General features: G+C 36.7%; 3 protein-coding genes across 3 annotated transcripts; 1 reads left to right on the top strand and 2 right to left on the bottom strand.

Moving 5' to 3' along the window:
• Nucleotides 1–23,698: 23,698 nt before the first annotated feature.
• On the top strand, nucleotides 23,699–24,640 carry LOC308430884 (olfactory receptor 7D4-like; the record flags this gene model as incomplete). Its single annotated transcript, XM_080930161.1, has 1 exon — nucleotides 23,699–24,640. One exon carries the CDS (start codon nucleotides 23,699–23,701, stop codon nucleotides 24,638–24,640), a length of 942 nt encoding a protein of 313 aa, XP_080786287.1.
• A 22,062-nt stretch (nucleotides 24,641–46,702) lies between these two features.
• On the bottom strand, nucleotides 46,703–57,371 carry ZNF317 (zinc finger protein 317). The gene is made up of 7 exons (XM_080930059.1): nucleotides 57,327–57,371; nucleotides 54,691–54,895; nucleotides 53,867–54,006; nucleotides 53,231–53,357; nucleotides 52,339–52,434; nucleotides 50,510–50,574; nucleotides 46,703–49,100 (listed from the first exon to the last, which is right to left on the bottom strand). The coding sequence occupies exons 2-7, from the start codon at nucleotides 54,719–54,721 to the stop codon at nucleotides 47,775–47,777; spliced, it is 1,785 nt and encodes a 594-aa protein (XP_080786185.1). The 5' UTR covers nucleotides 54,722–54,895; nucleotides 57,327–57,371; the 3' UTR covers nucleotides 46,703–47,774.
• Nucleotides 57,372–78,447: 21,076 nt separating this feature from the next.
• Nucleotides 78,448–116,614, bottom strand: LOC308430883 (uncharacterized protein; the record flags this gene model as incomplete). The annotated part of the gene is made up of 2 exons (XM_080930160.1): nucleotides 78,448–79,390; nucleotides 115,689–116,614. The coding sequence occupies 2 exons, from the start codon at nucleotides 116,612–116,614 to the stop codon at nucleotides 78,448–78,450; spliced, it is 1,869 nt and encodes a 622-aa protein (XP_080786286.1).
• Nucleotides 116,615–144,179: the final 27,565 nt, after the last annotated feature.

The following is a 144,179-nucleotide window of genomic DNA, read 5'->3' as shown; positions in this document are numbered from 1 at the left end:
ACAATTTTCTAGAGAGATACCAGGTATTAAAGTTAAATAAGGATCAGATCAGACAAACTATCTAAATAGCCCCATAACCCCTTGTGGAGAGCAGGTGTGGCGACAGTCCAAAGATGGCACTTGGGACTCTGGCCTAGTCTTGTGACTATCACCTGACTTCCTGCTACCCCTGATAAGACACTCCCACCATGCGAGCTGTGCAGGAACACCTATGACATGAGATCAGGCCAGATGATGCGGACCTATGAACTGCAGCTACGCAACATGGACTGAGGAGGTGGAGTTGAGAGAGGATAAAGGGACTGTGCTTGGGGATGAAGAGAGGAGAAAGAGAAACAGAAATAGGACAGGAAGAAGAGGAGAAAGATAAACAGAAAGAGAAACAGAAAGAGAGACAAAAAGGAGACAGAAAGATTTTCACTGGCATGCTGTAAGGTTCCTTAATAAACGCTTTGAGAAGAACTTTGTGTCGTCACTCCTTTTCTGCTGGTCAGAGATGGTAGCAACAAGTGGTGGCCCATATGGGGAACCTCCTTTTCTGCATTCAGAACTCATCGTGGTCAGGATGACTAGTCGGTAAGCTTCCAGGTAAGTGAGACAATCAAGGTTCTTGGTTTGAGACTATAAAGCTCCCTGGTAAAGGGGATGAGGAAGGCTCTCGGTTTGAGACGATAAAGTTCCCGGTACAGGGACAAGTTGCACCCAGCACTATGGGAAACACAACATCAGTTCAGACAGTTCGCCAAGCTCTGAAGGATTTGCTGAAAGCAAAAGGAATCAGGCTAACAAAGGAGACTATAGAGAATTTTTTAAAAGCACTGTACCAGGTAGCTCCTTGGTTTCTGGTATCTGGACATCTCACAATGTCTAGTTGGAAAAAATTAGGAAAGGACTTGCGGTTTGCTGAAGAGCAAGGGGCACCAGCTAAAGGAGTGCTGCCAGTATGGAAATTGGTGAAAAACTATATAGGAGATGCGGAATGGTGTAGTGTGGAGCTGGAGAAGGGAAACAAGGCTCTGAATCATGTTAGGGAAGAGTGCTCCCAGAATTCAGAGGCAGAAGAAGTGTCTAGTGAGGGAGAAATGTTGAAAGACGATCTAGAGAGCATAGCCAACAGTTTGGAGAAAATGAAAGCAGAGATTGAGCCATCGGCTCTGGGGCTGCAACTCTGCTTCCTTATGCCCCAGGCGGAGCAGAAGGGTGTAGTTTGCATCCTGATGATCAGATCAATATCCTAGGTACTAGAGCTTGGATATCCCTCCCAAATAGAGGGGAAGTAAGTGGAAATCTGACTAAGATTCTCCAAGGACCCGCAGAGCCATTTGCAGACTTTGTGGCAAGGATGATGGAAGCAGGGGGATGTGTTTTTAGAGACCCCAATGCTGCCATGCCTCTACTGAAACAGCTTGTATTTAAAGAGTGTACTAAGGAGTGTAGGCAAGTGATCACCCCATATAAGAACAAAGGGTTAAAAGCCTGGATGAAGTTGTGCAGGGACTTGGGAGGGTCACTAACTAATGCAGGTCTAGCAGAATCAGGTATGCAGATGTCACAAGGAAGAAATGGTCAAAAGAATTATCCCACTTCAGTGGCAAAATTAGCTTTGCTAGGCATTCAACTATGCATACAGTATTTTGGCATCCCACCTAAGGATTTAATAGTTCCTTATAATGTAAAACAGTTGAAAATTTTATCAGCCTCAATAGATGATTGGGCAATTTTGAGGTGTAGTTTTCAGGGTTACTTTGATAATCATTTCCCTAAGGATCCTATCCTACAATTGATTACCACCCATTCTGTAGTTTTCCCTCCCATCACTTCAAAGGATCCTTTGCCAGATGCCCCACTTATCTTTACAGATGGTTCCAAGACAGGAAAAGGAGCATATGTGGTGGCAGGTTCCTCTCCGATTACCATACAATATCCCCCTGCATCACCCCAAGTTATTGAATTGCAAATTGTGATTAAGGTATTTGAGTTGTTTCCAGGTCCTTTGAATTTGATTTCTGATAGGCAGTATGTTGTCAACATGATATTGCACTTGGAAGTAGTGGGTTAAATCAATTCAAAATCTACTATTGGAATCTCGTTGTCACCTTGCGTGACTTGATTTTAAAAAGAATGTCACCCTTTTCTGTACAGCATATCTGTGCCCATACTAACTTACCTGGTCCCCTAGTGGAGGGAAATGATATTGCAGATAAAGCCACCAGGGCTTGCTTTTTTTTTTTTTTTTTTTTTTTTTTTTTTTTTTTTTTTTTGATATGTCACCTATATCATTGGCTCAAGAATTTCATTCACTCTTCCATATTAATTCGAAGACCCTGTCCTCACGCTTTAAGTTTACACACGATGAGGCATGAAATATTGTAAAATGGTGTCAGAAGTGTGCCCCTATGCTACCCCAGATTGGGTTTGGTGTTAACCCACGTGGGTTGCGCCATCTACACCTCTGGTAAATGGATGTCACTCATTTCCTTGAATTTGGAAAATTAAAATATCTCCTTGTTTCTGTTGATACAGCCTCTGGGATTATTTTTGCATCTCTACATACAGGGAAAAAGGCACATCATGTAATTGCACATTGTTTTGAAGCATGGAGCGCCTGGGGGCAGCCCAAAGAATTAAAATCAGATAATGGGCCTGCCTTTACATCTGCTTCTTTTGTGTCCTTCTGCAAAATGATGAGCGTTCTAGTAATTGACGGATAGCCCTATAATCCTCAAGGACAAGGAATCTTTGAGCATGCTCACCACACCCTCAAGGAGTGTCTAGTTAAACAAAAGTGGAGAATTGCCTCTGCAGGTTCTTCCCCTAGGGAGAGACTGCCTATTGCTCTTTTTACCTTAATTTTTTAAATGAAAACAAGCATGGGCGGGTCACTGCTGAGTGTTATGCCAATCCTGATGTTTCTCCCAAAGGCCTGATTATGTGGAAAGATGTCCTGAGTGGCAAATGGCAGGGTCCTGATTCAGTGTTGGTTTGGGAGAGAGGGTCTGTTTGTGTGTTTACTCAGGAACATTGACAACCACTGTGAGTCCCAGAGAAGTGGACCAGAGTGGTCCAGGAAGAGCAGAGCAACGACCCTGTGAATGAGCCTGATGCTGCTGATGTTCCCGGTGGTAAAGACTCAAGATCTGTGATGGGTGCTCTTATCAGTTTTTCCAGGATTGTTATGTTTTCAGATGATTATCATTTTCAGGATATAATTGGACATCCCAAAGTCCTGCTCAGGCAATTGCCAGCAATCCCTTTAATATATGGGTGCTGTGTGGTGTTAATGGTAGTTGCACAGATTTATGTGCTTTAAGTATGTTATTTAAGAGGGGGTTGTTGTTGGGATTCTGTAAACCCCACCCCTCAGTTACTTAGCAACAGCCAGGTATACCCCACCCCTCAATTACCCAGCAGTGGCCAGGTATGCTCTGCCCCAGTGACCTGACCCTATAAAAGGAGCTGATTGACCCCTCCTCTCTCTCTTGGCCTCTCTTGCTGCCTTTCTCTCCCACTCCTACCCCTTCACTTCCCTTTCCCTTCCCCCTCTCTCCCCACATGCTCATGGCCGGCCTCTACTCCTCTACTTCTCTCTCTCTGCCTCTACCACCCTTATAACTCTCCCATGACCTAAATAAACTCTATTCCGTACTATACTGTTGTGTGGCTGGTCCTTCAGGGAAGGGATTCCCAACATGGACCCCCCCAGAGTCATCTCCCTTGCCCTCAGACCTCTCTGCACCTCCATGGGCCATTTGGCCCCCACTCTCTTCATCCTTCCCCTAACAGTTGGGGTAATGCAAGCTTTCGTTGGAATGGGTCTGTGGGATTTAAGACCTCTGTTTCTCATTTTGTTCCCTGACCTGTACAGGCCCCCTCAGCAATGACCTTATTCAGGCCTAAAAGGGATTTTGGATCATCACTGCCACATTCAGGCTGAAAGAATGGGCTGGACTAGCTAGATTAGCTCTTTGCTTGATCCTCATAAACGTACTGGCATTCTCGTGCATGTGCCTTATACAATTTCTACATCACAGAACTCAAGCCTTAATGATATAGGCTTTTGCAGAAGCTGAGACTGGGCAGTCTCCTCAAGTGTGGCTTGGCATGCTAGAGAAGTAGTCAGTGACAGGTAAGACTCCCTGGGCATGTCACAAAACTAAGACAGGGATCAAACCAATGCTGTTCATCTCCCAATGACAGGTAAGGGGCACTGCCACAGGGGGCAAACTAGGACAGACATTCTTTTGGACAAAATTATAAAGAAGGGGGAGATGTGGAGAGCGGGTGAGACGGCAGTCCCAAGAAGATGCTTGGGACTAGCACCTGACTTCCTGCTTCCCCTGATTTGCCACTCCCACCATGCGAGCTGTGCAGGCACACCCATGACATGAGATCAGGCCAGATGACTCGGACTAATGAACTGCAACCACGCAACATGGACTGAGAAGGTGGAGTTGAGAGAGGATAAAGGGACTGTTCTTTGTGGCAGAGAGAGTAGAAAGAGAAACAGAAAGAGGACAGGAAGGGGAGGAGAAAGATAAACAGAAAGAGAAACAAAAAGAGAAACATAAAGACAGACAAAAAGGAGACAAATTTTCACTGGCATGCTGTAAGGTTCCTGAATAAACCACTTTGAGAAGAACATTGTATTGTTGCTCCTTTTCTGCTTGTCAGAGATGGTAGCAACAACTCCTAAAGATATAGAAGTAGTCATCAAAATAACCCCACCAAAAAAAGTCCAGGACCTGATTGGTTTAGTGCAGAATTCTATCAGAACTTCATAAAAGACCCAATGCCAATACACTCCAAACAATTCCAGAAAATAGAAACAGAGAGAATACTACTCAACTCTTTCTTCTAAGCCAAACTTTTCTCATTCCTAAACCACTGAAAGACCCTATGAATAAGGAGAACTTTAGATCAATTTCCTTCATGAACATTGATGCCAAAATACTGTGTGACATTCTTTCAAACTGAATCCATAATCACATCAAACGATTGATCATTCATTGTGATCAAGTAGGCTTCATTCTAGGAATGCAGGGATGGCCAATATACAAAAATCCATCAATGTCATCAACTATATAACCAAACTCAAAGGAAAAAAAAAAAACTACCTAATCATCTCTTGAGATTCTGAGAAAGCATTTGACTAAATTCAACATTCCTCCATGTAAAAAGTCTTGGAAAGATCAGGAATTCAAGGCCATACCTGAACAGAGTAAAAGCAATATACAGTAAACCAGTCACCAACATCCAATTAAATGGTAAGGAGGTAGTAGAAATCTTACTAAAATCAGGGACTAGACAAGACTGGTTATGCTCTCCCTACCTATTCAATGTAGTACTGGAAGTACTAGTCAGAGGAAAAAGAAAACAAAGAAAGGACAAAGGCATACAAATTGAAAAGGAAGAACTCAAAATATCATTATTTGCAGGTGGTATGATAGTGTGCTTAAGTAACCCTAAAAATTCCACCAGAGAACATTTACAGCTAATAAACACCTTCAGCTATGTGGCTGGATATAAAATTAACTCAAACAAATCAGTAGCCTTTCCTCTACTCAAAGAACAAACAAGTTGAAAAAGAAATTAGAGAATAGACACCCTTCACAATAGTCATAAAGAATGTAAAATACCTTGGGGTGACCCTAACCAAGTAGGTGAAGAATCTTTATGACAAGAACTTCACATCTCTGAAGAAGGAAATTGAAGAAAATCTCAGAAGATGAAAAGATCTCCCATGCTCATAGATTGGAAAGATCAACATAGTAAAAACAAATTATCTTGCCCAAGACAATCTACATATCAATGAAATCCCCAACAAAATTCCATCTCAGTTCTTCATAGAGTTAGAAAAAGCAATTGGCAAATTCTTTTGGAATAATACAAAAATCCAGGATAGCAAAATCCATCCTCAACAATAAAAAATCTTCTGGGGTTAATCACTATCCTTGACCTCCAGCTGTATTTCAGATAAGTCATGATAAAAACCTAATGGCATTTATACAGAGACAGGTAGATCAATGGAATAGAAGTGAAGACCCAGAAATAAACCCATACTACTATAGTCACATAATCTTTGACAAAGGAGCTAAAAACATTCAATGGAAAAAGCACAGCATCTTCAACAAATGGTGCAGGTTCAACTGTCAGTCAGTAGGCAGAAGAATGCAAATCAATCCCTTCTTAGTATCCTTGTACAAAGCTCAAGACCAAGTGCATCAAAGACCTCCACATAAAACTAGATACACTGAAACTAATAGAAGAAAATATGGAGAAGTTTAGAACACATAGGCACAGGGGCAAGTTTGCTGAACAGAATACCAAAGGCTTATGCTCTAAGACCATGAATCTGCAAATGGGACCTCATTAAATTGCAAAACTTCTGTAAGACTAAGGACACTGTCTAAAGCACCAAATATCAACCATCACATTGGGAGAATATCATTGCCAATCCTACATCTGAAAGAGTGCTAGTATCAAATATATATGAAGAACTCAAGAAGTTAGAAAATCAAATAATCCTATTAAAATGTGGTACAGAGATTTAAAAAAAGCTTTTCAACTGAGGAATATCAAATGGCTGAGAAGCACCTAAAGAAATGTTCAACATCCCTATTCACCAGGGAAAGAATGTTTCTCTTTCTCCACATCCTTGCCAGCATCTGCTGTCACCTGAGTTTTTTGATCTTAGCCATTCTAACTGGTGTGAGGTGGAATCTCAGGGTTGTTTTGATTTAGATTTTCCTGATGACTAGGGATGTTGAGCATTTCTTCAGGTGCTTCTCAGCCATTCTATGTTCCTCGGTTGAGAATTCTTTGTTTAACTCTGTACCCCATTTTTAAATGGGATTGTTTAATTCTCTATAGTATAGCTTCTGAGCTCTTTGTATATATTGGATATTAGCCCTCTATCAGATGTAGAATTGGTAAAGATCCTTTTCCAATCTGTAGATTGCCATTTTGTCTTCTTAACAATGTCCTTAGCCTTACAGAAGCTTTGCAGTTTTGAGGTCCCATTTGTTGATTTCTGATCTTAGAGCAGATGCCATTGATGCTCTGTTCATCAAATGTTCCCCTGTGCCTATGTGTTCTAAACTCTTCCCCACTTTCTCTTCTAATAGTTTCAGTGTACCTGGTTTTGTGTGGAGATTTTTGATTCACTTAGACTTGAGCTTTGTACAAGGGGATAGGCACGGATCAATATGCAATCATTTGCATGCTGACTGCCAATTGAAACAACACCATTCGTTGAACAGGCTATCCTATTTTCATTGAATGTTTTTAGCTCCTTTGACAAAGATCAAGTGACCATAGGTGTGTGGGTAATTTCTGTGTCCTCAATTTTGTTTCATTGATTTACTTGCCTAGCTCTGTGCCAATACCATGCAGTTTTTTATGACAATTGCCTTGTAATATAGCTTGAGATCAGGGATGATGATTCCCCCAGAAATGTTTTTATTCTTGAGAATAGAGTTTACTCTTCTTGATTTTTGGTATTCCACATAAACTTGAAAATTGCTTTTTCCAATTCTATGAAGAATTGAGTTGGAATTTTGATGGGGATTGCATTGAATCTGTAAATTACTTTCGGGAAGATGCCCATTTTTACAATGTTGATCCTGTCAATAAATGACCATTGGAGATCTTTTCATCTTCTGAGATCTTTAATTTCCTTCTTAAGAGTCTTGATGTTCTTGTCATACAGATTTTTCACTTGCTTTGGTAGGGTCACCCAAAGTTATTTTATAGTTTTTGTGACTATTTTGAAGGGTGTCGATTCTCTCATTTCTTTTTCAACCTATTCATACTTTGGGTAGAAAAAGGCTACTGATTTGTTTGAGTTAATTTTATATCTAACCCCTTTGCTGAAGTTGTTTATCAGCTATAAAAGTTCTCTGGTGGAATTTTTGGGGTTACTTAAATATACTATCAGATCATCTGCAAATAGTTATATTTTGACTTTCTTTCCAATGTGAATCCCTTTGATTTCTTTTTGGTTTCTAATTGCTCTGGCTAGGACTTCCAGTACCATATTGAATAGGTAGGGGGGACAGTGGGCAGCTTGTCTAGTCCCTGATATTAATGGGATTTCTTCAAGGTTCTCTTTATTTCATTTGGTGTTTGCTACTGGTTTGCTGTATAGGGCTTTTATTATCTTGTGGTATGAGCCCTGGATTCCCGATTTTTTCAAGACTTTTATCATGAAGGGGTGTTGGACTTTGTCACATGCTTTCTCAGTGAGAGGATCATGTGTTTTTTTTTCCTTTGAGTTTGTTTATATGGTGGATTACAATGATGGATTTCTCTATGTAGAACCATTCTTTCATCGCTGGGATAAAGCCTACTTGATTATAGTAGATGATTGTTTTTATATGTTTTTGGATTCAGTTTGCAAGAATATTTTTCCATTGATTTTCATGAAATTGGTCTGAGGTTCTCTTTCTTTGTAGTGTCTTTGTGTGGTTTAGGTATGAGAGTAATTCTGGTTTCAAAGAAAGAGTTTGGTAGTGTTCCTTCTGTTTGTATTTTCTGAAATAGTTTGGAGAGTATAGTATTAGGTTTTCTATAAAAGTCTTATAGAATTCTCCACTAAACACATCTGGTCCTGGGCACTTTTGGTTGGGTGACTTTGATGACTTCTTCTTCTTCTTCTTTTGTTGTTATTGGACTGCTTAGATAGTTTATCTAATTCTCATTTAACCTTGGTATCTGGTATCTGTATAGAAATTTATCCATTTACTTCAGATTTTCCAGTTTTGTTGAGCATAGGCTTTTGTAATAGGACCTGATGAATTCTTGAATTTCTTCAGTTTCTGTTGTTATGTCTCCCCTTTCATTTCTGATTTTGTTAATTTGGATACTTTCTCTCTGCCCTCTATATTTTTACTCTTACTAAGGTTTAATCGATCTTTTTTATTTTCTCAAAGAAACCAGCTCTTGGTTTTGTTGATTCTTTTGGATAGTTATTTTTGTCTCTATTTGGTTGACTTGTGTTCTGAGTTTGATTATGTCCTGCCATCTACTCGTTTTGGGAATATTGACTTTTTTTTATTCTAAAGCTTTCAGCTGTGTTGTCAAGCTGCTAGTGTATGCTATCTCTAGTTACTTTTTGGAGGCACTCAGACCTATAAGTTCCTTTCAGTACTGCTTTCATTGACTCCCATAAGTTTGGATAGGTAGTGCTGTCATTTTTGTTAAATTCTAAAAAAATCTTGATTTCTTTATTTCTTCCTTGAACATTATCATTGAGCAGAACATTGTTAAGCTTCCATGTGTATGTGTTTTTTTTTTTTTTTTTTTTTTTTTTTTTTTTTTTTTTTTTTTTTTTTTTTTTTTGTTAGTAAATACCAGCCTTTGTCCATGGTGATATGATAGAATGCATGTGAGTATTTCAATCTTCTTGCATCTATTTAGGCCTGTTTTATGACAGACTATATGGTCAATTTTGGAGGAGGTACCTTGAGGTGCTGAGAAGAAAGTATATCCTTTTGATTTTGAATCAAATGTCTTGTAGGTGTCTTTTAATTCCAGTTGCTTCATAGCCTCTGCTAGGTTTGCTGTGTCTCTGTTCAGTTGTGTCTTCATGATCTGTTCATTGATGAGAGTGGAGTGTTGAATTCTCCCACTATTATTGTGTGGTGTAATATATGCTTTTTAACTTTAGTAGGATCTCTCTTATAAATGTGGGTGTGCTTGTATTTGTAGCACAGATGTTCAAGATTGACAGTTTGTCTTGATAGATGTTTCATGTGGTGAGTAAACAGTGTCCTTCTGTATCTTTCTTTGATAACTCTTGGTTAAAAATCTATTTTATTTGATATTAGAATAGCTAGTCCAGCTTGTTCCCTGGGCCAACTTGCTTGGAAGTTATTTTTCCCAGCCTTTTCTCTGAAATATTACCTGTCTTTGTCTCTGAGATGAGTTTCCTATAGGTAACAAAATGCTGGATCATGTTTATGTATCCAGTCAGATAGTCTGTGTTTTTATTGGGGGAGTGAATCCATTGATATTAAGAAAAATTATGGAATAGTGATTTTTGCTACCTGTTATTTTTGTTGTTAGAAATAGACTTATCTTTGTGTGCTTTTCTTCTTTTGGTTTCCTTGATTGATTATTTTGTTTTGCTTTTCCTATGGTGTAGTATCCCTCCTTGTGTTGGATTTTCCATGTATTATCCTTTGTAGGACTTGATTTGTGTTCAAATATTGTGTAAATTTAGTTTTGACCTGGGATATCTTGGTCTCTCCATCTATGGTAATTGAGAGTTCTGCTGGATATTGTAACTGGTGCTGGCATTTGTGTTCTCCTAGAGTCTGTATGATGTCTGTCCAGGATCTTCTAGTTTTCATAGTCATTGTTGAGAAGTCTTCTGTAATTCTGATTTGTCTGCTTTTATATGATACATGTCTTTTTCCCCTTACTGCTTCTAGTATTTTTTTCTTTCTTTTGAACATTTGGTGTTTTGACTATTATGAGTTGGGAAGAACTTTTTCTGGTCCAATCTATTTGGAGTTCTGTAGGCTTCTTTTCTGCTCACTGTCATCTTATTCTTAAGGGTAGGGAAGTTTTCTTCTAAGATTTTGTTCAAGATATGTACAGTGCCTTTATTTGATATTCTTCACCCTCTTCCACACCTATCATCTTTAGGGTATGTGTTCTCATTGTGTCCTGGATATCCTGAAAATTTTGGGTTAGGAGCTTTTTGGTTTTGCATCTTCTCTTTGTTTTGTCTATTTTTATGTTGTCTTCAGGCCCTGAGATCCTCTCTTCTAGTGTGTTGCTGATGCTTCCTTCTATGACTCTTGGTTTCTTTTCTTTTCTTTTCTTTTCTTTTTTTTTTTTTTTTTTTTTTTTTTTTTTTTTTTTTTTTTTTTTTTTTGGTTTTCCATCTCTATGGTTGTCTCTTTTTGTGTTTTATTGTTTTTTATTTCCATTTCAGTTACTTATATGTTTTTTTTTTTTTTCTGTAGTTCTCTGAGTGATTTTTCCTCATTCTCCTGTAATTGTTTAAGGGAGTTATTTATGCTCTTCTCCAAGATCTTCATCATCATCATGAAGTATGATTGCAAGTCTGAGTATTGTTTTTCTGGTGTTTGTCAATCCACAACTTGCTGTGGTGGGAGTGTTGAATTTTGATGTTGCCTGGTTGTCTTGATTTCCATTGCTTAGGGATTTTGATTCCTCTTGCTATTTTGTGATTTGTGATTATAAGTGATCTTGTCTCTGTGTGGAGCCTGTCTCTCCTGTACTCCTCTAGATCCTTCCACTTAGCATGGAAAAGGTTCCTGCTGCTCTTCTGAGCTCCTTGGGACCTGTGCATGGGTGAGCCCCCCTGTCCAGGTACAGCTGGGTGGGTCTGGCCTTTCTGCTTAGGATAGAGAGCATTCCTGACAATCTTCAGAGCTCCCAGAGACCTGCGTGTCATTTTCCTTTTTAATATTTGATTTTGGGAATGTAGATATTTTTCCCTGCCTTTAATTAATTTGAGTAAAGATTTTTGGCAAGTATCTTGGTGACTTTGTCTAAGAACCATCTCTTTCCTTGTAGGGTCTTTGTGTGGTTTAGGTACGAGGGTTATTGTAGCCTCAAAAAATGAGTTAGGTAGTATTCCATCTGATTCTATCTTTTGGAATAGTTTGGAGAGTATTGGTGTTATATCCGCAATAAATGTCTGGTAAAATTCTGCACTGAACCCGTCTGGACCTGGGCTTTTTTTTTTTTTGGTTGGAAGGCTTTTGATGACTTCTATTTCTTTAGGTGTTATAGGGTTATTTAGATGGTTTACTGGGTCCTGGTTTAACTTTGGGATCTTGTATCTGACTAGGAATTCGTCCATTTCCTCCAGATTTTCCAATTTTGTGGAGTATACGTTTTTGTAGTAGGATTTGATGATTTCTTGAATTTCCTCAGTTTAAGTTGTTATGTCTCCACTTTCCTTTCTGATTTTATTAATTTGTATACTCTCTCTTTGCCCTCTAGTTAGTTTGGCTAGGGGTTTATCAATCTTGTTGATTTTCTCAAAGAACCAACTCTTGGTTTTGTTGATTTTTTTCAATGGTTGTTTTTGTTTCTATTTGGTCTATTTCTGCCCTAATTTTGATTATTTCTTGCCATCTACTCTTCTTGGGTATATCTGCTTCCTTTTGTTCTAGGGCTTTTAGCTATGCTGTCAGGTTGCTGATGTAAGCTCTCTTCAGTTTCCTTTTGCAAGCACTTAGGGCTATGAGTTTTCCTCTCAGTACTGCTTTCATTATATCCCATAGGTTTGGGTATGTTGTGTTTTCATTTTCGTTGAATTCTAGAAAATCCTTAATTCCTTTTTTTATTTCTTCTTTGACTCTGCTATAGTTTAACAGCCCGTTGTTTAGTTTCGAGGTATATGTGGGCTTTTTGCTGTCTTTGTTGTTGTTAAAGACCAGCCGTAGAATATGGTGATCTGAGAGGATGCAAGGGAGTATTTCAATCTTCTTATATCGATAGAGGCTTGTTCAGTGTCAAATTATGTGGTCAATTTTCAAGAAGGTGCCATATGGCGGTGAGTAGGTGTATTCTTTTACTTTAGGATGATATGTTCTGTATATATCTATTAATTCTTGTTGGTTAAAAGTCTCTGCTAGTTTTGCAGTGTCCTTGTTCAGTTTCTGTTTCCATGATCTGTCCATTGATAAGAATGGAGTACTAAAGTCTCCCACTATTATTGTGTGGGGTGAAATGTATTTTTTGAGCTTTAGTAGGGTTTCTTTTATGAATGTGGGCACTTTTTTATTTGGAGCATATATGTTAAGGATTGGGAGTTCCTCCTGACATATTTCCCCTGAAATGAGTAAAAAGTGTCCTTCCTTATCTTTTTTGATAACTTTAGGTTGGAAATTTACTTTATTCGATATTAGAATAGCCACTCCAGCTTGCTTCTTGGGGCTGTTTGCTTGGAAGTTTTTTTCCCACCCTTTTACTCTGAGATAGTGTCTGTCTTTGTCTCTGAGATGAGTTTCCTGTATGTAGCAAAAGGCTGGATTTTGTTTATGTATCCAGTCTGAGAGCCTATGTCTCTTTATTGGGGAGTTGAGTCCATTTATGTTAATAGATATCAAGGAATAGTTGTTTCTGTTTCCTGCTATTATTGCTTTTGTAGGTTGAACAATGTCTGTGTCTTTTTCTTATTTTGGTTTTCTTGTTTAGGAGTTTTCTTGTTTTTACTAGGCTGTATTTTCCCTCATTGTAATGGGTTTTCCACCTATAATTTGTCGTAGTGCTGGGTTTGTGGTCAGATATTGTGTAAATTTTGATTTGTCTTGAAATATCTTCATCTCTCCATCTATGGTGATTTATAGTTTTGCTGGGCATAGCAGCTTGGGCTGGCAATTGTGCTCTCTTAGGGTATGCATGATGTCTGTCCAGGCTCTTCTAGCTTTCATAGTCTCTATTGAGAAATCAGGTGTGATTCTGATTGACCTGCCTTTATATGTTACTTGTTCTTTTTCCCTTACTGCTTTTAGTATTCTTTCTTTATATTGAGCACTTGGTGTTTTGACTATTATGTGTCGGGAGATATTTCTTTTCTGGTCCAACCTATTTGGAGTTCTGAAGGCTTCTTTTATGCTCGTGGTCATCTCATTCTTGAGGGCAGGGAAGTTTTCTTCTATGATTTTGTTGAAGATATTTACTGTGCCCCTTAGTTGATACTCTTCACCTCTTCTATTCCTATTATCCTTAGGTTCGGTCTTCTCATTGTGTCCCGGATTTCCTGGACATTTTAGGTTAGGAGCTTTTTGTTTTTTGCATCTTCTCTGGCTGTTTTGTCTATGTTTACAATGTTGTCTTCCGCTCCCAAGATTTTCTCTTTCATCTCTTGTAATCTACTAGAAATGCTTGCTTCTGTGACTCCTGATTTCTTTTTTAGGTGTTCTACCTCTAGGGTTATCTCTTTTAGTGTTTTCTTTATTGTGTCAGTTTCCGTTTGAAATTCCTTCTTCCATTCCTTCATGTCTTTGGTTCTGTTTTCCTCTAGTTCTTTGAGAGTTTTTCTTGCTTCCTCTTTAAAAGCTTCTGAATCTTTTTGCTTTTCCTCCCGTTCTTGTGTAAGTATCTCTATCAGCATCTTGAGGTATGATTTCAGGTCTGAGTCTTCTTTTTCTGGAGTTTTTGGCATTCTAATGTTTGCTGTTATGGGAGAGCTGGGTTCTGGTGTTGCCAGGTTGTCTTGGTTTCCTTGGGATATACTCTTTTGCTTTCCTCTTGCCATTTTATTGTCAGTGATATGTTCTCGCCTCTTCCTTGTATCTGGTCTGTGTCCATGGATCTCCACTGGTCCAGTTGGCAGATGAGCTGAGCCCTGTTCTATGCCTCATAGTTTCTGGGTGAGAACAGAAGTTCCAAAATTGTGTTCCGGGTCCCTGGATTAGGCAAGGCATGGTGTATGGGTGCGCTTTCTGTGTGCACTCCGCAGAGATCTCACTGCTCCCTGGCTGCTTAGACCTCCTACTCACCAGTTTTTCAACCTTTAAGATCTGCCGGTCCGGGTAGCAGATGGGCCGGACCCTACAAGAAAAGAGAACTTCAGACCAATCTCACGTATGAATATTGACACAAAAATACTCAACAAAATCATTGCAAACCGAATCCAAGAACACATCAAATTGATCATTGTCAAGAAAATAAAATGGCAACCAACAGAATGGGAAAAGATCTTTACCAACTCCACATAAGATAGAGGCCTAATATCCAAGGTATACAAAGAACTCAAAAAGCTAGACACCAGAGAATCAAACAACCCTATTAAAAAATGGAGTACTGAGCTAAACAAAACGCTCTCAGTTGAGGAATATCGAATGGCTGAGAAATATCTCAAGAAGTGCTCGACATCCTTAGCCATCAGGGAAATGCAAATCAAAACAACACTGAGATTCTACCTCACACCAGTCAGATTGGCCAAGATCCAAAACTCAGATGACAACAGATGCTGGCAAGGTTGCGGAGAAAGAGGAACACTTCTCCACTGTTGGTGGGCTTGCAAACTAATACTACCACTCTGGAAATCAGTCTGGCGATACCTCAGAAAATTGGACATAGTACTACCTGAAGACCCAGCTATTCCACTTCTGGGCATATACGCCAGAGACACCTTATTATACAACAAAGATATATGCACCACAATGTTCATAGCAGCTCTATTTGTAATAGCCAGAAGCTGGAAAGAACCCAGATGTCCTTCAGAAGATGAATGGATACAAAAATTGTGGTACATTTACACAATGGAATACTACTCAGCCACCAGAAACAATGACTTAACCAAATTCTTAAGAAAATGGCTGCATCTAGAGAATATCATCCTGAGTGAGATAACCCAGTCACAAAAGAACAGACATAATATGCAGTCACTGATTGTGGGATGCTAACCCCAGAGGCTCGCACTGCCCCAGAAACAACTCACAGAGTGTATGAAGTCCAAGAAATAAACAAAACAAAACAAAAAAAAAAAAAAAAGTCATGCTCAATCCTTACCCACCAAGAACACATTTACAAATTACGGGTTGTACCCTGTATTACATGTACTGTCTGCTCTTTGAAAAAAAAAAAAATCTTTACACACCGAGAAATCTTTGACTATTTCCAGGTTGCATTTTGTTTTACATGTACTTTATGCTCATTGTTACTGGTGGGATCTTTATCACAGTATCAAACCTTTAAAAAAAAAAAAAGTACTGACAAAAATGTATTGTATAATTTTATGCAAAAAATGCTTAAAATCTGTACATTTATCTTTGTTTTGTAAAATAGTTGTTAAAAAATAAAATAAAGGTTATGATAACATCAAAAAAAGAACCATCTCTTAGTTCTATTTATTCTTTATATTGTTCTCTTTATTTCTAATTGATTGATATTAGCCCTGAGTTTTATTATTTCCTGCCCTCTACCCTTCATGGTTGTGCTTGCTCTTTTTTCTACTAGAATTTGCAGGTATACCTTTAAAGTGCTCTTTTTAGAGCTTTCCAATTTCTTTATGTAGACATTTAGTTGTTTAACTTTCCTCTTAGCACTCCTTTCAATGTGTCCCATAAATTTGCATAGCTTCTGCATTCATTGCCATTGGGATTGGGAGGGGTAATAGGATTGGTGAAGGGGATAACATCTGAAATGTAAAGACAGAGAATATATAGTAAAAAGGAAAAATGATAAATAATAAAAATGTATACTTTAAAAATCATTGAAATTTATTTTGATTTATTTCTTCCCTGACCCAGTGATCATTGAGTTGTTCAGTCTTTATGAATTTGTTGGCTTTCTGTTATTTCTGTTGTTTAAGTTCAGCTTTCATACTTAGAAGTATGGTAAGATATACAAAGTTATTTTGATTTTCTTATATATGGGACACTTGTTTTGAGACTAACTATATTTAACCATTTTAGAGAAGGTTCCTTGAGGTGCTGAGAAGGCATTTTTTTTTTTTTTAGGATAAATGTTCTATAGGTATCGGTTCACAACTTTTGTTAGTTCACTGTGTCTCTGATCAGTTCCTGTTTTGGTTAACAGTTCTGCAGATAACTTTGAGATCCATTTATTTCATGACTTCTGCTAGTTTGATTTTTCTTTGTTTAGTTTCGGTCATAATGTCCTGTCCACTGATGAGAATGGGATATTGAACTCTGTCACTTTTAAAATGTGTGGAGTTCAATGTGTTGATGAAGTTTCAGTAAATTTCCTTTCTGGAGGTGGATGCCCTTGTGTTTGTGATGTAAATGTTCAGAATTGAGATGTCATCTGTTTTGATTTTTTTTATGAGTATGAAATACCCTCCCCTATCTTTTTTCATTATTTTTGGTTGAAAGTCTATTTTAATTGATATTAGAGTGGCTGTTCCAGCTTTCTTCTTTGGTCCATTTACTTTGGAAACATTTTTATAGCCTTTTACTCTGAAGTAATTTCTATGCTTGTTGCTGAGTGAGTTAACCAGACCAGGAACAACAAATATATTATGTATTCATTTATATCTAGTAGTACCAGTTAAGTCTATAATAAGAAACCTACAAAACATTGAACTAAAAAGATTACATAATGAGTAAGGGGCCAGGCAAAAGGAATAGATCTCCCTATTAAGGAGTAATCGAGTAGATAGTGATGCACATTTTCCTTATCCATCCATCTATTGACAAATATGTAGGATATTTCTAATATATGTTTATACTTATAATTTATAATATATTTTTATAATTAGCTATTTTTTGAATGACATTAATATTAAAAATTCAATGTCTACTTATAAAGAGGAATAAAAGGTGATATATATATATATATATATATGCAAAATAAATGAAATCACCAAATGGAAAGAAAAGCACCAACTGCCTATTTCTTGTCTCCAAAAAAAGTTTTCCACACTGAAGATGAATTACATCTAGTTGTGTTGTTGGCCAAATGATTCTTATGCCATGTAATTCCACAGGCTTTTGACAAGAATATAGGTTGCTTTCAATAAACTAACAGCAAGGCCATATTGCTGAAGGCAATCACCCCGTATGGGCTAATGTTCTTAATATGAGAAATTTCTCCACAGGAGGAAGATAAACACCAAGTTATCTACAAACCCTTTGGTCTACAATTATGTCCTGCCTTCAGGGTGTGCTAGTAAAATGGTGACACTGTGCCTTTTAGAGAGACTAAATTTTAAAACAATCTTAGCTTTACAAAAGATTTTATATTTTAAAAAAGATTGAAAGTGGAAGTGTAATCGAATTTTTTTTCCTTCTCATATTGCTTTAGATCATGGTGTTTCAATACAGCAATAGAAACAGAGGTTAAGACGTCTTTGGAGGTTCTTTAGTTCATATTTCACAAGGTTTTGGTTTTTTTTTTTTTTTTTTTTTTTTTGCTTCTTCCCAGAGATTCTTTGAGTATATATTATGGCTTCTAGTTTTGTTTTTGTGAGAGTCCTGTGTTTGCAAATGTGTGACCCTGTATCTTTGTTTCTTCTGCTTTTTCTTTGGTCCTTTCATATTTGTTTTTGTCCTATTATGGTTGTTTTTCTTCATTTGATCATATTATATTGATTTATTTATATATCATATTAATTATATTATTATTATCCCTTAGATACCTGATGGTTTTCCAAAAGAGACAGAAAAGATAATAAGTAGATCCTTATTGGAGGGGAGTCAGGTAGTAAGTCAGAGGATTTGGGACAGGAAAATCTATTGAAAGGATTTTTCTTTCCCTCAGTGACTTAGATAGAAACCAGATTAGACCAGATTCAAAGGAGATGAAGGTAGGTTACTTAGGAAGTAGATCTCTGGTGGGTTCACCAATCTCATGAAGGTCAATGAAGTTGCCCACTTGGACTAAAGTAAAACGGTTTTATAGAGCTTACATGAGTAGTGATGCATCAGCTAGGAGCTAAAACTATTCCCACACATGGTCAAACATTAACCCGGAGTGGGCACTCTTGTGTAAATTGCTGGAAATGTGAAGATGATGACTACTGATGACATGATAGCCCACAGTTTTCTCTCTGTGAGTTAGAGCATTTTCTCAATTCTGATAGAGTTGACAGAAGGATCATAGATGGAGCTTCCCAACTTGTGTAGAGGTAAATAGGTATTCCAGCTTAACTATAGCTAGAATGCAGTGTATAAAACAGATATTTTCAATAATTTTTAAAAGCAGCTATCATTTTTCAAATGACACTAATATTAAAGAATTCAATCTCTACTTATAAAGAGGAATAGAAGGTGTCATCTATGAAATGACATCAACAAAACACATGTTACCAAATTCCACATTAAGAACTAGAATTGAGAAATTTATAAAATTTGTGTTGTTGTTGCTTGGATCTTAATCGCCCTGCAAAACTCAAGTTTTTTTTAAGATTTGAGCTCCAATTCAATAGCAAGAGGTGTAACATTCTGCAATTCTCCAGATTATAAAGAATCTGAGTTTATCAACTGGTTGATCTATGGGTATGTACATAATGAGAATACAGCCAGTTTGTAGAAACTATAGAATATATGACATGATTGGGAAAGTGAACTGCTTGGCTAGACCTTGTCAAGGTATCTTATACTCTCCAGTTACAGGCTGTATTTTCTAGCAAGAAGTAAACAACCTGGTTCTTATAAGTCCTCTATCATGCTATGATGATGCACCAAACCTAAAAAAATTGTCAGCTAAGCAAGAGCAGAAACTACAGAAAGAATGTTACATAATCTTTCTCATTTACTTAAAAACTTTGTCACAGGAAAGAAAGCTAACACCTTTGCACTGACTATAAACATTCAGTGTCTGTCCTTTATTCTGAGTTTGCTTGTCGATTCCACTGAATTTAAACATACATGTTGTGTGTTCATTATAATTGAAAAAAATGCATACTTGATTTTTAGGTTTCTTAGAGGACTTTTTAGAACCTTGATTCCAAAGTTCCAAAAGATTTTTTAAAAAATGGTTAGCACTGTAGATATTCTAGAAATGAAATAAATTTGGTGTTCCTAAAGGAAAACTGGTACTCTAGAGGCCATATGCAAGGAGAAAATTACTTTAAGAAAGAGCCTAATTGAACTGGACTAAGCCACTGGAGAAAGTGAATATTCTATCATGGTTCAGAGTCTACTCCCTCAGGGGAAACAGAAGAATAAATCACTTCCCTCATTCCCAAGTATGAAATTATAAAAATACAAAATCAAACCAGTGATTTATTTAATGAGATCTGAGATAAGTGCTTCTCCAAATAGCTCCGTAACTATGTAAAGGGATGATAGCCCTGTCCAGGTATCAATCTCAACCAGAACTTTTCTAGAATCTTTTCTGTTGGGCATATTATACTATCCATTGAGAAAAGGGAAAAAATAGTAAAAGTCCAGTTTTCAGAATTTCCATGGTGTAATCAGAGCTTTGAAAAGTTATGAAGCAAAGGTAAGAAGGTCACTAAAGCTTCCACATGTGCAGTTTCCTTATAGAATATAAAGAATATTGAGGTAGATAACTTGCGCCAAAATCAAATAAAGGGCAGGAAAGGAATCACCAAGCTTTATTATGCCTCACAACCTTGTTTCCCTCTTAAGGACTCATCTCCTTTCATGTTCCTCAATGATTTACAAACTCACTTGAGTGCATCCACCTGAGGGGACAATGAGGACAGTGGAAGACAACTGGTCCTTCCTGTTAATTATGAGTGTCCATGAAGTGTAGCTTAAATTGTAGGTGTGTGTGTGTGTGTGTGTGTGTGTGTGCAGGACTATAGCACAGTGGTGAAGTTCTTGTCCTGGCTTCCATCTCCAGCTTTGGAATAGTAAATAAAATTGAAATTATCTACAACTTTTCTAGATAACTAAGCGTAGACTCCAGGAGAAGACTATATGTAAGCACTAGGTTATCAAATTGTTTATAGTATTCTAGGATTGTAAGATACTGAGTAATTCCTTAATTACTTTATAGTTATTTTGTGTTCTTTTTATTTACTTGTTTTTAATATCTACCTCTCTATTTCTTTATTTCACAATCTACCCTCTAACTTAAGCCTTTCTACTTCCAGTATTTTGCCTTCTATTTTCATATGACATGCATTTTACTACCCTCTGTTCCTTTCCTATTTTTCCTCTTAAGAATTCCTTTCTAGTTTCACAGCCTTTACAGACATGCTCCCATACAAACACACACACACACACACACACACACACACACACACAGAGAGAGAGAGAGAGAGAGAGAGAGAGAGAGAGAGAGCTAGAGCTAGAATCCACATATGAGATCATAGGAAACATGGAGTATCTGTCTTTGGAAATTTGATTACCTAACAATATTTTTCAAGTTACATTTATTTTTAATAATTTCATGGTGAATAAAATTCTGCTGTGCAAATGCATATCTTTATTATTTCATCTGTTGATAAATGCTGAATTTGATTCTATTTACTGAATATTATGGGCATAATAGCAATACGCAGATATATAGAAAGATCTTGGTAGTAGTATCTAGAGACCTTTAAGTATTTGTAAGACTAATGGAGCATGTGTGTGTATATGTGTGTGTGTGTGTGTATGTCTGTGTGTGTGTGTGTGTTCCTTATTTACTTGAGAAACTTCCACACTAATGTCCAGAGTAGATGTTTAAGATCACAGTATCAGTGAATAAAGATTTGCTTTTCTCATGTTCCTTGTGAACATTTGTTTTCTTGATGATGGACATTTTTACTGGGGAAAGGATAGAATCTCCAAACAAGCTTAATTTGCATTTTGAACAGGCTGATAAAGAACTTCTTCAGGTTAAACAATAACTCTCCCATTGGGGTCCACAGGTTCAGTCCAATGATTGGCTGTATCTGCATCTTAGAAAGGTGATAGCAGAGCCTCTCAGAGGAAAGCCATACCCGACTCTTTGCTGCAAGCACATCTTGGTATCAGCAATAGTGTCAAAGTTGGTGTCTGTGGATCAAAAGGTGGGGAGGTCTCTGGATGACCGTTCCTTCAGCCTCTGCTCCATTATTGTCCTTGATCTCTTACCTTTCCGTCCATAGTCCTATAATGTGGCCCACCATGCATTGGTGAGTTCAATAATTGTTAGTTAGTTAAGATAAGGAAGAGGAGTTAAAGTGGGGATATATATATATATATATATATATATATATATATATATATATATATATATATATGTACATCCATACACATGCGTGCGCGCGCGCGCGCACACACACACACACACACACACACAACACCTACTATCTAAAGACTTTCTCAGTCAAGAGAAATGAGGATCAAAAGACCATGAATATTGCAAAGGACATTTCAAACAAAAGGAATAAAACTCTAATATAATAAAGGGATAAAACTGAAGACAACCATACTGAAACTGAGAAATTCCATCACCATCTAGAAAATAGTATTTAAACATAAATAAAAGCCTTGAGAACACAGTAAATTGAAATGAACTGCCATTCCCTTTATGTTCAACTGAAAAATCATAATATAGCACCTTACTTTTTGGCTAAACAGGTTTTCACGATGAGGTTTTGTTGTTGTTGTTTGTTTGTTTCTATGAAGCTAAGAATTGAACTCAAAGCCATAAAAGGCTGAATACCCAGTAATACTGAGCTACATCTCTGGCCCTACTTAAAGGTTTTGTGGATAATAATGGCTTCAATTGGAGAAAAAGCTCCTAGCCCAGCAGAGACTTGATATGTCAGGGTAAAGTGGTACCCAGATGGGATTCCACTCTTTCAGAGGACAAGGGGAGGGATTGTTGGTTAAGGTGACCAAGAGGAGGGTCAGGAAGCAGGATGTAAAGCAAATAAAATGAAAAACAAACCACCTCTAGTTCAATTTAGGATATTGAAAAAAACTAGGAAGTGTAGAACTATTACTCAGTGAACAGATATCTGTGGAACAAGTACTTTTTTATAGCCATTTTTCTGTATCTGCAGACATTGGTGACTTTAAAGCTGTGGCTTCCCAAGTCCCTTCTATGAAGTGGTACAGTATTTCTGTCAAATTTCATGCTCTTTCTGTATATATTAAACAGCTTTTAGGTGACATATAGCTAAATAATATAAACATTGTTTTACTGTATTTTAAGGGAGAAACTACAAGGTATATATCTATTATAGAATAACATTGTATATAATATGTAATACATATTATATACTGTATATATGCTCCTTGTGGCTATTGTTTCTACAGAGCTAAAAATTGAACTCAAAGTCATACACATGCTGATGACTCAATAACACCTAGTTATATCTCTATCCCTACTGAAGATTTTGTGAATAAGATTGACCTCAGTTGGAGACGATGCATGTAAATGCATATCTGTGTGTTTGTATCATGTATAATATATTTTATACAAACATAAGTTGTCAGGACCTCTTCATCTAGATCTTTCTTGGTGATACAGTTATGAGAAGCACAGGCTGCCTCAAAGGTGAGATCCTTTCCTTTCATTTTCTTCAGCACTGCAATTAGAAAATGTATCATCATGCCTAGACTGTTTTCTCTTCTTGTTTTAGGTTTTTATTTTTGTTTTATTTTGTATTTTTTCTCAATTTTCTAAAGGACAAAATGAAACCATGTAAATGATAAGCAAATGAGATCCTTTTGTTGTGTGGTTCACTGAATCCGTGAAATAGAGCACTCACTGTTTAATACTATATGCAGTACAGGAAATAAGACATGGAATAATGAAGACACTGTTGCTGGAAGAAAACATGAGGAGAATAAAAACATTCAGGGAAATGTAAATGTGACAGAGCTCTTGAACTGATCTTTCAGATCAAGCGTATTATGATGTAGTTAGACGGATGAATTTAAGAGGACTAACAATTTTAATATAACAATATTGGGATTTCTTATAAAATACTTTCAAAATATCCTTTTTTGAATCAAATGAAACAGGATAGACCTGCAAAGCATAAGGTATTAAGATATCTTTAAATTCTAACCAATAATTGCTTGTCCAACATTTTCTTGGGACACTTAGAGGCATCTACTACAATGCAGAGGGGAGATGCTCATGAAAATGGGTTTGTTTTCAGCAATTACATAGAAGATATTGATTACTATCAGCAGGAAAGTTGCAGTGGGCAGGCATTGTGGGTAGTGGTGGTAGAAACAGCAGTCTTGGGCAGTAAAGCAAATGAAAACCAGGATAAAATACAATGCTCATGAATGATGCATTCATTGTATCTATGCTTGCTTATTCCAGGTAAAGACTAAATTATATGGAGCTAGAAAACATCACAGCTACTTCAAAATTCATCCTTCTGGGACTTTCCAAAGAAAATGATATCCAGCCTCTTCTATTTGGGCTCTTCCTGTTCATTTATTTGGTCTGCATCATAGGAAATATGCTTATCATCCTGATCATTAGCTCTGATGCCCACCTCCAGACTCCAATGTATTTCTTTCTCTCAAACTTATCTTTTACAGACATTTGCTTCATATCCACCACAGTCCCCAAGATGTTAGTGAACATCCAGGCACAGAATAAATCCATAACCTATGAAGCCTGCCTCACTCAGATGTATTTTTCCATGTTTTTTTCTGGATTGGATAGTTTGTTACTGACAGTAATGGCTTATGATAGGTTTGTGGCCATATGTCACCCCTTACACTACATGATTGTAATGAGCCCTTACATTTGTGGTAGTCTCCTTCTACTGTCTTGGCTAATCTGCCTGGCCTATTCATTGCTGCAAACTTTAATGTTTTTGAGGGTGTCTTTCTGTAAGAAAAGAGAGATCCCCCACTACTTCTGTGAACTTGCTCAGATTCTCAAGCTTGCCTGCTCAGACACATACGCCAATGACGTCCTGCGGTACTGTGTAACTGCTTTGGTAGGTATTATTCCTCTCTCTGGGATTCTTTTCTCATATTCTAAAATCATCAACTCTATAGTGGGCATTTCATCTGTTAGGGGAAAGTATAGAGCCTTTTCTACTTGTAGTTCTCATCTTTCAGTGGTCTCATTGTTCTATGGGACAGGCCTTGGGGTCTACCTCACTTCCCAAACATCCTATAAATCCAGAGAGGGTTCAGTCACCTCAGTGATGTATGCTGTGGTTGCTCCCATGCTAAACCCCTTCATCTACAGCCTAAGGAACAAGGACTTAAAACAGGCCCTTAGAAGACTTTTTCATAGCACAGGAGACAGGTTTGAGTGAGATAATAAAATCTAGAGGGGTGCTGATTAGAGTATTTTAGCACAAGTTATATAAGTCTATGTTCTCAGGACACAGAGAAGAAATATTATTCATGAAATACAAGAATAAAATATTTCATGAGAATAGGTAAAAATGAAACAGGGTGAATCATGGGTAGCCAGTAACTAGATTCTTTATGCAAATGTTAAGAATATATACTTACAAGCATGATGGAGTACAAGGTAAAAATCAGCCAGTAAAAGGGAGATGCAACATATACCTATAGATCATTGGCTCAACTCCTCAAGTCACTGTCTCTAGAATAATGCTTGCTAGATGTTCTCTTTGGTTTTTGTTGGGGGAAACAAAACCCTATATTAGAAATGTCTCAAAATGACCTCCTTTATTTCCCTACAAAATGCATTTACTGAGCCTTCCTTTGGTCATTATTATTAGTCATGATTGTGTAGCTCAGTGGCAGGGCTTTTGTATACTGTACAAGAGTCTTGAACTTGATCTCTAGTAGCTCAAAATAAAAAAGTAGATGGAGATTGGTGTTTGTCACTGAGCTATGGTGAGAATCCCATTGGAATTTTGCTCTAAGATAAAATTCTGGGGCTGAAACCAGTATAATCACCTCTCTCCCCACCTCCCATTCTCCCTCCCCCCCTCTCTCTCACACACAAATAAATTCATATATATCAGCATGTTCTAATAGATATAAAACAAAAGCATAAACCAATTACCAGTAAGAATGTAGAGGTAGAAAAAAAATCAGGAATCAGCCTGAACTTCATAGCAGTATATAACACACACACACAAAATAATTTACTCAATATATTGTCCTTGCCTAGCCCCACTTTCTCAAATCTTCACATCTGGTTGCTTTTTACAAACATGAAATAGAAGTTGCCTTGCTTTGATTACCTAGCCAGCATGGAGTGGGGAGAGACTTTTGAGTCTCTACCCCAAAGTGAAGAGCCGTTCATGGGAGTTTTCATCTTTCTTTGATGGTTTGGGCATAAGAATTGTGGCCCCATATACATGGGCATATATGTAATACTATGTAAAGTCAATGGCTTATTTTTGTAGAGACTTGTCTGTGTGTGGGAGGCATGTTAGAGAGGACTTGGTGATGTAAGCCAGAGGACTTGAAGATAGTTTAATCAAGATACAATTTACCAATGCGCAAAATAGTAAAATATTAAAATGTTTAAAACTGTAACTTAAAGAGCCCCATACAAGGATTCCCTTATACCATTGAGCTGATAAGACAAAGCATCTATGTCTGTAACATCATATGGGAAGTATCTGGAACTCAGATCACAAAACAAATCTTACCATGAGTCAGACTGTATAATGCTGAATCATCTATTTGATAAGAAGTGGGAAGAGACTTGGGCAAATTCAGAAATTTTACTTGTAACTTTACCAATTATTTAAAAGCTTCCTGACGCTGAGCATTACTGAATTGATTAGAGAATCAGCATTATGTAACTTAAACACAGACACCTGTTAAGTGGCAGGCATTTATGCATGTATATGTGTGCGTGTGCACACAATATAGTTTGTTGGTCCTCCTATCCCATGTCAATAAGGGGATTGTTGTAATGGCATGCCTGCCACTTCTGAAAGCAGTTTCTAGCTACATTACTCAAGAAATACCTGAGAGTAAGACATAAACTAACTGACTCTCAGGAGAAAATGGTTTTTACTGCAGCAATATTTACCATTTAAACACAGATCTCTGGCATGTGTTACCTGGTTTGAAATTGTAGGTGTGTGTACTGGAGGGTGTGTGCAAGATGTACACACTCATGAGCATGGATCTGTAGTGGACTGCCACCTTTATTTTCTGCTTTCTGTTTTAGAAGTTATTCCTCTACTACAAGGTTTATAAACAAGGACTCTATGGGTATTTGAGGACAAATCACATCTTCCCCATATGGTGCAGGCTTCTCTGAGGATTCTATGATATTCAGTGATTTAACATAGTTTATAGTCTCAATTCATTTTATGACATTAATGTGTGCTCTTCTATTAAGTCATGGTCATTCACCTAAAATATCTTTAGAGTACTCTCAGAATAAAATCTCCTTTGGTAATATCTACTGATCTGTCCTGAACCAGAAGTCAAGAAAAGTGACAAGTAGAAAAAAACAAACTCGGAGGATTCAAGCATGAGATTCAAAACAGAAACCAAAATACTGGTTCCTAGTCAGGAATCCTTGCCTGGTGCAGTGCTGCTATTTAGAAATAATGGCAAAGTGTTAGAAAATTAATGTACTTTCCCAATGAGAAATCACTTATTGAATCTAAGAGCTTAAGATAGAAAAGATAATAATAGAAACATGTGACTACTTCTGGCTAAACGAACACTGGCTAAAAGCACTTCTTCTAGCACAAAACAACACAAGCCTTGTACAGAAAAAAAATTATTACCATATGTAGATCTCATGGTTACAAATTCCACATATGAAATTACCGGTAAACCTCTTTCAGGTCTCAGTCTCATACTACACATTGAACAGAGTAGTTTAAACAGGAATAGGATGTGCAAATGACAGATTAGCAAAGCCGAACATTGTCACAAGAAAGATATTGCTACAATTACTTCTGAAACATACCAATGCTGTTCTTTTGAAATCCTTGTTACCTACAGTCATCTTGACTACCTTCAGGGAGAATTTTGCTTTTTCTGAAGTAGGACATAATAGTAGATGAGGAAATAAAGATGTTGTTATCCTGCAGTGCTCTCCTTAATCTGAAAGTCAGGCACGCCTTCTTCAATTATGGAAGTAGATTAACTAGAGGTCAATGATAATAATAAACATTAGAAAAGAGTAACAGCAGAGACCCAGGAACACAGGCCTGCTGAGACAGCGCTGCAAGTAGCCAGGGAGCAGAGAGGTCTGTGCCTAGCACTCCGAAAGTGCCCCCCCAATTGGTACAGGGGAGCAGGAACCCAGCCTTAGGGTCCCTGTTTCTACACAGCGGACCTTGCATGTAGAACAGGCGCTCAGGCCATCTGCCACCAAAAACAGCAGAGATCCAGGGAAACAGGCCAGGTACACAAAAGAGACAAGAACTAATTACTGACAACAATACCAAGTATAAATACAGAAAACAGGACGGCAATAGGAAAGCGAAGAACTTACACCAGGGGAAACCAAGAAAACCTGGCAACACCAGAACCCAGCTTTCCCATCAAGGCAAAAAGCAGAATGACAAATACTCCAGAAAAAGAAGCCTCAGACTGGAAATCACACCTCAAGATGATGATATAGATCCTTAAAGAAGAACAGGAAGAAAATCATAAAGAAATAGAAACTTTTATAGAGGAAACAAGAAAAACACGCAAAGAACTCAAAGAAATAGAAGAAAACAGAACTAAAGAGATGAAGGAATTGAAGAAGGAAATTAATATGGAAATGGAAACAATAAAAAAAAACACTAAAAGAGATAACTCTAGAGGTAGAAATACTAAAAAAGAAATCAGGAGTCACAAATGCAAGATCTCCAACAGACTACAAGAGATGAAAAAGGGAATCTCAGGGGCTGAAAACAGCATTGAAAACATAGACAAAACAGTCAGAGAAGATGCAAAAGCCAAATAGCCCCTAACCCAGGAGATCCAGGACACAATGAGAACACCAAACCTAAGGATAATAAGAATAGAAGAGGGCAAAGAATATCAACTAAGAGGCACAGTAAATATCTTCAACAAAATCATAGAAGAAAACTTCCCTACCCTTAAGAATGAGATGACCAAGAGCATAAAACAAGCCTACAGAACTCCAAATAGGTTGGACCAGAAAAGAATTCCTCCTGACACATAATAGTCAAAACACCAAGTGCCCACAACAAAGACAGAGTACTGAAAGCACTAAGGGAAAAAGTTTATGTAACATATAAATGCAGACTAATCAGAAACACACCTGACTTCTCAACAGAGACTATGAAAGCTAGAAGATCCTAGACAGACATTATGCAGAACCTAATAGAACACAAGTATCAGCCAGAGCTGCTATACCCAGAAAAACACTCAATCACCATAGATGGAGAGACCAAATTTTCCAAGACAAAACTAAATTTATACAATATCTGACCACAAACCCTGCATTACAACAAATTATAGGTGGAAAACCCAATACAAGGAGGGAAACTACATCCTAGTAAAAACAAGAAAATAACAAAGCAAGAAAACCAAAAGAAGAAAGACACACAGACACAATTCTACCTCCAAAAACAAAAATAGCAGGAAACAACAACCACTATTCCTTAATATCTATTAACATAAATGGACTCAATTCCCCAATAATAAGATATAGGCTATCAGACTGGATACATAAACAAAACCCAGCAATTTGCTGCATACAGGAAACTCATCTCAGAGACAAAGACAGACACTATCTCAGAATAAAAGGCTGGGAAAAAACCTTCCAAACAAAGGGCCCCAGAAACAAGCTGGAGTAGCCATTCTAATATAGAAAAGAAGTATATTTTCAACCAAAAGTTATCGAAAAGATAAGGAAGGACACTTTTTACTCATTACAAAAAGAGTTTGTCTGGAGGAAATCTCAATCATTAAAATATATGCTCCATATACAAGAGCACCCATATTCATAAAATAAACCCTACTAAAGCTCAAAAAAAAAAAAATGCAACCCTCACAATAATAGTGGGAGACCTCAACACCTCACTCTCATCAATGGACAGATCATGGAAACAGAAACTGAACAAGAACACAGTGAAACTGGCAGAGGTTATGAACCAATTGGAATTAATAGACATCTGCAGAACATTTCATCCTAAAACAAAAGAATACACCTTCTTCTCAGTACTTCAAGGCACCTTCTCCAAAACTGACCACATAATAGGTCACAAAAAAGCCTCAATAAATACAAAAAGATTGAAATACTCCCATGCATCCTTTCAGATCACCATGGTCTAAGGTTGGTTTTTAATAAGAACAAAGACAACAAAAAGCCCATATACATATGGAAACTAAATAATGCTCAATTAAACAATAGCATGGTCAAAGAAAAAATAAAGAAATTAAGGATTTACTAGAATTTAATGAAAACGAAAACAAAACATACCCAAACCTATGGGATTCAATGAAAGCAGTATTGAGAGGAAAACTCATAGCTCTGAGTGATTCCAAAAAGAAACTGGAGAGAGCATACACTAGCTACTTGACAGGACAGTTGAATGCTATAGAACAAAAGGAAGCAGATACACACAAGAGGAGTAGACAGGAAGAAATAATCAAACTCAGAGCAGAAATTGACCAAACACAAACAAAAAGAACCATTGAAAAAATCAACAAAACCAAGAGCTGGTTATTTGAGAAAATTAACAAGACTGAAAAACCCTTAGACAGACTAACTGGAGGGCAAAGAAAGAGTATCCATATTAACAAAATCAATAATATGTGGAGACATCAAACTGAAACTGAGGAAACTCAAAAAATCATCATATCCTACTACAAAATCCTATACTAAACAAAACTGGAGAATATGGAGGAAATGGATGAATTCCTAGACAGATATCAGATACTAAGTTAAACCAGGACCAGATAAACCATCTAAATAATCCCATAACAGCGAAAGAAATACAGGCAGTCATCAAAAGCCTCCCAACCAAAAGAAAGCCCAAATCGAAATGGGTTCAGTGTAGAATTCTATCAGACATTTTGACGACCTAATACCAATACTCTTCAAACTATTCCATAAAATAGAATCAGATGGAAAACAATCTAATTTATTTTTGAGGCCACAAAAACCCTTGTTCCTAACCCACACAAAGACCAAGCAAGGAAAGAGAACTTCAGACCAATCTTACTTATGAACACTGATCTAAAAGTACTCAACAAAATCCTTGCAAACTGAATCCAAGAACATAAAAAGGATCATTCAGCATGATCAAGTAGGTTTCATCCCTGGGATTCAGGGATGGCTTAATATACAAAAATCTATCAACATAATCCACCATATAAACAAACTCAATGTAAAAACCACATGGTCATCCCACTAGATGCTGAGAACACATTTGACAAAATTCAACACCTCTTCAATGTTAAAAGTCTTAGAAAGAACAGGAATTTTAGGCCCATACCTAAACATAGTAAAAGCAATATACAACAAATCAACAGCCAACATCAAACTAAATGATGGGAAACTTGAATTAATCCCACTAAAATCAGGCACTCGACAAGGATGCCCACTCTCCCCCTATCTATTCATCATAGTACTGTAAGTCCTGGCTGGAGCAATTAGACAGCAAAAGAAAATCAAAGGGATAAAAAATTGGAAAGGAAGAAGTAAAAACACCACTGTCTGCAGATGACAAGATAGTGTAATTAAGTGACCCCACAAATTCCACCAGAGAACTTCTACAGCTGATAAAAAAAGTCCAGCAAAGTGGCTGGATATAAAATTAACTCAAACAAATCAGTAGCCTTCCTGTACTCAAAAGACAAACATGCAGAGAAAGAAATTAGGGAAAAGATATCCTTTACAATAGTCACAAACAATATGAAATACCTTGGTGTGACTCTAGCTAAGCAAGTGAAGGACCTGGAGGACAACAACTTCCAATCTCTAAAGAAGAAAACTGAGGAAGATCTCAGAAAATAGATCTCCCATGCTCATGAATTGGAAGGATCAACATTGTAAAAATGGCCATCTTACCGAAAGCAATCTACAGATTCAATGCAATCCCCATCAAAATTCCAACCTAATTCTTCATAGAGTTGGAAAGAACAATGTGTAATTTCATCAGGAATAACAAAACACCTAAAATAGTGAAATTCCTCCTCAAACAGAAGAAAACATCTGCGGGAATCACTATCCCTAACTCAAGCTATATTACAAGGCAATTGTGCTAAAAAACAGCATGGTACTGGTACAGAGATAGGCATGTGGATCAATGGAATAGAAGATCGAGAAATGAGCTCTCACATACATAATCACCTGATTTTTGACAAAGAAGCTGTAAACATTCAATGGAAAGAGGACAGCCTCTTCAACAAATGGTGTTGGTCCTAGTGGCACTCAGCATGCAGAAGAATGAAAATAGATCTTTTCTTATCTCCCTGTATAAGCTAAAGTGCAAGTGGATCAAAGATCACCTCCACATTAAAACAGGTACACTAAAATTATTAGAAGAGAAAGTAGGGAAAACTTTAGAACACATAGGTACAGGAATAAACTTCCTAAACAAGACACGAATGGCTCGCGCTCTAAGGTCAAATATTGACAAATGGGACTTAATGAGATTGCAAAGTTTCTGTAAGGCTAAGGACACTGTCACGAAAACAAAACGGCAGCCAACAGTTTGGCAAAAGAGCTTTACCAACCCCACATCAGATAGAGGTGTAATATCCACGGTATACAAAGAACTTAAGCTAGACACCAGAGAATCAAACAACCCAATTAAAAATGGTGTACAGAGCTAAACAAAAAGTTCTCAATTGAGGAATATAGAATGGTTGAGAAGCATCTAAGTAAGTGCTCCACATCCTCAGCCATCAGGGAAATGCAAATCTAAACAACCCTGAGATTGATTCCTCCTCAAACCAGTCTGAATGCCTAAGATCAAAAATTCAGATGACAGCAGATGCTGGCAAGGATGTAGAGAAAGAGGAACACTTCTCCACTGTTGGTGGGATTGTAAACTGGTACAACCACTCTGGAAATCAGTCTGGCGATTCCTCAAAAAATTGGACATAGTACTACCCGATGACCCAGTTATACCACTTCTGGGCATATATCCCAGATAATTTCCAACATATAACAAAGACACATGCACCACAAGGTTCATAGCAGCCCTATTTATAACAGCCAGAAGCTGGAAATGACCCAAATGTCCTTCAGTAGATGAATGGATACAAAACTTGTTGTACATTTACATAATGGAGTACTAGTCAGCTATCAGAAACAATGACTTTATAAAATTGTTATGAACATGGATGCAAAAAGAGATTATCATCCTGAGTGAGACAACCCAGGCACAAAACAACAGACATAATATGCAGTCACTGATAATTGGATACTAACCCCAGAAAGCTCAGAACACCCCAGACACAACTCACAGACTATATGAAGTTCAAGGAAAAAAAAAAAAAAAAAGACAGAAAATGGAAAACCATTATGCTTAATCTTTGCACAGCAAGAAAACTATGATTAATTCCCGGTTACATCTTGTTTTACCTGTACTTTAAGCTCATTGTAAGTAGTAAGGATCTTTCAAACCTTAAAAAAAAAAACCCAAGTATTGAGAAAAATGTATTTGTATACTTTTATGCAAAAATGCTTAAAACCTGTAATTTATCTTTATTAAAATAAAGTTGTTTAACTAAAAAAAAAAAAAAAAAAACATTGGAAGACCCAATAAAGAAAACACTAAAAGAAATAACACTAGAGGTAGAACACCTAAAAAGAAATCAGGAGTCACAGAAGCAAGCATTTCCAATAGATTACAAGAGATCGAAGAGAGAATCTCGGGGGCAGAATACAACATTGCAAACATAGACAAAACAGCCAGAGAAGATGCAAAAAACAAAAAGCTCCTAACCCAAAATGTCAAAAAAATTGAAGACACAATGAGAAGACCAAAACTAAGGATAATAGGAATAGAAGAGGGAGAAGAGTATCAACTAAGAGGCACAGTAAATATCTTCAACAAAATCACAGAAGAAAACTTCCCTACCCTCAAGAATGAGATGACCATGAACATAAAAGAAGCCTTCAGAACTCCAAATAGGTTGGACCAGAAAAGAAATACCTCCCGACACATAATAGTAAAAACATCAAGTGACCAAAGCAAAGAAAGAATACTAAAAGCAGTAAGGGAAAAAGGTCAGGTAACATATAAAGGCAGACCAATCAGACTCAAACCCAATTTCTCAACAGAGACTATGAAAGCTAGAAGAGCCTGGACAGACAATATGCACTCCTTAAGAGAGCACAAGTGCCAGCCCAAGCTGCTATACCCAGCAAAACTATCAATCACCATCGATGGAGAGACGAAAATATTTCAAGACAAATCAAAATTCACACAATATCTGACCACTAACCCAGCACTACAACGAATTATAGGTGGAAAACCCAATACAATGAGGGAAAATACAGCCTAGTAAGAACAAGAAAACTCCTAAACAAGAAAACTAAAAGAAGAAAAAATCACAGACACAACTCAACCCAAAAAAGCAATAATGGCAGGAAACAGAAACAACTATTCCTATATATCTATTAACATAAATGGTCTCAACTCCCCAATAAAGAGACATAGCCTATCAGACAGGATACATAAACAAAATCCAGCCTTGTGCTGCATAAAGGAAACTCATCTCAGAGACAAAGACAGACACTAACTCAGAGTAAAAGGGTGGGAAAAAAACTTCCAAGCAAACAGCTCCAAGAAGCAAGCTGGAGTGGCTATTCTAATATCGAATAAAGTAAATTTCCAACCAAAAGTTATCAAAAAAGAAAAGGAAGGACACTTTTTACTCATTACTGTGAAAATCTGTCAGGAGGAACTCTCAATCCTTAACATATCTGCTCCAAATAAAAAATCACCCACATTCAAAAAAGAAACTTTACTAAAGCTCAAAAAATACATTTAACCCCACACAATAATAGTGGGAGACTTTAATACCCCACTCTCACCAATGGACAGATCAGGGAAACAGAAACTGAACAAGGACACTGCAAAACTAGCAGAGACTTTGAACCAACTAGAATTAATAGATATATACAGAACATACTATCCTAAAGTAAAAGAATACACCTTCTTCTCAACACCCCATGGCACCTTCTTGAAAATTGACCACATAATTGGACACAGAACGAGCCTCCATCGATATAAGAAGATTGAAATACTCCCATGCATCATCTCAGATCACCATGGTCTACAGCTGGTCTTTAACAACAACAAAGAAAACAAAAAGCCCACATACACATGGAAACTAAACAACACACTGTTAAAAAATAGCAGGGTCAAAAAAGAAATAAAGAAAGAAATTAAGGATTTTTCTAGAATTCAACGAAAACGAAAACACAACATATTCAAACCTATGGGATGCAATGAAAGCAGTATTGAGAGGAAAACTCATAGCCCTAAGAGCTTCCAAAAAGAAACTGGAGAGAGCTCACATCAGCAACCTGACAGCACAGCTAAAAGCCCTAGAAAAAAAGGAAGCAGATATACCCAAAAAGAGTAGACGGCAAGAAATTATCAAAATTAGGGCAGAAATAGACCAAATGGAATCAAAAAGAACCATTGCAAAAATCAACAAAACCAAGAATTGGTTCTTTGAGAAAATCAACAAGATTGATAAACCCCTAGCCAGACTAACTAGAGGGCAAAGAGATAGTATCCAAATTAACAAAATCAGAAAGGAAAGTGGCGACGTAACTAAAACTGAGGAAATTCAAGAAATCATCAAATTCTACTATAAAAACTTATACTCTACAAAATTGGAAAATCAGGAGAAAATGGACAAATTCCTAGACAGATACAAGGTCCCAAAGTTAAACCAGGACCAAGTAAACCATCTAAATAACCCTATAACACCTAAAGAAATAGAAGAAGTCATCATAAGCCTCCCAACCAAAAAAAATCCCAGGTCCAGACGGGTTCAGTGCAGAATTTTATCAGACATATATTGGGGATATAACACCAATACTCTCCAAACTATTCCAAAAGATAGAATCAGATGGAATATTACCCAACTCATTTTTTGAGGCTACAATAACCCTCCTACCTAAACCACACAAAGACCCTACAAGGAAAGAGAACTTCAGACCAATCTCACTTATGAACATTGATGCAAAAATACTCAACAAAATCCTTGCAAACCGAATCCAAGAACACATCAAAACGATCATTCATCATGACCAAGTAGTCTTCATCCCTGGGATGCAGGCATGGTTTAACATAAGGTAATCCATCAATGTAATCAACCATATAAACAAACTCAAAGACCAAAATCACATGGTCATCTCACTAGACGCTGAGAAAGCATTCGACAAAATCCAACACCCTTCATGTTAAAAGTCCTGGAAAGAACAGAAATACAAGGCCCATACTTAAAACATAATAAAAGCAATACACAGCAAACCAACAGCGAACATCAAACTTAATGGAGAGAAACTTGACACAATCCCACTAAAATCAGGGACTTGACAAGGCTGCCCACTCTCCCCCTACCTATTCAACATAGTACTGGAAGACCTGGCTGGAGCAATTAGACAGCAAAAGGAGATCAAGGGGATACAAATCGGAAAGGAAGAGATAAAAGCATCACTCTTTGCCAATGACATGATAGTGTACTTGAGTGACCCCAAAAATTCCACCAGAGAACTCCTACAGCTGATAAACAAGTTCAACAAAGTGGCTGGATACAAAATTAACTCAAAAAAATAAGTAGCCTTCCTATACTCAAAAGACAAACATGTGGAGAAAGAAATTAGGGAAAAGGTACCCTTCACAATTGTCACAAAAACTATGAAATACCTTGGTGTGACTCTAACTAAGCAAGTGAAGGACTGTATGACAAAAACTTCAAACCTCTAAAGAAAGAAGTTGAGGAGGATCTCAGAAAATAGAAAGATCTCCCATGCTCATGGATTGGAAAAATCACATTTTAAAAATGGCCATCCTACCAAAAGCAATCTACAGATTCAATGCAATCCCCATCAAAATTCCAACCCAGTTCTTCATGGAATTGGAAAGATCAATGTGCAATTTCATATGGAATAACAAAAGACCTAGAATAGCAAAATCCATCCTCAACAACAAAAAAACATCTGCGGGAATCACTATCCCTGACCTCAAGCTATATTACAAGGCAATTGTGCTGAAAACTGCATGGTACTGGTATAGAAATAGGCAAGTGGATCAATGGAATAGAATAGAAGATCTAGAAATGAGCCCTCATGTATATGGTCACCTGATTTTTGACAAAGGAGCAGTAAACATTCAATGGAAAAAGGACAGCCTATTCGACAAATGGTGCTGGTCCAACTGGCACTCAGCATGCAAAAAGAATGAAAATAGACCTTTTCTTATCTCCTTGTACAAAGCTCAAGTGTAAGTAGATCAAAGATCTCCACATTAAACCAGATACACTGAAACTATTAGATGAGAAAGTAGAAAAAACCTTAGAACACATAGGCACAGGAAAAAATTTCCTTAACAAAACACCAATGGCTCAAGCTCTAAGGTCAAAGATTAACAAATGGTACTTAATGAGATTGCAAATTTTCTGTAAGGCTAAGGACATCGTCAAGAAAACAAAACGGCAACCAACAGAATGGGAAAAGATCTTTACCAACACATCAGATAGAGGCCTAATATCCAAGGTGTACAAGGAACTGAAAAACCTAGACACCAGATAATCAAATAACCCTATTAAAAAATGGGGTACAGAGCTAAACAAAACGTTTTCAGTTGAGAAACACCGAATGGCCAAGGAACATCTGAGGAAGTGCTCGACATCCTTAGCCATCAGGGAAATGCAAATCAAAACAACCCTGAGATTCCACCTCACACCAGTCAGATTGGCCAAGATCCAAAACTCAGATGACAGCAGATGCTGGCGAGGCTGTGGAGAAAGAGGAACACTTCTCCACTGTTGGTGGGGTTGCAAGCTAATACAACCACTCTGGAAATCTGTCTGGCGATACCTCAGAATATTGGATATAGTACTACCTGAAGACCCAGCTATTCCACTCCTGGGCATATACCCCAGAGACACTTTAATACACAACAAAGATATATGCACCACAATGTTCATAGCGGCTCTATTTATAATAGCCAGAAGCTGGAAGGAAACCAGATGTCCTTCAGAAGATGAATGGATACAAAAATTGTGGTACATATACACAATGGAATACTACTCAGCCACCAGAAACAATGACTTAACCAAATTCTTAAGAAAATGGCTGCATCTAAAGAATATCATCCTGAGTGAGATAACCCAGTCACAAAAGAACAGACATAATATGCAGTCACTGATAGTGGGATGCTAACCCCAGAGGTTTGCACTCCCCCAGAAACAACTCACAGACTGTATGAAGTCCAAGAAATAAAGAAAACAAAACAAAACAAAACAAAAATATTTACAAAACAAGAAAACTTTAACTATTTCCATGTTACATTTTGTTTTACATGTACTTTAGCTCATTGTAACTATTAAGTTTTGAAGGCATACAATCAAACCTTGAAAAAAATCAAGTACTGACTAAAAAATATATTCATATACTTTTATGTAAATATTATGTTAAAATCTGAAATAAAAGTACTGACAAAAAATGTATAATTTTAAGCAAAAAATGTTTAAAATCTGTACATTTATCTTTGTTTTGTAAAATAAAGTTGTTTAAAAAAAAAAAGAAGAAACATTTGCTCAGTAATCCCAACCCTCAATTATAGCACATACTTCTCTCATACTTTCTAAATATTCATATGTAGAAACACTTTTATAACTTAGTTTTACTTTTTGTTAACAAGTCCTAAGCAAGATTTTTCCCTGTATTAAAGACAATTTTAATATAATATATTCTAATTATATTTTCCCCACCATTTATTCCTTCTAAACTCCCCTCCTGTCTGGCAGAGCCATATTCTGGCGTCTAAGAAATAATGATATAATAATATACAAATATTGTACTATGACAAAAAACAAACAGAAGGCAGAACAAAGTCCAAGAAAAGGCAAAAGAAACAGTTACAAATTAAGAGAACCACCTATTTTTTCACTCCAGAATACCCCTTCCTCCAAATACAAAACTGGACCTCGTACACACACACACACACACACACACACACACACACACACACACACACACACCCTTTTTTGTGGTAGCTATTCTTATTGTGGTCTATCATAAACCACTTTGTTTATGTTATGAATTTATAAATAAGAGTGAATAATTTTACTGAGATGAGATAGATACTTTTGGTATAGAAAAAAATTACACTTAAGTTTTAACATTTCTATACCCATAAAACCATCACTACCTTCAAGATAGTCTCCAAAAAATTTTGTAACTTGTCTTTTTGCTCCTATTTTTTCCCTGGTCAAAATCATATTCTTAAGTACAAGCAGATTATGTTTCTGTGCTGGTTCCTGTTAGGGAATACATACATATATACATATATGTATATATAGATACATACATGTCTACATATACTCACACAAAGGATATGTAGGGTAAAAGAGGAAGGAAGAGACGGGGGGGGGGCAGAAAGAGACGGGGTAGGGAGAATTTAGAAGAAAAAAAAGAATGAAAAAAAGGAAAGCTCAGACATTTACAAGACAGACTTTTCGAAGATGTTATTGAGTCTGTATTGTTACAGAATATGCACTAAGCTAATAATTAGGGCTTGTAAAATTATTGTGCTCCAGAAGATAAACCAGAAACATTCACTAAATATCCCTTTTTGAGATCCTTCAGGCATGAACTGGTTAAGAGTAGGCTTTCAATTGTTTTGCAAAAGATTTAAGTCTTATGAAATATGGGGGGTTCTAGCCTCCTTGACAACTCTACCTGCTTAGAACATCAGTTGCCAAGTTTTCTTCCAGTGAAAACTGTTTCCTTCTCATTCCCAGGATAATCTACAGGGTAGTCTCCACATTCTGTACTACAATTAATTGTTTCTGCAGATGTGTTTATTTTGCCAGTAGGTTGCACTAGAAAATCACATGAATCATAATATATATATCATACTATTTTGCATAAGTTGATGGTTAGAAAAACCAACAAAAATAAGACCTTCCTTTGTATCTATACTACTTCCATGAAACTGAGTAGATGTCCATTCTGTAGTCATGCGAGTGGATGTCTGATGGGGTATAAAGAAACTGGCAGAAACAAATTTCTGAATAGCAATATAGCTTGTTATATTTTGTAGCTCTTAACCAACAATCAGAGGCTTCATTAGCACTAGCACACTGATACGGTGTGCAAGCTGTCCCACATTGTTCCATCTTTATAGTTCTTCTATTCTTATTTACACCAATAATGGGATTCCCTTAAACCTTCCTGTATCTCTGCAATCAATACTGGCATGCCTATTCAAGTCTGTTATTGGTTGACTTGGTGTTTGTATTCATCCTGGTGAATGAACCCAGGGTCACATGAATGCTAGAAAAATGCTTAATACAGTTTTTCCTCAGGCATTTCTAATTTTAATAAGCCTTCTACACACAATGTTTTCATCACCTTTCCCTGGGTCTAAAAGCCCCAAGTTCAACATCTCCTCTCTTGGCTCTCCGGGATGCTATCTAAACGTTAATGTGTTGCTATCTTTGTTCCTACCATTTATGCAGTTAAGGATAAAGCAATGCTTTATTAGCCTTTCTTTTCCCAAAGCTAAGTGTAAAGAATCTATGTGTTCTTACTGCAGTCCCAAGAGAAGGACAAAAGTTCAACTTGACTAAAAGTTAACTAATGTTACACCAGGCAGATGGGTTATGCTGGAGGGGTCTCAGGAAATTATTAAAAAAAAAAATACAGCAAGACTGTGTTAGTCCTCGATTAGATGTTCCCCCTTGAGCAAACATGTAAGGTTCCTTGCTTTGAGAATTGGCAGAGAAGAGTGATGAGATCTAAGAGCCCTAAGCCACTTATACACCCATGAGAATTCATTAGCCTAGCCTAGCCTTACTGAAGGCTAGAAGGAAGGAAAGAATTGGTCACAAGGGACAGGCAGTACTGAACTCCCAAGTCTCCTAATTAAACAAATAGCTCAGTTTTTCTCAAAGCTGAGAAAGTTTTTTCTCTCATTAGGTCAAGCCTCTGGGATATGCATTCTTTTATCTAACATTAGGCAAGAACCAGTAAGTGACAGTAATTCTTTTACTAATAAGCTTAGGTAAACTTTTGACTGAGGCTCATTAAATAGTCACTCAGGGAGATACAACTGTCTACCCAGATCCATGTGCTCAAGAACTGTGGTAGAATGTTCAGTGGAGAACATAAAGGGACTCCCAACAAGAGAATTCCTGGAGTGGTGTTAAAACTCCTCTGTCCACCACACATTAGCCCAAATGTTTTACTAACTGGAGGACATGAAGATCAACTACGAACGCTTGCTCACCTTTCATTTAGTTAGTTGACTGTGCCTCCATCTCTTCCTGTCATCTAAATAGTGAATGACATTACTGCAGAGTTCTTCTAATAGAGACCAGATTAAATCACTAAAAGAATCCAAGTCCGCTGCTTTCTTCCCATCATCTATTTTAGTAATGATCATTTTAGTGGAGATTGTGATCAAAGTCCAAGGTCATAATTTGTCTATGAAAGGTTTGCATATTTATCTGAGATGCCCATTAAATTCATCTTAAAATTGTCTTTTCTTCTGAAATCAAGACAGTTGATGATGTAAAACTAAAGACCATACATTGCTTAAACTGAAAGTTATTTTCGTTTGTTTTAGTTTGGAGGGATGTCAAAAAAGGTAAGATTTAAGATACTAAAGCAAAACATAGTATAAACACTTATGAATAAAGGTCTGAGCATCTGTGTCACTTGAAGGTACAGTAGTTACACAGTATGCCCAGAGCCTTGCGTTCTATCACTAGCATTGGAAAAAGGTAAGCTTTTAAAAACAGCAAAGAAAGTCAAGCATTGACATGATTAATCAAACCTTTTCTAAGTCCTGCAACAACAGAAAGAAACAAAGGTAGAACTAAAGAGAGCTGGAATTGCTCTGCCATAGCAAAATAAGACATGTCAAAACAGACATAACAAGCCCTCTTCCTACTTGTTTTATTTTGAAAGACCATGAAGCTGGAACAGTTTGAGGACTTCTGTGTAACACTGTTTCCTGAAAAGGCAAGTCAGCCAGGTATATCAACTACCCATAGCAGAGATTTAACATTCTAGATCTTTAGCTGTAAATCCTTAGGTTGCTTTCCTCAGACCCTTTATCATGTTGCTATGTATATCTGCTTGTATTTTGAACCCAAAAGCATAGTGTACAATCATGTGCAAATAATATCAGGCATCTTTTGGCCTCCATCCCTATGCACAAACATACTAGAAGTCTTAGGATGTATCGAGGTTGTTGCTACTGCTTATCTATGTAGCAAGGTCAAAGAGTTAAATAACCTATTTTATGAAACAGCATAAAGACTCCTTTCACAATGGGCATCTGGTGTCACCAGACCTACCTAGTTGTTTACTGGTATCTGAGAGACCATCTATTAAGTATCTTACATAGGGTACCCAGACTCCTTGTGGAGTAAGAAAGAATCAGAGGTGGAGGGTACTTGGGAGGATTAAATTAAATGTCTCAGTCCTAAGCAAAGATTCACATTCTCTCTGCTACCATCAGCACTAGCTAACACAGTGAGACAATAAAATCTGTAGATGAAAAATGTTGGTACTGAACTTATCTCAACAGACTATTACTTATGGAAGACCCCAAAGAAGCAATGTTAAAGTCAACTAAAACATGAATGTTTGCAGGAAATGTTACACGATTTAATTCTCATACACATAAAGTAAACATAATAGGAGACAAAGCATCATTTACGATACAAACATTACAGAAAACTAAGGAGAACTGAGCACAACTTATAATTGGAAGTGCTAAGAAGAGATTCTGGTAATTATTTCTTGACCAGGTGACATCAGGGATATGCACATGTAATGATTAATTCAGATGCACACTTTGGAACTAAGCTCTCTAGTATTTATAAATCTTGTTCTAAAACCCAGTGTATTTTTACATCATCACTATAGAAATGTCTTAGCAGAAGTAAAGAGAAGCCTCAACGGTTATATCTTGCTGCTTTAACAGCTGTTCTGGGTTTGGCAGCTAGAACAGCTCACAATCGTCAGTGATTCAATTCCAGGGAAACAAACACTCTCTTCTGGCCTTGCAGGGACCAGGCATGCACATGATACACAAACATCCATGAAGTACTCAAACACATAAAATAGGTCTTAAATTAAAAAAAGAAAAAGACCTTGATATTTCATTGCCAAGACCCAGCAATCTCATACCCTGTGAAATGAGAGGATTACTATTTCAAGTGGAAAATGAAACCATTGACCAATGTGACTTGCTCCTGGTCACACCTATCATTAATCTGGTCTGAAAGCCGTTATAACAAGTTTCTCCTGGTACCTGAGTCCCTTCTACTTTATCAACTTAGAAGCCAGTATGAGCTTTTAAGAAAATATTAATGTAAAGTTACCAAGACTCCCATCCAAAGATCCAATAAACTATGGTCTCAGCTATTCAGAGAGGCTGACAAAGGACAATGTCACTTGAACAGTATTTCAAAACCAGTCTAGGTCAAACAGCCATAACGCTGTCCTAAATAATACAAAACTAAACCTCCACTGACTCCCCAATTCACTGAGAATAACAGGCAGTCTTCCAGACCAACTTCCTGGTATAACCCTAACACCAGGTATGCAAGCTTGCTGTTTAAACCATGCCGTGGATGCTAAATATCTGCCAAGAATAGTACTCTACTGCTCGGGAACTGCCAAAAATTCTGTTCTTCAACTTACAAAACACAGTTACAACACCCCTGTTCAACCTTAAACAAAAGATTTTCCAATCTCATTGATTGGCTACTTAAACTACACATACCCTCTCAGGTCTATGCTTAAAACTATTATCTGATATATAACAAATGCCTCAGATGCCCTGATACCAACTAGAAGAAAAGTCTCACCTCAATAAAATTTTGAGTCCCTACTTTGAATCTTAGGTATCAAAGAATAATGCTGTCATAAAAGAAGTACTCATGACTGAGTAAGGGTTTAAAGCCCAAGAAGTATTGGCTGGCAAACTGGTTTTAGGCTAGCTTCACTTTCTTGTCTCAGATGCTGTACATGTGAACTGGAAATGATGACAGTATTTGCTTCCTTGGAATTATAAAAAAACTGATACCTGTTAGGTCTAGTTAGGATTTTCATGTTTACAAATGTACAATAAAAATAGAAGGAACTTTACTGTGGAGGGAATTCAGGTCTAGTGATGGAATTACTATGTTTTTGACTAATGATAGTTTATTGGGATGAACTCCTACAGTAACCTGGAGTGTAACTATATATACCTGTTCAAGCATAATACATCAACTTGACATGCTATAAGGCCACTTGATTTAAAGTACTTAAAAATCTGGTCCTAATAGCATACCCACTAAACCTTTACATAAAGTTAGCAGTGATTAACTTTTTAGAGAAAGGAGTTATCACTTTTGGACAGCATCCAAAAGGGCAGGAAGCTAACTTCCAACCAATAAAACAAACAGGGAAACAAATATCAGTACCATTGTAAATTTGTAATTTTATTGTTTTCTCAGGGAACAAAAAGTCTAGATGTAATGAACTGAGTACCAATGTACTCTTTTGGAAGCAACAATACATACTAAAATATCTGTGACTTCTCTATTCTATCATGTTAGACTATGATTTTCATCTTCAGGGTCACACAATGAATTAAAAAACAAAATTCAGACATTTTTTTTTTCCCAAGAGCCTTTTCTCAGAATGACACACACACATATCTCTGTTTAAAAGTCAACATCAATTTTTTGATTGGGTTGTTTGGATTTTTGGTGGTTAGCTTCTTGAGTTCTTTATATATTTTTGATGTGTGATTAGTAAAAAAATTTTCCCAGTCTATAGGTTGCAGGTTTGTCTTATTGACTATGTCCTTTGCTTTACAGATTTCCAGTTTCAGAAGGTTCCATTTATCAATTCTTGGTCTTAGCACACAGGCAACTGGAGTTCTGTTTAGAAAATTTCTCCCTGACCAATGAGTTCAAGGCTCTTTGCCACTTTCTCTTCTATTAGATTCAGTGTATCTGGTTTTATGTTGAGGTCCTTGATCCACTTGGACTTGAGCTTTGTGCAAGGTGACAAATATGTATCTATTTTCATTTTTCTACATACAGCCAGTTAGACCAGTGCCATTTATTGAAGATGTTTTCCTTTTGCCATTATATATTATTAGCTTCTTTGTCAAAGATCAAGTGTGCCTAAGTGTTTGGTTTTATTTCTGGGTCTTCAATTCTATTGCACTGATCAACCATTCTGTCTCTGTACCACTACCATACAGTTTTTATCACCATTGCTCTGTAGTAGAGCTTTAGGTCAGGGATGGTAATTCCCCAGCCTTATAGAACTAAACCAACAATTCACAACAGAGGAATCTCGAATGGCTGAGAAGCACCTTAAGGTTCAAAGGCTTTAGTGATCAGAGAAATGCAAATCAAAAATGATCCTGAGATCCCACCTCATACCAATCAGAATGGCTAAGATCAAAACCCCCGGTGACAACACATGTTGGCAAGGATGTGGAGAAAGAGGAACACTCCTCCATTGCTGGTGAAATTGGAAACTGGTACATCCACTCTGGAAATCAATTGAAGCTTCCTCAGAAAATTGGAAAATAGATCTACCTAAAGACCCAGTAATACCACTCTTGGGAATATAACCAAAAGATGCCCACCATGCCAGTTTCTACTATGTTCATAGCAGCCTTATTTGTAATAGCCAGAAGCTGAATAAACCAGATGTCCCATGACAAAAGAATGGATACCGAAAATGTGGTTCATTTATGCAATGGAATGAATTAAGCCATTAAGTACGAGGACATCCTGAGCTTTGCAGGAAAATGGATGGAACTAGAAAATACCATCCTGAGTGAGGTAACTCAGACCTGAAAGGACATGCACAGTATGTACTCACTAATATGTGAATATTAGCAAAAAAAAAAAAAAAAAAAAAAAAAAAAAAGGATGGAATACCTAAGATACATTCCCAGAACTCAAGAAGGTCAACAAGCAGAACAGCCCAAGTGAGGATGCCTCAATCCCACTTGGGAGGGAGAAGAAGGCAACCACAAAGAGGAAGGGAGGAAGGGATTTGGGAGGGAAAGGGAACAGCAGGGGGACAGGGAAACAGGATCTGACATAGGGTGGAAGAAAAGGATTGAGGCCAGAGGGCCAGCATAAAGAATGGAAACAGAGGACCTTGGGAAGTAGGAGGCTGGGAAGATACCAGAGACCTGGGAGGTGACTCTAAAGACTCAAAGGGGAGGACCCCAGATGAAATGTTCTACAGTGGGGAGAGGGAGCTTGTAGAGCCCACCTCCAGTAGAAAGACAGAGCCTTAAGTGAGGGATGGGGTTGCTATTCCAGTCAAAACTCTGACCACTATTGTTCCTGTATGAAAGAACTGCAGAGATGGAAATGGAGAAAAGCCTGAGGAAAAGAAGGTCCAGCAATAGGCCCAAAATAGAATCTAGTTCAAGGGAAGGCCCCAAGGCCTGATACCATTACTATGGAATGTTCACAAAAAGGGACCTATCATGACTGCCCTCTCAAAGACCCAACAAGCAGCTGAAAGAGTCAGATGCAGATATTTGCACCCAACCAATGGACAGAAGCTGCAGGAAGCTGAGAAGCAGGGTAACTCTGTAAGAGGACCAGGAGTCTCAATTAGCCTGGACCCCTGAGATCTCTCAGACACTTAATCACCAACTAGGCAGCATACACCAGCTGTATGAGGCCCCTAACACATATACAGCAGAGGACTCTTAGGTCTAGGTTCATCAGAGAAGATGCATCTAACTCCCAAGAGACCGGAGGCCCCAGGGAGTGTAGAGATTTGGCGGGGTGAGTGGGATAGGAACATCCTCATGGAGACAGGGGAGGCAGGGAGGAGGTATGGGATGTGGAACAGTTGGAGGGTGGACTAGGAGGGGAATAAAATCTTGAGTGTAAAACAATGTCAATGGCCAGGTTCATGGCATATAGAAAATATGAGTTGCATGAAAAACTGAAAAGGATTTCTTATGGTGGCACTATTTGATAATCAGATAAAACTGGTTCTTCTGCTACAGAAAGAGTTTAAATGAATATGGGAAATTCTATAGGTATTTTTTATTCTTTTAGACAGAAAGCCAAAACTAACCATAGGATCTGTTAGGAAGCTTCATGCTTTGACCACAATGCATATGACATAGGCACTCAAAACTACCCACATTACCTGGTACATAACATCACACAATTCTAAATATGTCATGGGTCAGGTTAAGTTACTAAAGTGAAATAAAGATATAATTTACAAAGCTATAGTAAAAAATATTATATTCAATTGTTTATAATGGGGAATAAGTTATTCAGAGAACTATCACCCTAAAAATAAAACAATCAAGAAAACTAAAGAGCTGAAGTCAGTTGTCATTAAAAAAAGAAAGACTTGTAAATACAACTCTACATTCATACACATAGGGACTATGGCTGAAATTATTTTCATAGAGAGTTATCAGCAGTGTAAGTTTTCATACATTTTCAGAAAGAACTGCATTGTGGTGGTTTTTCATTTAAAAAGCTGTAAAAAAAAAATTTCCTCATGTGAGTGTTCCTGAGAATCACAATAACCAAGAAATAAGTGAGTTTATTCTCCAACTCAGTAACTTTATAGCAGTACATTTACCTCTCTGACAGGGAAGCCTTCTGCATAGCAAAGGCCATTTAATAGCATCCGTGATGTCATCTATATCAATACCACATCTCCTCCATCCTCATAACCAAAGTCTTCCAAGACATCGACAAGTGCCCTGGAGAGCAAGTGCTCCAGGTTCAGAGCCGATGCTACTGACCAAAACCTAAGATGATTTTTATAAACAGTAAGTATATCAAAATTGGAGTGCCATGTACTGCCTCTGCCGGATTTTTCTTTTTTAAAAAAGAAGCATCTTGGCTTGTGAGCTGGCCAGTTTGTTCTCCACTTTTTAATGCACTTTTCCATGTTTCTTATTTCTGAGATTTGTTTTTCTTTACTCTGATTTCTCCTATGAAGAAAGACATGAAATGAGGAAAGATTTCCCCAATCACTGTATGACAAGATTCATTCTGGTATGCCCACAAAGGATTGCTAACTTTAACACTAAATGCCAGGCTAAAGGCTCTTTGCTGTGTGATAGCATGATATATGTTCAGTTTCTTGCTACTCAAAACACATTTTTCCCAGCCCCTAGGTTCTCACAGAGGTCCCAGTTGGTGAATACCAACTTAGGTCTTCTCAATCTTTCTACAAACTGGATTCTCTTAAGTTATGTGGAGAGGTTATGAAAGATTTGTGACGACTTAGGCTTGCCAGTTTTCCTATACATCTGAGTATTCACTGAAACCTTTTCTATACAGATGCTGCAAAGACCTTCTCCCCCGGTGGGTTTTCACATGACTCCTAAGGGATGAATGGTCGCTGAAGGCTTTTCCACAGACAAGGCATTCATAAGGCTTTTCCCCGGTATGGATTCTCCGATGTACAGTAAGGTTGGATCCTATGCTGAAAGCTTTTCCACAATCATCACACTTGTATGGCCTCTCACCTGTGTGGCTTCTCATGTGTGTCTTCAGGGTGGACTGGTTCCTGAAGGCTTTTCCACACTGCCTACATTCCACCCGTTTCTTGACAAGATGAATGCTCATGTGCCTCCTTCGTGACAGGTAATCACCAAAGACCTTCCCACAGGAAGTACATTCATAGCGTCTCTCTTGAGTGTGAATCTTCCTATGTGCAGTGAGGTTGGAACTAGCACTGAAGGCTTTGCCACAGAGATCACAGCCATAAGGTTTCTCCCCAGTGTGAGAGTTCATGTGTGTTTTCAAGATGGACTGGTTTCGAAAGGTTTTCCCACACTGACAACACTGGACTGGTTTCTTTACAATATGAATCCTCATGTGTTTTCTTCTTGATAGGAGGTCACTGAAGGACTTCCCACATTCTTTGCACTCATAAGTTTTTTGCACCATGTGGTTCTTCTTATGCAAATTAAAGTTGGACTTCCATCTGAAGGCCTTGCCACACTGTGTACACTCATAAGGCTTTTCCCCAGTGTGGTTCCGGACATGCTCCTTCAGGTGGGAGGGGTGCTGGAAGGCTTTTCCACAATCCTGACACTCGTAGGGCCTCTCTCCAGTGTGTGTCCGTTTGTGGGCAATGAGATGGCAGCTCCTGCCATAGGCTTTGCCACATTCATCACATTTATAGGGTCTTTCACCAGTGTGAACTCGCATGTGTATCTTTAGAGCAGAGAGGGTCCGGAAGGCATTACCACACTGACTACATTGAAAGGGCTTTTCTTTCAGGTGAGTTCTTGTGTGGCTCTTTAGAGCTGAGGAATCATTGAAGGCTTTCCCACAGCTACTACACTCATAAGGCTTCTCCCCAGTGTGAATTCTGCGGTGCCGTGTAAGAGAAGCACTAGTGGTGAAGGCTTTCTGGCACTGCTGACATTCATGCATTTTTCTCCCATCATATATGCTCATGTGCTGAGTCCTGTTCTTGAAAGCAGCTCCACAGCTGTGGTGGTGATAGGGCTTCTTGCTTGTGGGCCTTCCCATTGGTTGAGTGAGGTGAGGGCCAATATTAAAGACTTCAAACAAATGGGTAAAGTCAGAAGACTTCTTCAAAAGATGAGATGTTTCCTATTGGTTAAAAGATGAGAGCTAACTTTAATATTTAAAACACCCCTTATTTCATTTTATGTTTTTTGTGCTGATGGCTGAAAGGCCTGATAAATAGAGGACAATGGCTTTAACATTAGTATACAGCCCCAGCCTCTTTGAATCTTACCTCTGAATTAGCACCAATAGAAACACATTACTAGAACTGTGCTGAATAGTTTTATGAGAACTGACAATATAACTCAAGCTAAATTCATCTTAGAGGAGGGAAACTCAATTAACAAACTGCTTCCATAAGATGGGATTGTAGGCAGGCCTGCATAAGGACATTTTCTTAAATAGTGATTAACAGAGGGAGGGCACAGCCCCTTGTACATGGGGCCATCCCTGGGCTGGTGGTCCTATAAGAAAGAGACTGAGACAGCCAGTAAGTAGAAGCCCTCCATGGCCTCTCTCACCAGTACCTGCCTCCAGGTTCTCACCCTGTTTGAGCTCTCATCCTGATTTCCTTCAGTGATAGACTACGGATGTGAAAGTATAAGCCAAATAAGACCTTTCCTTCCCAAATTACTTGTGCTCATGGTGTTTTATAGAGCAATAACAGTCCAAACTGTGATAATATTGTTCCCATTTCATTTGAGTTATATCAAAGACAAAAGCAGGCTTGAAGTGGTTGTAGGCACTCACTTGTAATACCAGTTCAGAAAGCTAAAGAAAAAGATTTGGAGCGCCAGGCTAGCCAGGGTTACACAAGCTTTTGTCTAATTAGTAAAAGCAAATATTGGCTGCTACGATGTAAGGATCCATGTGTACTATGTTATGATGCATTTTTGCATGTAACTCTGTTCACTGTTTAAAACTAAATTAAGTTGCTTCATGTATTATAGAAATATTTACTTATCTGACATCTAAAGGAGACTGTCTAGGGCTGGGATCGTGCCCAAATTCACAATATAGTGGGTCTCATTTTCATATCAATGGCTTCCACATTAAGATTTCAGCAATCTCACTCACAATTTAAAGACAAAAATAGCTACATCTATGGCAAACATATGTAATATTTTGTCATCATTATCTAGACAACATAATAATACAGCTACTTACACATTTTATATCCCAGGCTATATTATGAATTACAGGCAACATAATGAGAATGTAGTCCATATAGAAAGATGTACAGGTTCTTTGCAGACAATACAAAGTCGCATTTTATATAAAGAACCTAAGCACTCTTAGGTTCTTTCAGTATTCAAGGGAGTAACTGAGTCTGGCTCATTGGAATGCAGATGCCAAGGAACAACTGGACAGCACTTGTGTAACTCCTGTTTCCTCTAGGGTACCTCACTTGATTGGTCTTCTGAGTGAGCTGACTAGTGGCTGCACAGAGTTTTTCCAATGTAGAAGACAAATTTAGCCTAAGAAAATCTTACCAATCTTACACCATCAGATGCTTCCATAAGAATGGACCATTTGATTTTAGATGTAGCTCCCCAATCTGAAAGAAAAAACTGGAAAATTTGACACATCCAAAAGAAAGATGATGGGAATGAAAAGTTAACTTCTTTGTAAACTCTTGTGAAACAAGGCAAGGCAAGATGAAAGAACACACACATTAATAAAATGATGATAAATGTCAAATTTAGAGCTAAAGGAACACAGAGATGAAACAATAGATGGACAGTAAAACAAAAAACACTTCATTTCCCAGTTCTCGTTATCAAATGTACTTCCATTTTAATGTTCTGAACGTAGTTATTCAAGAATGCACAAGTTAAATTGGTCTTCAGTATAGTGACACTGATGTGGCAGAACGTTTAAATGGTGGATGCATTTTGAAGTGCCAAGAAGCAGCCTCAGCTTGAAGGGGGTTCTGATAGAAGGAATGTCTGGGAGAGATGAAAAGTCAGATCATCGTGGATCCATGCTGACAACCTGTGTTCTCCGTGATACAGCTTTTCTAGTCTGCTTCTATGTTCTGCTTGCTTGCTGCTTAAGATATCTTCCCATCCATGTCCTGCTTGCCTGTGTGTGTGTGTGAGTGTGTGTATGTGAGTGTGTGTGTCTGTGTGTGTGTGTGAGTGAGTTCTCTCTATCCTAAAAAAATCTCTGGATAGCTCACTTCCTGCAGAACGCACGTATCAATCCAGTCATTTACTCCAGGTTTCCCTTTAGATTACTGTAGGAAACTGCATCCAAGGACGCCAGACCTTAGATTCTTCGAAGACAAAAAGCACAGTTTTTTCTAGACAATGTAATAGAATTTAGAGATCAGTCTGCCTTTGTTAAGCACAGACAGTAGGAGACCCTGCCCTGAAATTCCTATTTGTACCACACCTTGCTATCCTAGGATAACCTTGAACTCAGGAATTTGCCTATCTTTATATCTTTTTGACAGGCAGGCTCATACTATAGCTGCCTTTGTTCCTTTCGATTCATGAAGTCCCTCATATAATTCATATTGCATTCTTATTTTTTGCATAATTAAGAAATTATATATTTTCAAGCTCATGTATTTAGAGCTCTCTCTCCCATAGTCTTAAGCGCTGTCCTGAAGGTCCCAGCATTTACCATTTTGTTGAGACAACTAGCCACACCTTAGTCTCCCGGACTCCCATAGTCTCTGATCACCATGGAGTCATTAATGTTAACAGAGAGAACACTTCTTGAAGGAATGTGAAAATATGTACATTATTATACAAACAAGCCTTACATCCACTGCAGCCATTGGTACTATACACTCCATCCCATGGGTCCTATTCCAGAGGCTGAAACCACGTCATTGCACCCCTACAAAGGCCATACTGGACCTTGGAAACCCATCCTAAATGTGGGTTGCAGCATCCCATGGACTAGGTGGAGACGGTGGCACATACTGAATATAAAGGACAAGTGAGTACAGAATTTGTACATGTCTTTTTACGTCACAAAGGTACATACGAAGTTATCAGTCACTTCACCTTCCCTTCAGAGGGTCTTTCCTACCATGATGGATGGATGTTAGTTTGAAACTGTGAATAAATTCTTTTCTCTCTCGAATTACTTTCTACCTACCATACAAATGCAACCTGTGATGTTATAACACAGCCTACACCAGGATGATGGTGCCAAGTTCCTGAACTGATATAAATGTGAGTGAAATACACATCAAGGTTATTTTGTAACAGAAACAGGAAAGCAGCACTGTTCCCTCCCCCTCACTTAAATCACTGAAAAAGAACTGACAGCCAAACTTACACCTTCGTACCTGGAGCTCACTCACCTGGAGAAGGACCCTGCTGAATGCTTCTCTTCCCGACTCTCAGTTCCTCTTCTTGCTCCAGGTGAGATATGAGGCGGGGTTTGCCAACCTGATAACCTACTCATGGGGAAAGACACATGTTAAAAGAGAACCATGTAGAGAACAAGCCTTCCATTAGACTGGAGTCAACAATTTGGTCTTCAGAGCTTTCTGTAAGTGGTAAGGCTGACTAAGGAGCAGCAAAATGATGGTGGCATTTTTCTAAGGAACACAGTGAGTGTTCCATAAAAAAACAAAACCACAAACACCCATACATTTTTGTCATCCAAAAAGAATGTGGAATTTTTAAGTGTTAGGAATAAAAGCCAAGGACTTGCATTATCTAGAAAAGCACTTTACTACTGAGCTATACCCACAAGACAAAAATAAAAACCTTTTTAAAATAAATTAATTTTTATCATTTTATTTTTAAAATTAATTTTAATAATCCCCTCCCCCAATGTGTTTGGTCAAGGGGTATCCTGATCTACAGCTTAGCTTCATTCTCTGGAGCAAAATTTCTCACTGAACCTGGAGCTAGGCTATTGTGCAACAATCTCCAGTACTTATCCCATTTTCATCTCCCACATCTCCCAGATATCACATGCTATCAACAACATCCAGCTTCGCATGTGATTGCCAAGAATTTACTTTTACAGTAATTTCCTATACTTACTGAGCATTCCCTGTAGACAGGAATGGGGACCTTTTATTTTAGAAATCATAGTTAAACTCAGTCATATACTCAAAAACTCCCGAGCTGAGAACCTATGAGGGTAGGAACCAGCTCTGCTTGTTCTCACCTTTTTCACACACCCCATTTAGCTTTGGGTCATATCCTGGAATAGATGAGGGAACAATGACATAGCCTTACCCAGTGAACTTAGATTACTGTAATTCTCCAGCATTACATCTTTGTACAGTTTTCTCTGAGAAGAATCTAGCAGGGGCCACTCTTTCTCAGTAAAGTCCACAGCAATATCTTGAAATGTCACAGACTCCTGGAATACCGCATACATTTGAGGTCAATGAGAAACCAGTGCATAGGCAGACAATGGAGGCAGAATATGAGCACAAAGAATATGATGTGGTTTGTCCAGATATGGTCTGCTAAAGGTTTCTGAATGTGTTTAAGAAGGATATTCCCAGACAGGGACTCTTCTGAGTGGACCTTAACCTGTCTCATGTCTTCAAATACAACTCTGACAAGAAAATTTCTTCCTATGTCTAGTCTAGGATAGCTAAAAGCTTGTAGCTTTACTTCATTTCTGTGTCTACAAGTTGATTCTGAGCACTCTGCAAACATGAAAGATGCACTTGCTACACAAATAACCCCTAGCTTCCCTAATAATGGTTATCCCCATTCAATTTTGTTTGGTGTGCTGATCCTTGACAAGGTATTCATTGACCTGAATAAATATGTACAAGAATTCCAAAACACACTGGTGGTAGTAGTGGTCATATCTAAAAATGTACTTGTCCTACCCTTGGGCCTTGTGATCTTATGTACCTGAGAAGAAACACGAGCTGGTGTATCAGGCTCGGGAGCATGGCAAGCAAACAAACCCAAATTTTGCTGACAAGAATCATATTTTGATGGAAGAGGAAATTCCGATTTCTGGTTATCTGCAGAGCCCGAAGAGGACATAGCTGAGGAAAGAAAAATCAAGTTCTTGAGATTCATCTACCTACTCAGAAAGCATACTCAGGTAAGTGCCAACACTCACACATGTTCACACACAAGAACAGAGAAGAGGGTGTTGCTGATACACAACCATAAGCAGTGATATATCCTATACATGACTTGCTTTAGATCCTTTAAGTTGTGGGATTTTTGCATAAATATATGTATCTTAGGGATGATACTGATATTTAAACACAAGAATCATTTACGCTTCACAGTTAACACACATAGCTGAAGATCATTTTTGGCACAACATACTTACTTTGACTAACCTGGTTTATGAGGTAAAGTTTAAAATTTTCCTCAAGTGGCATCACGGCCACCCTCACAATGTTTCAGATTTTGGTTCAGATTAGGGATATTCAACCTCTATACAGTCCCTGTTTCTGGGTGAGAAAACTGAAGTCCTGAGAAGTAAAGCTACTGCCTTTCTTAAAATGTTAAAAACAGATCACGTAAGGTTAGCCTTCACCTTTCCCTTCTTTACTCTAAATGCCAACTATATACATGCCCTTAGTCAATAATATAGACTAACAATGTTCAACTCACTCATCCGGGCTCAACAGCTTACATATATGTATCTCCTCTGTCTCATGAGTGGTAGAAAACATACAAGCTCATTTACTGGGGGCAAGAACATAGGAACTTACGGAACTTCGCCGACAGACTAAGGGTAGCCATGTATGTGGCACAGGTAACCTTAGCTGAATGTGGGAGTACTTGAAGAAGCACTACTTTTCCAAGCTGACAGCTGCTACAAGAGGGTCTTCAAAGGCTTTCTCTCTTACTTAGTGAGAACACTGAATTTTGTTTCTGGACAGTTCCTCTTGACCCATAATCAGACAGGTTATTAACCTAAATGAAGAGAAACACAAAGCATTTGCACTAACATCAGGAACAAGGCAAAACTGGCCACTGTATCCATACCTATTCAATATAGTACTTGAAGTTTTAGTTAGAACAATAATACAACTGATGGAGAACAAAGGAATATAAACAGAAAAAGTCCATGGATTTTTAATTAGATATTATGATTATATATGTAATTGACCCTAAAAACTCCACTAGGAAATTCCTACATCTGCACATCTGATATATACTTTTAGTAAAGTAGCAGAATATAGAATCACTACACAAAAACCAGTAGTCTTTCAATACAAAAATACAAATGGACTGTGAGAGAAACCAGGAAAGCAATACCTGTTACAACAGCATGCACATATATATCTATATCTACATATATTTATATGTAGATATGGATATATATGATTCTGTGTATATATATATATGTAAATATATATATTGGATTCTAAATATAAAATATCTTAAATAAAAGAACTGCTGGAATTATTATCATCATCAATTTTTAAATTGTATTACAAAAATACAGCTATAAAAAAAGTGTGATTTGACATTAAAACAGGCATGCTGGTAAACAGAATCACACTTAACACCCAGTGTCATAAGTCCATACACCAATGGGCAACTAATTTTTGGGGGAAAAAAAAAAAAGGCAGGAAAAAAAAATAGCACCTGAAATTAATGATGATGGTCAAACTCAATGGCTGCATATAGAAGAATCCAAAGAGATAGATACTTTTCAGCTTGTACAAAACTCAAGTGCAAATGGATCAAAGACCTCAACCAGATATACTGAATCTGGTGGAAGAGAACATAGGGAATAGTTTGAACTCACTGGCATGAGAAAAAACTTTCTCAAGAATCACAATAGCAGAAGCAATAATAGACAAACCAATGAATGGAATCAAATAAAAAACCCAGAAAGAACAATTAATAAATGGAACCTCATGAAACTGAAAAGGTTCTGTAAAACAAAAGACAGCATCATTTGGAAAAATTAGCAGGCCACAGAATAGGAAAAGATTTTTGCCAACAACATTTCTGAAAGTTAATATCTAAACTATATAAAAAACTGAAAAAACTAGACATCAAGAACACAAATAACCCAATTTACAAGTAGGGTACAGATCTAAACAGAGAATTCTCCAAAGAGGACACCCAAATGGATAAGAAGCACTTAAAGAATGTTCAACATTGTCAGTCACCAAAAAAAAAAAAAAAAAAAAAAAAAAAAAAAAAAAGTAAATCAAAACTATTCTGAGATTTCACCACACACCAGCCAGAATGTCCAAGATCAATAAAAGAAATGCTCATGTTGATGATCCATCCACTGCTCAGGGGAATGCAAGCATGTATATCAACGACAGAGATCAATGTAGTGGTTTCTCAGGAAGCTGGGAGTAGATCTGTTTTGAGATCCATCTGTATCACCTGTGGGTATTTATCCTATTATAGAGACACTTGCTCAGCCAAGTTCATTGCTGCTCTATTCAGAATTGCCAGAAACTGGAAACTTAACTGAAAAGGAAAGTGTTCATAAGTCCAATCCCTAACCCAGAAAATACCCTCAACTGACTACTGCTTACATATGGAAACCAGCTTTCTCCAATGGTGTCTCACTGGAAAGACAAACCACTCTTAAGTGTCGGCCTCAGCAATAAGACGACAAAACACTAAATGGGGGTCGGGGGGCAATAAATAATTACTATTAAAAACATATTAGAACTCTAAGAACAATGTTTAAAAGTAGGGCAAACTTAAAAAGTCAAAACTCCAGGCTTCCTCAGTCTGAAAAAATGACTTAAAACATACACAGGAAAGTCAGAAGAAAGAGCTAGGAAGAAATCTGGTATGGGTAGACAAAACATCTTCAATAAGGGCATAAAGCAGGTCAGTATCAACCATCATGATCACTGTTTTAGAACTTACAATTCAAAAAGTAGGCTGATCTCTATTTTCAATATAGACACAACAATGGTCTTAAGTTAAAACAACAACAAACAAACAAATAAAAAAAAAACATTATGGATAAATTGGACACCAAGAATATAATCATAAAGATGAACTTCAATAGCCTTGAAGTGTTAGTGTTTCAGTAACTGTGTGTGTAGTCCCAGGTATTGAGAAAAGAAAGCAGGCAAGATAAGGAAAGACAGAGAAAGGGGCAAGAACACAGAAGAAAACAAAGGGAGAAGCAAAGTTTATAAGAGTTAACAAGAAGTATAAATAAAGAAATGTAGGGAATATTAACCAGCCTTAACAGGAATGACATTCTGATACATGCTACAATTATGTGTATACACACACACACACACACACACAGACACACACACACACACACACACACACACACACACACACAAAATGAAGAAGTGCTAAAAGAAATTAGCACAACAAAGAAGGGCAGATACGTAATTTCACTTACATGAGGTCCAAGAAGTCAGATTCATTCACAAAGGCAAAAAGCAGAATGCTTTTGCTAGGAGCTGTGGAGAAAAGAATTGAGGAGTTATTCTTTAAGGGATTCTCAGTTTCAGTCTGAAGTTAGAGCAAAGTTTAAGAGTTACACTGGGGTAATATAGTGTGCTGCAAATGTATGGATCATCATTGAATTGATCAATAAGGGCTAAGTTTTGTTTTATTTCATCTCAAATTAAAAAAATGACTGACTTTTATGTCTTGCCTGCACATATGTACATGCATAATGTGTGTTACTGGTGCATATAGAAATCAGAAATCAAGGTCCTATCCTCTAGAAATGGAGGAACAACTGCTGTGAGCTGCCACACGGTGCTGTGAACAGAGCAATAGAAAGATTTCACATTTCAAAACCTAAAGGAAAATCTTTGAGACTCTTTCAGAACTACTACAAATGTAGGGAGAAATAACGACTTAAGCATGAATTCCCTTCTAGATATGTATCATGTTAACCTGATATGTCCAAGTAAAATTCAATATTAGAATTTTAATTTAATTATTTTGAAGTATTAATATAAGTGTATCATTCCCTCTCCCTACAATCCTTCCTGTTAAATCCCCATTCTTCTTTCACATATAATGGCCCCTTTTGGAACTTATATATCAAAACAGGACAAAAGCCCACCAAATTACTTTGCTTTACCACTCAATCTTTTTGTATTTTCTTTTATTCTTTCTTTCTTTCTTTCTATCTATCTATCTATCTATCTATCTATCTATCTATCTATCTATCTATCTATCTATATAATTCATTATGTGGGTGAATGTAGTTCTTTTCTTCATCCATGTGGACCCTAGGAATCCAATTCAGCCATTCAGGCACTTGCAAATTACCTAACATGCTGAGCTACCTCACTGCCCTCAAATTTTCCTAAATTTCATTAACTCTTTCCTAACTGATTTGATACCACAGTGGCAAACAAACAAACGAACAAACAAAATACTAGGTTAATCTGATTTTTTTTTCCCTAAGGCATCCACACTGAAAATAAGACTTTTAAAATTTTGCACATATTTATGAAAACCATTACCTACCCCAATACCTGTGAAATCACTGTAAACTTTATTTCATTCTGACACTTTACAAAGACGGGTAGCTACCTAAATGGTAAAGCAGTTGCAATACCCTGAGGAGAAAGAGAGATACACTCAAAGTTATAAACTTAAGAATAGTTCAAGATCTGAAGATATAAGCTAGAAATAGGAAGAAACACTTAAAGAGTAAATCCTAATATTAACAAATAGATAAAGTATATCTTGTCTGAAAGACAACAGAGCAGTGGCATTTAGAATCCACGAAAGTATTTATAAAATAAAACATCCTTGACGGTTATCATTTTTAACATCTTTTTATTAATTCCCTGAGAATTATTCACCACCACACTACCCCACAGCTCCTCTTCCCTACCGATCTGTACTGGCTGGTTAACTGGAACACAAGCTGGAGATATCACAGAGAAAGAAGCCTCCCTTAAGGAAATGCCTCCATAAGATCCAGTTATAAGGCATTTTCTCAATTAGTGGTCAAGGGTGGGAGGGTGCACTGGTGGTCGTATCACCCCTAGGCTAGTAGTTTTGGGTTCTCAAGCTGTGCAAGCCAGGGGAAGCAAGTCAGTAACATCCCTCCATGGCCTCTGCATCAGCTCCTGCTTCCTGACCTGCTTGAGTTCCAGTCCTGACTTTCTTTGGTGATGAAAAACTGTTTCCTCCCTAACTTGCTTCTTTGTCATGATGTTTTGTGCAGAAATAGAAACCCTAACTAAGACACAACCTCTAATTCATGTCACTCTTTAAAAAAAAAAAAATTGCTATCTTGGAGCAAGTGTCCTTGTTCTCTGGCTCTTCCATTCTTCTTGGCCCTTCTTCTCTAATCATCCCTAAGCCTTCCACTTTAGTAAATGTTCTATATTCTATATTAAAATAATTTGAATATTTTTATATTTCACAAATAGAAAAACTACACCTCCAATAACTTCTTACAGAGGTAACTATGCAGCTTTGTAGCAGAATATTTGCCTAGCAGGATGAGGACCTGAATTTGAGCCTCAAATCACACAATAAAGGAAGGGAAGGAGGGATGAATAGAAAGAAGGAAGGAATGAAACAAAGTCTTGCAAATTTTGCTGTCATCCTCACAGAAATGAAGATATTCTCAAGGGTCCTGATACCCTTCCCTTTGCTACCAGGCAGCTGAAACAATTCAATCTAGAAAATAAAAAATGCCCAGGAATCTCACTGGGAAAAGAATAGGTTGAAATCTGGTGTCCCTCAGTGGGGAGAACCTATATTCCATAAAGAGGCCTTTGACAATTTATCAGATCATATTGCAAGAGGCACCACAGGTTCACTGGAGCAGCTGAATTATACATATTTTTCCCCTCTGCTTAAGTTGAAACCTCATGTCAGCACCAGCAGAAGGATTTGAAGAATCACTACACTTTCTTTTTTCACTGTGAACTTCAATGAATGAATATCCTTTTCCTAATTTTCACTTTCATATTTTCAATTGCCTTATTGACAATGGTGACCAAGCCTACTCTTCCAAGCCTGATAGGATCCAGGGTCTGACCCTAACTCCAGCAACATTATTCCAAATTCAATCTGCTACAGAGTGAACATTTTGAGTTACCCAGAAATACATTTCATATGATCACTTAAACCTATGGCCACTTTGAGCATTTGAGAACAATGCATTCTATGCTTTTGCTTACAAATGCTCATAGAATAGTCGTCAGAGCTAGACTCTTACTATTGCTATCTCCAAGGATACAAAAAAAAAAAAAAAAAAAAAAAGAGCCAGTAGGCATTGCTGTCTAGAATGGCTAATTTAAAATGTCACCCTTCCACAACAAATAATCATCTGGGAGAGAATTTCAATTGAAGGATTGTCTAGCCATGGACTTGGCAATGGGCTGTGCACAGGTCTAAGAAGCTAGCTGAGTAATAGGAGGCAGGGAAGCAGGCAGCATGGATGCATTTGTTTTTCTCTGCTCTTGGCTATGAATATCATCTGGCTAGCTGCCTCACACTGCTGCCTCTGCTTCTTCCCTGAAAAGCCTTTCTTCTTTTATGATGTTTCTTGTTAGAGTATTTGTCATAGCAACAGAAATGAAACTAGGATGCTGTACTACCAACATACTGCACAGATTACTTGGTTAGTTTACTTCTACATTTCCAACAATACAATACACACCAAGTAAGGTTTCCACCTCTCTGCTGTTTGCTGACCTTAAGCTGGAGTGAAAACTTGTAACAGAAAAGTAAACAGTGACTCAAGCAACAAATAAATGGAAATCAATGCACATTTATTCTTATAGTGAGATACTTTCTATGAGGCAAGTGCCTTGCAAACATTAGAAGAAAAGGCCTATAAAGAACTCAAAGGGTTGGAAAGTCTTCAAGGTTCTATGATATGAACAGCAGCTATGGTGCTAAGAGAGCCTTACAGTTTAGCACAGTACCTTAAACCTCATCATCTACTTCATGGAGCAAATTCCCTCAGTAGTCAGGCTGAGAGAATGCCCCTGTATCCAAGTTAGACTTGTGGAATCTGTCCAGTGTTCTACAGTAATACCAGCACAAGAGGTATGCAAATGCAATGCAGAGACTATTAGTTTTAGATGAAAATCACTCACAAACAGATGCAGCAAAGATTAGCTGTGGGAAGCACATCTAGAAATAACTATGTTGAATGTTAATTGTGAAGTTTTCTACAAGGTACACAATAGAAATCACTGATAACAAGAGGAGCAGTACCATGGATGAAGTGGAATGCAGAGGTTTCAGAGGGACCAGATGAAGGATGTATGGTGCCCGCCTTTGAAACCCAGTGAGTACTATCCCACTGTGTACTGTTTCTACTACTATTCAGACACATTTTTCTCATTAGGACTTGGACTATGGAAAATAGCTAGCTAACAGAGTGGCTGCTACATTTCCAGCTGACAAGCACATTAAGTTTAACTACTTAGGTTCCTTTCACTAGAGTGCTTAACCCAAACAGACATGGGGTATCATGTGTTGGTCCTAAGGAGGAACTTCTCTGAACTGGTACCTGAAAATTATTAAAACTTATGCTAGCCCCTGCCTTCCTTCTCAGAAGGGCAGAAGTTCAGCTGTCAACTTTATGATTCAAAATTGGTTTTGTTTCTGTGCTGCAATTCTTCCAATGTTCAATTTTATTTCCATATATGACTTCACAACATGGTGACAGGAAGGTTCGTTCATATGTAATTGCAACTATTACAAACAAAGCAGCATTTTAATTGGGCTTGCCCTTGTTGGGCTTATTTCAACTAGTGTTATTCAGGATACAAACATAAACAAAGTAATATATATTATTGCCTCTGCAATTCCACTACTATTTAGATCCATTTCTCCATTATTACCTAGAAACAACATGAGTTGCATTCTTAGTAAATAAATATAAATATTTTAATATACCTCTGCTATCAAGGCCATGTCAAAGAAGCTGGAAGGGAAGGGTGCAATTTATGTTCAACAAAATATTGAGGAATAAAATTAAGAAGAAACCTCTATATTAACACACATATCAATGGAGCCATAACATAAGATAATTATATGGCAAACTATACTTTACCAAGTGCTATGGTTTATACATGCTTGGCCCAGGAATGGTACTATTAGGAGGTATGGCCCTGTTGAAGTATGTGTGTCACTGTGGGTATAGGCTATAAGACCCTCACCCTAGCTGCCTAGAAGTCAGTTTTCCACAAGAAGCCTTTAGATGAAGATGTAGAACTCTTAGCTCCTCCTATAACATGTCTGTCTGGATGCTTTTATGTTCCTGCCTTGATGATACTGGACTGAATTCTGAATCTGTAAGCCAGCCCCAATTAAATGTTGTCTTTTATAAGACTTGCCTTGGTCATGATATCTGTTCACAGCAGTAAAACCCTAAGACACCAAGCATGGTGAGGCACTAATTTAACTGGGGAGGGGACAGAGAGATATCTTAAAATTTGAGGTGAGTCAGATCTAGTCAGTAAGTTCTAGGTCATCCAAGGCTGCATGATAAGACACTGTCACAAAATTTAAAAAAAAAACTGTACAAAAACCCCAACACAGTATTTTCATTTGGGGGAATATGACAGGTAGCTAGCCTAAGTCAGGGGAAAAGAAACACTGTCAAAATTAAATGAAAAAAAAAATAAAAAGATAAAGAAGCCAGAGCAGGTCTATAGTCCTAGCAATGTACAGTTAGAAGTAGAAGTATCCGAAGAGTTGAAAGTCTTCCTCAGACATCTGGGAAGTTCATGGCAGCTTGCTTTCATAAGACCCTGTCCCTCCCACTCAAAAACAGATAACAAGTCAGAAACCTATAAAACAGAAAATACATATTAGAAAAGGGACTATCTAAGATAGGCAAAGTTCTGTTGTTTTTGTTATAAATAAATAAACAAATAAACAAATAATCAGTATCTAAATTAGGTATGGCACATGCCTCTATAATCCCAGCACTTAAGAAAGTCGGAACATAAAGATTATAAATTTGAGAAGCCAGTCTGGATTATATAGTGAGATCCTATTTACATTTTTAAAAAAAGTGTAAGATTAAGTATATAAATGTTAGGAATACATAGGACACATTAAGACATAAGTGATAGTGTATAAATGTTAACTATATAAATTAAGCATTAAGAAGAAATTCCTAAAAAAAGTTTCCATAACAAAATAGAAAACATAGATGTAACATAATCCTCCACAAACTTAAGTACAGCTTTAAATAAATTATCAAGAGCTGAAAGAGATCACAACACTCTTTAGCACCATCACAGAACTCTACAAAGTGAGACTGTACTTTTAAAACAAAAATATGTGTGTGTGTGAGCACACACAAGAAGGTCAGAGAACCACCCTCTTTGGTGTCTGTCTCATTTGAACGCAGAAGGGAAGATAGCATACCCCCCCACCCCCACTTGCCTTGTATCTCAAATCCTGTCTCAAGGCACCCAGGGCACCTCCCATGATCCTCCCAGTCCTCACGGAGTCCCCAAGCATAACTGTAAGCCATGTGCCACCTCCAGCAAGCCAAAGGTAAGCTTAGGAGTCTGCACTGGGCAGCTGGTCACCTTCATTCCTTTGTTCTCTCAGGCTGTTGAGACTAAAACCTCCCATTTCTTTGAATACCATCAGTTGCAACTTCAAGAATTTCAATCTTAAGGAAAAAGTAACAAAATAACATTTTCCATCTTCTCCATTTTTTAAAGCTTAATTTTAGTAGTTTATTTATGATGTTTATTTTAGTTTTGTTGTGGCTTCATCTGAAGGCTGGCCTTCCCATGGGTCTAAGAGCAGTAACATTGTGAGGAGTTGTTGCCTCTCAGGAGTTGTATGCATAAGCATCCAGCAGTGCTGCTGATGCCTTCTGGAACCTTATTTCTGTTTCTCAAGACAGGGCCCTCAGACTGTTCTGGATCTGCTGTAGAACTTCACAGTGTGTGTACCAGAAACCCACATTCTTGACCAGTCTGGAGGAAGTTACAGTCAATAAAACTCTCAGCTTGAGCTTATGCAATGATTGATAAAGTTTTTAGCAATTCTAAGAACTAGGGAATGATCCTAGAAATATATGTATTCAATTTTCATATTACTGTTTTAAATTGCTGAGTTGTAATACTTTTGAGATACAATGTATTCCTTGTACTGAAAGAATGAAACAGGACATTTTCAGCATTTGAGGTAAGTTCTTTAAGGTTTCTTTAAAAAACCTTTTTTTACAAATATTTGGTACATGCCCTTGCAGTATTGAGACTAATCATTTTAATAAATTTGGAAATTAAAAAAGAAAGTCAGGGAACAACCACTGAGAATCAGGTCTGTACTTCAACCTTGTTGATTCAGGGTCTCTATTATTTCTGCAGTGTTGTGCTTTCTAGGACAGCTGCACACCCCCATACACACTTGCTTCTAGTTCATATTCTACTATGTGAACCTTCCATTCTCCTTAAAGGAGTGATGGAATTTGATTTCATACCTGCTCTGTAAATGACTACATCCACTGAGCCATCTTACTGAACCCCTTTTTTAAATTTTATCACATAGGGTCTCATGCAGCCCAGGTTGACCCACAACTAGACATGCATACAGTATATACTGGCCTTAACTCCTTATCCTCTTGTCTCTACCTCGAAAATGCTGAAATTAAAGGGGTTCCACCAACATGTCCAGTGATATTCTTACCCAAATATTCCAGAATTTAGAGGACAAAAAGCCTTGATACATTTTGAGATAGCTGTCATGAGCCTGAAATTAAAAAAAAAAAAATGTACAGTAAAATACACACGTACACACATTCTCATTCTCCCCCCTCTCTCTCCCTCTCTTTCTCTCTCTCTCTCCCTCTCTCTCTCTCTCTCTCTCTCTCTCTCTCTCTCTCTCTCTCTCTCTCACACACACACACACACACACACACTCATACACACATTAGCAAACTCAGCAAAAAGTCCCTAATGTCAAGAGAACTTGTCCTTTCTAAACTTAGTTACCACTTAAAAGTAAATTGTCTTAGTTAAATTCTGGAAAAGCAAAACAATACAAAACAAAATTATTTGCTTATTCCATTATTTGCTTTTTCATTCAATATACCAGCATTATATTGATCAAGCACAAGATATTTCAATTCATCTGCACCCAAAGGATAGCAGGGAAAAAGAGAACAGAAAAAAAGAAAACACTTGGTAGAAGACTACACCAATACAGCAGAAAAAAAAAAAAAAAAAAAAAAAAAAAAAAAAAAAAAAAAAGATAAAAAAATTAAAAACAACAAATTAACAAAAAACAAAACACCCCCAGAAAAAGACAAGTTCCTTGACACAAAAGCAGAAAGAAAACAACTCCAGCCCATGGGAAGTCCATTTTACTTAGAGTCAGAAAGAAAGCATGACCACCTGTGGGTATGCTAGACAAATTCATTACCAATATTTCAAGTCTGTATCCAGACCGGGATGTACCAAGTGTATATAATTCAAAGGAAGCATACATATTTACTTTATTCAGGTGACAGAACTGCCTATGAATGACATCCAAATATAGTACTAAATTAGTAGAAATATATATTTTAGCAAGAATTTTGATTTCAAATTCATAAATATACGGTTCGAAGAAAACATGATCGCGCACTCAAAATCAAAGTTCTCAGAAATAGAAACAGATTAACTATAAAATTCAATGGCATGAAAATGTCAAAATTCTACACACTTAAATACAGATCCAACACACCTTGCAAAGAGAAATCCAGTATCAGGGTTTTATAATCTTCATTTTAAAATATAAGGTGTAACACTACGAAAAAGCTATGACTACCTTTTGTGTTCAAGATACGCAGAAATCTTTAAATTACAGCAATGGCATACATGCATCAGTAGAAAAAATGACTTTTATTAAAATATGTAATAGTGTAATACCCATTTGGGGAACAGTAAAATCCATATCGTTAATTATGGGGGGATAAATATGTACTATAATAAAAACACTCAAGTCTTTAAGGTTTAATGATCTCCACCATAATCTATTTTATAAATTCACTAAATGGTCATATTTTTAATTTTTTTCATAAAACCAGGTACACTGAAACTAACAGAACAGAAAGTGTGGAAGAGCTTAGAACACATAGGCACAAGGGAAAATTTCCTGAACAGAACACCAATGGCTTATGCTCTAAGATCAAGAATCGACAAATGGGACCTCATAAAATTGCAAAGCTTCTGTTAGGCAAAGGAAACTGTCAAAAGGAGAAAGTGGTAACCAACAGATTGGGAAAAGATCTTAACCAATCCTACATCTGATAAAGGGCTACTATCCAATATATACAAAGAACTCAAGAAGTTAGACTTTAGAGAATCAAATAATCCTACTAAAAATGGGGTCCAAAGCTAAACAAAGAATTCTCAACTGAGGAATATTGAATGGCTGAGAAGCACCTAAAGAAATGCTCAACTGAGATTCCACCTCACACCAGTCAGTACGGCTAAGATGCAAAACTCAAGTGACAGCAGACACTGATGAGAATGTGGAGAAAGAGGAACACTCCTTCATTGTTGGAGGGGTTATAAGATGGTTCAACCACTATGGAAATCAGTCTGATGGTTTCTCACAAAATTGGACATAGTACTACCTGAGAACCCAGCTATACCACTACTGGGCATATACCCAAAAGAAGCTCCAACACCTAACATCGACACATGTTCCACTATGTTCATAGCAGCTTTATTTATAATAGCCAGAAACTGGAAAGAACCCAGATGTCCTTTAGCAGAGGAATAGATACAGAAATTGTGGTACATTTACTCAATGGAGTACTACTCAGCTATTAAAACAATGACTTCACGAAATTCAGGCAAATGGATAAAACTTGAAGCTATCATCCTGAGTGAGGTAACTCAGTCACAAAAGAACACTCACGGTATGTACTCACTGATAAGTGGATACTAGCCCCAAAGGCTCAGAATACCCAAAAAGCAATTCACAGAACTTATGAAGCTCAAAGAAAGGCCAGAAGGTGGATGCCACAGCCCTTCTTAGAAGGGAGAACAAACCACCCATTGGAGGAAATAATGGGACAAATAAAGCAGCAAGGATTGGAGAAAAGATCATCCAGAGACTGCCTCACCTTTCCATGTGCAGGTACTAAACCCCTGCACTATTGCTGATCCCAAGTAGTGCTTACTGGCAGGAGACTGATATGGATGCTTCCTCAGAGGCTCTGCCAGAGTCATACTGATACAGAGAAGGATGCTTGCAGCTAACATTCCACTGAACATAGGGAATCCAATGAAGGAGCTAGAGAAAGGACTGAAGGAGCTGAAAGGGTCTGCAACCCCATGGGAAGAACCAAATCTAACCAAACCCACCACAGCTCCCAGGGATTAAAACACCAACCAATGTGTTCGCATGGGCATGGAGACCCATGACTCCTGGTGCACATGTAGCAGAGGACACCATCTCTGGCATCAATGGGAGGAGAGGCATTGGTCCAGCGAAGGCTCGTTTTCCCAGTGTAGGAGAACGCCAAAGCGCTGAGATGGGAGAGTATGGTTGGGCGAGGGAGCACCTTCATGGAGGCAATGGGAGGGGAAGGGCGAGATGATATTTGGGGAAAGGGGATAACATCTGAAACGTGAATACAGAGAATATCTCATTAAAAAAAAAAAAAGTCCACATATCAACACTAGATTTAGTAAGAAAACACATACTAAGAGCAATCCCTGTCGTTCCGTCACGAATGAACAAACACCCTGTTCTATTTTAAAACCAGGTCAGCAGAACCTCCCTTTGTCCCGTATGAAATGTTCCAATCCAAGTTCTCCTCCATCGCCAGTTATGGGAACCAAAAGGCACGCCTTCTAAGGTTTCCTGTGTCCTCATCTCTGCCACTGCCCTCTGCTTCCTGGAGCTAACGGGTTTAGTGATGGAGCATGTGCTTACCAGACTGAGGGTGGAATCCAGAAAGCCAAAGTCACCGCAGCTAAGGCGGAAAAACTAGAGGTTCATTTAAAGGCCCAGAACACTTCAGAACTCTTCGGGGAACAGAAAGGTCCTGACCAACACTGGAAACCCCCCAACCATCCTTTCACACACGTGTCTTAGGAAAATAGTAACCTGAGAGTAATGGCTTCTATTTCACGTCTGCCTTCCAAATCTCGCGAAACTTCATTAGCCATTTATAATGTGAAACCTTCTCGGAGTGCATCTTGGGAAATGGAGTTTGATAGCTTTATTGGGTCCTGAATTCTTGGTGAACTGGGAACTCTCGCGAAACCAATTGACTGATTCTAAATAAGAATTACTGTCGAAATGGTTTATGGGAAATGTAGTTTCTAAGTTTACCGGCCTTGATAAAGATGATCAAATAGACTATGCATGTGAGGAGTAGTTTTCCAATTTCTAGTCACATCACAGCATTTTATGGGCCTGTCCTCAGCTTGTTCTTTTTTCTAAAATCGGCATCCTCTTAACAGTGACTCTTTCTGCTTTAAATATTCTGTAGGCAATCACTATGCTCCATGTATAACCCATGTTTCTATCCCCAAAGCCAGACTGCCTTACTTACATATTTTATACACATATCAACTTGCTGAAAACGTACCCAAAATAACCTAATATATAGCAGCTTTATCAACTTCTTCATCTAAAAAATCAGTGTCAACATAAAACTTCTTGCCACAGATAAATTTGTTCTGAAACTAATTCCAATGACCAGGTCCTAGATACACCAACTGAGGGTGTGCAAAAAGACACATTTTTACCACAGAGCTGTGCTCACTGGATATTATTAGTTGCATAATGAAGAAAATGAAATATCAAGATGTTTAATAAATATGATGGGTGATAGATTAATATCTTGCAGTAAAGCAGGATAATAAAACTGCTGTGTGCCTGTGTTGCTATCTTAGTTTTAGGATTGCTTGATATTATTAATCTCTTAGTAATATATGTTAGAATATTTCATAAAAAGTTGTTCAGCCTAATACAGGGCTGGACAATGAAATGATACTAAAAATTGCCCAGAGTAATTTGACTTTTCTTAGTATTCGAACTTCACATGAAGTTATGAAGCTCTCATAGCCAGAGTATCTCCGTATTATCAACATATTCTCCCAGCATGGACCATGATCCCAAGCTGAAAAATTATGATGTTATTAAAGATTGAGGAATCTCCAAAGTCAAAGTCAGTGTACATTTGAAACTTTTTTTTTTTTTTTTTTCCTTTTTTGGCAGTAGGGAGGTTTCAGATAATAGCAGTCAACATTTTTATAGTTCTACTTGTCAACCTGCATTCAATAAGTCATAAAGCATTACTCATTTGCCTTGAAAATGTTTATTTCACACTAGCATCTACCACACTGAGAGCCAAAATATGTCATCAGGTAGTATCTGAGACCAGCAGTAGTAAACTCTTGCTGTAACCCAATTGTTGTTTGAAGGTAAAATGGTAGCCACAAGCTTATATAGTTGATCAACACAGGAAATATGTGTAACCTTGAAGAAATGCAGCTATGATAGAGTATCTAGAGTGGGTGGGTCTTGAAGACTGAAAGTCTGATTCCAGTTTATTTGCTCACTGCTTCTTAACAGCAGATGCAATATGACAAGCTGCTTTAGCCCCCTGCTGCCAGGAGTTCCCAACAAGAATGGGGTGTATCCTCTCAAGCTATAAGGTCACATAACTCTTTCATTGTATGCTACTTCTTGCAATTTGTGTTGTTACAACAACAAGGAAAGTAAGGGACACAACTGTGTAAAAATAACCCTCCTGTCCAAAGCAAACTTTAGATTCAGTATAAAATTCCCACCAAATTTCAAGCAAACTTCTTCACAAAGTTTGAAAGGACAATTTTCAGCATTATTTAAAAACACATGAAAAAATGTATTATAGGTAAAACAACCCTGAATGGTAAAAAAGAGCTGCTAGTATCACGATCAGTAATCTCCAATTATATTACAGAGCCATAGCAATGAAAGGAGCATGAAACTGGCACAAAACCAGCCACATTAATAGATGTAACTGAAGACCCAGACTTAAGTTCACAATACTATGGACACCTGATTATTTTTATAAGGAAGAAAGAAATACACACTGGAAAAAAGACACATCTTAAACAGATGATGCTGGTCCATCTTGCTGCTTGTATGTAAAAAAAGCCAAATAGATCCAAACATATAACCATGCATAAAACTGGACTCCAAATAGACTAAAGATTTTAATATAAGGCCTGATACACTGACTCTGAAAGAAGAGAAAGTGGAGAACACTCTTGACCTTATTGATCAAAAGAAGACTTATGAACACACTAATTTCAGCAGTAAGAAAGAGTAATAAATGAACTTCCTGAAACTGAAAAGCTTCTGTATCACAAAGTAACATAATTTGAAGAAAGTAAAAAAAAAACCTACCTAATGGGAAACTGTTTAGCTGTTTAAACATCCAATAGTGGACCCATATATGAAATATATAAGAAAATAAAACTAAAATAATTCTGGATAGCAAGAAAACAATTTACATACCCAATTAAAGTGTGATACAGATCTAAACAGAAAAATCAAAAAACAGGGGAGAAGATTGGCTGAAAGTTTAAAAAGCGATGTTCAACACCCTTGAGCCATATGGCTTCAGCAGGGTATAGTCATCACAGTACCCAGTTTCCAGCATGACACCATGACACACTATTCCCAGGTGCTCTCTGGCAAGGCGGCCTCCCTCTTGAGCTCTCTGCCACTGAACTCTACTCACATTCCCAGCAACCTAGTAAAATCAACACTCTAGAGGTCCCAGCAGCATCTGGTCTCCCATGCACTGTGAATTTTTAAGTGCTTCTCAGCCATTTGAAATTCCTCAGTTGACAATTCTCTGTTTAACTCTGTACCCTATTTTAATAGTATTATTTGGTTAGCTGGAGTCTAACTTCTTGAGTTCTTTGTATATTTTGATGGTTAACCCTCCATTGGATGTAGGATTGGTAAAGATCTTTTCCCAATCCATTGGTTGCCATTTGTCCTATTGACAATGTCCTTTGCCCTACAGAAGTCCTTCAGTTTTATTAAGTCCCATTTGTTAATTCTTGATCTTAGTTCATAAACCACTGGTGTTCTGTTCAGAAAAATTTCCCTTGCACCAATGCATTTGAGGTTCTTTTCCACTATTTCTTCTATTAGATTCATTGTACCTGGTTTTATGTAAAGTTTCTTGATACAACTGGACTTGAGCTTTGTACAAAGAGATAAGGATGGCTCAATTTTCATTCTTCTACATTCTGATTTCCTGTTGAACCATCATTGTGTGTTTAAAATGCTGTCTCTTTTTCACTTTATGGCTTTGACTCCTTTGTCAAACATCAAGTGAACAAATGTGCGTGGTTTCATTTCTAGGTCCTAAATTCTATTCTCTTGATCAACCTGTATGTCTTTGTGCCAGTACCATGTCATTTTTCTCACTATTGCTCTGTAGTAGAGTTGAAGTCAGGGATGGTAATTTTCCCAGAATTTCTTTTATTGTTGAGAATAGTTTTTGCTATTCTGTGTTTTTGTTATTCCAGATAAATTTGAGAATTGCACTTTCTATCTCTGTGAAGAATTGTGTTGTAATTTAATGGAAATTGCATTGCATCTGTATATTGATTTTGGTATGATGGCCATTTTTACTATGTTAATCCTGCTGATCCATGAATGTGAAATATCTTTCCATTTTCTAAGATCTTTGTCAATTTCTTTTTTCAAAGACTTTAATTTGTTGTCATACAGAACTTTTACTTGCTTGGTTAGTATCATACCAAGTTATTTCATATAATCTGTGACTATTATAAAGTGTGTAGTTGTCCTAATTTCTTTCTATGTCCATTTATCCTTTATGTAAAGCAAAGCTACTGATTTGTTTGAATTTATTTTGTATCCAGCCACTCTGCTAAATTGTTTATCAGCTGTAGGGGTTCCCTAGTAGAGTTTTTTGTCATGTATACTATCATATCATGTACAAATAGTGATATCTTGATTTCCTCCTTTCTAATTGATATATCTTTGATCTCTATTTTTGTTGTTGTTGTCTCATTTCTTCTGCTAGAACTTCATGTACTTTATTGAATAGATAATGAGAGAGTGGACAGCTTTGTCTTGTCCCTGATTTTAGTGAGACTATGTTGGCTATTGGCTCGCTGTACATTGCTTTTATTATATTTAGCTGTGGACCTTGAATTTCTGTTCTCTCCAGTATGTTTATCATGAATGTATGTTGTATTTTGTCAAAGGCTTTCTCAGCATCTAATAAGATGATCATGCGTTTTTTTTCCCTTTGAGTTCATTTATATAGTGGATACATTAATTAATTTCCATATACTGGACCATTACTTGATCCCTGGGATTGTATCTTGTTTTATGTTGAAGCTTTTGACTCTCTTGTGTTTTTTGTAGGGTGATAGTTATGGATCTATTTGCATTCTTATACATGTGTGAAGATACTTTTATTCCCATTGTATAATATTAGATTATTTGTCAAAAATCTGATGTCTATTAGTACATAGATATACATCTGCATCTTTTCTTTCAATTAGTTTGATCAACATGGTTGTTTCTATGCCAATAAAATGGGGTTTTATTTATGTATCTCTGTAGTAAATCTTGAAATCACGTATGGTGAATTTGAGAAATGCCAGACATTTTTTTTATACTACAGGATTGTTTTTAGCTATCCTTGGTATTTTGTTTTCCCATATGAAGTTGAGTGTAATTTTTTTCAAAATTTTTAAGAAATTGTTATTTGTGTTACTATTTTATTGGTTTCAGCCTTAAGGTTGTTTATATCTTGATGTCTATACCTTTTTTGTGTGTGTGTGTGCTTGATTCTTTTTGTTCTGGGAGGTTTGGTGTGTTGTTGAGTTGCTAGTATGTGATTTTTTTTTAATGTTCATTTATTCATTTACAACTAATTGCAGCCCACCTCTTCTCCTAGTTCACTCTCTCCAAAGGAGTAATTATTTTTATAAATATATTTTATATTGATGCAACCAGCATTAGCTAATCAATGTGAATCACTTCTACTATAATCTTGTACATTTTTAGGTAACACTGTTTGTACCTTAATGTGAGAGACCTAAACTTTTGGGTTCAGATTTTATCTTTAAAACGCTGTCCAAAAGTTGAACTCAAATTAACTAACAGGCCAGTACCTAGCACCAGTTTCCAGACTACTCCTTCAACAATACTGTGTCTAGCACAGGTTTCCAGGTTTCTCCCCCAACAAATCTGTATCCACAGGTTACAAAACTGCCCCTGGCACTTGACTTCCTAACAACCATCAATCCAGAAAAAAGCAGAAATTAAGTTCATGGTTTAGGTCCCAGTACCAGCCAATCATGTTATAGGCCATAATGCACTCCCCCTCCCCTTACCCTAATTTTATGTGTGCCAGGCTGGAAATTCCCTTTTGTCTCTATAAGTGCTTACCTGAATCCAAGCTTAGGGCTGCCCCACCCATTCTGCTGTGTCACAGATAGTGATGTGGTCCAAGCTGGAGCTTCAATAAAGAAGCACAAATGTAATTGCATCTGAATTGACTCCTTGGTGGTCTTTGGGTTTCATGGACACTTCCTGGCACAACAATCTCCATTGACTATTAGTTGCAAATTGGTATGATGATAAGATTTAAAAAAAAAAAAACATCATATTTTGATATGTATTCCTAGGTATTCTTGAATTTACAATTCTCTTTTCACCGTACAATGTGCTACAATTTACATATGCACCTTCACATTGACTCAGTGTGCTTCTATTTCCATTATTACACCTTTAATAAAATCTTGTGATTCATCTTGGCCTAGAGCCCCAGACAGATCAGGCAACTGATACCGGGATTGGTAGCCTGCCTCCAGAGAACTGAGTGCCCAAGAGAGACACAGGAGTGCTCTCTGTACTGAGCTCATGGGTGAGTCCAAGCTCTCTCTTCACTGACTGTCTGGGAAGAAACTCCAGGAGCTCTCAGGGTTCAGGGATCACAGTGTAGTCTGGGATTGAACTGGTCCAGCATTCATCTCTGCCCAGAGCCACAGACAGATCATGCACACTGACATCAGGACTGGTGACCTGCCCACAGAGAACTGAGCTTCAAGGGAAGACACAAGAGCAGTCTCCCTATGGAGCCCACTGCCCTCCATCTGCACCCAGAGCTAGTGCTGGCCCATTGCCATCAGAGCTCTCAGACTGTCCAGAGAGAGCCGAACACCGATCAGGACTGGTGGCCTGCCCACAGGTTGGTGGACACTCTGAAAAGCCTCAGGAGGACTCTCACTCCTGAGCAGAAGTGTGAGTCTACATTCCCTCCCCACTGTCTATCCTGGGAAAGGAGGTCTGGAACTCTCAGGGTGTAGGGGGCAGTGCTGCCTGGAAACAGACACTTTCTGCACAAGGTCAGAGCTAGCCCAGTTGCATCAGGACTGGGCACTGTCTTTGGAGAGTCAAGCACCCGGGAACAAACTTCTTAAAGAGACCCTCAGGAGAGAAAAGGTCCAGTAAGAGACAAGAAGATCACCAAGAATTACCAATATCAAGATGGCAAAAGGCAAGCACAAGAATCTAAGAAATGGCAACATCAGAACCCAGTTCTCCCAACAAGAGAAATAGTGGATATCCCAAATCACCAGAAAAACAAGGTTTAGACCTAAAATCAAACTTCATGATAATGAAAATTTTTAAGAAGCACATAACACACTTAAACAAGTATAGGAAAGTCAGGAGAACATAGGCAAACAAGTTGAAGCCCTTAAAGAGGAAACACAAAATTCACTCAAAGAGCTAAAGGAAAATCCAAACATACAGATAAAAACAGAAATAAGAACAATGAAGAAGTCACAAAAGGAGACAACCATGAAGTTGGAAAATATAGGAAAGACATTAGGAGTCACAGATGCAAGCATCACCAACAGATACAAGAGATGAAAGAGATTCTCAGGAGAAGATACCATAAAAATCATTGACACAACATCCAGAAATTTCAGGACACAATGAGAGGACTAAACCTAAGGATAATAGGTATAAAAGAGAGCAAAGACTCCCAACTAAAAGGGCCAGAAACATCTTCAACAAAATTATAGAAGAAAACTTCCTTAACTTAAAGAAAGAGATAACCACTAACATACAAAAAGCCTATAGAACTTTAAATAGATTGGACCAGAAAAGAAATTCTTCCTGATACACAATAGCCAAAAAAAAAACAAATGTTCAAAACAAAGAAAGAACACTAACAGCAGTAAGGGAAAAAAGACAGGTAACATATAAAGGCAGACTGGTAAGAATTACACCAGTCTTTTCAAGATCCTGGACTGACGTCATACAGACCCTAAGAGAACACAAATGACAGCCCAGGTTACTATATCTAGCAAAACTCTCAATTACCATAGATGGAGAAACCAAGATATCCCAGGACAAAAGCAAACGTACAGAATATCTGTTCACAAATCCAGTACTACAAAGAATAATAGGTGGAAAACTCCATCACAAAAAGATGAACTTCACCCCAGGAAGATCAAGAAACTAATCTTGCAATTAAAAACAAAGAGGAAAAACACACAAACATAACTCTACTTCTAACAAGAAAAACAGCAAAAAACAACAATCATTATTCTTTAATATCTTTTAACATAAATGGACTCAATTCTCCAATAAAAAGACAGACTATGAGACTGGATTCATGTGGAGAGCCGAGACAACATTTTCCACCACTAGATGGCGCTGACTTTTGTTGCGGCAGCCTGGCTCCTCCCTTTAAAAAAACTGGGCGCATGCTCAAAGAGTGATGAGAGCCAAGTCACTGCCCATCCACTATATAAACAAACTCAAGGGGAAAAAAAATGGCATGATCATTTCACTAGATGCTGAGAAAGCATTTGACAAAATTCAACACCCCTTCATGTTTAAAGTCTTGGAAAGGTCAGAAATTCAAGCCTCATCCTTGAACATAGTAAAAGCATTATACAGCACACCAGTAAACAACATTAAACTAAATGGTGAGAAGCTTGAAGCAATCCCACTAAAATCAGGGACTGGACAAGGCTGCCCACTCTCTCTTTTCCTATATAATTTAGTACTGGAAGAACTTGCCAGAGCCATCAGACAGCGAAAAGAGGTCAAAGGGATACAAATTGGAAAGGAAGAAGTCAAAATATCATTATTTGCAGATGGTATCATATATACTTATTTGACTTTAAAAATTCCACCAAAGAACTTTTACAGCTGGTAAACAACTTGAGCAAAGTAGCTGGATAGAAAATTAACTCAAACAAATCAGTAGCTTTCCTTTACTAAAAGGACAAACAGTATGAGAAAAAAATAGTCACAAAGAATATAACATACCTTGGTGTGACATTAACCAAGCAAGTGAAAGATCTGTATGGCAAAAACTTCATGTTTCTGAAGAAGGAAATTGAATAAGAGGATGAAGCTTTCCCATGCTCATGTTGGGATGATGTTCCAATCCCACATGGGAAGGAGAAGAAAGCGATCACAGGGTAGAGAGAGAGAGAGAGAGAGAGAGAGAGAGAGAGAGAGAGAGAGAGAGAGAGAGAGAGAGACACACAGAGACACACTGAGACACAGAGACACAGAGACACAGAGAGACAGAGATTTGGTTGGGAGCGGGAAGGGGGAGGCAAAAAGAGGGATATGATCAGGTATTGGGGGTCTGGAAACTGGATCAAAGCCCTAAAAGCCAGCAGAATGAAATTATGCAACCTTATGTGTGGGAGTTGGGGGGACCCTTTAGAATGTACCAGAGACTTGGGAGATCAAAGGCTTACAGAACTCAGATGGGGTGTACCTTTGACACAATGCTCTACAGTGGAAAGAGGGAACTTGTAGAGTCCACCTCCCATAGAAAGACTGGGCATCGAGTAGATGGATGGCCCATCCCACAGTCAAAAATTCTGACCCTGAATTGTCTCTGCCTAACATAACTTCAGAGACAAAAATAGAGAAGAGACTGAGGGAAAGTAGATCAAGTGATAAGCCCAAATTGGGATACATCGCATGCAGAGGGTCCAAGGTCTGGTACTATTACCCATAGTATGGTGAGATTACAGACAGGAGCTTAGCATGGCTGTCCTCAGAAAGGCCTAGCAAGCAGGTGATTGAGACAGAGGCAGATATTTACACCCAACCAATGAACTGAGGTCAGGACCCATGGAATTGACTTAGGGCAAAGTTAGGAGAAGCTAAGACGGAAGGCAACTCATTAAGAAGACCAGCAGTCTCAACTCACCTGGACCCCTGAGATCTCTCAGATACTGAGTCACCAATGAAGTAGCTAGTCAGAGGCCCCTGATACAAATACAGCAGACAACCACCTGGTCTGACCTCAGTGAGAGAAATTGTGCCTAACCCTCAAGAGCCTTGTTTGGTAGTGGTTTGGGTGGGTACATACTCTTGGAAACTGAGAGAAGCAATGGGATGATGAAGTGTTAGACGGCAGACTGAAAGGGAAGGCGTTAATGACTGGAGTGTAAATAATACAAGTAGTTAAAAAATGAAGTGCAGAGAATTCTCAAGAGATGAAACACAATTGGCTGAGAAATGGAAGAAAACGGTTATACATCCTTCATCTTCAGGAAAAGAAAAATTAAAACTACTGTGAGATTTCATTTTATCTGAACCAGAATGGCCAAGATCAATCACTATTTTTAATGATTTTATTACATATTTTTCTGTACATGTATGAATACATGCATGTATGTAGTTGATACACACACGATCATAATATGCTTATAGTTCATGAATTGTATCTTGCCAGAGTCAGTTCTTTCCTTTCACTACTATGGTTACAGAGATTGGAGTGTTTTCCTCAGGTTTAGAGGTAGGTTCCTTTGCATGTGGAATAATCTGCCAGTTCATATAGTCTTTTACAAGTCAGTATACTGTTTTGAAAAATATTTTCTACATTCATATTTCTATTGTTTTACATTTACTGTGAATATCCAATAGTAACATGCTAGTTTTGGATTTGGCGTTTTGTTTTTTAATTTTTATTCTTTCACAAATCCTGAAGAATGATAATATTCTTAAAGAAATAAAGTCTTGTTTTAAGTTTCACAGACATTGACACATAAAAAACACCAGGATTCAGTACAAATTATTGAAGCAAACTTTTATAATCTTATAGCAACAGAAGTTTCAGATACTGTACTTTACCAGAAATCTAGTTGTGATTGTTTGCCCAGGGATTGTCAGGATTGGAAGGTATGACTCTTTTCGAGCAGGTGTGTTACTGTGGGTGTGGGTTATGAGTCTCTCATTCTAGCTGCCTGGAACTGAGTATTCTGCTAGCAACTTTCAGATGAAGATGTAGAACTCTCAGCTCCTCCTGCACCATGCCTTCCTGGATGCTGCCTTTTACCTACCTTGATGACACTGGACTGAACCATTGAATCTGTGTGCCAAATCTAACTACATGTTGTCCTTTATAAGACTTGCCTTGGTCATAGTGTCTGTTCATCGCAGTAAAACACTAAGACACTACATATTTTGACTAATTCTAGGATTGTAAATAGTAAGCAATATACACATTATTCAAATTAATTTGTCCTGCTTAAAAGATTTTTTATGGCAACTTTCATGTCATTGTTCCTTAAACTGTAGATAAAAGGGTTCATCATTTGAGGAAGCACAGAGTACATCACTGAAGCCACTGCAGATTTTCCTGGTGAAGCACTTACTGCAGAGCTGATATATACCATAGAACCTGCCCCATAAAATAAGGAAACCACTGACAAGTGAGTCCCACAAGTAGAGAAGGCTTTGTACTTTCCCTCCAATGATGCTATCTTCAAGACTGTGGACACAATATGATAATAAGAATAAATAATTCCACAAAGAGGAACTCCACCAAATATGCAAGTTGCCAAAAAGAGCACAATGTTATCAATGAGGGTATCAGAACAGGAAAGTTTGATGACCTGATCAAGTTCACAGAAGAAGTGAGGGATTTCCAGATCTCTGCAGAAGGATAGCCGCTGTACCATGAGAGTGTGCATCAGGGAATCCATAATACTAATGAACATAGACATTAGTGAGAGTAGAACACATAACTTAGGATTCATAATGATATTATACTGTAATGGTTGACAAATAGCTGTATATCGATCATAGGCCATCACTGTAAGGAGAAAATTTTCAAAGTATGCAAAAGTAAGTACAAAGAAGAGCTGTGTGAGGCAGCCGGTGTATGTGATGCTCTGGTCATTTGCTTGGATGTTAGTCAGCATCTTGATGACTGTGGTTGTGCTTAAACCAATATCATTAAAGGACAAATTGGAGAGGAAAAAGTACATGGGAGTATGGAGGTGGGACTCAAAGGCTATACCTAGAATTATGAGCAGGTTTCCAAGGACAGTGACTAAGTATATTAATAGGAAGAGACTGAAGACGAGAGACTGAAGTTCTGCATCATCTGTAAATCCAAGAAGAAGGAACTGTAACACAAATGTATGGTTCTGGGGTTGCATATTTCTTGTCAATCTTTAGGAGAAAATGTAACAAAATGAAAATGTTAGCAATCAAATCTAAATAAAAAAATCAGTATCACTTTTTACCATGCTAAAAATATAAAAAAAAAAAATGTCAGTCACTGTTTTCTTACTGAATGCCATTTGATAAAAATAGTTAAAATTTTATCAGATGCCTCAATATTATTTTATATATTTTCTATTCATAGATAAATTTTCTTTTTGATAATCTGATACACATGTATAATGAATTCTTATTACAACAACTCCATCATATCTTCCTGAGATCATGTCACCCATCCTCTTTCCTACCAAATCCTATTCTACTCTCATGTTTTTATCTTTGTTTTTGTTACCCACTGAGTTTAACCAGGACAATCTATGTGGTCAAGATTTGTACCTCTTTATAAGAGCCCAGGTATACCCAAGATTCTCCAAACTATTCCTCAAAATAGATTCTGGTGGAACAATACCTAACTCATTTTTTTGAGGCTAGCATAACCCTCATTCCTAAAATACACAAAGACACTACAAGGAAAGAGAACTTCAGACCAATCTCACTTATGAACTTTGATGCAAAAATACTAAACAAAATCCTTGCAAACCGAATCCAAGAACACATCAAAACGATCATCCACCATGATGAAGTAGGCTTCATCCCTGGAATGCAGGGATGGTTTGAGATACAGAAATCCATCAACATAATCCACTATATAAACAAACTCAAAGGAAAAAAACACATGATCATCTCACTAAATAATGAGAAAGGATTTGACAAAATTCAACACCCCTTCATGTTATAAGTCTTGGAAACAACAGGAATCCAAGGCCCATACCTAAACATAATAAAAGCAATATACATAAAACCAACAGCCAATATCAAGTGTAATGGTTGGAAACTTGAAGCAATCCCACTAAAATCAGGGACTCCACAAGGCTGCCCACTCTCCCCCTACCTATTCAGCATAGTACTGGAAGTCCTGGGCAGAGCAATTAGACGGAAAAGGAAATCAAAGTGATACAAATAGGAAAGGAAGAAGTAAAAACATCACTGTTTGCTGATGACATGATAGTGTACTTAAGTGACCCCAAAAATTCCACCAGAGTACTTCTACAGCTAATAAACAAGTTCAGCAAAGTGGCTAGATATAACATTATTTAAACAAATCAGTAGCCTTCCTCTACTCAAAGGCCAAACATGCCGAGATAAAAATTAGGGGAAAGATACCCTTCACAACAGTCACAAAAAATATGAAGTACCTTCGTATGACTCTAACTAAGTAAGTGAAGGACCTGTATGACAAGAACTTTAAATCTCTAAAGATGGAAATCTAGGAAGATCTCAGAAAATAAAATGATCTCCCATACTCATGGAATAGAAGGATCAACATTGTAAAAATGGCCATCTTACCAAAAGCAATCTACAGATTCAATGCAATCCCCATCAAAATTCTAACCCTGTTCTTCATTGAGTTGGAAAGAGCAATGTGCAATTTCATCTGGAATAACAAAAGACCTAGAATAGTGAGATACATCCTCAACAACAAGAAAACATCTACAGGAATCACTATCTCTGACCTCAAGCTATATTACAAGGAAATTGTGCTAAAAACTGCATGGTACTGGGACTGAGATAGGCACATGGATCAATGGAATAGAATATAAGATCCAGAAATGAGCCCTCACATATATGGTCACTTGATTTTTGACAAAGGAGCTGTAAACATTCAATGGAAAAAGTACAGTGTCTCAACAAATGGTGTTGGACCAACTGGTACTCAGCATGCTGAAGAATGAAAATAGACCCTTTCTTATCTCCTTGTACAAAGCTCAAGTGCAAGTGGATCAAAGGTCTCCACATTAAACCAGGTACACTGAAATTATTAGAAGAGAAATTAGGGAGAACTTTACAACACATAGGCACAGGAGAAAATTTCCTGAACAGAACACCAATGGCTTGTGCTTTAAGATCAAATATTGACAAATGGGACTTAATGAGATTGCAACATTTCTGTAAGGTTAAGGACACTGTCAAGAAAAAAAAAAACATATGGCAACAGAGTGGAAAAACATCTTTACCAACCCCACATCAGATAGAGGCCTAATATCCAAGGTATACAAACAACTCAAGAAGCTAGACACCAGAGAATCAAACAACCATATTAAAAAATGGGGTACAGAGCTAAACAAAATGTTCTCAATTGAGGAATATCGAATGGATGAGAAGCATTTAAAGAAGTGCTCAACATCATTAGCCATCAGAGAAATGCAAATCAAAACAACCCTGATATTCCACCTCACACCAGTCAGAATAACTAAAATCAAAAATTCAGATTACAGCAGACGGTGGTGAGGATGTAGAGAAAGAGAAACACTTCTCCAATGTTGGTGAGGTTGTAAACTGGTACAACCATTCTGGAAATCATTCTGGCAATTCCTCAGAAAATTGGACACCTGAAGACCCAGGTGTTCCACTTCTGGGCATATACCTCAGAGAAGCTCCAGCATACAACAAAGACACATGCACCACAATATTCATAGCAGCTCTATTTATAATAGCCAGAAGCTGGAAAGAGCCCAGATGTCCCTCAATAGATGAATGAATATATAAATTGTGGTATATTTACACAATGGAGTACTACAAGCTATCAGAAACAATGACTTTATGACATTCTTAAGAAAATGGATGCATCCAGAGAATATCATCCTGAGTGAGATAACCCAGTCACAAAAGAACAGACATAATATGCAGTCACTCATAATTAGATACTAACCCCAGAAAGCTCTGAACACTCCAGAAACAACTCACCTACTATATGAAGTTCAAAAAAATAAAAAAAAGAAAATTAAAAAAGAGCCCAGGTATTCACCAGTTGGAATACAAATAAAGGCCAGTCTTACATGGAGGGACCCATGGTTTCCATTGAATATGTGGCAGACAATGGCCTTTTAGGACATCAGTTGGAGGAGAGACCCTTGGTTTTGTGAAAGCTTGATATCCCAGTGCAGGTTATTGCCAGGGTGGGTTGTTGGTTGGGTAAGCAGACTCTTAGAAACAGAGTTATGGAGGATGGGATAGGTAAATTTTAGAAGGGAAACCAGGAAAGTGGATAACATTTGAAATGTAAATCAAGGAAATATCTAATTAAAATGTCAGTTAGCTATACAATTTCAATGTCATCACTGACCCACTTTCTTTACCACTGAAAGGTGCCATATTCTTGCTAAACACTGCCTCCAGCTATTATGGATGTTTTCATACTTCTGATCCCATGAAGTGGGGAATTTCATGTGTATTATATGACACATTTTTAAAGAGCAGAGGAAAGCCTTGAATATCAGTTTCTATGTCTATATCTTAGGGTAAAGTGTTTTTATGTTTTTATGATAAATTATGGTAGAATATCTGTACCAAGAATTTATGTGCAGCATTTCTATTACTTAACTTCTGTCTTCTAATTGTTGTACTAGAATTATACATGCCTACACTACATGTTTAGCCTTTATGCAAATTTTATTATTATTACAACTACATGCCAAATGTTTTTACAAACTAAGTAAATTTGCTTGAATATCACCTTTCTGTGATTCTTGTTTAACATGTTTTCCAAGCTAAAATAAAACTGGGAGTTTAAAGATGGCATTGGAGTCTTTCTGCATTTCCTGCTCTCTGTTCATATCACTCACATATCCTTACAAAGATAAATCCAAGGCATCACAAAGAATCAGAATGCTGTGATTGTTTGAAGCAAAGTCATGTTTCATGTTTTTTTGTTTCATATTTCATTCATTACATGTAAATTCAATTGTAAAGAGAACTGGTTTAATATCTGACCAACAATTCATGATCTTATGCAACATACAATATGATCATATAATATGCAAAATTACAATATTACATACAGAGAAAGGACATATAAATATATATAACAGACATATCCAACTACATACAGTTGCAAAATATTTTGGATATAGACTTAGTTGACCCCATTGTTAAACATATTTAACAATCTAGGACTGTTAGAAAAAGACTGTGAATAATCTGCCCAGTACATTTTATTTTTCTATAAAAGTCCCTGAAAGCTAACATACAAAAATTTGGCTTTTTATCAAAGTTAATAAAATTAAAAATATGTTTAAGCAAGTCATAATATATGAGGATCATATTTCTTTTTAGAAGAAAATATTTCTGGATGTTCTAAAGACAGGTAATAGATATCTAGCAGAATGAACAACAACAAACAACAACAACAACAAACCGAATATTTGCAACAGTGATAATGACAATGTATCAATGAAATGACAGGGTACTCACCTGAGACATGGCTCTAAATGCTTTTCACATAACATTTCTCCACTGTTTTCCTGTAATAAATCTGTGGTAAAAGACTAACCATCATTTCAAATCATTAAATACAGCACTCTACATACCTTGGAAATTTTTAAGAAAATTAATCTTCAGTATGCTACCCAGTATGATAGTACTCAGCCCTTGCATGTACAAGACAGAATCAGGCAGTATCTATGACTGAAGAAAGAGCAGTATCTAGATGAAGATGAAGCTATTGTTTTCTGAACTTGCTGTGATTTTAAGCAAATATTTCACTGGGTGATTCTTATCGTCTCTAGATCCCTGATAGTTTAATAACCAGAGCTTCCTTTTAGATAATAAATATTAAATTCAGTAGGATCCCAGGAGTGTAGGTCCTTGAAGACCAACAATGTAGATGGGAGAAATTCATAATGTCGGGTGTCCTGACCCAAGAGGACCTATTTACTTTTCATTATATTTTTGGTGCCTTTATTTTATAGACGTGGGAAATACAACACACTTAAATTTTAGTAAATTCAAACATCCCATTACACCTTCATCAGTAGGTTTACTTAAGCCATCTTTTCTATTTGGTATATGAATGCATATTCCATATTCATTGGTATCTCTAATGTAAGCATAAATATGTTTAAGATAATACAACATTAGCATCTCACAGAGACATTTAGTATTCAGTACATTGATAATTTTCAGATTTAAATATTCAAAAATAGTTGCATTATATAAATTGTAAGTGTGTATTTATTTAAATTTTATTTATATATATTAATTACATGAATTAATGAGAAATTAATTGTGAAATGTGAATAGTTACATACATCAGTTTACAACATGATCCTGCTTATTTCTATATTTTTAACTTTATTTGCTTGAGTCTCTTATCATCTCAACAGTTTATTTTAATTTTCTATGACCTAGTTTTAAGTGTCTGTATAAAAGAGAAAACATTAAACTTTATATACTTTTCCTGACATATTCATTCAATGTTGTTTTAGTTCTTTCTTGTGTTAAAAAAATTCCCCTCTATATCTCTCAAACATTTCTGGTATTTTAAACTATAGAAATTTCAGAAAAAAATACTGAATCCCTTTGGAACATGAGATTCCATGACTGGTGGTATGTTGTGGTTGGAATGTATAATGCCCACCATAGGTTGAAGTGTTTGAGAGCTAAGCTAGCTTTACAGCTGTTGGTATTGATTAGGTCTTGATGGAAGTGGGTCAGTCGGTAGACACTGAACTTTTGTAGACAAGATCCACTTCTTAATCACTTTCTGTTATCTGTATGAAGATTTGATATGATCTACAGCTTCTTCATCCCAAAGGCAAACTTTTTCTCTGAGATGGACTATGAACTTGAACCATGAAATGAAACTATTTCTGCATTAAGTTTCATCTTGTCAGGTACTTTGTTACTGCAGAGATTGAAAATTAAATAACATTCATAGAAAGAGGTAGAGGGGGAGAGGGAAGGGGGGTGGAGGAGGGGCAATAATATTTGAAATGTAAATACAGAGAATGTCCAGTAAAAATTAAAAAAAAAAGTAAATGATGCAGTCTTCTTATGATACATGAGAAACTTTGCTAACTCCCCAGCAAAAAGAAGCCCTTAGAATAATAATGTATTGAGACTCTTAAGACAAGAAATTTGAACACAAAAATGGCTTCATATAGAAAACTTTGAAATCATAGTAAACCACATGTGAGTGCCAACATTTCCATACCAGGTCTATGTCACTTGATCCACCTTGAAAGAATAAAACCAACCTGGCTGGAGTGTGCATAGAAAAACTTTTAGGTGTGGCAATTTTATTAAGGGAATCTGAATTCTTATACCGTTCTCAAAAAGAGTATAGTGGCAGTTGCCAGGATCAGTGCATTTGTAGTTGGCATAATGCAATGATATTTGTGAACTATTCAGAGTATTCAAGATTAATGTCTAATATCTATTGTCCTTTCAAGGTTCCATGCTTGTTTGACTTCCAAGGGCACATTCAGAAAAATACAAACAGCCTGAATGCTTTCCTGCCAGACTAGTGCATCAAGGTATCAGACATTGAAGTAGTCCCATGGGTCATGCCCCTCAAGCCAGCCCAACGTCATGGTTCCATGCATATAAGTACAATAAATGAATGGGCGGTATGTACAACAGAGGGTACTTAAAATAATAATGAATTTAATTTTTATTTTATAAAGACAATCAAAATAAATCTCAGTATGTTTCATCCTCAATTGGGATGTAATTAAAAATTATATATATTTCATAGAAAACTCCTGTGTTTATTTGATGAAACAAAAATAAAATAAGCTGCATAGAAACACGTTTAAAGTCTAAGGAGACATTGGCTTTGTTTCAAGACCATAGTAGCTGACCGCAACCTCCCCACAGCCTTCTCTGATCCACAGAGGTGCGTTCAAAAGTCTGTTAGCTCAGAGGAGACTTGGAACGCTTTTCCACTGACTCTTTACCTGCTCATTGACTGTCACGCCTGTGGCTGGCAACAGTGACATTTAAGGTTTAAAAGGAAAAGCCCAAAAAGAGGGGAAAGGGATAACATATTTGTTACTAAATAATAAGGCAACATGCCTGTGTGAATTCCATTTAGAAAAGTATGCATTCACTTTTCTTAAACAAAACAAAACAAAACAACCAACCAAACAAAGACCCAAAAATACCCAAGTGAGTTGTGTATTCTATTGTTACATAAAAATTAAAGCTTCTTCTCTTTTTGGCTGACCAGGTATGAGAGAGCTAATGGACTGTATAAAACAAGATCCATTAAAACACAACCAAACAACACTCTCACCCACAACTACATGAAACATCCTAGTTAAACATCACTAAACCACACACCCTCACAGGCACTAACTTTAAGGGGAAAGGGAAAAACATTTACCACCCTAAAAACAAGAGAGCCCCACCCATACATGTGAACAGAGTCTCCCTTTAAAGGAGGACAGTGACAGACTACTAGAAACACGAAGAACCATTGCAAAGCTTGTTATAGCAGAAGTAAACATGTCACTGTCAGGGGCCCCAACATTCAGCCAGTGTGTTCTGAGGTAGCCATTAGTTAGAAAAGACCCTAGCTCGTGAGTTAATACAACCTTTAAAATGGGTCTAAGACAATGCAGATACACAAAACATTTAAAAACGTTACTGGTTAAATTATCATGAAAAAAACAGTTCTTCAAGCTGGGTTAATAACCTGTAACACTGGTTTTATAAAATAGACATTATTAAGATATTTCTTCATCATGTAACACTTATTTATAATCCCCAAACCCAATTAGTCCATCAGCCTGCAGGATGCTCTTGTCCAGGTTACCTGGAATAGAAAGTTACCAGTATATTATATCCTGAAAATGTGCTTCTCAATTTAGGCAAGTAGTACCTGCAGCATCATGACATATTAAACAAAAAATATTGATAAATTATACACTTACAAAATTAACTATGTTAAGAAAATGCTAAATTCTCTAATATATGTGCCGAAGAATATATTAATAATATAATTAATTTTAATGCATATAAACAAACTAAGAAAGCCTATTCAATTTTTCTATATTCAAATTTATAAAGATATAATAAAATTAATTAATATAAAATTATAATATATCAAATAATAAATTAGTATGTAAATTATAATACCATATATTTGTATGTATATAATATCATTTGGTACAAAATATAACCATAATTTGATGTTAAATAATTAAAAATAAAATATATAAATGACTTCTATATTATTTCCTTTTCTGTCACCATGGTAAGACATCATGAACACAACAATATAGATTAAGTAGTTTACTTATAGTTTACAGCTTCAGTAGATCTTGTTATTTAGTGGGTATATTTTATTTACATTTCAAATCTTAGCCCCTTTCCTGATTTCCCCTCTATAAACCCCTATCTCATCTCCCATCCCCCTACTTCTCTGAGGGTGCTCCCCCAACCACCTACCCACCGTCTCCTGCTTCCTCATTCTGACATTTCCCTACAATGGGACATCGAGCCTTAGTAGGCCAAGGGCTTTCCTCTCATTGATGCCCAACAAGGCCATCCTCTGCTACATGTGCTGCTGGAGCCATGGGTCCACCTATGTGTACTCTTTGGATAGTGGTTTAGTCCCTGGGAGCTCTGATTGGTTGGTATTGTTGTTCTTATGGAGTTTCAAGGATTGAAGGAACGCACTTCCAGCAACTGGAGCAGAATTGATGGTCTCACTTGTGCTCTCAGACTGTCAGCACTTCTGGAGTCCAGATCTCTCCCAGCGGGATCTGGGTACAGAGAAAGGTGGCCAGGAATTTGAGCAGAAGTTGTGGTCTGACTGTGCTCTCAGTTCTGTCAGCACTCCAGAGAGAATAGTCTCATTACGTTAATGTCCATGTCCATAATAGGAGGGAGCATGCCTGCCGTTAGGTATAGTGGTGCAGCAGTTGTTGAGAACTTACATCTTGACCCACTAAAACCAGGCTACAAAAGTGAGCCTTAAAATTGTAGAGTCTTTTTCAATAGTCAACAACTACCAACAGTGACATCTCTTCTTTAGTAAGGGGACATCTGCCATTCATTTCAAAATGTACTAAGGAGCATGTATTCAGTCATATAAGTGTATAGGGGTTCATTCTCATTCAAACTACCATGGCATGCATAATCATATTTCTATCAAGAAAGAAATAATCCATACTATGTGAAATGGCCATGTTGATGAAAAGAGCAATCATCAGAAAGGAACATCATGCATTTTCTCTTATATTTATAACTTAGAGGAAATAAAGATAAATCAAATAAAATATTAGCTATTAATAATTTGGGAGAAGAAAAGAATGAAAGGTGAAAGCTAAGAGAAAACAAATGATGCTGATCAAACTAGAAGGATGTATTATGAGACTACAAATAGATACATATTTATTACCCTGTAAAACTAAATTCCAAAAGTATCAGAGACTTCAACATAAGGGCAGATATGCTCAATCTCATAAAAATAAAGTAGGATACTCACTGAGACCGAAAATATATTCTTTTCTGAACAGAACACCATTAGCACATCCACAAAGATCAACAATTAATAAATGGTATCTCAGGAAACTGAAAATTTGTAAGTAGAGAATATCATTATTTAGACAAAGCAGCAGCTTACAGACTAGAAAAATATATTTTACAACTACAAGCTACACATTCAGTGGATGATAATATCCCAAAGATATAAGTAAACAAATGAAAATAATGACATATAAGAAAACCAAAACACATTAAAATGAAATATATATCTAAACCAAGCATTTTCAAAAGAGAAAACACAAATAGCTTAGAAGATCTTAAGAAAAAATTCAACATACTTAGTCATTGGTGAAATACAAATGAAAACTATCTTAAAATTTTACCTTACACTTATCAGAATGTTTATCCTCACCAAGAACAAATTAATGACAGCTCATTCTGGTAAGCATGTTGAGTGAGGCAAACACACATCCATTGGTAATTGAAGTACACATTTGAGCAGATATTATAAAAATCAGTGTAGTAGTTCATTAGGAAGATGGGAATGGAAGTACATCAAGATCATATTCTATACAAAGAACACATCATATTTCTACAAGGACTTTGCTGTACAATATTCATTTCTGGTCTACTAATAATAGTTAGAAACTGGAAACAGCTTAGTTCTATGTAAACAGGTTAATAGATGAGCAAAATATGGTACATTAAACAATGACATACCGCTCACCCATTAAAAACAAAATCATGAAATTCTCAGGTAAATGTAAGAAACTAGAAAAATTATAATCTTGACTGAGATAGTACAGAAAGAGTAATATAATAATCTCGCTGCTTACACGTGAATATTACAAGTTTAGCCAAGGATAACAAAGCCTAGATCTGGTGACTCACAATAGTTAGGTATAGAACAAAAACTAGGGCAAGAATAGATCTCCCTTGCCAGGAGAAATAGAATTATGGCAGGATATGAAGGTGTACTAGATCACAGGGTTCATTCCAGCAAGGATAAGTAGGAAATGGAGTATGAGAGGGACCCAGGGTGAGTCAGCTAAAATTGAGGGTCAGCTGAAGGATTATATGGAAATATAACAAAAATAAAACTTTTAGAAAAGTTTTCTCAAATATGTACTGATATGAAGGTGCTACAAATAACATTTCCAAATAACTGAGGATGCAGAGCCTGAAGTGAAGTTATTTTTTTACTAAATGAAGCCTCCAGTACTGGCAGTGGGTTATATATAATTGAGTTGATAGGTAAAAGTTTCCCATGGAAATTCCCAAACAATCCAGGCTGTTACTTGGGCTATAAGTTGTTAGCCAAAAATTTAGGGCATGACTCCATTGTTTTAGACTATGTCTACGTACCTCATTGAACATAGAGAGTAGAGATAGAAGTCTATACCCCTATAACTTAGTCTGCTCTGTACTGTAAACTATTGTGCATGCCACCAAATGAGAATATAAAGACCACCCAGCTATAAAACCTTCATTATAAAATGGTATTCATCCTGCAAGATATGCTAGTATAATGGTTGTCCAAACTCTGTGAGGCAAAAATTTAATTACCTGTAAGGCTCACTCCATGAGGTGTAACCCATAACCAAGACTCCTTGAGTTACCAAAAATGAGCAAAACTACATACTAACACTTTTTAAAAGAATGTATCAAAATGATTCTTAATGATAATCAATAAATAATTCTTAATGATTTTTGATTCTGTTTTACTTAGAGATCAGTGATTTGCTCAGCTATCAGAGAGAAGCTTTGTACAGATCAAGTGGAAATAAATGAAAAGAAACACAGCAAGCAACAAGAAAACAGTAAGAAACCTTTGAGCATTCATTCCTGAATGGGATATCTCAATCAAATCTCTCCCCTCAGAGTTCAGAGAACCCTCCAGAAGAGAAGGCCAAGAGATTTTATTAGTCAGAGGTCATGGAGTACACCAATAAAAAAAACCCCTCTAACACAGCACATTTGTGGTGATAGGAACTCAGATATCCTGAGGTACCATGAACAGGTCCTCCAGTCATATATACTATCTGGAGTTATCTCCAACTGACAACTATTTGCAAAACTAACTTTAGTTTGTCAAAGAGTGTCACTTGGCAAACAAACTACTGATAAGGATACACCTGATGCTTAGTAGTAGATTGCCAACATAACATAAACACAACACTTTTGGAGTTTCTTTGTCTTATATTGATAAGTTATGGCATTTTTACAAACGTCTTAGATACTTTTTTTAAGTATAAGGATTTCTGCATTTCTTTTGCTTTTGTTTCTTAGGATGATTCTTATTTGGTCTTTTAAAATCTTCAAATAGGTTTGTGCTTGATTTTTTGGTATTTTAAAGGTAATGCAATTTAATTTTATTTTTAATGGATAGTTTCTGCATTTACATTTCAGATGTTATCCCTTTTCCATAATCCTATCTCCTCTCTCCCTTCCATTGCCTATAGGAAGGTACTCTCTTTCCCAACCACCCTCTCCCACCTCAGCACCTTGGCATTCCCCTAATTTGGATAAATAAGCCTTTGCTGGACCATAGACATCTCCTCCCATTGATATAAAAAAAATGCTATCCTCTGCTGCATATGCAACTGGGGCCATGGGTTTCTACATGCGAACTCATTGGTTGGTGTATTAGTCCCTGGGAGCTGTGATGGGTTTGATTAGATGATAATTCTATTCTTCCCATGGGGTTGCAGACCCTTTCAGCTCCTTCAGTCCTTTCTCTGTTTCCTTCATTGGGGTCCTGGTATTCAGTCTGATCATTAACTGCAAGCATCCTCTTCTGTATCAGTATGGCTCTGGCAGAGCCTCTGAGGAGGCATCCATATCAAGTTCTTGCCAGTAAGCACTAACTGGCATCAGCAATAGTGCTTGGGTTTATTGGTTGCATATAGGGTGGATCCCAAGGTAACACAGTCCCTGGATGATCTTTTCTGCAGTTGTGATACTCTATTTGTCCCTTTATTTCCTCCCATTAAAGTTTTGTTCTTCCTTCTAAGAAGAACTGGGGAATCCACCTTCTTGCCTTTCTTCTCTTTGAGCAGCATATATTCTGTGGATGGTTTCTTGAGTATTCTGAAAGTTTTGGGATAGTATCTGCTTATAAGTGAGTCCATAACATACATGTACTTTTGTGACTGGGTTACCTCACTCTGGAGAATTGCTTCAACTCCACCCATTTGCCTAAGAATTTCATGAAGTCATTAAAAAAAACTGAGTAGTATTCCATGGTGTATATGTACCACAATTTCTGTATCCATTCCTCTGTTGAAGGACATCTGGGTTCTTTCCTGCTTTTAGCTATTATAAATAGAGATGCTAGGAACATGGTTGAGTATGTGTCCTTGTTAGATGTTGGAGCTACTTATGGGATATTCCCAGTAGCAGTATAGCTGAATCTTCAGGTAGTACTGTGTCCAATTTTCTGAGAAACTGTCAGACTAATTTCCAGGGTGACTGTACCAGTTTAAAATAGCACCAATAGTGGAATAGTGTTCATCTTTCTCCACATCCTCAACAGCATCTGCTGTCACCTAAGTTTTGATTTTAGCCATTATGACTGCTGTGAGGTGGAGTCTTAGAGTTATTTTGATTTGCATTTTCCTTATGGCTAGGGATGTTGGACATTGTGTTAAGTGTTTCTCAGCCATTTGATATTCCTCAACTGAGAGTTCTTTATTTAGCTCTTTACCCCCTTTTTAAAATAGGATTGTTTGATTTTTCTAGATTCTAACTTCTTGAGTTCTTTGACTATATTAAATACTAGCTCTCTATCAAGAGTAGAATTGGTAAAGATCCTTTCCCAATCTGTTGGTTGTCTTTCTGTCCTCTTGACAGTGTCCTATGCTTTACAGAAGTTTTGCAATTTCATGAGGTTTCATTTGTTGATTCTTAATCTTAGAGCAAAAGTCATTTGTGTTCTATTCCGGAAAATTTCCCCTGTGCCTATGTGTTCTAAGCTCTCCCCCAATTTCTGTTCTGTTTCAGTGTACCAGGTTTTATGTGGAGGTCTTTGATCCACTTGGACTTGAGCTATGTTTATGGAGATAAGAAATGTTTTATTTGCATTTTTCTTCATTCTGACTGCCAGTAAAACTAGCACCATTTATTGAAAAAGCTGTCATTTTTGATTGAACATTTTTAGCTCTTTTACAAAGATCACATGATCATAGGCGTGTGGGTTTATTTCTGGATCTTTGATTCTATTCCATTTATTTCCCTGCCTGTCTCTATACCAATAACATGCAGTTTTATCACAATTGATCTGTAATACATATTAAGGTCTGGGATGATGATTACCCCCGGAAATTTTTAATTGTTGAGAATGGCTTTTGCTATCTTAGTTTTTTATTATTCCAGAAGAATTTTCAAATTGCCCTTTCTAGTGGTATGAAGAATTGAGTTGAAATTTTGTTGGAGATTGCATCAAATTTGCAGATTGCCTTAGGCAAGATGGTCATTTTTACTATGTTGATTTTTCTAATCCATGAGCATGGGAAACCTTTCCTCCTTCTGAGGTGTTCTTCAATTTCCTTCTTCAGAGACTTAAAGTTCTTGTCATACAGATGCTTCACTTGCTTGATTAGGGTCACAATAAGTTATTTTGCATGCTTGTGACTATTGTGAAGGGTATTGATTCTCTAATTTCTCAGCCTGTTTATTCTTTGAGTAGAGGAAGGCTACTGATTTGTAAGAGTTAATTTTACATCCAGCCACTGTACTGATGTTGTATTCTGCTGTCTAAGCTCTCTGGTAGAATTTTTGGGGTCATTTAATTATACTATCATATCATCTACAAATAGGGATATTTTGACTTCTTCCTTTCCAATTTATATCCCCTTGATCCCCTTTTACCCTCTGATTGCTCTGGCTAGTTCTTCTAGTACTATATTGGAATAGGTAGCAAGAGAGTGGGCATCCTTGTCTACTCCTGATTTTAGTCAGACTTCTTCATGTTTCCCCCAGTTTACTTTGATGTTGGCTACTGGTTTGCTGTATATGGCTTTTATGGTGTTTAAGCATAAACCTTAAATTCCTTACCTCTCCAAGACTTTTAACCTGAAGGGGTTTTTAAACATGTCAAATGAGTTCTCAGCACCTAATGAGATAATCATGTGAGTTTTTTTTTTCTTTGAGTTTGTATAAATAGTGGATTATGTTGATAAATTTCTTTATATTGAACCATCCTTGCATCACTGGGATGAAGCCTACTTGATAATGGTGTTTGTTTTGATGTGTTCTTGGATTTCGTTTGCAAGAATTTCATTGAGTATTTTTGCATTAGTGTTCATTAGGGAAATTGGTATAAAGTTCTCTTCCCTTGTAAAGTCTTTTTGCAGCTTAGCAATGAGCATAAATGTGAATTCAAAGAATGACTTTGGTACTATTCCACTTGTTTTTATTTTGTGAAATAGTTTGCATAATATTGATATTAGGTCTTCTATGAAAGTCTAATATAAGTCTGCACTACACCCATTTGATTCAGGGCTTTTCTTGTTGTTGGGAAGTTTTGGTGACTGCTTCTGTTTCTTTAGGGGTTATGGTGCTGTTTCGATGGTTTACTTGATCCTGATTTAATTTTGATACCTGGTATCTGTCTAGAAAATTGTCCATTTCTTTTAGATTTTCTAGTTTTGTTGAGTATAGACTTTTGTAGTAGGATCTGATGGTTTCTTGAATATCCTCACTTCCAGTTGTTATATCTCCCCTTTCATTTCTGATTTTGTTAACTTGGATCCTCTCTCTGTGCCCTTTTGTTGGTCTAGCAAAGGTTTTATTGTTCTTTTTGATTTTGTCAATTAACCAATTCTTGGTTTCTTAATTCTTTGTATAGTTCTTCTTGTTTATATTTGGTTGATTTCAGATCTGAGTTTGATTATTTCCTGTCATCTACTTCTCTTGGGTATATCTGCTTCTTTTTGTTCTAGAGCTTTCAGGAGTGCTTTAGAGCTGCTAGTGTGTGTTCTTTCTAGTTTCTTTTTGCAGGCTCTCACAGCTATGAGTTTTCTTCTTAGCACTGCTTTCATTGTGCCCCATAAGTTTGGGTATGTTTTGCCCTCATTTTTGTTAAATTATAAAAAGTCTTTGATCTCTTACTTTATTTCTTTCCTGATCAAACTATCTTCAAGTAATATATTGTTCAATTTCTATGTATATATGGGCTTTTTGTTGTTCTTGTTGTTATTGAAAAGCAGCCTTAATTCATGGTGATCTGATAGATTGCTTGGAATTATTTTGAGGTTCTTGTATTTTCTGAGGCTTGTTTTGTGACCTACTATATGGTCAGTTTTGGAGAAGGTGCCAAGAGGTGATTAGAAGAAGGTATATTATTTTGTTTTAGGATGGAATATTCTATAGATGTTAGTTGAATACATTTGCTTCAAAACTTCTGTTAGTTTTACTGTGTTTCTGTTATGTTTCTGCTTCTATGATCTATCCATTGATGAGAGTGGGGTGTAAAATCTTCTGTTATTATTGTTTGTGGTGCAATTTATGATTTTAGCTTTAGTGCAGTTTCTTTCATGAATGTGGTTGCTCTTTTATTTGGAGCATAGATATTCAACATTAAGAGTTCATCTCGATAAATTTTCCCCTTAAATCTTTTGGTTGCAAATTCATTCTATTAAAAATTTGAATGACTATTTTAACTTTTTTCTTGGTACCATTTGGTTGAAAAATTTCCCAGACTTTTACTCTGAGGTAGTCTCTGTCTTTGTCACAGAGATAAGTTTCCTGTATGCAGCAAAATGCTGGATCCTATTTATGTATTCAGTTTAATAGTCCATGTCTTTTTATTGGGGAATTGAATCCATTGATGTTAGATATTAAGGAATAGTGATTGTTGTTTCTTATTATTTTTTGTTGTTGTTGAAGGTAGAATTATGTTTGTGTGCTTTTTTTCTTTTGGGTTTGTTGCAGGAAGGTTATTGTTTTTGCTTTTTCTATGGTGTAGTTTCCCTTTTTGTGTAAAAATGTTCAATCTATTATTCTTTGTAAGTCTGGATTTGTGGACAGATATTTTGTAATTTTCATTTTGTTCTGGAATATCTTTGTTTCTTCTTCTATATTAATTGAGCATTTTTTTGGATATAGTAATTTGCATTGGCATTTTTGTTCTCTTAGGGTGTATATTATATCTGCCTGGGATCTTCTAGCTTTCACATTCTCTGTTGAGAAGTCTGTTGTAATTCAGATTGTTCTGCCTTTATATGTTACTTGTTATTTTCCCTTACTGCTTCTAGTATTCTTTCTTTGTTTTGAACATTTGATGTTTTGACTATTTTATATCAGAAAGAATTAATTTTCTGGCCCAACCTATTCTGTAGGCTTCTTGTGTGTTCATGATCATCTCTTTCTTTAGGTCAGGAAAGTTTTCTTCTGTAGTTTTGCTGAAGATATTTACTGGGCCTTTAGTTGAGAGTCTTCCTTATATTCTACACCTTTTATGCTTAGGTTTGGTCTTCTCATGTGCCCTAAATTTTCAGGATGTTTTGGGTTAGAATATTTTTGTTTTTTTTTTGCATTTTCTATGACTGTTGTGTCAATGATTTCTGTGGTTTCTTCTGCCCCTGAGATTTTTTTCTTTCACCTCTTGTATTCTGTTAGTGATGTTTGTGTCTCTGACTCCTGATGTCTTTCCTAGGATTTCCAACTTTATGGTTGTCTCCTTTTGTGCTTTTCATTGTTTTATTTCTGTTTTTAGTTCCTTCACCTATTTGTGCTTTTATTTAGCTCTTTAAGTGATTTTTGTCTTCTTTGTGTTTCTTTTTTAAAGGCTTCAACTTGTTTTCCTGGCTTTCTTAAGTGTGCTACTTATGTTCTCAAGGGTCTCCATCATCATCATCAATTATGATTTTGAGTCTAAATCTTGTTTTTCTGGTAAGCTGGCATATCCACTATTTGCTATAGTTGCCAGGTTTTAGTTTGTTAGATTCTTGCATTTGTGTCTTGCCATCATGTTATTGGTTCTGCTAGGTGATCTTGTTGTCTCTGACTGTAACTTGTCTCTTCTCTGGGTCTGTGGGCCCGTGGTCTACAGAGAAAGTTTGCTCCTGGGTGTTCTGCTCTCTAAGTAGACTGAGTTCTGATGACAGGCCCCAGTCCTGATGAAACTGGGCCAACTCTGACCTTCGGCTGGAAGTGTCTTTTCCCAAGAAGCACTGTTACCTGTGCCCTTAGATTTACTGGGAGGCCTCTCTTGGGACAGACAGAAAGCAGGGAGTGTGGACTCACCCCTGCGCAGATGAGTGAAAGCCCTTTTGTGGCTCTTCGCGGTGCCCAGCAACCTGTGAACAGGGTGCCAGTCCTGATGAAACTTGTGCTTGATTTTTATTACCTCATTTTATTATTATTTCTTTGATACCTGTTTTTTCCCTAATCAACAATTATTAGTGGGTAAAGGATTAGTGAAAAATTTAGAGAAATATAAAAAGAGAAAACAGCATTCAGAATATATTATATAAAATAATGTATTTTGATACACTGTAATCATTGAATGAGAGGCCAGTCTGTTAAGCACAATGACATTTATATTTAGGTACAGAAACACATGTAAGAGGTATACATTTGAACCAACAGTGTGGTTTATGTATACTTTCATGTTCCTCTTCATCAGAATAAAATAGGTGTTCTACTTTGGTCAATCTGTAGCATGTTATTTGTATGTATATGCATATTTTCTGGCTTTCATAGTATTTTAGAAACACTCAGTATGCTTTTCTGAAGAAGACTGTTTCTCCTGCTCTCAGCAATGTTTCAATTTCTTAAAAGGTTTTGTTTAGCTTTTGAGAGATTAAGGGGATACTTTGACAGAGTAAGATGAATGAAAGAGAATGTTAAAAATGATATAGTTATATTATAATCTCAACAGTATATAAATGTGCCCCACTTAGGATAAACCACAGTATGCATTAATGAGAATATAACAATGATTCTGTCTGGTTGATATTAAAATCTAGCATCACATGGCTTTGTAGGAGAAATTTGGAACTGAGACACTGGTAAGCAAGGGAACATTTAACTTGTTCAGTTGTATTTATTTCTTAACCTATATTTATACCTGAACCTCATTTTAGGACCCTGGAAAATACTGTAGCAGTCACTGGGTCTCCCTGTTACTCTCCAATAGTGGGTGAATTAAATAAAAACACTTTTCCTGATTTTCACTATTAATTTGTATCTATTAACTGAGTTGTAGTAGACATGTGGCAGAACTTGTCTTCTCTGTAAACAGGGTATTACCTCAAATATGGTAACATTAACTAAAACAACTAAGAATGAAAATATATATTATAGACATGGAACCTACTATTCACCAATAGTTTTAGGATCATTATATGAGAATTATTGTGTGTTATGTCAAACAACTAGTTGAGGTTCATTGTCAGTAACCATCCCAGGGACAACAATGACTATCACTTTTCATACCAAATCTGAAAACCTTATATTACTGAAATCTTTTTTTTTCTGGAGATTTATATGATTTGTATATATCCTGGCCCTGTGCTTTTTAAGGCTGCTGATATGCTTGTAATTATTTAAATTAAGTTTCTAATCAGTTTTATAACCAAGACATTAAAATATAAACATGAAAGCATATCCATGCTAAACCAAGAGACAAGACAAAAAAGAAAGTGTGATTTTATGAATGAATGTCTTTACAAACTTTGAGTTTTTCACATGGATGCCAGCTTCTGAAGGATTAGTGCTATTAGGTGCTGTACTTTAGGACAGATAATTAAACCAAAACTACAGATAGTTTAAACAAGTTACAGAAGGACTCTCATCTGGGTTATGTGAAATTTATGATGATTAATATGTTGGGCTTTTACCTGATAATTGTTGTTATGTAGTCTGGTGAGAATCCATGTAATTACAATTATCCCTTGCTGTTGCCTGTGTTATTGTTCAATGCTATGCTCTAATTTAGGAGTAAATGATAATGGTGCATTCCACTAGAGGTTCAGGAAACGGGACAAAGTAGGAAGTTTGAAAATAATAAGCAGGTAGAGAAAGAGGTGGAGGACAGGGAGATACAACTTCTATTATAGTTGTTCTCAGTCCTTGAATTGCAAACCCTGTGGTTGTAAAATGATCTTTTCCAAGAGGTTTATATCATATATCTTTCTTATCATATGTTTAACTCATAATAACAGTAGTGAAAGTAGAGTTATGAAGTAGCAACTAGTTATTTTTTTCTGGAATGGAGTCATCACAACACAAAAAACTATATTAAGCAGTCACAGAATTAAGAGGGTTGAGAAAGAGTGCTCTAAATCGTTAGCTAAATAGAGTCCACGTTACAGAATGCTGTCTCTTAGATGTTCTCTATGGCAGTACATATAGAGTTTATTATTATAAGTACAAGGAAACCTCTGACATAAAAGGACAGATGAAGCACATAAAACCACCATGTATATTTGTTTTAGATTTACAAAGCCTTGGAAAGTTTGAACCTAAGCACTCCTAGGTTAGAAACAATGTCAATTAGAGCCATACAAAATATAAACATGGTGAACAGGACATTTGGTTTAGCTTTGAGAGTGACTGTGGTAAACTGACTCATATTTTGTAAAGCTGGACTTGCTGTAATATTGACCATACACCATACTCTACTTTTTACTACATAGGACAGTGACAAGGTTAGGCAGAAAGAGGCTAAAGATGAGCAGTTTCATAGCTGGGTCATATTTAAATCCCACAAAAAATGTACAGAATATGTGGTTTCTGTCTTCCATTTCATTGATAATTCTGATGCTAACTGAAATATTAAATGAAACAATGTAAAGAGCACTACTTTAAACTGAAGATGCACATAGAACATATAAGCAGTATACTTTCTTTATCCCCTAATTACACTCATTGTTCAAATATCTGAAATCTGAAGTATCTTAATAATCTTCCAGAAAAATATATTTAATGTAAAACTTCTCTTGTGTATATTGTGAACTCAAGAATATCTTAAAATATATTCATCTGTTAACAATTCTTTTCATTATTTAAAATTAATATTAGTATTTATTTTGAAAAAGTCATATTTCTATACAATATTTGAGTTTATATTTTCTAATTTACTTTTATAATACACCTCTCATTCTTCCTGATCCATATTTCTCAGTCAGTATGCTTTTACTTCCTTTGTTTGAAATGAGAAATATTTTTTATTTTTTATTATTTTTTACAAGTTTATTTAAAAAACAGAGATACATGTACAAATTTTTATAAGCATTTTTTGCATAAAACTATATGAATATATTTTTGTCAGTACTGACTTTTTTAAAGGTTTGATAGTATACATTGACATCTTACTATTTACCATGAGCATAAAATATGTGTAAAATAAAACATAACATGGAAATAGTCAAAGTTTTCTTGGTGTGTAAAGATTATACAAAATGATTTTTAAATACCAAGAATTGCTACAAGGCACTATTCTTAGTTCTTGAATTATTGATGATTTAAGGTCTACATGTACCCCACTCTGAGAAGGTACTATACACATATTTTTTTTTCTAAGAAGGACTAAGGCTTCCACTATTTGGTTTTTTTTATTTAAATATCATGGGCCCCTGATATTAGACTAAGAATTTTGGGCAACTGAATGATAATAAGGGAAAGAGATCCAGCACTCCCACTACAGTAAGCAGTGGATTGCCAAAAATTTCAAAAAAAGAAGGCTCACACCTGAAATCATACCTCAAGATGATGATGGAGATCTTCAAGAAGAGCATGAATAAACTCCCTTAAACAACTATGGGAGGATAATCATAAACAAAGAGAAGCTTTTAAAGAGGAAACTCAAAAATCACTCAAAGACCTCAAAGAACTCCAGGAAAACACAAAGAAATGAAGGAATTGAAAATGAAAATGTAAATATAAACAATAAAGAAAACACAAAAAGAGACATACCTGGAAATGAAAAACCTAAAAAAGAAATCAGGAGTCAGAGATGCAAGCATCTCCAACAGACTACAAGAGATGGAAGAGTGAATCTCAGGGGCTGAAGACACCATTGAAAACATAAACAAAACATTCAGAGAAGATGCAAAAACCAGAAAGCTCCTAACCCAAAATGTCCAGGAGATTTAGGACACAAAGAGAAGATCTATTCCTGAGGATAATAGGAATAGAAGAGGCTGAAGAATATCAACTAAGAGGCACAGTAAATATCTTCAACAAAATTGTAGAAGAAAACTTCCCTACCCTAAAGAATGAGATGACAATGAGCATAAAAGATGCCTACAGAACTCCAAACAGATTGGATAAGAAATGAAATTCTTCCTGACACATAATAGTCAAAACACCAAGTGTTCATAACAAACAAAGAATATTAAAAACAGTAAGGGGAAAAGGTCATGAAGCATATAAAGGCAGACCAATCAGAATTACACCCAACTTCTCAACAGAGATTATGAAAGATAGAAGATCCTGGATAGACATTATACAGTCCCTAAGAGAACACAAATGTCAGCTCAGGCTACTATACCCAGCAAAACTTTCAATCACAATAGATGGAGAGACCAAGATATTCTAGGACAAAACTAAACTTACACAATATCTGACCACAAATCAATCCCTACAAAGAATAATGGATGGAAAACCCAACTCAAAGAGGGAAATTGCATCCAGAAAAAGCAAGAAAATAACTATGCTAGTAAAACAAAAAAAGAAAGACACACAGATATAATTCTATCTTTTAAAGCAAAAATAGCAGGAAACAGGAACCACTATTCTTTAATATCTATTAACATAAATGTAGTCAATTCCCCAATAAAAAGATATAGGCTATCAGACTGGATACATAATTAGAATCCAGCATTTAGCTGCATACAGGAAACTCATCTCAGAGACAAAGACTGGCACTATCTCAGAGTAAAAGGCTGGGGAAAAACCTTCCAAGCATTGCCCCAAGAAACAAGCTGGAGTAGCCCTTCTAATATCGAATAAGGTATATTTTCAATAAAAAATTATGAAAAAGGATAAGGAAGGACACTTTTTACTCATTACAGGGAAATTTATCAGGATGAATTTTCAATCCCAAACTTCTTTGCTCCAAATACAAGAGCAACCATATTCATAAAAGAAACCCAACTAAAGCTCAAAACATACATTACACCACACACAATAATAGTGGGAGACTTCACCACCCCACTCTCATCAATGGACAGATCATGGAAATAGAAACTGAACAAGGATGCAGTGAAACTAGCAGAGGTTATAAACCAATTAGAATTAATAGACATCTACAGAACATTTCACCCTAAAACAAAAGAATATACCTTCTTCTCAGCACCTCATGGCAACTTCTTCAAAATTGACCATGAAGTCAGTCACAAAACAAGCCTCAATTGATGTAAGAAAATTTAAATACTACCATGCATCCTATCAGATTACCATGGACTAAGGCTGGTCATTAATAACAAGAAAAACAAGAAAAAGCCCATTAACACATGGAAGCTGAACAATGTTCTACTCAATAATAGCATGGTCAAAGAAGAAATAAAGAAATAAATTAAGGATTTTCTAGAATTTAATTAAAATGAAAGCATAACATACCCAAACCTATGGATGCAATGATAGCAGTACTTAGAGTTACACTCATAACTCTGAGTGCCTCCAAAAAAAAAAAAAAAAAAAAAAAAAAAAAAAAAAAACTGGAGAGAGAATACACTAGCAACTTGATGACACAGTTGAAAGCTCTAGAAAAATAAAGAAGCAGATACAACCAAGAGGAGTAGAGGGCAATAAATAATCAAACTCAGAGAAGAAATTAACCAAAGAGAAACAAAAATAACCATTGAAATAATCAATAAAACCAAGAGATTTTCTTTTTTTAGAAAATTAACAAGATTGATAAACCTTTAGCCAGAGTAAATGAAGGGTACAAAGAGAAATCCAAATTAACAAAATCAGAAATAAAAGTGGAGACATAACAATTGAAACAGCAAATTGAAGAAATCATCCAATCCTACTACAAAAGCCTATACTCAACAAAATTGAAAAATCTGGAGAAAGTGGATGAATTCATAGACAGATATCAGAACTAAAGTTAAACGAGGACCAAGTAAACCATCTAAATAATCCCATAACACCTAAAAAAAGCAGTCATCAAAAGTCTCCCAACCAAAACATACCCAGGGCCAGATGGATTCAGTGCAGAATTCTATCGGACATTTATGGACAACCTAATACAAACACTCTCCAAATTATTCCACAAAGTAGAGTCAGATGGAACACTACCCAACTCATTTTTCGAAGCCACAATTACACTCATACCCAAACCACCGAAAGACCCTACAAGAAAAGAGTACTTCAGACCAAACTCCCTTATGAACATTGATGCAAAATAACTTAACAAAATACTTGCAAACAGAATCTAAGAACATCTCACAATGATCATCCACCATGATCAAGTAGGCTTCATCCCTGGGAGGCAGCGAATGTTTAATATATTAAACATATATCCATCAACATAATCCACCATATAAACAAACACAAAGAAAAACCCACATGGTCATCTCACTAGATGCTGAAAAAGCATTTGACAAAATTTAACACCCCTTCATGTTAAATTCATGGAAAGAACAGGAATCCAAGCCTCATACCTAAACATAATCAAAGCAATATACAGCAAACCAAATGTTAACATCAATGTTAATCGTGAGAAACTTGAAGCAATCCCACTAAAATCAGGGACTATAAAAGTCTGACCACTCTTCCCCTACTTATTCATCATAGTACTGGAAGTCCTGGCTGAAGCAATTAGACAGCAAAGGGAAATAAAAGAGATACAAAGCAGAAAGGATAAAGTAAAACTATCACTATGTTCACATGATATGTAGTGTACTTAAGTGACCCAAAAATCCCACCAGAGAACTTTTACAGCTGGTAAACTGCCTCACCAAAGTGGCTGGATATAAAATTTACTCAAACAAATCAGTAGCCTTTCTCTACCTAAAGGACAAACATAATGAGAAAGAAATTTGGGAAAAGATACCTATCACAATAGTTACAAATAATATGAAATACCTTGGTGTGACTCTAACTCAGCAAGTGAGTGACCTGTATGACAAGAACTTCAAATCTATGAAGAAGGAAATTGAAGAAGATCTCAGAGGATGGAAATATCTCCCATACTCACGGATTAGAAGGATCAACACTGTAAAAATGGCCATCTTACTAAAATAAATCTACAGATTCAATGCAATCCCCATAAAAACTCATATTCATTTCTATGTAGAGGTGGAAAGAGCAATTTGCAAATTCATCTGGAATATCAAAACATCTAGAATATCAAAATCCATTCTCAACAACAAGAAAACATCTGCAGGAATCATAATCCCTAACCTCAATCTATATTACAAAACAATTATGTTGAAAACCAGATGGTACTGGTACAGAGATGGGCAGAATTTCATTTACTAAATAAAACAAAATAGGAGATCCAGAAATGAACTTTCACACATATGGTCACTTGATTTTTGACAAAGGACCTGAAAACATTCAATAAAAAAAGGACAGCCTCTTCAACAAATGGTGTTGGCTTAACTGGCACTCAGCATGCAAGAGAATGAAATAGACCCATTTTCATCTCCTTGTACCTAGCTCAAGTGCAAGTGGATCACTGATCTCCACTTTAAACCAGGTACTATGAAACTATTAGAAGAGAAAGTAGGGAAAACCTTAGAGCACATAGGCACAGGGGAAAATTTCTTAAACAGAATACCAACGGCTTTTGCTTTAAGACCAAGGATTGAGAAATGGGACATAATGAGATTGCAAATTTTTTTTAAGGCTAAGGACACTGTCAAGAAAACAAAACAGGAGGCAGATCGGAACCTGGCCCATCTGCCACCCGGAACGGCGGCTGGTAGAGGCTGAACAACTGGTGGGTGGGAGACCTGGGCTGCCGGAGAGCAGAGAGATCTCTGCGGAGAACACATGGAAAGTGCACCCACTGCCTTGCCCTGCCCTGCCCTGCCTGATCCAGTGACCGGGAACAGAAATTTAGAACTTCTGTTTCCACCCAGAGGCGTCTTCAGTACGCAGAGCGGAGCCTGGCCCATCTGCCACCCAGAAAGGCGGCTCATAGAGACTGAGCAACTGGTGGGTGGGAGACCTGGGCTGCTGTGGAGCAGAGAGATCTCTGCGGAGTGCACACGGAAAGTGCAACCCCTGCCTTGCCCTGCCCTGCCCTGCCTGAGCCAGCGACCAGGAACAGAGCTTTGGAACTTCTGTTCCCACCTGACAACTCTGAGGCATAGAACAGAGCTCGGCCCATCTGACACCTGGACCAGTGGAGATCAAGAGACACAGACCAGATACAAGGAAAAGGCAAGAACATATCACTGACAACAAAATTGCAAGAGAAAAGCAAAAGAGTATATCCCAAGGAAACCAAGACAGTCTAGCAACACCAGAACCCAGCTCTCCCATAACAGCAAACATCGGAATTCCAAATACTCCAGAAAAAGAAGACACATACATGAAATCATACCTCAAGATGCTGATAGGGATACTTACACAAGAACGGGAGAAAAAGCAAAAAGATTCAGAAGATTTTAAAGAAGAAACAAGAGAAACACTCAAAGAACTCAAAGAACTAGGTAAAAACAGAACCAAAGAAATAAAGGAATGAAAGAGGGAAATTAAAACGGAAATTGACAAAATAAAGAAAACACTAAAAGAGATAACCCTAGAGGCAGAACACTTAAAAAAGAAATCAGGAGTCACAAAAGCAAGCATTTCCAGTAGATTACAAGAGATCGAAGAGAGAATCTCGGGGGCAGAAGACAACATTGCAAACATAGACAAAACAGCCAGAGAAGATGCAAAAAACAAAAAGCTCCTAACCCAAAATGTTCAGGAAATACAAGACACAATGAGAAGACCGAACCTAAGGATAATAGGAATAGAAGAGGGAGAAGAGTATCAACTAAGAGGCACAGTAAATATCTTCAACAAAATCGTATAAGAAAACTTCCCTACCCTCAAGAATGAGATGACCACGAGCATAAAAGAAGCCTTCAGAACTCCAAATAGGTTGGACCAGAAAAGAAATACCTCCCGACACATAATAGTAAAAACATCAAGTGCCCAAATCAAAGAAAGAATACTAAAAGCAGTAAGGGAAAAAGGTCAGGTAACATATAAAGGCAGGACAAACAGACTCACAACCGATTTCTCAACAGAGACTATGAAAGCAAGAAGAGCCTGGACAGACATCACGCACTCCCTAAGAGAGCACAAGTACAAGCTGCTATACCCAGAAAAACTATCAATCACCATCGATGGAGAGATGAAGATATTTCAAGACAAATCAAAATTCACACAATATCTGACCACAAACCCAGCACTAAAACAAATTATAGGTGGAAAACCCAATACAATGAGGGAATATACAGCCTAGTAAAAACAAGAAAACTCCTAAACAAGAAAACTAAAAGAAGAAAAAGACACAGACACAACTCAACCCAAAAAAGCAATAATGGCAGGAAACAGAAACAACTATTCCTTGATATCTATTAACATAAAAGGACTCAACTCCCCAATATAGAGACATAGGCTATCAGTCTGGATACATAAACAAAATTCAGTCTTTTGCTGCATACAGGAGACACATCTCCGAGACAGAGACAGACACTATATCTGAGTAAAATGGTGGCAAAAATACTTCCAAGCAAACAGCTCCAAGAAGCAAGCTGGAGTGGCAATTCTAATATCGAATAAAGTACATTTCCAACCAAAAGATATCAAAAAAGATAAGGAAGGAGACATTTAACTCATTACCGGGGAAATCTGTCAGAAGGGACTCTCAATTCTTAAGATATATGCTCCAAATTAAAAAGCACCCACATTCATAAAAGAAACCCTACTAAAGCTCAAAAAATACATTTCACCCCACACAATAATAGTGGGAGACTTTAATACCCCACTCTCACCAATGGACAGATCATGGAAACAGAAAGTAAACAAGGACACTGCAAAACTAGCAGAGTCTTTGAATCAACTGGAATTAATAAATATATACAGAACATATTATCCTAAAGTAAAAGAATACACCTTCTTCTCAACACCCCATGGCACCTTCTCAAAAATTGACCACACAATTGGACACAGAACAAGCCTCAATCGATATAAGAAGATTGAAATACTCCCATGCATCCTCTCAGATCACCATGGGCTACAGCTGGTCTTTAACAACAACAAAGACAACAAAAAGCCCACATACACATGGAAACTAAACAACGCTCTGTTAAACGATAGCAGGGTCAAAGAAGAAATAAAGAAAGAAATTAAGGATTTTCTAGAATTCAACGAAAACGAAAGCACAACATACCCAAACCTATGGGATGCAATTTAAGCAGTATTGAGAAAAAAAAAACTCTTAACTCTAAGTGCTTCCAAAAAGAAACTGGAGAGAGCTTACATCAGCAACCTGACAGCACAGCTAAAAGCCTGAGAACAAAAGGAAGCAGATATACCCAAAAAAGAGTATACGGCAAGAAATAATCAAAATTAGGGCAGAAATAGACCAAATAGAAACAAAAAGAACCATTGAAAAAAATCAACAAAACTAAGAGTTGGTTCTTTGAGAAAATCAACAAGATTGATAAACTTCTAGCCAGACTAACTAGAGAACAAAGAGAGAGTATACAAATTAACAATATCAGAAAGGAAAGTTGAGACATAACAACTGAAACTGAGGAAATTCAAGAAATCATCAGTTCCTACCACAAAAACTTATACTTCACAAAATTGGAAAATCTGGAGGAAATGGACGAATTTCTAGACAGATACAAGATCCTAAAGTTAAACCAGGACCAAATAAACCATCTAAATAACCCTATATCACCTAAAGAAATAGAAGAAATCATCAAAAGACTCCCAACAAAAAAAAGCCCAGGTCCAGGTGGGTTCAGTGCAGAATTTTATCAGACATTTATTGGGGATATAACACCAATACTCTCCAAACTATTTCAAAAGATAGAATCAGATAGAATATTACCTAACTCATTTTTGAGGCTACAATAAACCTCGTACCTAAACCACACAAAGACCCTACAAGGAAAGAGAATTTCAGACCAATCTCACTTATGAACATTGATGCAAAAATACTCAACAAAATCCCTGCAAGCCTAATCAAAGAACACATCAAAACAATCATTCATCATGACCAAGTAGGCTTCATCCCTGGGATGCAGGGATGGTTAAACATAAAGAAATCCATCAAAGTAATCCACCATATAAACAAACTCAAAGATCAAATTCACATGGTCATCTCACTAGATGCTGAGAAAGTATTTGACAAAATTCAACTCCCCTTCATGTTAAAAGTCCTGGAAAGAACAGGAATTCAAGGTCCATACTTAAACATAATAAAAGCAAATTACAACAAACCAACAGCCAACATCAAACTTAATGGCGGGATACTTGAAATAATCCCACTAAAATCAGGGACTCGACAAGGCTGCTCACTCTCTTCCTACCTATTCAACATAGTACTGGAAGTCCTGGCTGGAGCAATTAGACAGCAAAAGGAGATCAAGGGGATACAAATTGGAAAGGAAGAGATAAAAACATCTCTCTTTGCCGATGACATGATAGTGTACTTGAGTGACCCCAAAAATTCCACCAGAGAACTCCTACAGCTGATAAACAAGTTCAGCAAAGTGGCTGGATACAAAATTAACTCGAACAAATCAGTAGGCTTCCTATACTCAAAGGACAAACATGTGGAGAAAGAAATTAGGGAAAAGGTACCCTTCACAATCGTCACAAAAACTATGAAATACCTTGGTGTGACTCTAATTAAGCAAGTGAAGGACCTGTAGGAAAAGAACTTCAAACCTCTAAAGAAGGAAATTGAGAATGATCTCAGAAAATGGAAAGATCTCCCATTCTCATGGATTGGAAAGGTCAACACCTTGAAAATGGCCATCCTACCAAAAGCAATCTATAGATTCAATGCAATCCCCATCAAAATTCCAACCCAGTTCTTCATGGAATTGGAAAGATCAATGTGCAATTTCATATGGAATAACAAAAGACCTAGAATAGCAAAATCCATCCTCAACAACAACAAGAACAACAAAAAACATCTGCAGGAATCACTATCCCTGACCTCAAGCTATATTACAAGGCAATTGTCCTGAAAACTGCATGGTACTGGTACAGAAATAGGCATGTGGATCAATGGAATAAAATAGAAGATCCAGAAATGAGCCCTCATGTATATGGTCACCTGATTTTTGACAAAAGAGCAGTAAACACTCAATGGAAAAAGGACAGCCTATTCAACAAATGGTGCTGGTCCAACTGGCACTCAGCATGCAAAAGAATGAAAATACACCCTTTCTTATCTCCTTGTACAAAGCTCAAGTGTAAGTGGATCAAAGATCTCCACATTAAAGCAGATACACTGAAACTATTAGATGAGAAAGTAGGTAAAACCTTAGAACACATAGGCACAGGAGAAATTTTCCTGAACAAAACACCAATGGCTCAAGCTCTATGGTCAAAGATTAACAAATGGGACTTAATGAGATTGCAAAGTTTCTGTAAGGCTAAGGACATCGTCAAGGAAACAAAACGGCAACCAACAGAATGGGAAAAGTTCTTTACCAACACCACATCAGTTAGAGGCCTAATATCCAAGGTATACAAGGAATTCAAAAAGCTAGACACCAGAGAATCAAATAACCCTATTAAAAATGGGGTACAGAGCTAAACGTTTTCCGTTCTGGAACACCGAATGGCTGAGAAACATCTGAAGAAGTGCTTGACATCCTTAGCCATCAGGGAAATGCAAATCAAACAACCCTGAGATTCCACCTCACACCAGTCACATTGGCCAAGATCCAAATGTCAGATGACAACAAATGCTGGCGAGGTTGTGGAGAAAGAGGAACACTTCTCCACTGTTGGTGGGGTTGCCAGCTAATACAACCACTCTGGAAATCAGTCTGGCGATACATCACAAAATTGTATATAGTACTACCTGAAGACCCTCTATTCCACTTCTGGGAATATTCCCCAGAGACACTTTAATACACAACAAAGATACATGCACAACAATGTTCATAGCAGCTCTATTTATAATAGACAGAAGCTGGAAGGAACCCAGATGTCCTTCAGAAGATGAATGGATACAAAAATTGTGGTACATATACACAATGGAATACTACTCAGCCACCAGAAACAATGACTTAACCAAATTCTTAAGAAAATGGCTGCATCTAGAGAATATCATCCTGAGTGAGATAACCCAGTCACAAAAGAACAGACATAATATGCAGTCACTGATAGTGGGATGCTACCCCCAGAGGCTTCCACTCTCCCAGAAACAACTCACAGACTGTATGTAGTCCAAGAAATAAAGAAAACAAAACAAAACAAAAAAAATATTTACAAAACAAGAAAACTTTAATTATTTCCAAGTTACGTTTTGTTTTACATGTACTTTATGCTCATTGTAACTATTAAGTTTTCAAGGCATACTATCAAACCTTTCAAAAATCAAGTACTGACTAAAAAATATATTCACTTAGTTTTATGTAAAAATTATGTTAAAATCTGAAAAAAAGTACTGACAAAAATGTATAATTTTAACCAAAAAAGTTTAAAATCTGTACATTTATCTTTGTTTTGTAAAATAAAGTTGTTAAAAAAATGGGAGCCAACAGATTAGAAAAAGATCTTTATCAACCCCACATCCGATAGAGGTCTAATATTGAATATACACAAAGACCATAAGAAATTAGGTGGTAGAGAATCAAACAATCTTCTTACAAAATGGGGTAAACAGCTAGAAAAAATTATCAATTGTGTAAAATCGAAAGGATGAGAAGAATGTAAGTAAGTGACATCTCTATTCATCAGGGAAATGTAAATCAAATCAACTCTGAGATTCCACCTCACACCAGTCAGAATAGCTAAGATAAGAAAGTCAGATGACAGCATATGCTTTCAAGGATGTGGCGAAAGAGGAACACTCCTCCACTTGTAGGAGTTGTAAGCTGGTACAACCACTCTGGAAATCAGTTTGGCAGTTCCTCAGAAAATTGGACATAGTCCTACCTGAAGACACAGTTATTCTACTTCTGGGTTTATACCCAGAGATGCTCAAACATATTATAAAGACACATGCACCACAATGTTCATAGGAGCTCTATTTATAATAGGCAAAAGGTGAAAAAAACCTAAATGTCCTTCAGTAGATAAATAGATACAAAATTTGTGGTATATTTACACAATGGAGTACTACTCAACTATTAGAAATGATGAGTTTATGAAATTCCTCAGAAAATGTATGGCACTAGATAATATCATCCTCAATGATGTTACCCAGTCAAAGCAGAACAGACATAATATGCAGTCACTGATAATTGGATAATAGCCCCAGAAAACTCTGAATACACAGAACCAACTCACAGGTCATATGGAGCTCAAGAGAAACAAAGGCCAAAAATTGAAAACCTCAGTCCTTCTGAGAAAAAAAAATAAGTGTATAGTGCCCTCTTATAATGTGATACACCTGGAGTTTAAATCATTAATAATCCAAGAACTAAGAACATAGCCTTGTGGCAATTTTTAGTATTCTAAAATCAGTGCTTAATCTATACACTCCAAGAAATGTCTGACACTGTCCGTGTTACGTTCTATTCTACATGTACATTATTCTTATGGTAACTAGTAGATTTCAATACATACTATCAAACTTCTAAAATAATTAAGTACTTACAAAACTATGTTCATATGGTGTTATTTAAAGATAATCTTAAAATTCTTTTCATGTATCTCTCTTTTTTAAAAAATAAAGTTGAAAGAGATATAAAAGCATAATTAAAAATAAGTTAGGGAAATATTCTGTTCAAGGTATATTACTTTTTGGTATTTACCAATATTGCATGCATGTTATTACCAAATTTTCTTTTTGTTTTCCTGAGGATGTACTGTGAATTTTCTTGTTGGTTGGGGCATATTTTCATTCATAACTATCTTAGGAAAGATGTGGCAAAAACATTTGAATTGCTGTTTAGTTGGAAAATTTTTAAGTCTAAGCATACACATACATATACTGGGGGAGGGGTGGAAGAAGGGAGGGAGTCCATTTATACCAGAACTTTAGGCAAGCTTGTCTATAGGTACCAAAACAGAAATGATATAAATTTATTATATTTATTTGGGCAAATATACATTGAAATGTATAAAAAGTGAAGTCAATAAAGCAAGAGATGATTCCAGTTTTTTGAAATAAAACATAGTAACTCATTTTTTACAATATCACATAAATAAAACTATAATTTAAAATTATCTATACAACTGCAAAATTTTCACATTAGCAATGAGTGAGTAATCTGTGGTACAGGTTTCTCTGCCATTGGTACTGAAATTATTTAGGATTCCTTTATTATCTAGAAGTTATATTTAGTTGTGCAATGTGCTATAACAATGAAAAGAAGGCATCTTAGTCCAAATAAATATGAACCAATTCTACTATTTCAAAAATAGTTAATTCAGAAGCAGATGGAGTACTCCTTCATGAAATGTGTCTCATTAAATGTTTATGACCAATGAAAATAAAATCAATATAGATTTGTTTCAATCAGAGAAAGGGAGATCTATTGTACATAATTTCATGTCAGTCATAGAAAAAATATGGATTTTATTAATAACTTTAAAGAAATTAATAAGATTACACGTTAATAAGAGGGTAAACACCAGCAGAGTTAAACATGTTAAAACTAAGCACTAGCACATATGACATAATTACATGGTGCAAGTTTGTTTTTAAAGCTGACATGAGTCTATTTATTTAACACCATGTACAAATCACAAAGCATTAGATGACATGCACTCTTGATGATTTTCTTCCTCTCTCAGCAGTCATGCCACCCTAGTTGCCCTGGTCCTTAGAGCAATGCCCATTTTAAATATTGGCTAGTGTCTGCCCTTACCTTCTGAACTTTAGGGTGCATCAGCTAGGTTACATAAATGATGTTTTGTGGGAAATTGCAATTCACTAAGTTCAACTGTTTGAATTCAGCTGATTAAAAATATAAATGAATAACCTCTAGTTAGATATTCCTGAAAGCATTTCAGATTTCTTTTATAAACTAACCTTAATTGCGTTGTTTGTAATAAAAGGTGTGTACTAAGACCATCTAGACCATATTGTAATACACAGTGTGTCTGCATTCTATCCATATCACATAGACCTAGCAGAGTGTATTTGGATGTGATCTCAGAGCAGCTATGTTGCTGTATTAGACTTTTCTACACTGTAATGCTTTGTGTTCTTAGGAATATAAATATCCATTACGGGCTAGTGGCATCTTCAGTGACATCAACTGATGGAAGTATACACTTCCTTCTTAAATTTTCAGTTACAAAGAGCTCAGAAGTAAATGTTGGAGACTCATGAAGACTCATCTTACAATCATGGCTAATTGATAATGAGCCATTAATGCTGAACCAGATCATTCATCAGCATTAGCTATTAATTCATAATTACAATGACTATGTCTGGCCCCAAAGATGCTAGTTTATGACTCATCTTACTTGCATGCATTTCATGAAGATCCACTATTATAATGAGATTAAAAACTACCATTTATTAACTTTACTTGCAAACCACATAATCACTTCAGAACTCTAAATTTATAAATTTCAGTAGAGAATTAGAAAGGGCACTAAATATGTAAACTGTAATTTACCTCACAAAAAATAAAATTGGTGATATTTAAATGTAATTTTACACCCACAATATTATCTGAGTAAAAAAAAATAATGTGAATAATAATTTGCTAATTGAAGTATTCCTATTGGGTTTCTGTACTATTTCATTCATAAAAGCATTACAAATACTAAATTGGGAGAAAATTAACAATTCTATTTCCACAAATGTGAATTCTAATCTCTTCACAATACATGGAGAAAAATATTTAATAGTTGTACTCACAATAACATAAAATAATGATACAAATTTATCACTATCAGAATAGTTCTTTCATTAATGTGACCAGGTAAAATGAGAAGCTATACTGAACTGTAAACAAGGTAACCATGTAAATAGGAAATTACGCTAAACTAAGTATACAAGGCAAGCATGTAAATAGACAGTTTGACTCATTTAAATACTTAAAAATGAGAATCATAGGTTTTGATTAATGGTGTAATAATTTAAATAAGAGCACAATGCTTCAATTGAAGGTGCATACCTAAATTGTAGCACGCTGTAAGGTAAAAAGAAGATTGCCAATTTAAAAATAGGTAGGATAAAATATCAAAACATGATTTAAAAAATCAAAATATCACTATTGACATATGATATAATAGCATACTTAAGTGACCCCAAAATTCCATCAGAGAACTCCTATAGCTAATAAACAACTTCAGAAAAGTGGCTAGTAATAATATTATCTCAAATAAATCAGAAGCCTCCCTCTAATCAAAAGAATAACATGCTGAGAAAGAAATTAGGGAACAATACCCTTCACAATAGAACAATATGAAATACTTTTGTGTAACCCTAACTAAGCAAGTAAAATATCTGTATGACAAAAACTTTAAATCTCTGGAGAAGGAAACTGAAGAGGATCTCAGAAGTTGGAAAGATCTCCCATGCTCATGGATTGAAAGAATCAACATTGTAAAAATGTCTATCTTACCAAAAACAATCTACAGATTCAATGCAACGCACATCATAATTCCAACTCAATTCTTCATAGAGTTGGAAAGAGCAATTTGCAAGAACCTTCAAGTAACTAAACAAACATAATTGCCCATTGCATTCTCAGTATCCTCAGTATATAAACTTATACCCACAGAAAAATGTAATCTCACCTTTTCATGAAAGAAACTTTTCTTTGCAGCATATGAGAACCCTTAAAGAATAAAAAATCAACTGATCAAAATGCAGAAAAGTGGCTGTGTGGTGGTAGTCTCCAATTAACACATCTATAACACAGTGTCTGCACGTAGGCGTAGACATTATTGTTGAACAGAAGGCAGAATGTTTGTAAAAAACAGGATCATAGGAATTTTTTTATGAAACTGTGTCTCCTAGAAATGTGAAAAATATGACAATACCCATGAAGTCTTATCAACATTGCTTGCCTAAACATGACCTGAACAAGGATGATTGCAATGAAAATAATAACATGGGAGGGGGAAATTTTACAAGTCCTCAACATTAGACAAAGACTATAGGCAGCTGAGAGATGCTCAGTGAAAAATTGTTTTCTTTATTTCCATATTGAAGAGAGTCCCTAATTTATTGTCCAATATCATGAAATTAGCCATGAAATTATATATAGAAAAGAAATGTTTATACAAGCTGAGTAAGTTGTATTTATATGTTTAAGTATATATATATATATATATATATGTATATATATATATATATATATATATATGTACCTATATATGAAAGTTAACAAATCTTTATATCTAGAAAATAAAGTAATTGTATTTTATTATTGAAAAAGTAAAAATAATATTAGCCATTGCTTTCTGATTTTTTATGAGACTATATAATTCCAGAATATAAATCACAGAGAACTTACTATGAAATTAAATCAAAATAATTTTGAAAATATTACTAGAATTTAATGAAAAATAATGTCTATCCTATACATCCTTCTGAGACTTCATCCAAAATAGTTTTGATTTTTGTTTTTGTTTTTTTTAATAAAATTTTAACATCAGTTTAAACATCTCATTCTGGTGAACCAAACAGATAATTTTTCTTTAGGCAAGCATAGATTCAATTTCAGAGTTAAGCATACAGAAATGATTGATTTTAAATTAAGTTTAAATGTACACCATTATATTCCTATTACTTGTTATATAAAATGGAAATGATAGAGATGAAATATCTTAAATCACAAAATGTTGGGTTAAATAAATTTTTCTTACTCTAAATACTTTGATATAAATAGTGAATTATAAAATATGCAATATCTTATTAATGATTTTTCTAAAGGCTTTCTTCATATCTCTGTTTCTCAGGCTGTAGATAAAGGGGTTCAGCATCTGAGTGACAATACCGTACATCACTGAAGCCACTACAGTCTTCCTTGGAGAGTCAGTAAATGCAGAGCTTAAATATACCCCAAATCCTGTGCCATAAAACAGAGTAACAACTGACAAATGAGACCCACATGTTGAAAAGACTTTATACATTCCTCCTAGTGATGACATTTTTAAAACTGAGGATACAATGTAAATATAAGACAAAATGATTCCTACAATATGAGCACCAAAAAATAAGACAGACACTGTGTATATCAGCAGATAATTGATAAAATTATCAGAACAGGCAAGTTTGACAATATGAGCCAGCTCACAGAAGAAGTGAGGGATTTCTGTTTTTGGACAAAAAGTCAGTAGCAACACCATCAAAATGTGGAATAAAGCATGAACAATGCTAACAAAAAGAGAGAGGAGCAGCAACATCCCACAGAAATATTGGTTCATGATAACTGTGTACTTCAGAGGGCGGCAGATAGCAATATAGCGATCATAGGCCATCACTGCAAGTAGACTACTTTCTATGCTACCAAAATTTACAACAAGGTAGACCTGAGAGAGGCATCCTTTGTATGTGATGGTCTGATCATCGGATTGGATGTTTATCAACATCTTTGGGATTGTGGTTGTGATTATACAGATGTCATTAAAAGACAGGTTGCAGATAAAGAAATACATGGGTGTGTGTAGTTGGGAGTCACAGCTCACAGCCAGGATGATGAGCAAGTTTCCTAAGGTGGTGATCAGGTATATAGTCAGGAAGAGACTAAAGATGAAAGGCTGAAGGTCTGGATCATCACTAAGCCCCAGAAGAATGAATTCTGACATAGTTGTTTGGTTGAGAGCTCCCATGTTGTTGAGTACTCTGAAAGTAAAGGGAATTAATTGCAAGGGTCAGATGCTTGGACCATTAACTCCATTATCTTGTTCCTTGGATTCTAGACTTTTTATTTATAAGTAAATACATTTCTTCTGTTAATCCATCTATTCTCTAACATTTGCTTACAGAATTCCTTGCAGCAATCCTTTAATAAAATACTTAATGTATGAACAATAATGAAAGCACAACTTCTTAGTATTAGCAGCAAACATCAGCTTCTAACAGAAACTATTTTGTTCAGCAGAAAATTGATGCTGTTCTTCCATAGAGCATGAAATCCGCCAAATAGAGATGGATAAGCAGTGCTACAGAAGTGTATAAACATGGATCAGGTTGAGAAGAGTGGAGCCAAAATTTGATAGTATCCTTTGTAGGGAAAATCTTTGTTACACTGTGAAAATATTACTCAAATACTGATTTCTGTGCCAGCAAAGATATAACCATAAGCTGGACTTTGGTATTGTCATTATCATAAAACTATTTCTGCCTTATTATATTGTAAAGAGCATCCTCCATTCCCTTCAGATTGATAAAAATAGTTAAATTGGAGAGTTAAGGTGGGACATTTTTGTGCTGAAAAAGGGTCTCATGTGAGAACAAGAGGACAGGGAGACAGAGAGGCCAGCTAGACACTAAAGAAGAAACAAGTGCCAGGACAAGACTAAGCTGGGTGGGTAAAGGACCACATGGTGGAAAGGAGATTCCTCACTAATAATCAAGGCGATAGTTTCCTGATGAAATTTAGCTCCTATTCCAAACATTTGCAAATGGATTTTAGCTGTTCAGTTAGAATAAAGAGAAGTCATAATTAACATCTCACCTGAAGGCTGATCATAGATGTGCTCTTGTGAAAGTCCCAAAACACCACAGGTCAACTGAATTTACATCAAAAAGGACTGTAGAAAAGTAATCACAAACAGACTTGTCTTGTTTTTGTGCCTCTTCTGCTCAATATTCAAGGTTTTAATTATATTAGTTATGACAATGCCACTGTGATCCCAAGTGCACAAATCCTTAATGATCATAGCTACTGAAAAACTATTCAGCTTTAATGATTTTCTAACAAATCTCCAAGGAGGTCATGTTTTTATTCTATTCTTACCATTACATCTAATTATATAAGTTATTGAGAATGCATTGAAAATATTAATGCAATTTTTATAATAAATTACTATATTGCTTTTAAGATACAAAGAAAAGAAGCTGTATACAATAATTTTGTTTTAAAGAATTTATCCAAATTCTTCTTATAAAACATTTTATTGGTTCCTTTGTCATGGAAATCCTGTAGTTGCAGATCTATTGGACTGTCTTCTTAATGCCCTCTATCCGGTCATCAATGGGATGGATGTTGGGGTGGACTAATTCAAAGTCTTGCATTTGGGCCTGAGACGATTCTGAGATTGTCAGTTTACTGACTTTCCTACTCATGTTCTGGGGGCTAGCTCATCTGCAATCCCTGCAACCATGATCAGCTCTGCCCTGCTGCCATGGTGAATTCTGGGTCCACTCTCCCGTGAGTTACAGCATGTTAGAGACATCGCCAGTTGTCTCATGATCATAAATCCAGGGTCACATCTGCATCTATCATGGGTGGTAAAGGAGAAGGGTTTCAGGAAAAAGATGTCTCTTGTGCTATACTCCTTTGGGATCAGATCATCTGCAATGGGCACATACATTTACTGTAGTGCTTAGGTAAGGTGCAGGGCCTGCTCTCCTGAGTGATGCAGCAGGCAGGGGCAAGGCTAGTTCTCTTGATTCCATGACCTTAATGCCAGCTCTTCACCCATTCTAAATGGCAAGGGACAGCGATACAGGAAGACATATGTTTTCCTCACCCACATTTCTGAAGGCAGGCAAAAGGCAGAGCCAACTCTCCCATGCTCACATCCTCAGGGATGACTTATGCACAAACCATTACATCTTGGGTAAAGTCTACTATATTGCTCTGGAGATATTGATGGTGTATTCTACCAACTTCTGGGACTGGTGGAGGTAAGAACCCGCACTCCTTTTATACTTCCTGGGTTAATTCTTCCATGATGCCTTAGGGCACAGACATCCAGATGTCTCCAGTGGAAGACAACCAGGGATTCCTGCCTGGTCTTTGGTGATAAGAGACTGCCGCTGATGCAGTGCCAAGGACCCAGGTATTGCCTCTTGTGGTGGCACAAACCAAGACCACATTCATGTAACCAGCTACTTAAACCAGGCTGTTCCTTACTACCCTTGAGTCTCTAGTTCTTCCTTCATTGTATCCATATCTTTCTGTTTCTTTTTTCCCCATCTAATCTATTTACTGGCATTTCTTATTGCATACCACGCCCCAGTGTCTCTGAGTGTCTGAGAATATCTCAAGAGTGGCCTTAAGAGTACTATCCACTCCAGGAACAGCCGAGATCCAGGGACTCAAGCCTGGTGTGATGAAGTTCTGAGTAGCCAGGGAGCAGAGTGGTCTGTGACAAGCGCTCCGATTGTGCATCCCCCCATTGGTTCAGGGGAGCAGGAACCCTGCCTTAGGGTCCCTGTTTCCACCTGGCGGCCTGTGCATGTAGAACAGGTACTCAGGCCATCTGCCACCAAGAACATCAGAGACTCAGGGACACAGGCCTGGTGGGATGGTGCTCCGAGTAGACAGGGAACAGAGAAGTCTGTGCCGAGCACTCGGAAAGTACACTCCCCAACTCCTGATTGGTTCATGGAAGAGGAAAACTGCCTTAGGTTTTCTGTTTCCACCCGGTGGCCCATGCATGCAGAACCGGCATTCAGGCCATCTGCCACCAGGAACAGCAGAGATCCAGGGAAGCAGGCCTGGTAAGACTGGGCTGTGAGTACCCAGGGTGCAGAGAGGGCTGTGTCAAGCTCCCAGAAAGTGTGCCCCCGCCCCTTGTGCCATTGGTTCAAGGGAGCAGGAAGTCTGCCTTAGGGACTAGGTTTCCAACCTCAGGACCCATGCATCCAGAACAGGCTCTTAAGACATCTGCCACCAGGAACAGCAGGTATCCTGGGACACAGGCCAGGTACACAGGAGAGACAAGAACCAATCACTGAAAACAAGACCACATATAATCACAGACAAGATGGTAAGAGGAAAGCGAAAGAACTTACTGCAGGGATACCAAGACAAACTGGCAACACCAGAACCCAGCTCTCCCATCACAGCAAACAGCAGAATACCAACATTCTGAAAAAAGACTCAAACCCAAAATCATACCTCAAGATTATAATAGAGATACTTAAACAAGAATGGGAGGAAACACTCAAAGAACTAGAGGAAAACAGAACCAAAGAGATGAAGGAATGGAAGAAGGAATTTTAAATGGAAATGGAAACAATTAAAAAAAAAACACTAAAATAGACAACTCTAGAGGTAGAAAACCTATAACAGAAATCAGGAGTCACAGATACAAGCATCTCCAGCAGACTACAAGAGATGGAAGAGAGAATATCAGGGCCCGAAGTCAGCATTGAAAACATAGACAAAACAGTCAAAGAAGATGCAAAAACCAAAAAGCTCTTAATCCAAAATGTTCAAGATATCCAGGACTCAATGAGAAGACCAAATCTAAGGATAATAGAAATAGAAGAGGGTGAAGAATATCAACTAAGAGGCAGAGTAAATATCTTCAACAAAATTGTAGAAAAAAACTTCCCTACCCTTAAGAATGAGATGACTATGAGCATAAAAGAAGCTACAGAACTCCAAATAGATTGGTAGAAAAAAGAAATATCTCCCAACACATAATAGTCAAAATGCCAAGTACCCAAAACACAGAATGAACACTAAAAGCAGTAATGGAAAAAGGTCATGTAATATATAAAGGCAGACCAATCAGAATCACACCCAACTTCTCAACAGAGATTGTGAAAACTAGAAGATCCTGGACAGACATCATGCAGACCCTAAGAGAATACAAGTGTCAGCCCAAGCTACTATACTCAACAAAACTCTCAATCACCATAGATGCAGAGACCAATATATTCCAGGACAAAACTAAATTCATACAATATTTGACCACAAACCCAGCACTACAACAAATTATAGGTGGAAAATCCAATACAAGGAGGGAAAAAACATCCTAGTAAAAACAAGTAAATACCTAAGGAAGAAAACCAAAAGAAGAAAGACACACAGGCACAATTCAACCTCTTAAAGCAAAAATAGCAGGAAACAGCAATCACTATTTCTTAATATCTGTTAACATAAATAGACTCAATTTCCCAATAAAAAGATATAGGATATCAGACTGGATACTTAAATAAAACCCAGAATTTTGCTGCATACAGGAAACTCATCTCAGAGACAAAGATGGACACTATCTCAGAGTAAAAGGTTAGGAAAAAAACCTTCCAAGCAACGGCCTCAAGAAGTAAGCTGGAGTGGCCATTCTAATATCAAATAAAGTAGATTTTCAACCAAAAGTTATCAAAAAAGATAAGGAATGACACTTTTTACTCATTACAGGGAAAATATGTCAGGAAGAACACTCAATCCTTAAGATGTAAGCTCCAAATACAAAAGCACCCACATTCATAAAAGAAAACCTAATAAAGCTCAAAAAATACATTGCACCCCACACAATAATAGTGGGTACCTCAACACCCAAATCTCATTAATGGACCGATCATGGAAACAGAAACTGAACAGTAAATCTAGCAGAAGTAATGAACCAATAAGAATTAATAGATATATACAGATCAAATCAATCTTAAAAAAAAAAAAGAATACACCTTACTTTCAGCACTTCATGCCACCTTCTCCAAAATTGACCATATAATCAGTCACAAAACAAGATAGATATAAGAAGATTGAAATACTCCAATGCATCCTATCAGATCACCATGGACTAAGGCTGGTCTTTAATAACAACAAAGACAACAAAAGCCTATATACACATGGAAACTAAACAATGCTCTATTAAACGATAGCATGGTCAAAGAAGAAATAAAGAAATTGATTTTCTAGAATTTAATATAAACAAAATCACAATATTCCCAAACCTATGGAATACAATGAAACAGTACTGAGAGGAAAACTCATAGCTCTTAGTGCTCCCAAAAAGAAACTGGAGAGAGCATACACTAGCAACTTGACAGCACAATGAAAACCTCTAGAACAAAAGGAATCAGATACACCCAAAAGGAGTAGACAGCAAGAAATAACCAAACTTATGGCAGAAATAGACCAAATAGAAACAAAAAGAACCATTCAAAGAATCAACAAAATGAAGAGCTGGTTCTTTGAGAAAATTAACAAGATTGATAAACTCTTAGCCAGACTAACTAGAGGACAAAGAGAGAGTATACAAATTAACAAAATCAGAAACGAAAGTGGAGACATAACAACTGAAACTGACAACATTCAAGAAATCATCAGATCTTACTACAAAAGCTTATCCTCAATAGTGCTGGAAAATCTGGAGGAAATGGATGAATTCCTAGACAGATACTAGATACTAAAGTTAAACCAGGACCAGGTCAACATTCTAAATAATCCCATAACACCTAAAGAAATAGAAGCAGTCATCAAAAGCCTCCCAACCAAGAAAAATCCCAGGTCCAGATGGGTTCAATGCAGAATTTTATCAGATATTATAGACAACCAAGTACCAATGCTCTCCAAAATATTCACCAAAAATAAAATCATATGGACCACTACCTAACTCATATTTTGAGGCTTCAATAACTCTCCTTCCTAAATCACACAAAGACCCTACAAGGAAAGAGAATTTCAGACCATTCTCACTTCTGAACATTGATGCAAAAACACTCAACAAATTCCTTGCAAACCCAATCCAAGAACATATCAAAATGATCATTCACCATGATAAAGTAGGCTTCATCCCTGGGATGTAGGAATTTTTTAATATATAAAAATCCAACAAACATAATCCACCATATAAACAAACTCAAAGAAAAAATCCACATGGTCATCTCACTAGATGCTTAGAAAGCATTTGACAAAATTCAACACCCCTTCATGTTAAAAGTGCTGGAAAGAACAGGAATCCAAGGCCCATACCTAAACATAATAAAAGCAATATGCAACAAACCAACAGCCAACATCAAAGTTAATGGTGGGAAACTTGAAGTAATTCCACTAAAATCAGGGACTCAACAAGGCTGCCCACTTTCCCCCTACCTATTCAACGTAGTACTATAAATCCTGGCCAGAGAAATTAGACAGCAAATGAAAATCAAAGGTATACAACTTGAAAAGGAAGAAGTAAAAACATCACTGTTTGCAGATCACATGATAGTGTATGTAACTGAGCCCAAAATTCCATCAGAGAATTTCAACAGCTGATAAACAAGTTCAGCAAAGTGGCTGGATATAAAATTAACTCAAACACATCAGTAGCCTTCCTCTCCTCAAAGGACAAATATGCAGAGAAAGAAATTGGGGAAAATAAACCCTTTACAATAGTCACAAACTATATTAAATGCCTTGGTGTGACTCTAACTAAACAAGTGAACAACCTGTATGAAAAGAACTTCAAATCTCTAAAGAAGAAAATCGAGGAAGATCTCAGAAAATGGATAGCTCTCCCATACTCATGGACTGGAATTATCAACATTGTAAAATGACCACCCTACCAAAAGCAATCTACAAATTCGATGCAATCCCCATCAAAATTCCAACCCAGTTCTTCATAGAGTTGTAAAAAGCTGTGTCCAATTTCATCTGGAATAACAAAAGAACTAGAATAGTGGAATCCATCCTTAACAACAAGAAAACATCTGCGGGAATCGCTATCCCTGACCTCAAGCTATATTATAAGGCAATTGTGCTAAAAACTGCATGGTACTGGTACAGAGATAGGCAGGTGGATCAGTGGAATAGAATAGAAGACCCAAAAATGAGCCTTCCCATATATGGTCACTTGATTTTTGAGAAAGGATCTGTAAACATTCAATGCAAAGAGGACAGCCTCTTCAACAAATGGTGTTGGTCCAAGAGGCACTCAGCATGCAGAAGAATGAAAATAGACCTTTTCTTATCTCCTTGTACATCCTGAGTGAGATCACCCAGTCACAGAAGAACTGACATAAAATGCAGTCACTGATATTTGATTAGTAACCCCAGCATTCTGTAAACACCCCAGAAACAACTCACAGACTATATGAAGTTCAAGAAAAAAAAAACATTATGCTCAATCTTTACACACCAAGAAAACTTTGAGTAATTCCAGATTACATCTTGTTTTACATGTACTTTATGCTCATTATAACTAGTAAGATCTTAATGCACACTATCAAACCTTTAAAAAAATCAAGTACTGACAAAATTGGATTCATATACTTCTAAAAATGCTTAAAATCTGTACATTTATCTTTGTTTTTTAAAATAATGTTGTTCAGTTAAAAATAAATTAGTATTGTTAATTTTTTACAGTCTATTCATTGCCCCCTGATGGCCTCTCTTCAACAACTTCTTATGCCATTCCTCGTCTTCCCTGTCTCCAATAGAATGATCCCCCTCTACCACGCCTCCCCATTCCCTGGGGTCTTAAGTCTGTTGAGAGTATTAATTGCATCATCTCCAACTGAGAACAGAGCAGGCATTGCTCTACTATTTTTGAGTCGGGGGTTTGGGAGTGAGGGAACTCTGACCAGCTCCTGTATGCTGCCTTGTTCGTATCTCAGTGTCTGAGAGAAATCTGGGGTCCAGGTTAGTTGAGACTACTAATTTTTTATGGGGTTGCCCTCCTCAGCTTCTTCTAGTCTTTCTCTAATTCAGTTACAGAGGTCCTCAACTGTAGTCCATTGGTTGTGTGTAAATATCTGCCTCAGTCAGTTGCTTATTGTGCCTCTTAGATGACAGCCATGCTAGGCTCCTGTCTGTATGTATATTATAGCATCAATAATAGTCCCATTCCTTAAATCCTCCCCTTGAGTTGGATCTCAAGTTGGGCTTAGCAATGGACCACCATTTCCTCAGTCTTATCTCAATTTTTATTTCTGCAGGTACTTTACAAAGAAAAAATCTTGGTCAGAATTTTTGACTATGGGATGTCGACTCCATCCCTCCTCTTGATATCCTGTCTTTCTACTGGAGTTAGACTCTACAGGTTCCCTCTCCCCCCTTTGGGTACTTCATCTAAGATTCTCTCCCTTGCTTTGAGTCCTCAGAGTCTCTTACCTCCCAGGTTGCTGGTTCTTTCTAGATGATCTTTTCACCTCCCACCCTTTGAAGTTTCATATTTCCATTTTTCTGGCCCTCAGGACTTCTGTCCTTTCACCCTCCATAGAGTATCATGTTCTCCTTTTCCCTGATCCTACCTTCTTCCACCTATGTCCCTCCCTTTGCCTCCCCTGATTGTTTTTTCACTTTTCTAAGTTGGATTGAAGCATCTTCAGTTGGTCTTTCTGTTTGTTAAATTTCTTAAATTCTCTGGGCAAATTCTGGTAAATAAGCTTTTATTTTTCATGAGGTTCGATTTATTTATTTACTTTAATTGCTGAGTGAATGATCTTAAACCAATATAATATCTATCTAATAATGATTAATTTTACACACATGTGAAAGTATAGCTCTTATATCCCAAAGAACAATCTTCTTTTACAATATATAGAGATTCTTATAGAAATACACAACTGATGGAAATAAATAAATAAGTAATGGCTGCATGCTGGGTCCAAAGTGATCACATTTATGATGAAATTTCTAATCCTGAGTCTCAGGCAAATTTGAAGAAGAAATGCAAAATCTTGTACTTACCAGAGAACCAGGAGGACTGCTACCACATGAGAATTTGCTAGATATGGCCAGGAAGCAGCATCCATGACACCTTACATGTATTGTTGCTTTTACAGTACTTGCAAAATGATAACCCCAGTCAACATAGTTGGGGAAATTTTAATATGACTTGATCCCTAGATAAAAAGCTATATGTACTAAATGACTAATAGGAAATTATATTATTACTATCTAATATTAATTATATTATATTATATTATGTATAATTCAATAAAAATGTGTATATATGCATATGTGTATCTGTGTATCTATGTATATATGTATCTATATGTATATATACGTATATGTATATATGTATGCATGTATGTATATACGTGCATGTGTATATATATATGTATATATGCATATATGTATACACTTATATACATATATACTTATATATGCATATATTAGAGGAATTTCAGAGGCCCCAGGAGGAGCTGAAATAGAGCTGTGGTAGTGATGATATAGATACAGTAGTCATGTAAATCAATCAAAAACTTACAACACAAAGAGCAAATTAATGTATAAAATTTTATCTTCCAGCGTCCTAAAGTAAAATAGTTGACAACTAAATTACTTGATGATACTGGGAAGAACATTTTCCAATTCTCAGTATAACAGTTTATTGTTCTTTTACAAACTCTCACAATATAATGTTAACATTTTAAGTATTGCATGTTTATGGAAAATGATTTTTTCCATGCAGTATATTCTAATTATGGTTTCTCTAACACTATAATCTTTCAGACTCTCCATGGCTCCGTAACTATCCTACCTGATATTTACTTTTTACCTTTATTTTTATGGTGGAAAATTATTATTTAGAAAAATAGTATTAAGAATTAACCAGCAGGACTAATCTGAGATAATTTGAACTTGACTGGCAATATCCACAGCATCATAATTGTGAAACAACTAAAAACATATACTTTATTTTCTCTATCAGACTTTGTGGTGGAATTGAATTGGGCCACATCAATGTTACTGAGTCTCTTCATGTTCTGTTTTATTTGGTACTTGTGGGCTTTAACATCCACAATACACAAGTGCAGTGTTCTTCACTCTTGGCATTCAGTGGTGTTTGGAGAAAGTGTGTTTGTAATGTTATAACATGAAACCTAATTTAGTTTTTTTTATAGAGACATATTTTCAAAGCTTTGGTAATAACTGGCTCTGTGTAATCATTATTTAGAAAATAAATGATTTTGTTTGTACATATAAAGCATCAATTTAAATTACTATGGAATAATATATCCTGGATACAATGAATAAATATAAATAGGCAAAATAGGGAGAGTTATATGATGCCAAATTCAACTTGCACTCAGGTGATTACTATGAGTCCATATTGTTTCTTCAGTAAATATCCAGGTAAATGGTTAAATAAATTTACTTGTCTTGAAACTATTGAGTTTAGAGATTATAATAAAAAAACCTCACCCTGAGTGACATATGGGGAAGATGAGAGAAAAAACTGAAACTGGTGGAGGGTATAACTGCAATGATCTACAAACCTAGGTCAAAAAATTCCCAGGAACCTATGAGTGATCCTAACAAAGATTCTTAGCAATAGGGTATATTCAACCTTAAATGGCCACCTCTTGTAAACAAGAAAGACTTCCAGTGGAGTGAAGGGAACACCAACACACCCATAGAACCTTTAACCAACATTTGTCCTGCATATAAGATGTTTAGTAATAAAGGTAGATCAGAAATTGATAGATTGCCTCTGGACTCCTTTCCCCTAACTCGACCTCCTTGTCTAGGCTCAATAGGAAAAGATGCACATAGTTCTATGGCAACTTGTTTTACCAAGGCAGGCTGATGTATGTGGGAGAAAAATCTCTTTTCTGAGGAGAAATGGAGAGAAGACAGTGGAAGGTAAAATGAGAGAAAAAGACCAGGATGGGAGGAGTGACTGGAATCTTTAATTAAGATGGAAAATTAATTAATTTATAAAACAGTGAAACAAAATATTAAAAATAACAGTATTAGCAATATTTGGTCATTAACATCTCTCAATACCAATGGACTCAATTCCACAATAACAAGACACAGGATAATAGAATGAGGTAAAACTAACAAATAGATGAGGGAAAACCTACCCTTCTGCTGTATAAAAGAAGCATATCTTTATATCAAAGACAGATATTATCTCAGGATAAAGGGTTGAAAAAGAATAACCAAGCAAATGGACTGAGATACAATCTATCCTCTAATATCAAACAAAATAGACTTCAAACCAAAATTAATCAAAAGAGATAGAGGACACTTTTCACATATCAAATAAAAAATTCAGCAAGCTGACATCTCAATCCTGAACATCTATGCTACAAATTCAAGGGTACTTATACCTTTATATAATATGTTACTAAAGCTTACATAACACACCAAAGCTATACATTAAAAGACCAAGACTTCAATACCCCAGTCTTACCAATGGACAGGTCATCCAGACAAAATGACCAAAATAGTCATGGAAGTAACTGAAATTTTGATGAAAATTGAACTAATCGATATCTATAGAACATTTATATCCCCCCAAACAAAGATTACACTTTCTTCTCAGCACTGAACGACTTCTCCAAAATTTGTTAGAACATATTATGTAACAAAGTAAGTCTCAAGAGATACAAGAAAACTGAATAACCCCTTATACCTATCTTTAACAGAGAATAAAGATGGATACCAACAACAACAGAAGCAACAGAAAGCTTTAAAACTCATGGAAACAGAACAACATTCTACTGAATGACTACTGTAGTGAGAAGTGTAGGTTCCCTGATTGGTTCTTGATTGTGTCAATAAAGAAAGCAAGACAAATTGCTGAGAAAAATTAAAAGGGTGAGTGTTCAATGTCCCAGGATGAGGAGAGGAAGTAACATTGAGAGAGAGAGAGAGAGAGAGAGAGAGAGAGAGAGAGAGAGAGGGGGGGGGGGTTCTTCAGCCAGGCTTTAGAACAAGAAGGATGAACAGTCATGTAAGGCCTTCCTGTTCTCTGCCACAGGTGGGGTGAAGATTTGGTGGGAGCTAGCTGATAGCTCATAAGATTAAACCAGGAGATTTAGTGCCCAGAAATTCTACTACCTGGCTAATTTTAAAATAATAAAAAATGACTAGTGTTTTTCTTTCACTGTGCTAAGTTGAGTAGGGGAAAGTGAGAAAACAAGGCACTTGATTGTGGCTTGGCAAAGCTACCTGTGTGTGGGGGTAGAGCAAATTGTGAGTGTGGCCAATAGCAATTTATTTCAGACCTAAACCTGGAGAGGCTGGGACATTGGTAGATCTCCAGGGAAAAGCACCAGCTGGCAATTGGCAGAGCTATGCTGAGAGCATGGCCCTGGGCAGAGATGCAAACATGCTCCATTTAAAATTACCCCCAATAGACCACTATGCAAAAACAAAACGTCAAAAAGAGAAAAAAAATTAAAGACGTCTATAATTCAATGAAATAGAATGCACAACATACTCAAAGTTATGGAACACAATATAAGAAATCCTAAGAAAAATATTAAGTCATAAGTACCTCCATAAGGAATTCTTAGGGACAATAAGGATTCCTGCTTACTTAATGTTGATAAATATACCAGTCAGACATGTGTCCATGGAGGTCTATGAGAGACTGAAGGAAGCAACTACTACTGTGACTTATTGGGAAGTGGGTTCACAGGGAAACACTGTGAGACACTGATAGCTCTTTGCTGGTCAAAGCCTTGTCACTAGGTTACTGTATGTGAAGACACTGTTGACAGCTACATTTATTACTTCTGACCTGGATACACACCAAAATGAATGCAGAAGTAACTCCTCACAATTAAAGGGAGACTGTGGGGAACTGCCTTCAGAGGGTTAATAGAGAAACATTGCAACCTTAGCTCCCTCCTTCAACTACCTTGAAGACTATATTTTCATCTGTCAGTCAGAATTCAAAGACAGAAGCCTAGAATTACTGTCTTCTAAGAGACTCCACTTAGTTGTAGACCAAATCAGATGTACAGACACATAGCCAAATATTAGAATGAACTCAGCAAGTCATAGTTGGGGAAATGTCTAGGAAACTGGAGTGGATAGAGACTTCAAAAGAAGACTTACATAGTCAACTAACCTGGACCCTGGTGGGGCTCCCAGAGACTGAACCACAAACCAAAGGGTATACAAAGGCTAGACCTAGGCCCCAATGTAGAAGATGTGCAGCTTAGTCTTCATACAATCACCCACCATCTGGAACACGAACTCACCATGACTCTGCTGTCTACTTGTGAATCATGTTCCTCTAACTGGGCTACCTTGTCTGACTTCAGTGGGAAATGATATTCCTATTCCTGCAGTGAGTTGAGTTACCAAGGTGGTTTGATATCATGGGTAGGGACAATCTTTTCCTCAGAAATGAAGGGGAGGGGTGATGGGAAAGGGGCCAGGTGAGTGTAAATTAGGAGAAGCGGTGGGATGCAATTAGATGTAAATAAATAAATAAATAAATAAATAAATAAATAAATGATTATATACTAGCAACTTAGCAGCACACCAAACCCTCAAGAATTAAAAGAATAAAACACAAGCAAATGGTATAGACAGCAATATATGAACAACCCCAAGACTGAAATTCAATAAAATAGAGACACAAGGAACAATTCTTTGAAACCCTTGAAAGAATTATACTTAACCCAATATGGGAAAACAAAATTCTCAGAATGGCTAAAACAATCCTGCAGTATAAAATAATGTAAAACCCCAGTTTATTGACATAGAAACAGCCATGTTGATAAAATGAGTTGCAAAAAGATGCAGATGTACATCTATGTACTAATGTAAACCAGAATTTTGCCAAAGAATCCAAAATTAGACAATGGGGGAAAAGCATCTTAAAAAAATGTTTCCTCTGGATGGCAACATGTACAAAAATGTAAATAGATCCATATCTGTCACCCTGCACAAAACACAAGAGAGTCAGAATCTTCAACATAAAACAAGATACAATCTCAAGCTTGCAAGGATGGTCCAATATACAGAAATTCATCAATGCCATCTATTATATAAATAAACTCAAAGAAAAAAAAAACCCTCACATGATCATCTCATTAAATACTGAAAAAGCATGCATTTGCCAAAATAGAACACCCATTTTTTTTTTTTTTGCCAAATGTATTGGAGAAAACAGAAGTTCAATGTTCATACCTAAATATAATAAAGACAGCATGCAGCAAACCAATAGCCATATTAAACTAAATGAAAGCAATCCCACAAAAATCCAGGACTAGACAAGTGTATCCACTCTCCCCCTACATATTCCATATACTAACAGAAGTCCAAGCCATAGCAATTAGAAAAGAAAAAGAGGTTAAAATGGTTAGAAATTAAAAATGAGGAAATCAAAATATCACTATCTGCAGATAATATGACAGTATATTTAAAGACCTCAAAAATTCTCTCAGAGAACTCCTCTGGAAGGGAAGTCAGTGATCTTAACAATTGAGCCATCTCTCCAGGCCAACCAGAGAACTCGTAAACCAGACTAACAACTTCAGCAATGTGGTGGGATATAAAATTAACTCAAACAAATCAGTAGCCTTCTTTAACCCAGAGGATAAACAGGCTGAGAAAGAAATCAGGGAAGTAATATCCTTTATAATAGTCACAAAGAATAGAAAATACCTCAGTGTGACTCTATCCAAAAAAGTGAAAGATATGTATGACAAGATCTTCAAGTCTCTAAAGAAATAAATTATAGAAGATGGAAAGATCTCCCATCCTCATGGATTGACAGGATTAATACAGTAAAAATGGCCATCTTGCAAAAAGTAATCTACAGATCCAAAGAAATGACCATCAAAATTCCAGATCATTTTTTTTCTTACAACTTTATTTTTTAGAAAGCAAAGACATATGTACAGATTTTTAAAGGTATTTTGGCATAAAACTATATAAATATATTTTTGTCAGTACTTAATTTTTTAAGGTTTGATAGTATGCATTGAAATCTTACTAGTTACAATAAGCATAAAGTACATGTAAAACAAATCAATTTTTATGGAATTTGAAAATTCATTTGGAATAACAAAATTCCAGAATAGTAAAAACTATTCTCAACAATTGAAAACAGGAGAATGACAAAGCAATGGGGTGGAGAGGAGATCAGAGGAAGTGCACCTTTGTGAATGCTACTGGAGGGGGAGGGAAATGGGAGCAGGATGGGGTAAAGGGAAAACACCTCAAATGTAAATAAAGAGTATCTAATTAAAAAAAAGAAAAAAAGAGCAAACATTGACACAACAGTCAGAGAAAATGCAAAAATCAAAAGACTAATAACCCAAAATTTCCAGGAAATCCAGGACTCAATGAGAAAGACAAACCTAAGGATAAGAAGTGTTGAAGAGAGAAAAGTTTCACAACTAAAAGGCCCAGTAAATATCTTCAACAAAATTATTGAAAACTTCACTAAACCTAAAGAAAGGGATGACCACAAACATACAAGAAGCCTACAGAACCCCCAATAGATTGGACCAGAAAATAAACTCATCCTGACACATAGTAGTCAAAACACCAAATGTTCGAAACAAAGAAAGAATTCTAAAACCAGTAAGGGAAAAAGGATCAGCAACATATAAAGTCAGACTAATCAGAATTACATCAGACTTCTCAACAGAGACTATGAAATCTAGAACATTCTGGATTGATGTCATACAAACCCTTAATATATCTTAATATCAATGGACTGAATTCCCCACATAAGACATAGACTATCAGACTGAATATGTAAACAGGTTCCAGCATTTTGCTGCATACAGGAAACTCATCTTAACAAAAAAGAATTTCTGGAAGAATCAGCATCGCTGATCTCAAACTGTATTGCATTGCAATAGTGATTAAAAAAAATACCTGCATGTTATTGTTACCCAAACATAGCTCAATAGAATATAATTAGGGAATCAGAAATAAACCCAATAATCTATGGCCACTTTATTTTTGACAAAGGAACTAAAACCATTCTTTGGGGGGAAAAGACAGCATTTTTCAACAAATGTTGCTGTTTCAACTGGTAGTCAGGGTGTATAAGGATGCAAATCAATCTATTCTCATGTCCTTGTTAAAAGTTCAATTCCAAGTTGATCAAGGACTTTCACATAAATCAGATATGCTTAAACTAATAGAAGAGAAAGTGGGGGAGAACTTCTAACACATACTAAGAGGGGATATTTCCTTAACAAAATACCAATTGCTTAAGCTATAAGATCAACAATCAGCAAACGGGACCTCATAAAATTGCAAAGTTTCTGTAAGGCAAATGACAGTGTCATTATGACAAAATGGCAACCAACTGATTGGGCAAAGATTTTTGCCAATTCTACACTTGATATAGGGCTAATATTCAATATATATGAAGAACTCAAGAATTTAGACTCCAAAAAATCAAATATCCTTATTAAAAACGAGGACAGAGATAAACAATGAATTCTCAAGTGATGAATATTGAATTTCTGAGGAGCACCTAAAGACATCTTCACCATCCTCAGTCACTAAGGAAATGCAAATCAAAACAACCATATGATTCCACCTCATACCAGTCAGAATGGCTAAGATAAAAAAAAAATAGGTGACAGGCAGATGCTGGCCAGGATGTGAAAAAGAGAAACAATTCCCCCATTGTTGGTGGGATTGCAACTGGTACAATCACTCTGGAAATCAGTCCAGCAGTTTCTCAGAAAATTGGCATAATACTACCCAAAAACTTAGCTATACCACTCTTGGGCATATACCTAAATGATACTCCAGCAGATAACAAGGACACATGCACCATTATGTTCATAGCAGCCTTATTTATAATAGCTAGAAGCTGGAAAAAACCCAGATGTCCTTCAACAGAGGAATGAATACAGAAAATTTGGTACATTTATACAATGGAGTGCTTTTTAGCTATTAAAAATAATGACTTCATAAAATTATTAGGCAAATGGGTAGAACCGGAAAATATCCTGAGTAAGGTGACCCAGTCACTACACATTCACTGATAAGTGGAAATTAATCCCAAAGCTTAGAATATCTATGATATAATTCACCAACCATATGAAGGTTAAGAAGAAAAAAGACCAAAATTTGGATGCATCAGTTCTTTTTAGAAGGGGAAACAAAATATTCACAGGAGGAATGATGGAGATAAATTGTGGAGACAAGACTGAAGGAAAGGCCATTCAAAGACTGCCCTACTTGGGGATCCATACTATATACAGAAACCAAACCCAGACACTACTGTATAGACCAAAAGTGCTTGCTGACAGGAGGTTAATATAGCTGTCTCTTGAGTGGATCTGACAGAATCTGACATATACCGTGTCAGATGCTTACACCCATTAATTGGACTAAGTATGCTTCCCCAGTGGAAGAATTAGAGAAACAAGTGAAGGAGCTGAAGGGTTTTGTAACCTCACAGGAAGAACAACAATATCAACCAACCAGACCCCTGAAGCTCCCATGCACTAAACCACCAATAAAACTATATACCTGGTGTTTCCCATGGCTCTAACTGCATACATAGCATATGTTGGCCTTATTTGACACTAATGGGAGTATAGACCCTTGGTTCTGTGAAGGCTCAGTGCCCGAATGTAGGTGAATACCAGGGCAGTGAGGTGGGTTTGGGTTGGTGGTTAGGTGGGAAAGCACCCTCATAATAGCAAGAAAATAGGTGCTGGTATAGGGGGTTTCCTGAGGATAAAGAAGATAACATTTTAAATGTCAACAAATAAAATATCAAATAAAAATAAATAACATTTTTCTCTGTAGCAATTTTATATCCCAATGTATCATCATAGAGAAATAGACTATCTCAGGCTTGTAACTTATCTGTCTGCCTGAAACTCTAGAACAAAACAAAAGTCATATCTAGAAGGAGTAGGTAGCAAAAAAAAAAAAAAACTGTCAAAATGAGGACTAATATAAATGAAATAGAAACAACAACAAAAATATAAAAGATGCAAGAAATGAATAAAGCAATTAGTTGTTTATTTGAGAATATCAGTACAGTTAACAAAGCCTTTGCCAAATTAGCTAAAAGGTAAACAAAGAATATGCTAATTAATAAAACTAAAGTCAGAAAGGGGGCATAACAACAGACAACAAGAGAATCCAGATAATCATAATGATATATTTTTAAAACTTTTATTTTGCCAAATTAAATATCACAAAAGAGGTATTGGAACGTCTTTTGGTATATGTGAAGGAGTGATATATATCTGGGTTTTGGGATAGAATTATTCACAGTATTCTAAGAAACTGACAAATCAATTTCCAAAGTCATTGTACAAGTTTCCACTTCCACCTGGAATCAAAGAGGGTGGCTAAGAGAATGGGGAGTTAGGACCATGTACAGGGAAGGATAGGGATAATGGCTAGAGGGCAATAAAAATGAATAGGTGAGGATATGGGTACATTTCCACAACAACGTAGTAACATGGGATATGCAGCCAAAAATCAATGGGAGTGATATCTGTGACTCATTTTATTGGGGATATAGAAAATGATGTTCTACCAGTGTTAGCCAGGGAGGTGCTTCAGTGATGCATTAGTGACACGAACCTTTCCTTAAAACTTTCAACATAAAAGTTATCCTCTCTATCAGAAATTAAGAGATGGTAGTTGAATTAAAGACTGAGGGAATGGTCAACCAATCACCATGCCAACTTGAGACCCATTCTATATTTAAGCACCAGTCAAGCAGGCCAGAATGTTTTGTTTTTTGAGAGGTTCCACTCAACAGCTGAATCACATCGATACAGATACCTACTGCCAAATAGTGGATGAAGATTGGAGACTCTTACAAAAGAATAGAGGGATGGATGTAAGCTGCTTACAGGGTTGAAAATAATACCAGTGGCCTATGCTCTAAGATCAAGAATTGACAAATGGGACCCCTTGAATTTGCAAAGTTTCTGAAAGGCTAAGGACTGTCAAGAAAACAAAATGGCAGCCAGCAGACTGGGAAAGGATCTTTACCAATCCCACATCTGATAAAGGGCTAATATCCAATATATACAAAGAATTCAAGAAATTAATCTCCAGAGACTCAAAATCAAACAATCCTACTAAAAATGGGGTACAGAAGTAAACAAAGAATTCCCAACTGAGGAATACTGAATGGCAAAAAAAAAAAAAAAAAAAAAAAAAAAAAAAAAAAAAAAAAAACCACCTAAGGAAATGCTCAACATCCCTAGAAATCAGAGAAATGCAAATCAAAACAACCTTGAGATTCCACCTCACACAAGTCAGAATAGCCAAGATCAAAAACTCAGATGACAGCAGATACTGCAGAGGATGTGGAGAAATAGGAACACTCTTCCACTGATTTTGGGGTTGTAAGCTGGTACAACCACTCTGGAAATCAGTCTGACTGTTCCTCAGAAAATTGGGCATAGTACAACCTGAACACTCAGGTATTCCAATCCTGGGAATATACTCCAACAATGCTCCAACATATAATAAGGACACATTCTCCACCATGTTCATAGCAGCCATATTTATAATAGCTGGAAGCTGGAAAAAAAAAAAAAAAAAAAAAAAAACAGAAGTCCTTCAGCAGAGGAATAGGTACAGAAAACGTGGTACATTTACACAGTGGAGTACTACTCAGCTATTAGAAACAATGAGTTTATGAAATTCCTAGACAAATGGATGGAACAAGAGAATATCATCCTGATTGAGGTAACCCAGTCACAAAATAACACACATGGTAAGTAGTTATTAATATTTGAATACTAGCCACAGAAAGCTCTGAATACTCAAAAAACAATTCACAGACCTTAGGATGCTCAAAAACGAGGAAGGCCAAAATGTTGAAGCCTCAGTTCTTCTTAGAACAGATAACAAAACACTTATGTGGGGAGTTACAGGATCTAGCAGAAGAGCTGGGATTGAATAGGGGACCGTTTATAGGCTGCCTCACCTGGGGATCCACCCAATGTGCAGCCACTGGGCCCAAACACTATCACTGATGCTGAGAGGTGCTTGCTGGCAGGAACCAGATAGGGGTGTCTCCTCAGGGCTTCTTCCAGAATCATTCAGCTGAGCAGGCTTGCAGCCAATCATCAGTCTGAGTATGGGGATCCTGGTGAGGACTCTGGGGTGGACAGGGGAGAATAAAGTAGCTGAAGGGGATTGTGGTCTCATGGAAAGAATATCATTTTCCATTAATCAAATCCTCCATAGCTTTCATGTACTATATTACCAACCATCGAGCATGAGAGGACCATGGCTTCAGTTGCATATGTAACAGAGAATAGCAGTATCTATCATCAATGTGAGAAGAGCCAGTGAGGTCACATTTCTCCAGTGTAGGGGAATGCCAATGGAGTAGATAGGGTGATTGGGAGCTAGTACACCTTTGTTAAGGCAAGTAGAGGAGGAGGGGCATGGGATCAAGATGGGCTAAAAGGATAACATTTCAAATGTAAATAAAGAAAGTATCTAATTTAAAAATCTGCTTTAATAATTTAAAAAAAAAAGGACTCCACAGGAATATCAACAGGGTCAACTATCCTGGAATGTTGGGTCTTTCAGAGACTAAACCACCAATAAATAACGTAAAAAGCCTGGACTTAGGTCTACTCACACATATATAACAGACGTGCAGCTTGATTTCATTTCAGTCCTGACCAACTGGTGCAGGTGCTGACTATCCCAAAAGCTTTTTGCCTGTACTGAGGATATGTTCAACCAGCTATGCTACTTTGTCTGGACTCAATTGGAGAGGAAGTAAATACCCTTCCAGAGACTTTAATTGTCAATGTGTGTGGATAACCATGGGGCTCCTACCAGTTCAGATGATCAGGAAAAAAATTGTGGGAACCAAATATTTGGAGGGAGGCAGGAGTAGGATATAAAGTGAATATGTAAATACATAAAGTTATTTTATTGACCGGGACCAGCAGAGAGCCTAGGGTACAAGCCTGGTGAGGATATACCTGTTCTCAGAAGACAGAGTGCTGTGCTCTCTGAAAAAGGGTCCTTTCCGGCCCACAGTGAGGGCAGGGTGTCTGTCATCCAGACTCAGGATCTGCCCACAGAGCCAGAGGAACAAGCCCAGTGAGATCGCACCAGGAGTTATTGGAGCACAGACTAAAGTGCTCTCTGGAAAACCATCCTTTCCTGGCCACAGCGAGGGCCAGGTGTCTCTCCTCAGACTCTGCCCTTACAGATAGTGATCAAAGATGAACTCCATAGGCGCTTTTACAACTGGACCAGAGGTGAGCCTGGCACATAGCTCTGGGGACATAACACCAGGAGTTCTTAGAGAGAAGAGAGTGCTGGGATCCTGAAAAAGCATCTTAATTGGCTTAGAGAAAAAGCCTGGTCTCAGCCAGTAGGACTCAGACTTGTGGGCAGAGGGCTGAGCTCCCAGAACAGCCTTACATGAGCTCCCACACCTGAGCCCACAAACACAGAACTTAGTTACTGCAATCAGAACTCACTGCTTCCCCACAAATTGCAGAACACTCCGAAGCAATTTTCTACCTGAGCCCATGGGACCTAAGATGCAGAGGGGAGAGAGGCACTAGTCAGTGACAACAAGATCACCTAAAATCACAGAAAACAAGATGGCAAGAAAAAAGCGAAGGAACTTAAGCAATGTAAACCAAGACAACCTGGCAACATCCAAACACAGCTCTTTTTCATTGTAGGGTCTTTGTGTAGTTTAGGTACGAGGTTTATTGTAGCCTCAAAAAATGAGTTGGGTAGTATTCCATCTGATTCTATCTTTTGGAATAGTTTGGAGAGTATTGCTGTTATATCCACAATAAATGTCTGATAGAATTCTGCACTGAACCCGTCTGGACCTGGGCTTTTTTTGGTTGGGAGGCTTTTGATGACTTCTATTTCTTTAGGTGTAATAGGGTTATTTAGATGGTTTGGATAACTCTCTTAAACAATTACAGATGAAGGAAGAGAAATCACTCAACTATAAAAAAACACAACCCAACAGATGTTGGATTGAAAACAAAAATGGATACAATAAAGAAAACAGAAAAAGAGACAACCCTGAAGATAGAAAACCTAAAAAAAAATCAGGAGGCACATCAGCAACAGGCTACAAGAGATGGAAGAGAGGATCCCCGGGGCTGAAGACAACATAAAAAAGTGCCAAAACAGTAAGAGAAGATGCAAAAACCAAAAAGCTCCTAACCCAAAATATCCAGGAGGTCCAGGACACAAAGAGAAGACCAAACCTAAAAATAATAGGTGTAGAGAGGGCGGGGAATATTAACTAAAAAGCAAAGCAAATGTCTTAAAAAATCATAGTAGAAAACCTCCCTGCCCTTAAGAACAAAATGGCCATGAGCATAAAAGAAGTCTACAAATAGATTTAAAAAAGAACAAACAAACAAACAAAAATCTCCAAATAGATTAAACTAGGAAAGAAATTCTTCCTAACACATAATAATTAAAACACCAAATTCTAAAAAGTAACAAAGTAAACTAAAAGCAGTAAGAAAAAAAGACATGTGAGAACACAAAGGTTAGCCCAGGTTATTATATCCAGCAAAACTATTAATTACCATGGATGGAGAGACCAAAATATCTGAGGACAAAACTAAATTTAAATAATATCTGACCACAAATCTAGCTCTACAATGGATAATAGATAGAAAACCCAGCACAAGAAGGGAAACTAATCCCTAGGAAAAGGAAGAAAATAAATAAGCAAGAAAACCAAAAGAATAAAGACACATAAACATAATTCTTCCAATAAAAACAAAAATAATACAAAACAACAATCACTATTCCTTAATATCTGTTAACCTGAATGGACTCAGTTCCCTAATAAAGAGACATAGACTATCAGATTGAATACATTAAGTGAATCCCGCATTTTTCTGCCTACAAGAAACTCATGTCAGAGATAAAAACAGACACACTACATGAGAGTAACAGTCTGGAAAAAAAAGAAACAAAAACTTCCAAGCAAATGGCCCAAAGAAAAAAGCTGGATTAGCCCTTCTAATATTGAATCAAATAGATTTTAACTCAAAAGTTATCAAAAAAGATAAGGACACATTTTACCAGAAAAATCTATCAACATGAATTCTCAATCCTAAACATCTATGCTCTAAATACATGAACATTCACATTCATAAATGAACCCTACTAAGGCTTTATTAGACATTGTTTCTCATTGAATCTTGTTAAATAAACTAGAATTGCTGTCAGTGAGCCTCTTATTTCTTCCCCAGTACTGGCTTCGTATGTACATACAGTGCTGTGGTTGATATGTAATAGGGTATGAGAGATATAACTTGGTTTCTTAGGTTTACCCATGAACGAATTCACTGACTGTGATATCCACTAAGATATTTAAAACATTTTAAAATAGCCTATCGCAGATTCTATTATTTTGCTTTTGATCATACTTATATATTCTAGATAAAAGCATAGTGTCATGTGTTTTTTATGCAAATTGATGTATATACTAGGTATTTTTTTCTTTACATCTATGTGGCATTTCTTTTTTTCATTTATCTTTTGAATAACATTATTTTATAAACAAAGATAAATGTACAAATTTTAAGTTTTTTTGCATGAAAGTATACAAATACATTTTTGTCAGTGCTTGGCTTTTCTTTTTTCAATGGTTTGATAGTGTGCATTAAGGTCTTACTAGATACAATGAGCATAAGGTACATGTAAAACAGGATGTAGCCTGGAATTAGTCAAAGTTTTCATGGTGTGTAAGGATCGAGCATAATATTTTTTTCTTTTCTTTTCTTTTTCTTATTCTTGAAATTCAACAGTCTGTGAGTTGTTTCTGGGGTGTTCAGAGCTTTCTGGGATTAGTATCAAATTATCAGTGACTGCATATTATGTCTGTTCTTTTGTGACTGTGTTATCTCACTCAGGATGATATTCTCTGGATGCATCCATTTTCTTAAGAATTTGGTTAAGTCATTGTTTCTGATAGCTGAGTAGTACTCTATTGTGTAAATGTACCACAATTTTTGTATCCAGTCATCTACTGAAGGACAACTGGGTTCTTTCCTGCTTCAGGCTATTATAAATAGAGCTGCTATGAACATTGTGGTGTATGTGTCTTTGTTGTATATTGGAGGGTCTCTGGGGTACATGCCCAGAAATGGAATAACTGGATCTTCAGGTAGTACTAGGTCCAATTTTCTGAGGAATCACTGAGACTGATTTCCAGAGTGGTTGTATCAGTTTACAAAAACACCAACAGTGGAGAAGTGTTCCTCTTTCTCCACATCGACGCCAGCATCTGCTGAAATCTGAGTTTTCGATCTTGGCCAATCTGACTGGTGTGAGGTAGAATCTCAGGGTTGTTTTGATTTGCATTTCCCTGATGGCTAAGGATGTCTAGCACTTCCTAAGATATTTCTCAGCCATTCGATATTCCTCAATTGAGAACGTTTTGTTTAGCTCTGTACTCCATTTTTTAATAGGGTTGTTTGATTATCTGATGTCTAGCTTTTTGAGTTCTTTGTATACGTTGGATATTAGGCCTCTATCTGATGTGGAGTTGGTAAAGATCTTTTCCCGTTCTGTTGGCTGCCGTTTTGTTTTCTTGACAATGTCCTTAGCCTTACAGAAACTTTGCAATCTCATTAAGTCCCATTATTTAATCTTTGACCTTAGAGATTGAACCATTGGTGTTTTGTTCAGAAAATTTTCTCCTGTGCCTATGTGTTCTAAGGTATTGCCTATATTCTCATCTAATAGTCCACACCAGTCAGATTGGCCAAAATCCAAAACTTAGATTACAGCAGATGCTGGCAAGTTTCCAGAGAAAGAGGAATACTTCTCCATTGTTGGTGGGGTTGTAACCTGATACAACCACTCTGGAAATCAGTCTAGTGATACCTCAGAAAATTGGACATAGTACTACCTGGAGACCCAGCTATTCCACTTCTGGGCATATACCCCAGATACACTTTAATATAAAACAAATATACATGCACCACAATGTTCATAGCAGCTCTATTTATAATAGCCAAAAACTGGAAAGAACCCAGATGTCCTTCAGTAGATGAATGGATACAAAATTTGTGGTACATTTACACAATGGAATACTATTCACCCACCAGAAACAATGACTTAACCAAATTCCTAAGAAAATGTTTGCATCTAGAAAATACCATCCTAAAAGAACAGACATAATATGCAGTCACTGATAGTGGGATGCTAACCCCGGAGGCTCACACTTCCCCAGAAACAACTCACAGACTGTGTGAAGTCCAAGAAAAAACAAAACAAAACAAAATAAAACAAAACAAAAAGTTGAATTAATAAACCTATAATTATTTTGGTCATAAAAAAAAAGAAATTGCATATTGACCTTTTCAACTCAATAAAAAATTGGGTTTGTATTTTGATGGGGATTGCTTTGAATCCTTACAATCCATGAGCATGGGAGATCTTTCCATTTTCTGAGATCTTCCTTGATTTTCTTCTTTAGAGGTTTGAAGTTCTTGACACACAGGTCCTTCACTTGCTTAGATAGAGTCACACCAAGATATTTCATAATTTTTGTGACTATTGTGAAGTGTATGTTTTCCCTACTTTCCTTCTCCTCATGTTTGTGCTTTGAGTAGAGAAAGGCTACTGATTTGTTTGAGTTAATTTTATATCCAGCCACTCTGCTTAACTTGTTTATCAGCTGTAGGGGTTCTCTGGTGGAATTTGTGGGGTCACTTAAGTGTACTAGCATGTCATCTGGAAATAGTGATGTTTTTACTTCTTCCTTTCTAATTTGTATCCTTTTAATTTCCTTTTGCTGTCTAATTTCTCCCAACAGTACTTCTAGGATTTATAGTACTAAGTTGAATAGGTAGCAAGAGAGTGGGCAGCCTTGTTGAGTCCCTGATTTTAGTAGGATTGCTTTAAGTTTCCCACCATTAAGTTTGATGTTTGCTGTTAGTTTGCTGTATATTGCTTTTATTATGTTTAGGTATGGTCCTTGGATTTCTGTTCTTTCTAAGACTTTTAACATGAAGGGGTGTTGAATTTTGTCAAATGCTTTCTCAGAATCTAGTGAGATGACCATGTAATTTTGTTCTTTGAGTTTGTTTATATGGTGGATTACATTGATGGATTTCCATATGTTAAATAATCCCTGCATCCCAGTGATGAAGCCTATTTGATTATGGTGAAAGATCTTTTTGATGTTTTCTTGGATTCGGTTTGCAAGGGTTTTGTTGAGTATATTTGCATCGATGTTCATAAGTGAGATTGATCTGAAGTTCTCCTTACTTGTCTGGTCCTTGTGTGCTTTATGAATGAGGGTTATTGTATCCTCCAAAAATGAGTTAGGTAGAGTTCCATCTGATTCTATTTTGTAGAATATTTTGGAGAGTATTGGATTTAGGTCTTCAATAAATGTTTGATGGAATTCTGCACTGAACCCATCTGGACCTGGGCTTTATTTGTTTGGGAGGCTTTTGATGACTGCCTCTATTCCTTTAGGTATAATGGGATTATTTAGATGGTTTACCTGGTCCTGGTTTAACTTTCATATCTGGTATCTGTCTAGGAATTCATCCATCTCCTCCAGTATTTCCAGAATTGTTGAGTATAGGTTTTTATAGTAGGATCTGATGATTTCTTGAATTTCCTCAGTTTCAGTCATTATGTCTCCCCTTTCATTTCTGATTTTGTTAATTTGGATACTCTCTCTTTGCCCTCTAGTTAGTCTGGCTAAAGGTTTATCAATCTTGTTAAATTTCTCAAAGAACCAGTACTTGGTTTTGTTGATTCTTTCTTTTTTTTTTATAAATAATAAACTTCAAAATTTAATTAGGAAACTGGTATGTGGGTGAAACAACCTGTGTTAAAATACCCAAAATTTGTCTTTTTTTAAAAAACAACTTTATTTTACAAAACAAAAATAAATGTACAGATTTTAAACATTTTTGCTTAAAATTATACATTTTTTCAGTACTTTTTTTCAGATTTTAACATAATTTTTACATAAAACTATATGAATATATTTTTTAGTCAGTACTTGATTTTTTTAATGTTCCTTTTTATTTCTATTTGTTCTATTTCTGCTCTAAGTTTGATTATTACTTTCTGTCTTCTCCTCTTGGATGTATCTGCTTCCTTTTGTTCTAGAGCTTTCAAGTGTGCTGTCATGTTGCTAGTTTATGCTCTCTCCAGTTTCTTGTTGGAAGCTCCTCAGAGCTATGAGATTTCCACTCAGTACTGCTTTTATTTGATCCCATCAGTTTGGTTATGTCATGTTTTCATTTTCATTGAATTCTGGAAAATCCTTAATTTCTTTCTTTGTTTCTTTTTTGACCATGCAATTGTTTAATAGAACATTGTTTAGTTTCCATATGTATGTGGGCTTTTTGTTGTCTTTGTTGTTATTAAAGACCAGCCTTACACCAATGTGATCTGAAAGGATGCATAGGAGTAATTCAAACTTCTTATATTGATTGAGGCTTGTTTTGTGACCAATTATGGGGTCAATCTCTGAGAAGATGCAGGGAGGTGCTGAGAAGAAGTTGTAAACTTTTGTTTTAGGATGTTGTGTTCTGTAGACATATATTAATTCCAGTTGGTTAATAATATCTGCTAGTTTTATAGTGTCCTTGTTCAGTTTCTGTTTCCATGATCTGTTCATTAGTGAGAGTGGGATGTTGAGGTCTCCCACTATTATTGTGTGTGGTGAAATGTATTTTTTGAACTTTAGTAGTATTGATTTTATGAATATGGGTCCTTTTGTATTTGGAGCATGCATGTTAAGGATTGAGAGTTCCTCCTGACAGATTTCTCCTGTAATGAGTAAACATTGT

This window comes from Micromys minutus (genome assembly GCF_963924665.1).
Source record: "Micromys minutus genome assembly, chromosome: 16".
In the NCBI taxonomy this organism is placed as follows: domain Eukaryota; kingdom Metazoa; phylum Chordata; class Mammalia; order Rodentia; family Muridae; genus Micromys; species Micromys minutus.
Note: the sequence above shows the minus strand (reverse complement) of the source record. Positions and strands in the feature narration are given on the sequence as shown.

Bases quoted from the DNA above. Each gene is read 5' to 3' on its own strand.
- ZNF317 (XM_080930059.1), bottom strand. From the start codon at position 54,721: ATGGCTACCCTTAGTCTGTCGGCGAAGTTCC. The intron at 53,358-53,866 runs GTACATAAGATC...GCGGTATTCCAG, and splicing joins CAGCTCGTGTTTCTTCTCAG to GAGTCTGTGACATTTCAAGA. The intron at 52,435-53,230 runs GTAAGGCTATGT...CCCCATGAGTAG, and splicing joins CAGTAATCTAAGTTCACTGG to GTTATCAGGTTGGCAAACCC.